This window comes from Schistocerca gregaria, chromosome 8 (assembly GCF_023897955.1).
Source record: "Schistocerca gregaria isolate iqSchGreg1 chromosome 8, iqSchGreg1.2, whole genome shotgun sequence".
Classification (NCBI taxonomy): Eukaryota; Metazoa; Arthropoda; class Insecta; order Orthoptera; family Acrididae; genus Schistocerca; species Schistocerca gregaria.
Genome location: NC_064927.1, coordinates 350701804 through 350845982, shown reverse-complemented (window position 1 = coordinate 350845982; position 144179 = coordinate 350701804). Strand labels below are relative to the sequence as shown.

The window sequence follows — 144179 nt, the reverse complement described above, 5'->3', positions numbered from 1 at the left end:
TATCAATGGCAAGGAAAGCGTTTCTGAAGAAGAGAAATTTGTTAACATCTAGTATAGATTTAAGTGTCAGGAAGTCGTTTCTGAAAGTATTTGTATGAAAGTGAAACGTGGACGATAAATAGTTTGGACAAGAATAGAAAAGACGCTTTCAAAACGTGGAGCTACAGAAGAATTCTGAAGATTAGATGGATATATCGTAAAACTAATGAGGAGGTATTGAATAGGATTGGGGAGAAGATAAGTTTGTGGCACAACTTGACTAGAAGAAGGGATCTGTTGGTAGGACATGTTCTGAGGCATCAAGGGATCACCGATTTAGTATTGGAGGGCAGCGTGGAGGGAGAGCAAGAGATGAATACACTAAGCAGATTCAGAAGGATGTAGGTTGCAGTAAGTACTGGGAGATGAAGAAGCTTGTACAGGATAAAGTAGCATGGAGAGCTGCATGAAACCAGTCTCAGGACTGAAGACAACAACAACATCTGTGCCTCAGATAAAAAGGACAATTCAGTACATGTATAAATAGTAAAGAGCTTTGTAATAATCTCTCTGTTCTCTTTGGGTTTTGTTACGTGTAACATTTTCGGGTTAAGGAAATGTACTGTATATGCTAGCTGTGAGTATTTTATTAATGAAGCTTGAGATCTGCCATTAGGAGAGTTGTTGTATAAAGGTGTGGAAAATTAATGCATTTTTCTTTGAATATGTGGAGTTTGAGCAAATATGTTATTTTTAAATAATTTGTAAAGTTGTCAGTCATTCGTCCCATAAATCATTTAGACATTTTCAACATTTTATATAGCGGCGGCAAAAAATATAACGAATAACTGTATTATGACTTTATCATTTTCATATTTCGTGGTAAGTTCTGCTCTATGAAACTAAAGCAATATTTTACATTTTTTCCCTGATGTTAAGGGCACTCGGGCTAGCCGCGCGCCTATTGTAATTAACTGTATTCAAAAATCCACTGCATAACGTAAACAACATTCAATGCTGTAACGATCATTGAATTTCATTACTGACTTTTCTGAATACGATGCAAGGCAGTGAGTTCATATACAGTTCTCTTTCTTTCTTGATTACATTACAGTAGCAAGTGAATGTTCTCTACATGATTATCCAGAGCGGATGTGGAAAAGCAATAATTTGATCCGTGGTGTGACACACTTATCATAAGTGTTGATTCCTCTCCCACTCCATGTCTGAAATTAACATATGTGTGCTAGTGTGACTCATACAGCCAAAGTGAAATGTTTATTCAACATTACTCACAGTTACTTGCTTTTATGAAGAAAGAATTGTAAGGTGTCAGGCAAATCCAACACCTTCCACGAAAACGCTGACATAATAAGCAAATCTAGTAGTATGTCACATAGCTCCGAATAAATCGTGACATTAAGTTAATCAAAGTACTACGAGTAACGAGTGAGCAAGTGGAATACCACAGACTAACACAAGAATACCTAAATGCGTGTCGTACCTTCCCACCGAGACACCGACACAGTTCCGAGGGGAGAAACGAGGACAGAAGCCGAGAGCAGAACCGTGTTAAGCTAGAAGGCCCTACGATAAGGGACGGACTGGACACCCACGTCGCCAGCCTTCCTCAGAGACGGAATGGACACCCACGTCGCCAGCCTTCCTCTAAGTCTACCACCAACACGTTTTAGCGTGAGACTTTTTCGTGTCCCTGTTACATCAAGGACCACCCCCCAGCCCATGTTAAAAGCTAGAGCCCTCCAGAAAAACAGTATAGATCTTATGATAACACAAAAAGGGCCACTACCACCCACAAGTTTTAGCGTGAGACTTTTTCGTGTCTCAGGTATGTCAAGGACCACCCCCCAGCCCATGTTAAATGATAGAGCCCTCCAGAAGAACAATATAGATCTTACGATAACGCTAAAAGGACCACACTAGCTGCAGGTTTTAGCGTGAGACTTTTTAGCGTCTGTTACGTTGCAAACTTTAAAAACATTGCCCCACCACGAAAAGTATAACGTTTCTCATTGGATAGACAGAATCTTTGTAGGCGGAGCTTAAGGTTAACATTGAGACCCTGATTGGTCAGATGAAAACACAGCCAGATCTGTTACACCCCTTTTTTGCGTAATACTAGTGTCGATCGTTAATTAAAACTCATGGTGTTCACATTTGCCACTTGAAGTAAAGATCTGAAACGCGATGATTTTTCTATTTCATAGTTATTGAGAAGCCACATCAGACACTGAAATTTACGACAGGTTAGATTAGTAATTAAAGATAATTGAGGGTCACTTTAGACCATTTGATAGTTTTCTCTTTTGTGAAACTTAATTTAAACATAGATTATAGATGTGATATGGCATAGGTCATCCTTCGATCCATTGTAGAACTTGGAAAACCACTCAGGGAATATTCGTTCACATTTTTGTTGAACGCAGTTGGTTTTTACCATCCTGTATTGAAACATTTCCTTTTATCAGTATTGCAATTTATAAACGATGTTTTGTGAGTAGAATAAAATTATCAATGGTAAACTTAACTGTTTTTTCTTCGTTATTTTACCAGCTAACTAAAAATAGGAAAGCCTTGAACCCTTTCCACTATATTTAGTTAGTATTAAGATTCTTTTACAGGGAGTGCAGTGGAGCTGACGCTGAGATCATTTAGTATTTGGTTATATCATCGCTAGTCTCACTGAACTCTTCTGAATTCTACATGTCATGTGTGGTCTGGCGTCTCCTTACCAGCAACAGGTCCCAGGTTCAAACTAGTTAATTCCCTAAAAAAACACGCTCAGAGCGTCGTTGCGCGAAAGTGGTAGGGAGACACGATATAGAACAATCAGACACCACCATGAATGTTTAGAGAATTACTAAGTAAAGACAGTGCGATAACATTAAATCAAAACCATAGCACCTTGTTACAGACATTATTCTGTACTGCCATCAGCTCTCAGTTTCAGTTTTATAACAATCTGGATTTGCAATGTTCAAACTTTAATATCGTAAAGCAAAGTTACTAATTTCCATGTACCAACTTCCTTGCTGCTACACATATATAATCATATCTAAATAAATAAAACCACAAGCCGAATAAAATTAACTCCAGTGGTAAAAAAAGTGGGAGGTGGAGTAAGGGAGACGAAATAGTACTCATCGGGGATACTTCCGCAATGGTTTCCTCATCATCTACTATGTCTGCTCACAAGCGAAAGCTAAATGAGTCTCAACTACGGTCAATTCTTCCATCAGTGCCACAGTTCCTTGTTGTTTCTCAGTCGGACGAAGGTCAAGACTTCTCCACAGTCAATCCTACCTTTATTCAGAAAGGTGTCGACGCAATTGCGGGTCCTGTAAAGTCTTGTTTCCGATTAGGAAATGGCACCTTGTTGTTAGAATCAGTCAGTGCCCTTCAGGCACAAAAATTGCTGCGAACGTGACTTAACTACATGTCTGACCAGGGCGTAACGGCTGTTCGAGTCATGAAAAGGGTTGACAAGGACTTTGTTCCAACCCGTATTATCTTCTTGACCTTTGACAGAGTTCAACTTCCATCGAACATAAAATCAGGCTATGAGATAATTTCAGTTCGCCCTTACATCCCCTACCCTACGCGTTGCTTTCGGTGTCAGCGGTTCAATCCAATCATACCAGCCAGTAGTGTTCCAATCCGGCCAAATGCGTTACATGTGCCAATGATTCCCATGAGGGTGCTTGTCCACCTCCATCCCCTCGTTGCATCAATTGTATGGGTGACCACGCTGCTTCCTCGAGAGATTGCCCCCATTTTCAAAGATGAACGGGTTATTCAGGAAATCAGAGTGAAGGAAAAGGTGTCGACTTTTGCTGCTCGTATGTTATTCGCCAGTCGAAAGCCCACTATGCTTCCCGCAGGTAAATATAGCACTGTCCTTGCATCTCCTCGGGCTACTGAGGAGGCAGCCACGCAGACTTGTGATTTCACCTTTACTGCTACAGTCATCAGATCGGCCGGCGCAAAGATCGCCCGTCCAACCTCCCCACTACACCTGCTTACTCTGCAGCTCACCCTTCATCGGTTTCTGTTAAATCACGAGCCACAAAATCACCCGGACTTCCAAAAAAGAGCCTACTGGCGAAGAATTTTTACGTACACCGACTTCACAACCGTCGATTCCTCTATTATCTCAACGTCCTGTTTCCAAGAAAGCTCGTAAGAAACCCAGTTCCTCTCCTTCTCCGCCAGGGCGTGTCTCACCTACAGCGTCACCTGGCTGTAACAGTCCTTGGCCGTCTTCTGTGTCGCCAAGGCGCACTGGGGACCCTACATTTTTGTCTAGTTCCACGACAAGTTTCCCTCATTTGGACCTTTCGGTCGGTACTATTCAGCTAGCTCGGCGCTTTGAATGGTTCGCTCTTGCTGATACACACTCGAGTGACCACTTTCCATGTGTCCTTCGATTGGAGCCACAACTGCCATATAATGCACCCGAGACGCTGGTAGTTCGCCCAAGCCGATTGGACACTTTTTTTTTCGGCTCTAGCGACATTCGATGAGCGTCACTTGCCTAGAGTCGACGATGAGGTCACTCATATTACAGAAGTTATTCTTACAGCTGCGGAACGTCAATACCCCGGCTCCCCCCCCCCCCCCCCCCCCCCCAGTTCCTTGGTGGAACGTTCAATGCCCCGGCTCCCCCCCAGTTCCTGGGTGGAACGAGGCATGCCGTGACGCAGTACGTGAGCGGCGACGTGCTCTTCGCGTTTTTAGACACCATCCTACTTTGGACAACGGTATCCGCTATAAGCAGTTCCGTGCGCGATGCTGTCGCGTCATCCGGGATAGCAAGAAGGCAAGCTGGGACTTCTTTACTAGTTCGTTGAACACCTTCACTCCCTCGTTGGAAGTTTGGTGTTGGATTCGGCGGTTATCTGGAGCACCTAGTTTCTCCCGAGTCTCAGGGCTTACTGTGGCGCATGATAAATTAGTGGACCCCGTCGCAATTTCTAACTCATTGGGTCAACACTTTGCTCAGATTTCGAGCTCTTCAAATTACCGGCCAGCGTTTCTCCCGAGGAAACGTGCAGCGGAAGTGCAACCACTTTCAGTCTCCTCTCAAAATCGCGGAAGCTACAATACTGTTTTCTCGATGTGGGAACTCCAACATGCACTCTCTTCTTCTCACTCTTGCGCCCAGGACCGGATGGTACCCACATACAAATGTTGCTGTGCTTATCATACCAGAGTCTGCGCTACCTCCTTCGCCTTTATAATCGAATTTGCATCGACAGTACTTTTCCCAGACGATGGCGGGAAGCTATCGTCGTTCCTGTTCCGAAAATCGAAAGGACAAACATCTCCCATCTAGCTATCGCCCCATTTCTCTCACGAGTAGTGTATGTAAGGTTTTGGAGCGTATGGTGAATTGCCGTTTAGCCTGGTGGCTGGAGTCCCACAGTCTTTTAACACCTGCCCAATGCTGTTTCCGAAAGCATCGTTCTGCAGTTGACCATCTTGTTGCTCTCTCCACTTATATCATGAACAATTTTCTCCTGAAACGCCAAACAGTAGCGATATTTTTTGACCTGGAGAGAGCATACGATACCTGTTGGAGGACAGGCATCCTCCGCACACTGTTCTCTTGGGGCTTTCGACATCGGGTGCCCCTTTTTCTTTTGTGAATTAATGGCAGAGCGCACATTTAAAGAGCGGGTGAACGCTACTCTCTCCTGTACTTTCTCCCAAGAAAACGGGGTACCCCAGGGCTCTGTGAAAAGTGTTGTACTGTTTGCCATCGCCATAAATCCAATTATGGATTGTCTCCTTCCAAATGTGTCTGGCTCCCTCTTTGTGGACAATTTTGTGATCTACTAAAGATCTGAACGGACCAGCCTTCTTGAACGATATCTTCAAGGATGTCTCGATCGCCTCCAGTCTTGGAGCATCGAAACCGGCTTCCGCTTTTCTCCCAGTAAGACCGTTTGTGTTAATTTTTGGCGTCGTACGGAGTTTCTTGCACCTTCCTTACATCTAGGCCCTGTCAACCATCCGTTCGCGGACATCGCTAAATTCTTGGGTCTTACGCATGACAGAAAGCTGTGCTGGTCCTCCCACGTTTCCTATCTTTCGGCTCGCTGTCTGCGATCCCTCAACACCCTCCCTGTCCTGAATGCACCTCCTGCGGAGCGGACCGAGTGGTTCTTCTCCGCCTTTATTGCGCCTTAGTGCGCTCGAAATTTGACTATGGCAGCATAGTTTACTCCTCTGCTCGGCCGTCTATTCTTCGGCCTCTTGAATCTATCCACCACCGTGGATCACGTTTAGTATCTGGAGCTTTTTACACCAGCCCTGTGGAAAGCCTTTATGCTGAGACCGCTGCACCTCTGCTGTCCAAGCAGCGAGCTGTCCTCCTGAGTCGTTATGCTTGCCATCTGTCTTTCATGTCTGCTAATCCGGCCCATGACATTTTTTTTCGACGCCTCCTTGGATTTAGGGTATGCTGGCCGCCCTTCCTCCCTACTACCACCGGGAGTCCGCTTCCGTCAACTGCTCCATTCTCTTTCTTTCCACTTTCCTAAAACTTTCTTGACAACTTTCGGTACAGCGTCGCCTTGGCTCTGGCCCCGGACCTGCCTGCTGCGTGACCTTTGTCAGTTTCCCAAGGATGTTACCCCTTCTCTTGTTTATCGTCAGGCATTTGCTGCTCTCTGCGCACACATGAAGCATGCCACATTTATTTACAGTGATGGCTCAAAAACATCGTTTGGTGTAGGGAATGCCTATATTGTTGGCGACACCCCAAATCGATTTTGGCTTCCAGACCAGTGTTCGGTTTATACTGCGGTGCTTTACGCTGTTCTCCAGGATTTCCAATACATCCGTCGCCATCAGCGGATAAAGTATGTTATCAGCTCAGATTCGCTCAGCTCTCTCCTCAGTCTCCAAGCTCTCTACCCTGCCCACCCTCTGGTCCACCGGATTCAGGACTACCTCCACTTGCTCCACTTGGGGGGCGTCTTTGTGGCGTTCCTCTGGATCCCAGGACATGTTGGTGGAAATGAGGCGGCCGATATAGCGGCCAAGGCTGCAGTCTCTTCTTCGGCCAGCTATTCACATGATTCCCTTCGCCTATCTACGGAGTGTTTTATGTCGTCGTGTTGCTCTTTTATGGCATGCACATTGGTCGACACTTCCCAATAATAAATTGCGGGACGTGAAGGGTCTTCCCTGTGCTTGGACCTCTTCCTCCCAAACCCGTCGTCGGGAGAAGGTAATTTTAATTAGACATCTTTTAAGAGGCGATCCTCGCCCACTCTGTCCCCACTGTTCTCAAGTGTGGACGGTGAGACACCTTTTACTTGGGTGACGCTATTTTACTCCGTTACGCGCCCGTCTGCAGCTGTCAGCTGATATATCTTCAATTTTAGCAGATGACACGCGATCAGCCGTTCTCGAGTTCATTAGTGCCAGTGAGATGACGTCAGTAATTGGAAGCTCTTTTTGGGGACAAACAACCCCCCTTCTTTAGTGGTTTTTTAATCTTTCCTTCTGTTATTGGTTTCCCCACTTTTTTGAGTTATGCTCCCATTACTGCTGGTTTCCAGTTTCGTTTTTTTTAGCTTTTCCTAAGTCACAGACCGGGCGCTAATGACCGTAGCAGCTTTGCGCCCTAAAATCATAACCAAAAAAAAAAAACCTTCACTCCCTCCTCCGAAGTTTGGGGTCGAATTGACGGTTATCTGGCGCGCCTAGTTTCTCCCCGATATCTGGTCTCGCTGTTGCGCATGACACCTTTTTGGACCCCGTTGCAGTTTCTAACTCACTGCGTCAACACTTCGATTTCGAGCTCTTCAAATAACCAACCAGCCTTTCTCCCAAAGAAATGTGCAGCAGAAGTGCGACTTCTTGCTTCATACTCTAAAAATAGGGAAAGCTATAATACTGTTTTCTCCATGCGGGAACTCCAAAACACACTCTCTTCTTCTCGCTCTACCGCCCCAGGAGCGCATGCTATCCACATACAAACAATGCTGCATTTATCATACCATAGTCTGCGCTACCTCCTTCGCCTTTATAATCGAATTTGCACCGACAGTACTTTTCCCAGAAGATGGAGGGAAGCTATCGTCGTTCCTGTTCCGAAACCTCGAAAGGACAAACATCTCCCATCTAGCTATCGCTCCATTTCCCTCACCAGTAGTGTATGTAAGGTTTTGGAGCGTATGGTGAATTGCCGTTTAGCCTGGTGGCTGGAGTCCCGAAGCCTTTTAACACCTGCCCAATGCCATTTCCGAAAGCATTGTTCTGCAGTTGACCATCTTGTTGCTCTCTCCACTTATATCATGAACAATTTTCTCAGGAAACGCCAAGCAGTAGCAACATTTTTTGATCTGTAGGGGACATACGAAACCTTTTGGAGGACAGGCATCCTCCGCACAATGTTCTCTTGGGGCTTTCGACGTCCGCTGACCCTTTTTCTTCGTTAATTTATGGCAGAGCGCACATTTAAAGAGCGGGTGAACACTACTCTCTCCCGTACTTTCTCCCAAGAAAACGGGGTACCTCAGGGCTCTGTGCTAAGTGTTGTACTGTTTGCCATCGCCATAAATCCACTTATGGATTGTCTCCTTCCAAATGTGTCTGGCTCCCTCTTTGTGGACGATTTTGCGATCTACTACAGATCTGAACGGACCAGCCTTCTTGAACGATGTCTTCAAGGATGTCTCGATCGCCACCACTCTTGGAGCATCGAAACCGGCTTCTGCTTTTCTCCCAGTAAGACCGTATGTGTCCATTTTTGGCGACATATGGAGTTCCTTCCGCCTTCCCTACATCTAGGTCCTGTCAACCTTCCGTTCGCGGACGTCGCTGAATTCTTGGGTTTTATGTTTGACAGAAAACTGTGCTGGTACTCCCACGTTTTCTATGTTTCGGCTCCCTGCCTGCGATCCCTCAACACCCTCCGTGTCCTGAATGGTACCAACTGGGGAACGGACCGAGTGGTCCTTCGACGCCATTGTCGCGCCTTAGTGCGCTCTAAATTTGACTACGCAAGCATGGTTTACTCCTCTGGTCGGCCGTCTATTCTTCGGCGTCTCGACTCTGTCCACCACCGTGGATTACGTTTAGGGTCTGGAGCTTTTTACACCAGCCCTGTGGAAAGCCTTTATGCTGAGATTGCTGAACCTCCGCTGTCCAATCGGCAAGCTGTCCTCCTGAGTCACTGTGTTAGCCATCTGTCCTTCATACCTGCTAATCCGGCCCATTAAATTTTTTCGACGCCTCCTTGGATTGAGGGTATGCAGGTTGCCCTTCCTTTCTACTACCACCAGGAGTCCGCTTCTGTCAACTGCTACGTTTTCTTCCGTTTCACTTCCCTAAAATTTTCATGATAACTTGGAGTACAGCACTGCCTTGGCTCCGGCCCCGGAACTGCCTGCTGTGTGACCTTTGTCAGTTTCCCCAAGGATGGTACCCCTTCTCTCGTTTATCGTTGGGCATTTGCTTCTCTATGCGCACAAACGAAGGATGCCACATTTATGTTCTCTGACGGCTCAAAAACATCATTTGGTGTTGGGAGTGCCTACATTGTCGGGAACACCCCTAATCGATTTCGGCTTCCCGACCAGTGTTCGGTTTTTACTACAGAGCTTTACGCTGTTCTTCAGGCTGTCCAATATATCCGTCGCCATCAGCGAGTACATTGTATTATATGCTCAGACTCGCACAGCTCTCTCCTCAGACTCCAAGCTCTCTACCCTATCCACCCTGGTCCACCGGATTCAGGACTGCCTCCACTTGCACTTGCTCCACTTGGGGGGGGGGGGCGTCTCTGTGGCGTTCCTGTGGATCCCAGGACACGTTGGTATCCGTGGAAACGAGGCGGCCGATATAGCGGCCAAGGCTGCAGTCTCTCTTCTTCAGCTTGCTGTTCGCATGGTTCCCTTCGCCGACCTACACAGTGGTTTATGTCGTCGTGATGCTCTTTTATGGCATGCACATTGGTCGACACTAACCAACAATAAATTACGGGACGTGAAAGCTCTTCCCTGTGCTTGGACCTCTTCCTCCCGAACTCGACGGCGGGAGGAGGTAATTCTAACAGGACTCCGGATAGGGCACTGTCTTTTTAGCCATCGACATCGTTCAAGTGTCGATCCTGCCCCACTTTGTCCCCATTGCTCTCAACTGGGGACGGTGAGACACCTTTTAGTTCAGTGCCCTTATTTTACTCTGTTACGCGCCCGTCTACAATTGTCGCCTGATATATCTTCCATTTTAGTAGATGACACGAGCTTAACCGATTGCGTTCTCGAGTTTATTAGTGTCAGTAAGATGACGTCACTCATTTCAAGCTCTTTCGGGGGACAAACAACCTCCCTTCTATAGTGGTTTTCTAAGCTTTCTTCCTGTGTTTTATTTCCCCCACCTTCTGGGACTTAGGCACCTTCTGGAGCTTAAGCACCTTCTGGAGCTTAAGCACCTTCTGGAGCTTAAGCACCTTCTGGAGCTTAAGCACCTTCTGGAGCTTACCCACTTTTTGAGTTTCGTTCCCATTGCTGCTGATTTTCAATTTGGTTTTTATACCTTTTCCTAAGCCACAGACCGGTCGCTAATGACAATAGCAGTTTTGCGCCCTAAAACCATAACAAAAAACACTCTCCATCTCACCTGGTGTCACCTCAATTTCTAGTGCAGAGGCCAGAGCTCGTGCCAGCAGATAATCTTCTGCCTCTACAGGCGCCTCTTAAATTAAACTTTTTGCCTACCATCTCACATCAGGTGACCGTCTGACGTAGTACACGTCATGCTGTCTACCCCATTGCATATCAGAACAAGCAACTCTGAGACTTTTCTCTTTTCGCAGCAGACGTTGTAACACCATAGATTAAGGGTCGACCTGCGACAGCAATCGCACAACTTGCGTACGGACTGCTAGACGCCGCCGCGAGCGTTAAGAGTGCATTGCGATCACAGGCGCGCGTGTTGCGTACGGACCGCGTGGTACCGCCACGAACGCAACCGTATATACGTGCCGACGGAATTCGGCCAGCTCTCATTTTGTTGGCATCTCATTTTTGCCTATTCTCTTATTTGCTTAGTTGTTAATCGTTTATGGCTCATGTTATTGTGCTCTCTTTCAGCCATTCTGATTGTTTTGATTTACTCCCAACTGAAAAGTGCTCATTTTGGCATTTCACTTTTGCATATTTCTCATTTTGCTAATAATATGCTCCTTAGCTTTTTACAGTTGACTTCCGTTTGTTGACTTCAGCCTGTTCCTATTCTGATGTCCTTTAAATACCGTAATAATTATAGGAAGCATTTCTTCTCTTAAACTTGCGTAAAGTATTCTCGAGGTAGGATTTGTTCTGTGACCCAGGTCTAATGTTTTGAATATAAATTATATACGAAACTGTACTTCAAAAGGAATTTATTTTTTCAGTTGTACTACATCAGACGACAATATTGTGATATGAGGGAGAAATTTGAGGGGCGAACCCAAGGAAATAGTCTTAAGTGATCCCCTTTAAAAATAAAAATTTGTGTGACACTGGAAGACTTGACACTATAGGCACCATATATATATATATATATATATATATATATATATATATATATATATATATATATATATACTCCTGGAAATTGAAATAAGAACACCGCGAATTCATTGTCCCAGGAAGGGGAAACTTTATTGACACATTCCTGGGGTCAGATACATCACATGATCACACTGACAGAACCACAGGTACATAGACACAGGCAACAGAGCATGCACAATGTCGGCACTAGTACAGTGTATATCCACCTTTCGCAGCAATGCAGGCTGCTATTCTCCCATGGAGACGATCGTAGAGATGCTGGATGTAGTCCTGTGGAACGGCTTGCCATGCCATTTCCACCTGGCGCCTCAGTTGGAACAGCGTTCGTGCTGGACGTGCAGACCGCATGAAACGACGCTTCATCCAGTCGCAAACATGCTCAATGGAGGACAGATCCGGAGATCTTGCTGACTAGGGTAGTTGACTTACACCTTCTAGAGCACGTTGGGTGGCACGGGATACATGCGGACGTGCATTGTCCTGTTGGAAAAGCAAGTTCCCTTGCCGGTCTAGGAATGGTAGAACGATGGGTTCGATGACGGTTTGGATGTACCGTGCACTATTCAGTGTCCCCTCGACGATCACCAGAGGTGTACGGCCAGTGTAGGAGATCGCTCCCCACACCATGATGCCGGGTGTTGGCCCTGTGTGCCTCGGTCGTATGCAGTCGTGATTGTGGCGCTCACCTGCACGGCGCCAAACACGCATACGACCATCATTGGCACCAAGGCAGAAGCGACTCTCATCGCTGAAGACGACACGTCTCCATTCGTCCCTCCATTCACGCCTGTCGCGACACCACTGGAGGCGGGCTGCACGATGTTGGGGCGTGAGCGGAAGACGGCCTAACGGTGTACGGGACCGTAGCCCAGCTTCATGGAGACGGTTGCGAATGGTCCTCGCCGATACCCCAGGAGCAACAGTGTCCCTAATTTTCTGGGAAGTGGCGGTGCGGTCCCCTACGGCACTGCGTAGGATCATACGGTCTTGGCGTGCATCCGTGCATCGCTGCCGTCCAGTCCCAGGTCGACGGGCACGTGCACCTTCCGCCGACCACTGGCGACAACATCGATGTACTGTGGAGACCTCACGCCCCACATGTTGAGCAATTCGGCGGTACGTCCACCCGGCCTCCCGCATGCCCCCTATACGCCCTCCCTCAAAGTCCGTCAACTGCACATACGGTTCACGTCCACGCTGTCGCGGCATGCTACCAGTGTTAAAGACTGCGATGGAGCTCCGTATGCCACGGCAAACTGGCTGACACTGACGGCGGCGGTGCACAAATGCTTCGCAGCTAGCGCCTTTCGACGGCCAGCACCGTGTTTCCTGGTGTATCCGCTGTGCCGTGCGTGTGATCATTGCTTGTACAGCCCTCTCGCAGTGTCCGAAGCAAGTATGGTGGGTCTGACACACCGGTGTCAATGTGTTCTTTTTTCCATTTCCAGGAGTATATATATATATATATATATATATATATCTGTGTGTGTGTGTGTGTGTGTGTGTGTGATAACGTGGGCACGCTACACATCTGAACTGAAGTAGTCGTAGAGCGGAAACGGTATATTTCTGGACATAGATTCCTGTTCAAAATATTATATACTCATTCCCCTCTACAAGTCCTAGACTTTTGTAATGTGAATTTCCAAACACCATGTACAACAAAACGAAGGGGTAGTTTTGAAGAATAATACAGTGAAAGCAGCACAAGATCGAAAAAGACAAGATCCAGTGGAAGTCTTTGCAAAAGAAACAACATATTTAATTTATAAGAATTCAGCAGGTGAAAGGGGATACAGACGATAAAACCGTTAAATTGGAAGTGCAAAATTGTAAACGGCTAGAGGAGAAATGCTAAGCTGTAGAAGCTTCTGTGACTATGGGAAAGCTAGAGGCCGCACTTAGGAAAGATAAAGAAGTCTTTCCAGAAAAGGAAGTAGCATGGACATCGAGAGCTCGAAAGGAGGCCACAACAAACCAAAAAACGAAAACTGAAAGGCATATAGGAGGGCATGCTGAAAAGTAATGCCCCCGAATTTTTTATGTGAAAACTCTTAAAGCTTTCTAAATGAAGTAAACGTTATTAAAATCCTGCACATTTATTATTTATGTCTACTTGTTCACAGCCTTCTGGCACTGGAGAGCTCCGGATTGGAGCGTGCAACGCCACGGTGTGTAACGTAAGCGCATCGGTGCGTGAGACACTCCGTGCTGTAATCGAGTTGCCAACTAGGAGAGTTCATCCGCACACGGAGCACCATCTCCTCTAGCATGACCATTCCAGACCACAAACGAGCGCTGCGACATCTGAAACAATCCGACGCCTTGCGTCCTGTGTCGTCAACGATCCTCCATATAGTCCGACTTGGCCCCATCCAATTTTCAGTTGTATCCAGAATTTAAAGAAAACCTTCGAGGACTTGACTCTGGTAGTGCTGAAGCGGCGCAGACAGAGGTGAGACTGTGGTTCTGTCAACAAAGTGAAACGTTCTACAGTGACGGTATCGACGAACTTGCCTCTCGTTGCGAGGAATCTATTCGACGCCAGGGTGACTATGCCGGGAAATAAATATGTAGACATGAATAATAAGACGTAGAATATTAATAACGTTTATATTCTTAATTTTGTATCTCTATATCGGCTTTCTTACAATAGCCTTGCCGCAATGGTAACAACGGTTAGTCAGATCACCGAATAAGCGCTGTCGGACTTGTCTAGCGCGTGGATGGGTGACCCTATGCTATGATGAGCGCTGCTAGCAAGAAGAGTTTTCACATGATAAAACTCAGGCACATTGCTTTCCAGCAAGCCTTGGTATTAAAGGCTTAAATAAAGGAAAAGAAATAGAAAAAAACTTTTGTAGAGTAGACGATGTAAATAAAGAGCAAAATAGAGAAGAATCTGAAAGAACAGTAACACTTAAGTTGAAACAAGGCTCTCGTAATTATTAAAATCTTTGGAAGAACGTACCATGAAAGAACTATTCCACATGGTAGGCAAAGTTTGTGAGGCAAGCAAAAAGATTTCAACAAGAATCTAATAATTCTAATTTCAAAGGAGGTTGGAGCTGATAGTACTTTGCAACTTATTAAACTGATAGGTCCTATGTTGTTTACGGAAGAATGGAAGACGCCGGCCTTGCCGAAGATCAGTCTGGTTGGTTGGTTGATTCGGGGGGGGGGGGGGGGGGGGGGGGGGGGGCACCAAACAGCGAGGTTATCCGTCCCGTCGGATAAGGGAAGGATATGGAAGAAATTCGACCGTGCCCTTTCAAAGGAACTATCCTCGAATTTGCATTAAGTGATTAAGGGAAAGCACGGGAAACCTAAATCCAGGATGGCCGGACGCGGGTTTGAACTGTCGTCCTCCTGAATGAGAGTCCAGTGTGCTAACACGTGCCCCACCTCGCTCCATGAAGATCAATCTGAGTTCCTGACAAATGCTTCGTGGTGTAGCAATTTTAATGACCAGTAGTGTACTTACATTGAGCGCATGCTCTTGCTCCTGGCCACGCTCTTGCTCGCGAGAATTTCAATTGCAGTGTGGTGGAGAGTGAGGAAAATGCACGTGCGCCATGCGGTCACGTCAACCCGGAAGAACTACACGAAACATATTCGCAATTGCGAACATAGACAACCAACAGCGGCATAATGGAATGACAACAATGAAAACTGTGCCGGACTGGGACTCGAGCCTGGATTTCCTGCTTATCGCGATCGGTCGCCTTACCATCAGGCTATCCGAGCACGACTCACGATCAGATCCAAACTTCCATACGTCATCAGCCACATGTCTACAACCCGAACTCGTACATCCATTGTGTATATTCCCGTACAGGGGAGACATTTTACTTGAGAGTCGCCTGCCTGGTGTCGGCGAAGAAAATACACATCGTAGTTCAGAATATCATAGGCACTGAAATATCGAATTTAGCTCAGCGTGTTCGGTCACTGAGCTGGCTGGCTTCTGTACTTAAAAAAACCCTAAGTGAAATATTTAACGATCACCTTGAAAGGGTCCGCCCAGACAAAATAAGGAGAATCAAAATACGCCAACGACGGAAAACAAAAAAAGAGGAGGGGGAGAAGGGGTAGCGTCTCTGACTAGTTATGAATACGCCCTCAGTCCCGGGTTCGAACCCTTCCACTGCTTACATTTTGAATAAAATCATTAATGATGGCGGACGAAGACTTCCGGCATAAGTCACCCTTCTTCCGCCAACGGCCTTGTCAAAGAGGGCGGAGGAGCGAACAGGAGTTCAAGGCACTCTCTTGCCCTTGGGATGTGAAACTGCATCTAAAGGCCGAAGAATCAGCAATGATCAACGGCACGAGGATGTAGAGAGCAATTGAAACCACTCCACTGAAGACACACAACGTATATCCTCAGGACAGATAGCATGTAACTGAAAAAGTGTCATGATGATCTCTCCATTGGCAAAATGTTCCGGACTAGTCCCCCATTCGGATCTCCGGGAGGGTACTGCCAAGGGGGAGGTGACCGTGAGAAACAAAACAAAAAAAATGTTCAAATGGCCCTGAGCTCTATAAGACTTCACATCTGTGATCATCAGTCCCCTAGAACTTAGAACTACTTAAAGCTAACGAACCTAAGGACATCACAAACATCAGTGACCGAGGCTAGATTCGAACCTGCGACCGTAGCTGCCGTGCGGTTCCAGACTGAAGCCATGAGAAACACACTCAATAACTACCGGAAGTGTAACATTATACGGGGTGGGGCATGGAACGTCAGAGGTTTCAACGTGATAGGGAAGCTAGAAAATCTGAAAAGGGAAATGTTATGGCTCGATCTAGATTGAAAGAAGACAAGGATCAGATCGGACGAGTATATGGTAATATCAACAGCAGCAGATAATAGTATAATGGGAGTAGGTTTCCTTATGAATAGAAAGGTAGGGCAGAGAGTGAGTTACTGTGAACAGTTCAGTGACAGGATTTGTTCTCATCAGAATCGGCAGCAAACCAACTCCCATGACAATAGTCCAGATGTATATGCCGACTTCGAAGCAGAGGATGAAAGAGAGAGAGAGAGAGAGAGAGAGAGAGAGAAAGGAAATGAGGAAACTGAACGGGCAGTTCATTATGCAAAGGGAGATAAAAATCTAACAGTCGTGCTGGACTGGACTGAGGTTTTAGGGGAGGGAGTAGAAGAAAAGGTTACTGGAGACTATGGGAACGAGAGAAAGACTAATAGAGTTCTGCAATAAAGATCTGTTACTACTAGCGAATACTCCGTTCAAGAATCACAAAAGGAGAAAATACACTTGGAAAAGGCGTGGAGAGACGGGAAGATTTCAGTTAGATTACGTCATGGTCATGTAATGATGCCGAAATCATATTGCACTGTAAGGCGTACGTAGGAGGAAAAAGGCTAAGATCACTATTAGTAATGATGAAGAGTAGGCAGAAGTTTGAGTCCAGTCAGGAAGAATCTATGAGCAAAGAGGTGAATACCGAAGTAAAAAGGAAACAAGATATACATGCTTGAAATTCTTTTATGCTATAGATACTTCGATACAGGAGGCAGTTCGGTTGAAGAGGAAAAGAAGTTGGAAAGCAAACCGTAGGTAAAAGGAAGGCAACTGCGAAGAAACCATAAATAACAGATGAAATACTCCAGCTGATAGACGAAAGAAGGAAGTACTAAAATGATCAGGGAAATACAGGAAACAGAAATACAATTCATTTAGGAACGAAATAAATGGGAACTGCAGGGAAGCAAAGGAAAAATCACTGTACAGACATACGAAGAAATCGAAAAAGAAATGATTAAGAGAAGGACGGACTCAGCTTACAGAAAAGTCACAAAAACCTTCGGTGAAATAAAAAGCGAGGGCGGTAACGTTAAGACTGAAATGCAAATTAGATTGTTAAATGGAGAAGAGAGCACAGATGGGTAGAAAGAGTACACTTAAGGACCCCATGACGGCGGATACATGTCGGATATGATAGAAGAAGAAACAGGAGTCGATATAGAAGAGATAGGAGTTCCACTATTAGAATATGAATTTAAAGGATGTTTGGAAGCTTAAGGTCAAAGGCGGCATAATGGATAGATAACATTCCATCGGAATTTCTAAAATCATTGTGGAAAGTGGCAACATGTCCGAAAGAACAGACACCACATACACTGGGTGAACATTAATAAAACCAAAAAGCTGCAGGATTGGATTTCCGACTGGAAATGAAGGAAAAAATTTCTGTGAACATGTGTCCACAAATGCATCGTTGCCACGGTAGATGACGCTGACGAATGATAGTTCCTCTGACCACGTGGCGAGTGTTCCTTGCGTGTTGCAGGCTGTGTGATTGACCCAGCGTACCATAAGCAGCATAATGGTCCTGTATTCATGCTGGGAACAAGCCGAGTTGGTGTTTATGTACGGCCAAAAGAATACACTGAAGAGCCAAAGAAACTGGTACATCTGCCTAATATCACATACGGCCCAGGCGAGCACGCTGAACTGCCGCAACACGACATGGTATGGACTCGACTAATGTCTGAAGTAGTGCTAGAGGGAAATGATAACATGAATCCTGCAGGGCTGTCCATCGATCGTTAAGAGTACGAGGGGTGGAGATCTCCTGAACAGCACGTTGCAAGGTTTCCCAGATATCAAGATATGCTCAACAATGTTCATCTCTGGGGAGTCTGATAGCCAGCAATTCTGGACGTGTAGGGTGTCCTGCAGGAATTGCCCAAGTCCGTCGGAATGCACAATGGACATAAATGGATGCAGGTGATCAGACAGGACACTTACATACGTATCACCTGTCGGAGTCGTATCTAGATGTATCAGTAGAACTGCACACGCCCACACCATTATAGAGTCTCCACCAGCTTCAACAGTCGCCTGCTGACATGCAGGGTACATGGACTTATCAGGTTATCTCCATACCATACACGTCATTCCCCTCAATACATTTTGAAAGGAAACTCGTCCGGCCAGGCAACGCGTTTCTAGTCATCAACAGTCCAGCGTCGGTGTTGACGGGCCCAAGCGAGGCGTAAAGCTTTGTGTCATGCAGTTTTCAAGGGTACACGATTGGGCCTTCGGCTCTGTAAGCCCATATCGATGATGTTTCATTGAATGGTTCGCATGCTGTTGTTGTGGTCTTCAGTCCTGAGACTGGTTTGATGCAGCTCTCCATGCTACTCTATCCTGTGCAAGCTTCTTCATCTCGCAGTACCTACTCCAGCCAACATCCTTCTGAATCTGCTTAGTGTTTTCATCTCTTGGTCTCCCTCTACGATCTTTACCCTCCACGCTGCCTCCAGTACTAAATTGGTGATCCCTTGATGCCTCAGAACATGTCCTACCAACCGATCCCATCTTCTAGTCAAGTTGTGCCACAAACTCCTCTTCTCCCTAATTCTATTCAATACCTCCCCATTAGTTATGTGATCTACCCACTTAATCTTCAGCAATCTTCTGTAGCACCACATTTTGAAACCTTCTATTCTCTTCTTGTCCAAACTAGTCATCCTCCACGTTTCACTTCCATACATGGCTACACTCCATACAAATACTTTCAGAAACGACTTCCTGACATTTAAATCTATACTCGATGTTAACAAATTTCTCTTCTTCAGAAACACTTTCCTTGAAATTGCCAGTCTACATTTAAGATCCTCTCTACTTCGACCATCATCAGTTATTTTGCTCCCCAAATAGTAAAACTCCTTTACTACTTTAAGTGTCTCATTTCCTAATCAAATTCCCTCAGCATCACCAAACTTAATTCGACTACATTCCATTATTCTAGTTTTGCTTTTGTTGATGTTAATCTTATATCCTCCTTTCAAGACACTGTCCATTCCGTTCAACTGCTCTTCCAGATCCTTTGCTGTCTCTGACAGAATTACAATGTCATCGGCGAACCTCAAAGTTTTTACTTCTTCTCCATGAATTTTAATACCTACCCCGAATTTTTCTGGTTTCTGTACAAATTGCAAATAGCCATTCGCTCCCTGTATTTTACACCTGCCACCTTCAGAATTTGAAAGAGAGCATTCCAGTCAACATTGTCAAAAGCTTTCTCCAAGTCTACAAATGCTAGAAACGTAGGTTTGCATTTTCTTAGTCCAGCTTCTAAGATAAGTGGTAGGGTCAGTATTGGCTCCCGTGTACCCATATTTCTACGGAATCCAAGCTGATCTTCCTCGAGGTCGGCTTCTTCCACTTTTACCATTCGTATGTAAAGAATTCACGTTAGTATTTTGCAGCCGTGACATATTAAACGTATAGTTTGGTAATTTTCACACCTGTCAACGGCTGCTTTTATATTATATTCATCTTGAAGTCTGAGGGTATTTCGCCTGTCTCATAAATTTTGCTCACTAGATGGTAGAGTTTTGTTAGGACTGGCTCTCCCAAGGCCATCAGTAGTTCTAATTAAATGTTGTCTACTCCTGGGGCCTTGTTTCGACTCAGGTCTTTCAGTGCTCTGTCAAACTCTACACGCAGTATCGTATCTCCAATTTCATCTTCATCTACCTTCTCTTCCCTTTCTATAACATTGCCCTCAAGTACATCGCCCTTGTTTAGTCCCTCTATATACTCCTTCCACCTTTCTGCTTTCCCTTCTTTGCTTAGAACTGGGTTTCCATCTCAGCTCTTGTTATTCATACAAGTGGTTCCCTTATCTCCAAAGGTCTCTTTAATATTCCTGTAGGCAGTATCTATCTTACCCCTAGTGAGATAAGCTTCTACATCCTTAAATTTGTCCTCTAGCCATGCCTGCTTATCCATTTTGCACTTCCTGTAGATCTCATTTTTGAGACGTTTGTATTCCTTTTTGCCTGCTTCATTTACTGCATTTTTATATTTTCTCCTTTCATCAATTAAATTCAATATTTCTTCTGTTACCCAAGAGTTTCTACTAGCCCTCGTCTTTTTACCTATTTGATCATCTGCTGCCTTCACTATTTCATCCCTCAAAGGTACCCATTTTTCTGCTACTGTATTTCCCTCTCCCATTCCTGACAATTGTTCCCTTATGCTCTCCCTGAAACCCTGCACAACCTCTGGTTTAGTCAGTTTATCCCGGTCCCATCTCCTTAAATTCCCACCTTTTTGCAGTTTCTTCAGTTTTAATCTACAGTTCATAAGCAATGTGGTCAGAGTCCACATCTTGCCCCTGGAAAACATGGTTCCTAAATCTCTGTCTTACCATTATATAATCTATCTGAAACCTGTCAGTATCTCTAGGCTTCTTCCATGTATACAGCCTTCATTTATCATTCTTGAACAAAGTGTTAGTTATGATTAAGTTGTGCTCTGTGCAAAATTCCGCAAGGCGGCTTCCTCTTTCATATTCACCTACTACGTTTCCTTCTCTCCCTTTTTCTACTATCGAATTCCAGTCACCCATGACTATTAAATTTTCGTCTCCCTTCACTACCTGAATAATTTCTTTTATCTCATCATACATTTCTTCAATTTCTTTTTCTGCAGAGCTAGTTGGCATATAGACTTGTACTATTGTGGTAGGCGTGGGCTTTGTGTCTATCTTGGGCACAATAATGCGTTCTTTATGTTGTTTGTAGTAGATTGCCTGAACAATCTTTTTCATTCATTATTAAACCTACTCCTGCACTACACCTATTCGATTTTGAATTTATAATCCTGTATTTACCTGACCAAAAGTCTTGTTCCTCCTACCACCGGACTTCACCAATTCCCAATATATCTAACTTTAACCTATCCATTTCCCTTTTTAAATTTTCTAACCTACCTGCCCGATTAAGGGATCTGACATTACACGCTCCGATCCGTAGAACGCCAGTTTTCTTTTCTGATAACGACGTCCTCTTGAGTAGCCCTGGCCGGAGATCCGAATGGGGGACTATTTTACCTCCGGAATATTTTACACAAGAGGACGCCATAATTTATCCAGACAGTAAAGCTGCATGTCCTCGGGAAAAATTACGGCCGTAGTTTTCCCTTGCTTTCAGCCGTTCGCAGCACAGCAAGGCCGTTTTGGTTAGTGTTACAAGGCCAGATCAGTCAATCATCCAGACTGTTGCCCCTGCAACTACTGAAAAGGCTCCACGTGTTAAAGGCCCAGCTCTCAAACCTGCAACAACTTGCGGAAGTGCTGCACTTCCGTCACGATGAACGATCCTCTTCAGTTGTCGATTGTCTCGTTCGTTCAGAATCTTTTCCCGGCTGCAGTGATGACGGAGATTTAAAGTTTTCTGGATTCCTAATATTCACGGTACTCTCCTGAAATGGCCGTACGGGAATACCCCACCATCGCTACCTCGGAGATGCTGTGTCCCATCGCTCGTGTGCAGCTTATAACACCACGTTTTGACTCACTTAAATCTCGATAACCTGCCAATATAGCAGCAGTAACAGGTCTAACAACTGGGCCATACGCTTTTTGTCGTATATAGGCGTTGACGACTGCAGTTCTGTATTCTGCCTCTTTACACTGTATTTAAATACGTGAGCCTATACCAGTTTTTTTGGCACTTCAGCCTAGAAATGTTCGAGAGGCAGCACAGCTACACCAAAAGAAGTACCCTCGTAGACACCAACCACATCACACAACGTTTAAGGCCTTTTTGGTCGTTTGTGGAATCATAGATCCTTTCCGACAGACGAACGTACAGGGCAGTGGACTGCACGTAGACCAGATTTGGAGCACCGGGTTCTACAGGACTCTGAGACAAACCCTAGTACGAGCTCCAGGTTTTGTGGCCTGCCAAGAGGGCGTAAGCTAAGGTACGATTATGTGTATCCTGCATGACAACCGCTACTATTCCTATCACCTCCAACCCCACGGAGGCCACTTTGAACATCTGTTGCGACTTGGATGTGATGCAGCTCTGTACTGTCCACGTGCTTCCAGCATGCTGGAATAGCTGTGGGTTAGCAACTCCTGTTAATCAGTATAACGAGAAACCATCTATAGTCACAAATTTCACTTTTTTTATTCACTCGATGAATGAATTATCTGCATGCAATGTAAGTGTTCCTTGGCACATTTTTGTCATGGTTTATGCACTTTTGGAAATATCGTTTTTGAACATATTAGGATGATTTGGAAATGGGTCCCAGCCTGAAACTAGTCATCGAGTGAATAAAAAAGTGAAATTTGGAGCTTTGGCTGATTTATGCTAGTCATTGTTCAGAATTACACTAGTGTATCAACCGATATGAATACAGAATTACACTAGTGTATCAACCGATATGAATAATTATTGGCATTCATTGGCTATTTACACAGCATTTAAGTAGTATATATATGGAGTATTGCAGAACATTATTCATAAGTCATCTCATTACAGTAATCATTGGCATAGCATTTATGCATAAGTCATCTAATTACAGTAAATATTGGCATAGCATTTATGGAGTATAATAAAATATTATCTACAGAAATTATTGGCATAGGATTTATGCATAAGTGATCTCATTACAGTAATTATTACTGAACACTATTCATAAGTCATCTAATTACAGTAATTAATGGCATAGCATATTAATAACTAATCGCATTACAGTAATTATTGGCATTCATTGGCCAGCGACAAGGCATTTATTATGCGTTATTCAGAAGTCATCATTCAAAACAGGAGTTATTGCGTGTAGCATCGAATTATTAGTGTTTATATATGGTATCATGTAAGTGACATAGGACATACTTAAAATGTAACACATTGTAACTATTACTCAAGGTCTGTAGTCCAATAATACGTAGATATAATTGATTCAATACATCAGAGAAATTTGCATTATATTTAGGACTAGAAATATATCTTAAACTGGTAGTATTATTTATTTGTATACCGATAATAGTTGGGACTGGTAATATTTTCTTTTTTTTTGTGCTAGAAATGCATTGCGTTGGGATCGATAGTCATTAGCTGGGGCATGAAAATATTAGCTTTTGACTTATTGCTGGAAATAAAGGTTAATAACGTCATTCGTAATGAGTCAGATGTAGCAAGGCTATGAAACAAGTAGAATAAATATGATCACACTCACAAATGATAGACACAACTGGGTAAAAAAATGCAAGTATTAGAACAGGTTTAATAACTAAATGCTTGTAGCATATTACTATCATGAAAAGCTTCTCCTGGAAAAAATACAAAATGCATTATTGACCTGAAAGAAAAAAATGTATATTATGCTGAAAAGTAGTAAATTTCGAATTAACAGGTAATGAAACGTGTACTTAATATGTATGTACTCTAGCTGTCTTTCCCAAAACATTCAGTCATTAGACTATGCGACATAAAGACATACTGTCAAAAGGAACTGCAACAAATACTTCAATAACTACATAGCATTTCTTAACTAACAGTTAATATTATCGTCATCTGCAAAGAAAAACTTACATTACCATATTTTTCATACAACAATTCATCATCATAAACTAGACTCTTCATTATCCATATCACCATTTACTTCATACAACTATTCGTAGTATAGAGTTTCTTACTTCTAGCATATTTCGTCACTAAAATTAACATCTGTAGTTCTGTCTGACAGTCTGCATCAATCGCCTTGTATTCTGAAAGAAAAATAATTAGTCAATACTGCTATCATACGATGTGTATAGTATATTCTGGTTAATGCTTGTTAATTCTGATCCATTTACTCTTCATGACAAGATATTGTATTTTCTTTCCTTCATTCTGATGGTAAAATTCCCATTTCATAGTAAACCACTGTGGTTGTTTACACAGTATTGCTTTCTGAAAATGATGAATAAGAATTAATATCTTGCATTTAAATCACATACTTATTAAAAGAAAACTTGTTCCTAGTGATATAACTAAGCATACAGAATAGCATGACAGAAAACGTATTATGTCAAAAACATACAGTTTTCAAGTGCAAAAAATGTACACACAGTATCATAAGGTAGTAGCAAAAAAATGTAGAATAGTCAAGATATTGAGAAATCATAAGGAAAAATGTCAAAGTCAACTGGTGTTTGTTACATCTTAAAGATTTCATAGTGCATACAGAGAAAAATTCTACTTTCGATAGGAAAACAATCATACATACACAAAAAATGGAAAATGTGCACAGTCTGATATATAACGACAAGAAAAACGACCTGCTAACCTTACCTTGCCGGGCACTTGCCAGGAAAAAATATGGTAATCATCAGTAAGTGTTCATATAAATATCTGCAAATGGCATTACAGTGCGACAAATCATAGAGTACGTTCATTCAATAAAGGGTTTAATATTGGAAATATGGTGATTGCCCTTGCTTTTTCTGGTTCTCAAATTTCGACGTGCACTACATTAGGGTGAGGAATGCTGCGAATTCTATATGGACCTGCGTATAGAAGCTCAAATTTACGGCATCTACTCTTTCCTCTGTTGGATAAATAATGAGTGCGTACTATTTTGTTCAGTCCAATGTGAAAGTCACTGCGTGTACGAACCTGTTTTTGCTGTCGTCTCCGGCGCTCTGCGGCACGTCTGATGTTGTTGAGTGCAATGCCAATTATTTCATGGTGGCGTAGTCGACGAGATGTACGAAAAAGATACTAATTCTTTAATTTTGTTAGGTGGTTCAACATTTTTCAATATAACAGTCAGAGATAGCATAGTAGATTCATTTGATATGGAGTTAATTACATCCTGGAATGTGTGTGTGTGTGTGTGTGTGTGTGTGTGTGTGTGTGTGTGTGTGTGTGTGTGTGTGTGTGTGTGTGTGTGTGTGTGTGTATCCCAATAAATATGTCTTTTTATGGCAGTATACTCTAAATAGTTTAGCAACTTCTTTCATTAGTCGTTCAGAAGGATTCGAAGAAGCGTGATACCTGGATATATAGATCGGAGAAATGTTTCTTGCTCGTAATACGTGTCCATATAGCAGATCGAAATTCTGGTCCATTGTCGGATATTACTTTCAATACATGCAAAGGCATTAGAAATAGGTTTAGCAGTAGCTTTGCGTAACGGAGTGAAGGTAACAAATTTCGAAGTGAGTTCAACAGCGACAAAGATGTAACAAAAACCTCTGCTAGATCTGGGAATCGGACCAAAAATGTCTACAGCGGTCATATGTCTCAATTTAATCGATACAATAGGATGTAACGGAGGAATATGTGAAGTCGTGTCCGATTTAGCTTTCTGGCAGATTTTACATGACACTAAAACTCTTCGTTTACGTTTCTCCATGTTCGCAAAATAGCAGTTCTGTCTCAGTATAAGAAAACATTTTCTGGCTCCATAATGTGCGCAACTTAAATAAGTATACCAAATTATTCGTTAACAAGTGCCGGCTAAAGTGTCCGAGCGGTTCTAGGCGCTTCAGTCTGGAACCGCGCGGCCGCTACGGTCGCAGGTTCGAGTCCTGCCTCGGCCATGGATGTGTGTGATGTCCTTAGGTTAGTTAGGTTTAATTAGTTCTAAGTTCTAGGGGACTGATAACCTCAGATGTTAAGTTCCATAGTGCTCACAGCCATTTTTGTTAGCAAGTTCGTCAGGAATGCATAATAACCAGTTGATACTGTCACGGTGAGAGCGGCGAAACAGAATATTCTTGCGTACAGTATAATGTTTTCTAATGGTAACGTTACTCCTATCTTGCCAAAGGCGTTTAATTGCTTTCCACACGTTGTCTTTGCTCTGCTCTTGTGCTATGTCTCGTAATGACAATGAAATGAAATTTTCAAATGCAACTTGTTGAATATATTTATTTATTTATTTATTTTACCCGGCAGGATTAGTCTGACGCTAGAATTTACTTGGCAGAAGTTGGTTGCGATGTCTTGCTGATTGTTGCTGAGAGAACGGGATAGTGCTACAATATTTTGGGTACCAGGAATGTGAACAATTGTAAAATTAAATTCCTGTAAATAAAGTTTCCATATGCTTAATCTGTCATGTGTAAATTTAGCGGAAAGTAAAAACTGTATAGCTCTATGACCTGTGTAAACGGTAGTATGTCTTCCATAAAGAAAATGCCTAAATCTCGTAAATGCCCACACAACACACAATGTTTCAAGTTCTGTAACAGAATAATTGCGTTCAGCAGGTGACAGAATTCGACTTGCAAAAGCGATGTTTTTGATTACTGTAGTACCGTCTTCTTCAATTTCCTGAAAAATGTGTACGCCTAAAGCAGTGTTAGAACTGTCGGTGGCAATGGAAAAATTTCTGGTTAGCGTTTTTACCCGTCTGTTGGCATAATCTAGGGGTGTCTAAAGCAGAGTAATGAATAAATTTACGGAAAAAGTTAATTAAACCCAGAAAGCTGCGTAGTTGTTTCTTCGTCGGTGGAACAGTAATGTCACGTAAAGCTTGAAGTTTTTCCGGGTCAGGTGCAATGCCTTCTGCTGAAATTACATGTCCAAGAAACTTTATAGAAGTTTTGCCAAAGTGTGATTTGCTAAGATTAACTGTCAGTCCTTGTGCACGAAAAGTTTGCAACAGTTGTTCAAGAATCAAATTGTGTTCAGACCAGTTAGCTTCTGCTATAAGGAAGTCGTCTACATACGTTGTAATTTTGTCTTTAAGTTCTGTCGGAAATATAGTATTCAAAGTGCGAATAAATGCTGCTGAAGAAACTGTTAAACCGAACGGTAATTTGCAAAACTGGTAACAGTCACCAAAACAGAGAAATGCTGTGCACTTTCTGCAGTTCGGATGGAGTTGAATTTGCCAAAATCCCGATTTCAAATCTAATGTGGAATAAATAGCAGTACCATGAAATTTCTGTAAAAGTTCTTCTAGTGTCTGTGGGCGATCTGTTTCATTAATAATAATATCATTGACATGACGCGAATCAAGCACGAGGCGAAGTGATCCATCCTTTTTCTTAACAATATGGAGCGGGTGTATGTACGGACTAAATGCCGGTTCTATAATACCTTGGTCAAGCATAGCTTGCATTTTTTTCTTAACTTGTTCTCTGTGAATATACGGAATGGGCTTTGGCTTTAAACGTGTCGAGCTGTTTAACTTGAAATTCATACATGAAACCGGACGTGGTACCAGGGATGTTGTCAAAAACTGGAGCTTGCTGCAAAAGAATTTTGCGTAGCTCTGTACGTTCGTCGTCTGTATTTGCACTGCTTTGCTTTACTTTCTCAGAAATCATTTGCATAACGTCATAGTCGGCTTCGTCTGGTGTATTGTAGTTGTGTACGTACGTATATGTGAACAATGTGGAATGACAGTCTATGTTACGCGATGTCGAAATGACCTCTGTTCGGATAATTGCTTGTTCTTCTGCAGATAAAGCGTGCTGAAATTCTAATGTCAGTTGTATATTTTCATCCTTTAACATTAAATACAAATTTTGAAAGTCAACAATTGCGTCATATTGTACCAAAAAATTCATACCTAAAATAACGTCTGTTGTCAATAAGGGAACAGTCCAAAAAATTGAGTGGAACGTATGACCTGCAAAACAAAACGATAAGTGTGTCTGTAATTGTACATCTTCTCCTTTACTAGATACTGCTCCTTTTACTTTAGTTTTGCTTAATGGTAACGTAGGATAGGTATTCTCTTTGTTACATTCGTTGAAAGTTTACTCATTTATAACTGATATAGGTTATCCAGAATCGATTACTGCTGAAAATGTGTATGATCCAATCTTTACTTCAATTACAGTGTGGGAAACGGTTTTTTGTATAACTGGTTTTTCATGTAAAAGTGTGTCTCGGATGTCGTCAAAAGTAATAACATTTTCGTGAACAAGATTGTGTGTGTCAATAGTATGGCTTACGTTGCTGGGAGATGCAACTTGTACTGTATCTAGTCAAATTCTTTCTGACATGCTGTTATTTGCGGGAGGATCCTGTGGCATTTCAACTATTTGTACTGTTCTGTTATTTCTTCCTGACGTATTTGGTTCGGGATGATACCGACTATTTAGGAAGTAAAATAACTGATGATCGTCGAAGTAGAGAGGATATAAAATGTAGACTGGCAATGGCAAGGAAAGCGTTTCTGAAGAAGAGAAATTTGTTAACATCGAATACAGATTCATGTATCAGGAAGTCGTTTCTGAAAGTATTTGTATGGAGTGTAGTCATGTATGGAAGTGAAACATGGACGATGACTAGTTTGGACAAGAAGAGATTAGAAGCTTTCGAAATGTGGTGTTAGAGAAGAATGCTGAAGATAAGGTGGATAGATCACGTAACTAATGAGGAGGGATTGAATAGGATTGGGGAGAAGAGAAGTTTGTGGCACAACTTGACTAGAAGAAGGGATCGGTTGGTAGGACATGTTTTGAGGCATCATGGGATCACAAATTTAGCATTGGAGGGCAGCGTGGAAGGTAAAAATCGTAGAGGGAGACCAAGAGATGAATACACTAAGCAGATTCAGAAGGATGTAGGTTGCAGTAGGCACTGGCAGATGAATAAGCTTGCACAGGATAGAGTAGCATGGAGAGCTGCATCAAACCAGTCTCAGGACTGAAGACAACAACAACAACAACAACAACAACAACAACAACAACAACGATACCGACTGGTTCATTCATGGTAATCTGTTGTTGCGGATGATTCTGCTGCTGGTAAGACCGACTGTTACGCTGAAAACTGTGCTCATTACTTTTACGTCTGTCATAATAATCATTGCTATACGGCGAGTTGCGATATGAGTTGAAATGATGTGTCTTCTGTATTGCTGTGCGTTACTATTTGGTGTGGCCGACGCTATACGCGGAACATTAAAGCTTGGTTGACCTTGCAAACCACATTGTTGGTTAGGTATGCTAACCGGCTGGTTTTGTTGCTGTTGTGGGGAAAAGCCTCTATTGTTACCAAAATGCGTTTGCTGTTGCTGATAATTTTGACGGTACTGATAATTAAAATTTTGTCTGTTATTAAAATTCTGGTGGTTGTCATTCCTAGATCGTCTATCACCTTTGCTATTAAAATAGCGTGGCTGGTCGTAATTACTGTATGCTTATGGCTTTGGTTATGACATGAAAAATTTTTGTATATGAAAGAATAGTCTGATTGCTGAACTTCAAAAAGCTGTAGCAGATCTCTAAATGCCGAAATATTTTCTTTCTGCTGTCCTATTAAAACGATTTTGGTAATTTGGAAATACATAATTGAATAAGTGCTGATTCACTGTATGGCTCACTTAAGTATTGATTTTGTTGGACCATGCGCTCAAAAAACTGCGTGACAGTAAGAAAATTTGAGTTCTCATAATTCGGTAAGCTAATTCATTGGTCCTTGATTCCGCGCTGTGTCGTCTTCGACCAATACGCTAAGAGAAAAGCATTCTGAAATTCTTCTACGGAATAACATTGTCTCGCGATCGTTCTCATATAAGTTGCTGTTCGCCTTCCAAAAAACTGCAAATAAATTCAAGTTTGTGTGTTACGGGCCAAGTTGGTGGAAAAGCAAAGCTAAATTGTTGTATCCAATCCAAGGGGTGAACCTGTGTTGTCATTCTTCAATACCTTAAATTTTCTCACGGATGGAAAGTGCTTATAATCAAAATTATCGTCTCTGTATGTCTGAGCACGTTCAGGATTTTATGATAATCTGTTTGTCTGTGACTGGTCGGAATCTAAGTCACGTACACTCTGCAAATTACCTAAATTACACTGGCTGTGTGAATGTGACAGATGTTCACAACGTGGCGTATGCTGTGACGTGTTAGAGTCTGAAACATTTTTCATTTCTGTCACTTCGTGCTCTAAAGACGACACTTTTCTACGCAACGTATTATTGTACGAACTAATCTCACTGATTGTCTGCTGTAAATTTTGGAATTCGGGTGTTTGATTGAAAGAAATTGGTGACGTATCGTCTGATTTGGTATCATTGTTATTTTCGATAACGTCAGATCGACTGGCCAATTCATCAAATTTTTCAGTCAGAGCTTTTACCTGATCGTCATTTTTAGTGTCACGTCTGCTTTGATGGCATCGGGATCCTGTATTAATTCCCATTGTTCAAGTATGCTGGTCAATGTCTGAAAGTCTACTGGGTGTGTGTGTGTGTGTGTTTGTTTTAAGATCAGAGATTACATCATGCAATTCGGTGTTCAACGGTTTGACGGTATTGATTTCGCCTGATACTGCGGCAATGTTGTTGTAAACGTATGTTTTTCATTTCGTAAACAATTTACGCTTATCTTCCTGTCTCTGTGCAATAATTGTTTCCATGACTTGCTTCTTTACTTCGTTCTGTTCCTGTATAAATTTACGGTAACGCGTTTCACTGTTTTGTAGGTGGTGATTAAAACGTTCGTCAATTTGTCTGTTTTGTTGTTCAAATTTCGTATCTACTTTCGCTTCCAGTGTGCGTGAAAGTTCTGATGACATTAATTTAAACGCGTCGCGTAACTGTGTTGCGTTTTCAGAACATTGTTTAGCGACTGCACTAATTTCTTGTCTAAGTAATTTCGTTGTGGCTGCATGCTACTTAATTCTTGTGCAACAGATCTAATTTCTTCACTACTGTTCCTAGCACAAGCCTTAATTTCCTCACGTAATTGTTCTTCAGTATCGTGACATTGCACTGCAACGGCTGTAATCTGTTCACTAAGTTGTTTGCTCTGTTCATTGAGGTTGTCGTGTTTTTTATTCAACTGTTTAAGATTTTCATTAAGTTGTTGTTTGAGATTTTGTTTGAGAGTTTCATTAAGTTGTTGTTTGAGAGTTTCATTACGTTGTAGCAATAAAACCATAACTCGATCCATGCCAAAATTTGCTGCTGTATTCTCTGTGCTGTGTGATGGTGTATCTGCATTTGTCATGTTTTATGTAACCATTTGGTCATTCTCTGATTCTTGAAAAGGTTTGCCAATTGAATGTGCACTGTTGGTCACTTCACCGGAATCAAATAAATCTGACGTACTTTGAGTACATTGTCCACCTTCGTTAGAAACAATTACGTGTTCGCTACGTAAATTTAGCAAATTAGGCGTGTCAAACTGGACAGCGTTCATTGTAACGGAACGTGCCGCGTCATCAATTGTTACATTTACTGTAAACATAATTGAATTTGTTTGCTGATCGTTAGGATTAAAATCATTACTAGTGATCGGCACGCACTGATTACCTGTAATTAGAGGATTATCACTATTACACTGAGTGTCGCTAGTATTATTGGTCAATTATTCGAGTCGGCTTTTTCACTCATTGAACATCGCGCGATGTATTGTTAGCAGTTTTTCGCGGCATTTTCACAAATCAAAGTTAAGCACAAAATCAAACAAATACAAAGCAAAAATGGAACAAATACAATTGCAACAAAGAGCAATAAATTGCCGATGATCTGTAAAAGGAGTGACAAATTAGTAAATTCGTTGCGCCAGATGCAAACTACATTTAACATTAACTACACTCCTGGAAATGGAAAAAAGAACACATTGACACCGGTGTGTCAGACCCACCATACTTGCTCCGGACACTGCGAGAGGGCTGTACAAGCAATGATCACACGCACGGCACAGCGGACACACCAGGAACCGCGGTGTTGGCCGTCGAATGGCGCTAGCTGCGCAGCATTTGTGCACCGCCGCCGTCAGTGTCAGCCAGTTTGCCGTGGCATACGGAGCTCCATCGCAGTCTTTAACACTGGTAGCATGCCGCGACAGCGTGGACGTGAACCGTATGTGCAGTTGACGGACTTTGAGCGAGGGCGTATAGTGGGCATGCGGGTGGCCGGGTGGACGTACCGCCGAATTGCTCAACACGTGGGGCGTGAGGTCTCCACAGTACATCGATGTTGTCGCCAGTGGTCGGCGGAAGGTGCACGTGCCCGTCGACCTGGGACCGGACCGCAGCGACGCACGGATGCACGCCAAGACCGTATGATCCTACGCAGTGCCGTAGGGGACCGCACCGCCACTTCCCAGCAAATTAGGGACACTGTTGCTCCTGGGGTATCGGCGAGGACCATTCGCAAACGTCTCCATGAAGCTGGGCTACGGTCCCACACACCATTAGGCCGTCTTCCGCTCACGCCCCAACATCGTGCAGCCCGCCTCCAGTGGTGTCTCGACAGGCGTGAATGGAGGGACGAATGGAGACGTGTCGTCTTCAGCGATGAGAGTCGCTTCTGCCTTGGTGCCAATGATGGTCGTATGCGTGTTTGGCGCCCTGCAGGTGAGCGCCACAATCAGGACTGCATACGACCGAGGCACACAGGGCCAACACCCGGCATCATGGTGTGCTGAGCGATCTCCTACATTACCTCTGGTGATCGTCGAGGGGACACTGAATAGTGCACGGTACATCCAAACCGTCATCGAACCCATCGTTCTACCATTCCTAGACCGGAAAGGGAACTTGCTGTTCCAACAGGACAATGCACGTCCGCATGTATCCCGTGCCACCCAACGTGCTCTAGAAGGTGTAAGTCAACTACCCTGGCCAGCAAGATCTCCGGATCTGTCCCCCATTGAGCATGTTTGGGACTGGATGAAGCGTCGTCTCACGCGGTCTGCACGTCCAGCACGAACGCTGGTCCAACTGAGGCGCCAGGTGGAAATGGCATGGCAAGCCGTTCCACAGGACTACATCCAGCATCTCTACGATCGTCTCGATGGGAGAATAGCAGCCTGCATTGCTGCGAAAGGTGGATATACAGTGTACTAGTGCCGACATTCTGCATTCTCTGTTGCCTGTGTCTATGTGCCTGTGGTTCTGTCAGTGTGATCATGTGATGTATCTGACCCCAGGAATGTGTCAATAAAGTTTCCCCTTCCTGGGACAATGAATTCACGGTGTTCTTATTTCAATTTCCAGGAGTGTAAATAAGAGCAGATATATAACTGACAATTTCTCAGAAATTCACTAAAATACGATCCTGGCCGGTTGTCGACAAGTGTAACCTCCCCACAATAAAATAACATGAATAATATTCACATTTAGTGTAACCTCCCAATAGAAAAGTTCCGAAACCTCCCGAACAGTAAAAAAAATATAACTATAACATTGACATTTAGCGTAACCTCCCAAAAAATAAATTGCGTAACCTGTCAATAATAAAATGTGACTAATCTCTCGATAAAAAAATTGTGGCTCACTTATAACCTTTCAACAATTGACTGTGAATTTAAAATGGTAAATTTTGGACGTCAGCAGTGCTGCGTCATGGCCCTGAAAGATCATTCTCAATCAATTGAAAATTCTTACCTCAATAAGGTCGCCGGATAAAGCATATGTATCTGCTCCTATAAGAAATTATTCAATAATTGGAATGACCAACGATTGGAGAAATTAGTAAATTCTTTAAATTGAAATGAATGATTGTCAAAAGTTACTTTTTATGAGAAAGATTATTAATATGAGATTTTTAAAACATTTACATGGGACTTGATATAACAATACTACATATGCGCGAGGCTGCTTTTACCTTATACTACAACGCTCAGGCTCCGCCATCGCTCCCCACGGCCGGTCCAACCAACTCCACACACACAACTGCTAGCTACTACTTACTCCTACAGCTACTAACACTGCTCTTACTGCATACAACACTGCTATCTGGTCTGAGACTCTCTTATAGCTTACATATCGTAGGCAGCGCGTGAGCAAACCATCAAAATTACATCTGCTCGAGTGCGCTAGCAACAAATTCCTTAATCATGGACATCTTACACAGTCATATTTTTTGCAAAAGAATTCTGAACAAAACTAACATATTCTTTACAGAAAATTAAACTGTCCTACTGGAAAAAGAGCTGAAGTATAATATCTCGCCCAACTTGTCAGATAGAAATGTGATTGAAAAAATGCTTGTAGATCTTAAAGTTGGTCTCGGTAGTAAAAAAAAAGATGATGCTTGTCAAACTCGTATTGCTTATGACGTAGCTAACATTTTCATGAAAAATACAACCCCTATTCATAACGTTACGCATAATGATAGAAAATTTGTCGTTTCCATTAATAATAAACTTAAAGAAGCAGAAGCTCTAATTACTATGTAAGACAAAGGGTGCTCTTTAGTTATTGCTTATAACTGAATATATTTCCAAAATCTAAGATTTCTTTAAAGAAAACAATACTTCGGAACTGCACGAGGATCAGACTCCAGTTTTACAAAAAAAAGGTCAGGACAGCCATCAACAGCGCAAATTTCGCACGCAAACCGTTTCAGAAGAAAATGCTCATTAACATGAAGCCTCAGCCTCTATGACTTCGGTCTCAATTTAAAATACACAAACCTAATCATCCGATACGCGCGATATCTAATAGTATGAATAGTGCATACCATGATCTGGCCAAATTTCTACATGAAACTCTGAGAGAATCATTCGTTTTTGTGAACAATTTTTCTGTCCCAAATAGTCACACCTTAGTCCAAAAAATAAAAGATTTTGAATGTAGTTCAGACACCAAGTTTCTTCCGATACCAAAAATCTTTATACTAACGTCCGCGTACAGGAAACGTTCAGAATTTTAGAAAAAAAATTACGTCGGTTCAAAAAAGATAGTTCAGATGAACAAATCACAGACTTCATGAATGTCAACTCAGTCGTAGTCAAGTACAAATATTTCGAATTTAATGGACAATTGTACCAGCAATCCGACGGTCTTGCTATGGGAAATCCGTTAGCTCGTATCCTCGCTGGTATTTTCATCAACTCCCTAGAAGAAAAATTTTTTGTTTTCCAGCTCCGTCATTAGACATTCTTTTTTATTCCAGACACGTTGACGATATTCTAATCACCTACAAAGGACCCGCTGACGGTGTTGATTGTATCTTTAACCTATTCAATGATCTTCATGAGAAAATTTATTTCACTATCGAATTTGAAAATGAAGCCCATCAACTTAATTTCCTTGACTTGACGCTTACCATAGAAACAAATAAAATGTCTTTCAATATTTTTCGTAAAGTAACATATACCGAACAGATCGTTCCTGCATCTACTACTCATCCACAATCGCACAAAAAAACCCGTCTTTCATTCTGCTGTTCACCGAGCCATTTCCATCCCACTTTCTAAAAGAAAAGTTCAACAGCGAAATCAATTTACTTAAAACAATAGCAGTTAACGAGTATAAACCTAACATAGATGACTTCCTTAAAAAGAAATCTGCTAAAAGACTTACTACGCTAGGCACTTCTGTTATCGAGTCTAACTCAAAAAAAATATTTCCCTATTCCTTTCGTGGGGCCTATCTCTTATCAGATCCAACACATTCTTCGAAATAAATACGATTGCAATGTTGCTTTTTCTGCTGATAACGACTTGAAAAAAAAAAGTCATTCATAATTTACATTCTATTCGTTCCCCTTTAGAAAATTCTGGTGTCTACCAAATTGTCTGCGATACTTGCACCTCTTACTATATAGGACAAACTGGACGTGCCTTCACTATCAGATATAAAGAACATTTGCTAAGAAAAAAATTGCACACCCTCCAAAATTCGCCTTTTGCCAACCATCTTCTAATTACAAGTTATTCGCCTAAAGCCATCTGCGATAGCAACATTTTGCACACCTAAAAGAAAGGGCGTAGACTAGATATTCTAGAAGAATTAGAGATTTTCAAACATCTTGCTCGAAAGGATAGCCTCGTCCTTAACGAACAGGTACAACTACGTAACAAAACTTTTTTCAGCGGTATAAATCTGTTACCTGATATCTAACTTCGGGTCTCCTTGTGCAGATTGCCATAATTTTCATTTCCTTCTAAGGTAGTCCTATGTTTTCTAATTATGAAATGTTTCTTGGCTGTATTTCACGTCAATATTCCTTTCTACAAGTTTTAATTCAGTCCTATCTACGTTTCCATAATGTTTCCATGTCTTATCTTACTGTTATAAGCATCGATGTAGACAAAATGTTACGGTGTATGCTAATATCAAACAAACACTGCTTTCCATTATGTATCAAATACTGTTTATTTATAATCCTTTCTGCCTATATTTTAATGTGAAGTATCCTAGTTGTATCTACGGCTACTAGATGGCACGCTCGTTGCAGTGCCATGTTCACCTGGCCGCATTTGTTAACGCGGGCACCTCAGTCCGTTTGCAACATGTAACCGCGTAAGGTAGTCCTATGTTTTCTAATTATGAAATGTTTCTTGGCTGTATTTCACGTCAATATTCCTTTCTACAAGTTTTAATTCAGTCCTATCTACGTTTCCATAATGTTTCCATGTCTTATCTTACTGTTATAAGCATCGATGTAGACAAAATGTTACGGTGTATGCTAATATCAAACAAACACTGCTTTCCATTATGTATCAAATACTGTTTATTTATAATCCTTTCTGCCTATATTTTAATGTGAAGTATCCTAGTTGTATCTACGGCTACTAGATGGCACGCTCGTTGCAGTGCCATGTTCACCTGGCCGCATTTGTTAACGCGGGCACCTCAGTCCGTTTGCAACATGTAACCGCGTAAGTAACGAGCAGCCCTTAGTGGCTCGCAAGCACAATTTTTTATCTGAAATATGTTTGTGACTAATGCCCGTTTGGCATATTTATTATTTTATAAATGACACATAAGTACTGCCAGTCTTTCACGATGATTCTGTACTTACACTCTGTATTATAAGTTTTTAGTCATAATTCTGTAACCACGTTATAGACCATTCTTTGATTTAAATTCTGGGGAAGACACTCCTAGCAGTGTTGAAACGCGCTTAATTTGTTACAAATAGTGACCGAGGGCTGTTTTCTTTTAAATGTAACTATGCACCGTCTCTGAACGTGCAGCCTGTACAAAATTTTGTATCAAAGTAATCAGAAGACTGATGACTAAAAAGAAGTGTAGAAAAATACGTAACTGAAAGAAATCTCCAGCGAGACAAACAGGCAAGAAACTTTTATTCAAGGACAATAATTACACTGAAGTCACCGCGCTTTATGATGGTCCCCTGGACATGGATCACAATAGGATGTGTGATCACCACAGACGGCGATGAATAATATTCAACGTTCTCCTAAGCAGGCCATTCCTCCAAACAGAGCGATTATCAACAGTTGGATGGTCCTGGTGCTGCAGTACGTCTCCCCAACCCATCCCACTCGTGATAATGGATTTAAGCCGGAAGATGGGTCAGGCCAGTCCATTCGCCGAATCTCCTCTCGTTCCATTCGCTCCCCCACCTGCGCAGTTCGATGCGGTCGCTCATTGTCATCCATGAAGGTGAAGTCAAGGCCGAATGTAGAGTACTGGCCATTAAAGTTGCTACACCATGAAGATGACGTGCTACAGGAAGAAGGTGCTCTGATACGCAAATGATTAGCTTTTCAGAGCATTCACACAACGTTGTCGCCGAAACCGATACCGACACCTACAACGTGCTGACATGAGGAAAGTTTCCAGCCGATTTCTCATGCTCAAACAGTAGTTGACCGGTGTTGCCTGGTGAAACGTCGTTGTCATGCCTCGTGTAAGGAGGAGAAATGCGTACCATCACGTTTCCGACTTTGATAAAGGTCGGATTGTAGCCTATCGGGGTTGCGGTTTATCGTATCGCGACATTGCTGCTCGCGTTGGTCGACATCCGATGTCTCTTAGCAAAAAATGGAATTGGTGGGTTCTGGAGGATAATACGGAACGCCGTGCTGGATACCACTGGCCTCGTACCACTAGCAGTCGAGATGACAGGCATCTTGTCCGCATGGCTGTAACGGATCGTGCAGCCACGTCTCGATCCCTGAGTCAACGTATGGCGACGTTTGCAAGACAACAACCATCTGCACGAACAGTTCGACGATGTTTGCAGCAGCATGGACTACCAGCTCGGAGTCAATGGCTGCGGTTACCCTTGACGCTGCATCATAGACAGAAGCGCATGCGATGGTGTACACAACGACGAACCTGGGTGCACGAATGGCAAAACGTCATTTTTGCGGATTAATCCAGGTTCTGTTTACAGTATAATGATGGTCGCATCCGAGTTTGGCGACATCGCGGTCAACGCACATTGGAAGCGTGTATTCGTCATCGCCATACTGGAGTATCACTTCGCGTGATGGTATGGGGTGCCAAGGGTTACACGTCTCGGTCAGCTCTTGTTCGCATTGACGGCACTTTGAACAGGGCAGATGTGTTACGACCCGTGGCTCTACCCTTCATTCGATCCCTGCGAAACCCTACATTTCAGCAGGATAATGCACGACCGTATGTTGCAAGTCCTGTACGGAGCTTTCTGGACACAGAAAATGTTCGACTGCACCCCTGGCCAACACATTCTCCAGATCTCTCACCAATTGAAAACGTCTGGTCAATGGTGGCCTAGCAACTGGCTCGTCACAATACGCCAGTCACTACTCTTGATGAACTGTGGTATCGTGTTGAAACTGCATGGAGAGCTGTATCTGTAAACGCCATCCAAGCTGTTTGACTCAATGTCCAGGCGTATGAAGGCCGTTATTACGGCCAGAGGTGGTTGTTCTGGGTACTGACTTCTCAGGATCTATGCACCCAAAATGCGTGAAAATGTAATCACATGTCAGTTCTAGTATAATATATTTGTCCAATGAAAACCCGTTTATCATCTGCATTTCTTTTTGGTGTAGCAATTTTAATGGGCAGTAGTGTACTTCTTAAAAGACGAAAATGGTTCAAATGGCTCTGGGCACTATGGGACTTAATATCTATGGTCATCAGTCCCCTAGAACTTAGAACTACTTAAACCTAACTAACCTAAGGACATCACACAACACCCAGTCATCACAAAACAGAGAAAATCCGTGACCCCGGCGGGAATCGAACCCGGGAACCCGGGCGCGGGAAGCGAGAACGTTACCGCACGACCAAAAGCTGCGGACAGGCAGACATGGGGAAGGAGTACAGTTCCTGGGAGCATTACGTATTTCCAACGCTCCCTGTATGAAGGAAGGAACATAATCAGTACGCAGGCATTATGCTCTCATCCGAGATGACCACGCGACGTTCATTCCTCATTGGTCCGCTCCCTACGCTCTTGGCACCTTTGCAAATCTTTAAACGCGAGACCTTCGACGGGCAAGGTTATGGGGACATTGTACCCGTTCGCCGTTTGCGTCGTTTCAGGGGTGTATCTGTCTCTGACGTCAATTTTATGGTTAATACTGGGTTACAACGTAAAACAGCGCTGATGGAGGAGCTTTTGTACGAGAGGATATTCGGCGAATGGACTGGCCAGCCCGTTTCGACGACTTGTAGCCCATCGGCCATGTTTACTGGCGAGAGGTACAGTAGCATGTCCACATGCACCAACGACCATACAGCACTTGTTAACCAGGCCGGCGGGGGAATGTAACATCCTGCCGCAAGAACTCCTTATTATCCATGTGGCAAGTATAGGAGCACGCTGCAGAACATGCACTGCCGTTTGTAATGTCCAAGAGACCAGCATAAAACACGATAATTCACTGTAATTATTGTCTTTGCACAAAAGTTTCTACATTTACACTATTTGCAGATTCAGAGAAAGCTTTTGAAAATTGTGAGCGAAGTACATTTTTTAAGATTTTGGAAGTACCAAATGCTAAACACAAGCAACGAATTGTTAAACAAGGTGGTCCATTGATAGTGACGGGGACAAATATCTCACGAAATGAGCATCAAACGAAAAAACTACAAAGAACGAAACTCGTCTAGCTTGAAGGGGGAAACCAGATGGCTGTATGGTTGGCCTGCTAAATGGCGCTGCCATAGGTCAAACTGATATCAACTGCGTTTTTTTAATAGGAACCCCATTTTAATTACATATTCTTTTAGTACGTAAAGAAATGTGAATGTTTTAGTTGGACCACTTTTTTATTTTCGTGATCGATGGCGCTGTAATAGTCACAAACGTCTAAGTACGTGGTATCACGTAACATTCCGCTAGTGCGGACGCTATTTGCTTCGTGATACATTACCCATGTTAAAATGGACCGTTTACCAATTGCGGAAAAGGTCGATATCGTGTTGATGTACGGCTATTGTGATCAAAATGCGCAACGGACGTGTCCTATATATGCTGCTCGGTATCCTGGACGACATCATCCAAGTGTTTGGACCGTTCGCCGGATAGTTACGTTATTTAAGGAAACAGGAAGTGTTCAGCCACATATGAAACGTCAACCACGACCTGCAACAACTGATGATGCCCAAGTAGGTGTTTTAGCTGCTGTCTCGGCTAATCCACACATCAGTAGCAGACAAATTGCGCGAGAATCGGGAATCTCAAAAACGTCGGTGTTCAGAATGCTACATCAACATCGATTGCACCCGTACCATATTTCTATGCATCAGGAATTGCATGGCGACGACTATGAACGCCGTGTACAGTTCTGCCACTGGACACAAGGGAAATTACGGAACGATGACATATTTTTTTGCACGTGGTTCTATTTAGCGACGAAGCATCATTCACCAACAGCGGTAACGTAAACCGGTATAATATGCACTATTGGGCAACGGAAAATCCACGATGGGTGCAACAAGTGGAACATCAGCGACCTTGGCGGGTTAATGTATGGTGCGGCATTATGGGAGGAAGGATAATTGGCCCCCATTTTATCGATGGCAATCTAAATGGTGCAATTTCCTACGTAATGTTCTACCGATGTTACTACAAGATGTTTTACTGCATGACAGAATAGCGATGTATTTCGAACATTATGGATGTCCGGCAGATAGCTCGCGTGCGGTTGAAGCGGTATTGAATAGCATATTTCATGACAGGTAAATTGGTCGTCGAAGCACCATACCATGGCCCGCACTCTCACTGAATCTGACGTCCCCGGATTCCTTTCTGTGGGGAAAGTTCAAGGATATTTGCTATCGTGATCCACCGACAACGCCTGACAACATGCGTCAGTGCATTGTCAATGCACGTGCGACATTACGGAAGGCGAAGTACTCGCTGTCGAGAGGAATGTCGTTACACGTATTGCCAAATGCATTGAGGTTGTTACAGGTACTCACGCTGTAACTACATGCGTTCTCAAATGGTTCAAATGGCTCTGAGCACTATGGGACTCAACAGCTGAGGCCATCAGTCCCTTGGACTTAGATCTACTTAAACCTAACTAACCTAAGGACAGCACACACATCCATGCCCGAGGCAGGATTCGAACCTGCGACCGCAGCGGTCGCGTGGTTCCAGACTGAAGCGCCTAGAGCCGCTCGGCCACTTCGGCCGGCCATGCGTTCTCAGAAATGATAAGTTCACGGAGGTACATGTATCACATTGGAGCAACCGAAATAAAATTTTCAAACGTACCGACGTTCTGTATTTTAATTTAAAAAACCTACCGGTTACCGACTTGTCGTCTAAAATTGTGAGCCATATGTTTGTGACTATTACAGCGCCATCTGTCACGAAGCGAAAAAAATGGTCCAACTAAAACATTCGTATTACTTTATGTACTACACGAATATGTAATAAAAACGGGAATCCCTATTTAAAAAAAAAACGCAGTTGATATCCGTTTGACCTATGGCAGCGCCATCTAGCGGGCCAACCATAGCGCCATCTGGTTTCCCGTTTCAAGCTAGACAACTTTCGTTCTTTGTAGTTTTTTCGCTTGACGATTATTTCGTGAGATAATTGGCCCGGTCACGATTAATGGAACACCGTATATATTCATTGTACAGGAAAGAGTCTGTTGTTGTGAGAGTTGAAGGACGTCAAAGAAACCATCTTGTTTCAGAAAGGGAATATAACATGTCTCCCTTGTTATTCTATTCGCATACTGAGCAGGCAGTAAGGGAAGCCCTGAGAAATTTGGACGATGAATAAAGTTCAGGGAGAAGAAATAAAAGCTTTGAGGTTTGCTGATGGTATTGTAATTCTGTCAGGACAGCAAAAGAGTTGGAAGAGCTTATAAACAACTAAAATAAAATAAGGATAACAGAATGTTTAGAAATAAATTAGGCGATGCTGAAGGCATTAGAGTAGGAAATGAGACACTAAGAGTTGGAGGTCAGGTTTGATGTTTGGGCAGCAAGACTTGACAATGGGCTGGGTAGAGAGGATGTCAAATATAGGCTGGCCGTAGTAAGAAATGAACTACTGAAAAAAGAGACATATTTTAAGATCAAATATAAATTTAAGTGTTAGGAATTCTTTTGTGTAAGTGTCAGACAGAAGTGTAGCCTCGTACGGAAGTGAAAGGTAGACGATAAAAAGTTCTGAAAAAAGAAAGAACAGGACCTCCTGCAGTGTAGTCCTACAGAAGAATCCTGAAGATTAGATGGATACTGCATAGAACTGGGGAGAAAAAAGAGATTTGTGGCGTATGTTGACTAAAAGAAGGGATCGATTGATAGGACACATTCTGAAACATCAAGGTATAGTCAGTTTCGTAACGGAGGTTATTGTTGGATGAGGCCTGAATACAGTAAGCAGATTCAAATAAATGTAGGTTGCAGTAGCAAGTAGAGGTGCAGATGCTTTCACGGTATTGATTTAGATAGAGGTCCACTAACAAGTCTTCGGAGTGAAGTAAACAACAGATATCAGGAACGCAAGCGGTACGAGTCTAACGTTCAGGGTTCATACTTCACAGATCAAGGCGTCGCTATTACAACAGGACTAACGGGCTTCCTTCGTAGTCCCGCGAGTATGATGAGTCATTACGGCGCCGCGAAGGTCGCTTCATACTCATCGATTTCTCTCTTACTGAAACGTGCAGGAGTGTAGGACTACTTGTGACTTTCTGTTAGTAAGGAAGATGAGTACACCATCTTGTTGCTGCAAAGCAGCACTGACAAGGCGGAATGACCGACTGTCGGTATCAGATGGCCTTCAACAAAGCTGTTCAAAAATGGCTCTGAGCACTATGGGACTCAACTGCTGAGGTCATAAATCCCCTAGAACTTAGAACTACTTAAACCTAACTAAGCTAAGGACAACACACACATCCATGCCCGAGGCAGGATTCAAACCTGCGACCGTAGCGGTCGCGCGGTTCCAGACCGTAGCGTCAGAAACGCTCGGCCACCAGCGGCCGGCTAACAAAGCTGTGTTTTGCGAAACTGTGGGAGAGTGTAAGACGAAAATTAACTGATGAGAAGTACGCAATTTCTTATGTGTTCCATTAGAGGAGGAGTGATATCTGGAGTGCTAGAGTCCACCCTTCAGACCATAAACTTATAATTTTCGTACAATGTAAATAAATTGCTTGTATTCTTGTCACGTCCACCACAAGAAAACCTATGTGCTGCGCCTAACAAAAACCGGTAACAGAGCAATGTCAGTTCTATACCCCTCCGATGAAAAAAGCACGCCATATCTGTATTCATTTGGTCGTGCCAACGTGCGTTATTTATTTCACCAGTTAATCACCATTTAGAGATGGCACTCCATCCTCATGTCATGTTTCCTGGTAGTGCCGTTACACAGTCTGTAACGCCTGGGAGGTGTGTATATGTCAAAGTAATTGTGTTCGAACATTATGAATTACCTCGAAGAAAACTATCTATTGGCACACAGTCAACATGGGTTTAGAAAACATCGTTCTTGTCAAACACAACTAGCTCTTTATTCACATGAAGTCGTGGGTGCTATTGACAAGGTATTTCAGATCGATTCCGTATTTCTGGATTTCCAGAAGGCTTTTGACACTGTACCACACAAGCGGCTTGTAGTGAAACTGCGTGCTTATGGAATATCGTCTCAGTTATGTAACTGGATTAGTGATTTCCTGTCACAGAGGTCACAGTTCGTAGTAATTGATGGAAAGTCATCGAGTAAAACAGAAGTGATTTCTGCCGTTCCCCAAGGTAGTGTTATAGGCTCTTTGCTGTTCCTTATCTATATAAACGATTTGGGAGACATTCTGAGCAGCTGTCTCAGGTTGCTTCCAGATGGTGCTGTCGTTTATAGACTAATAAAGTCACCCGAAGATCAAACCAAATTGCGAAATGATTTAGAAAATATATTTGAATACTGCGAAAATTGGCAGTTGACCCTAAACAACGAAAAGTTACATCATCCACATGAGTGCTAAAAGGAATTCGTTTAACTTCGGTTACACGTTAGATCAGTCAAATCTAAAGGCCATAAATTCAACTTAATACCTAGGAATTACAATTACGAGCAACTTAAATTGGAAGGAACACACAGGAAATGTTGTGGGGAAGGCTAACCAAAGATTGCGTTTTATTGGCAGGACACTTAGAAAAGTTAACAGGTCTACTAAGGAAACTGCCTACACTACGCTTACCGTCCTCTTTTAGAATATTAGTGCGCGGTGTGGGATCCTTACCAGATAGGACTGACGGAGTACATCGAAAAAGTTCATAGTAGGGCAGCACGTTTTGTATTATCGCGAAATATGGGGGAGAGTGTCACTGAAATGATACAGGATTTGGGCTGGACATCATTAAGAGAGGCATTTTTCGTTGCGACAGAATTTTCTCACGAAATTCCAATCACCAACTTCCTCCTCCGAATGCGAAAATATTTTGCTGACACCGACCTACATAGGGCGAAACTATTACCACGATAAAATAAGGGAAATCAGAGCTCGTACGGATAGATATAGGGGTTCGTCCTTTTCGTGAGCTATACGAGATTGGAACAGAGAATTGTGAAGGCGGTTCGATGAACCCTCTGCCAGGCACATAAATTTTATTTGCAGAGTATCCATGTAGATGTTGATTTTTAGACATTCTCGAAATATATATTAAAAATTAAAGTAAATTTACTGCATTCTTCTAAAAACTTTTATCTATACAAACTTATGTCTAACAAGGGGAAACCCTCAGACACGGCCAACCGATTCGGCTCATATTTTGGCAGGTCGCTTGTGTACAACCTAAAACGAAGGACTCTAAGATATTTTGGGTCAACAACCTCACAATTTTGAGAAAATCACCCCTAAAGGTTATGACGAGCAGTCGACTCAGAATTGGAGTGATCGGTAGATAATTGTAAGTAGAGCATTTTTCATAATTAGGTATGGGGCCCGCTAACGCAAAATTTTCCAGAAATAGAGGAAAGAAACTTTTACAACTGCCGCTTCTGTACCCACATGTTAAACACTTGTCCCGAGCTTGTGGTTGTGCGGTAGTGTTCTTGCTTCCCACGCCCGGGTTCCCGGGTTCGATTCCCGGCGGGGTCAAGGATTTTCTCTCCCTCGTGATGACTGGGTGTTGTGTGCTGTCATTAGGTTAGTTAGGTTTAAGTAGTTCTAAGTTCTAGGGGACTGATAACCATGGCTGTTAAGTCCCATAGTGCTCATAGCCATTTTTGTTAAACACTTTCCGCCGACAGCGCCGATAGCGTAACGGCCAAGGTAATTGGCTGGGAATGCGAAAAACCGTGTTCGAATCTCGAAGAAACCTAGCGGATGTTATTCTTTTCGTTTGTATGTTTCAATATCTCAATTGATACGGATAGGAGAATTAATAAGGTAACTAAATCAATAAGGAATGATGATAATAAGGTGGGCAAATAAATTTCTCAAACCTCTTGGGATAGTAAACAACTAAAATGTTACTCCAGGTCACTTTACAGTTGCTCTTCTAGTCACTGTTACGTGTCCTCCCTTTTCTTCGAACAACTAGACGGATGGTAAATGTTATATAAACATTCGAAACAGATGTACTCATGGCACCAAGAACATCTAATGAATGCGATTTTTCGACAGATGCACTGTTCCTTCCGAAGAGTTGGTGGAAAACAACCTTGGTTTACATTTAAAAATATGTCTTTTTGGGGAATTAATTTTGATTCGTACCACGCATACGATATCATTGCCTGAAAAATCGGAGCCGAAAGTTGGTTATGAATTATGCTGTGAATAGTTATAGCAGCCGTGCCATGGTGCAATTCCCAGTCAGTTACCTTGGCCTGTGTTTGGTCGTTGCGGACGTCACATGACATCCGTTCAAGTTCGTTTGTTGATAGTTCCACTCTTTTTTTTATTACAGAGGCCAACCGGCTCTCTGACCGAACACACTGAGCTACCGTGCCGAACCGTTGCGCTAACGGCGCTGTCAGCGAAAATCGTTTACCATGTTGGTACAGAAGCTACAGCTGTAAAAGTTTGCCGGCCGCGGTGGTCTAGCGGTTCTAGGCGCGCAGTTGAGTCCAATAGTGCTCAGAGCCATTTGAACCATTTTTTTACAATTTTTGTTAATACTATTACAAAATATGGACAGAGAGCAAATAAGGAAAAACGAAAGTAATGAGAAGTATCAGAAATATAACAGCGAGAAACTTAATAACGATTACGATGGTATGTATAAAGAAGAATCAGCCCTTAAAGTTTCGTGTGATGATTAACGGTCTTTTATATTGAACTTACAGTGACACAAACAGGAAGGAGCCTCACTGCACAGTCGGACGCCATAAGCAGATGGCTAACACATGTTCGTGTAATCCACTGCCTTGTGAATTTATATATTCAGCGTGTAATGTGCAAATATTAGGTATGGAGGCTCACTTTTTTCGTCGAGTTAAATATACGAAAGAAAGTGTGGTGTGTGACTGAATAAGAAAACCAGTTCACAAGTAAGATCGTGTTACCAGTTTTCCGCTCCGAGCGGTCGCGTGGTTTGAGGAGCACTGTCACGGATCACGCGGCCCTTCCCGCCGAAGGTTCGAGTCCTCCCTCGAGCACGGTTGTGTGTGTTGCTCTTAGCATAAGTTAGTTTAAGTAGTGTGTAAGTCTACGGACCGACGACCTCAGCAGTTTGGTCCCTTAGAAATTCACACACGTTTGAACATTTGCCAGTTTGTTTTTGGATTGTCGAAGTTATTCATTCTGCGTATCTTTAAAGTCTGTCGGTTAGTTATCACTACTGTGGGAGTGGTTCATGCTGTTCTAAACACACACAACTTTCAGAAAATACGCTTACGTATTGTTTCTGTGTGACCATATTAAAGCTGGCAGTGTATGATCGCTTCCTGTACTGATACATAAAAATACATCACACCAAAATACTACATTCCAAATATGAGACTAGCAAATATGCTGCGATACTTTGTAGCTACAAAGCAAGAGTGTTTCAATAGTAAGACGTAAAATAGAAGATACAGCTTTATTGTATAAATACATGTTCCCAATAGTAAAAATACAACTTAAATATTTTAGAAAAGAAATATGTTCAAAATTACAAAAATTTAAAAAATATAAATATGCTTCACTTGCATTAATGTATCAACACATCAAATTTAATCATAAATTCAAACACAGAGAATCGGAATCACAAAAAAAGCATTCATTTCTTTTCACTGTCGCCTGGACAGACAAAAGAAGCGTGATCCTGTGAAGCATTCTGTATTCCGCACGTTAGATGAAATAGTCTTTTCGGAACCATCTTTGTGTTTGTTAGATCTGTGAACGCAGTACTCACACGTTTTGGTGAAAAGCTTTTCCCGCAAAGTGGAAATTGTGCCAAAAGATTCATCTTCTGCGATTTTCGTTTTCTTCTCTTGCTCTCTCTCCCTTCTTTCATCTCGTGGCGCGCACAACACGATTGAGAACTGTCATCAAGACCAGTCCATTGGAATACACTAAAGGTCTGAGAACGCCGACCTCGAAACCACCTTTCTGCCGCTGCTGGCAGTGGTGGTGTTGAAAGTGGGAATTTCTGCTGCGGCAATTTACTGCCGAGAAACTGCGCGCAATACATCTCCCACTCTCGATTAGGTGAACCACAATCTTTTACAAGATCTTTATAGGGTGAATCAGAAAACAGGTCTGTGTACGTATTCTTGGTTTCAGCACTAGTCACCAGACATCTCACTTTTTCGAAGGAATTGTCTGTTGAGTTGTCATCTGATGATAATTTAGATACAGCCATTCCAGGTCTTGCAATGTCTTCAGAGCAGAAAAATGGTATACGTTCTTCTGAATGCCGCCGAATGGACATTCCTGCACCTGATTAAAGGACAAAGAAATGATAATTTTAATCTACTTAAGCAATAAATTTGAAGCAAGATAACCGAAATAGCAAAAGAGAACAATATGGAGAACAGTAACACGACACTTATGAAGACTTTAACAATAAAAACTCTGCGGTTTTGTACAATACTTTCAGTGTGAAAGGAGGACGTTTGAAAGAACTAAGAGCATGTGAGGATTTTAGGTGCAACTCAGTAATTATTTTCATCTTCCTTTCCAGCTTTCGTTACGTAACAAATTAGTTTGCAATAAACGGTGGAGTTTCGAACTATGCAGTTCATTAATAGAAGATAGCAGGGCAATGGTCATAAATAACGGATATTAATTCACTACTATGGCCACGGATCTTTACAACGAAGGCCAGTGAAAACTGCTTCAGCCAGTGAAACATGAACAACAAGGAAATTGACATAATTAAGAGTACATACTCCCCAAAAACCTGGTATTCGCGTTCAACAACAATTGGGATGCTAGGAACAATGGCAACAGAAACAGTTGATTCGAACTCACGAAAATTATTATACTGGGATTAAGAGATAGACCTAAGGACCTGCAGATGTTCAGTTACTGCAATTGTACCGACTAGAGAAAAAGCATGTAAGCATATTGTCATATCGCTGGCTTGGTTGCGGAGTATCTTCGCGGGCAGCGCGTTTGCAGAGTCCACGGGACACGGAACTGATATGTTGTGTAGCTCTGCATATGATAGGCATTGTTAGTATGGAAGTTGAAGTGTTGCTACAAGAGCTATTACAGTAAAGTGATAAAATATGCAAATGATTCAGAGGAAAGCGCGTCAAGAAGTGCAAAATGGTTCAAATGGCTCTGAGCACTATGGGACTCAACTGCTGTGGTCATCAGTCCCCTAGAACTTAGAACTACTTAAACCTAACGAACCTAAGGACATCACACACATCCATGACCGAGGCAGGATTCGAACCTGCGACCGTACCAATCGCACGGCTCCGGACTGCGCGCCTAGAACCGCGAGACCACCGCGGCCGGCCGTCAAGAAGTAATTAAAAAATGAGCAGTGCCGCCGATAACGTATTTGTGTATCCTCTCGTTGCGTCTCGTACCGCACAGTATCAATCATCCGCGCCGTGTTCGGTCTCTCAGATGAACTGATGTGAATCAGCAAAAATTAGTTACCATAAAAGACTGCAAACAAGCGCCAGTGTCTCGTAGCGAGCGTGAGTACGTGCGTTCGGTCATCGCGTTTCCACATCATCAACGATCAGCTGCGCCGCGACGGTTATGCGCACGCTCGTAAAATTGAGAACTGTGAACTGTAAAATTAACTTTACGAACAGTGTTGTATTATTACTAGTTCCAGGAAGGACTGGTACCAAAAGAAATCTTTGTATGCGTGGTGAGCGTAAAAACTTTCGTTCGATTATTCGGCCTTCGCATCGTCAACAATCATCCGCGCCGTGTTCAGTTACGCGTACGCTCGACCAAGTGATTTGGAGGACAGTCACCTAGAAATTGACATCAAAACTTATGACTTAGAATGTAAGCAGTGCGATCTGTTATTTCTCATCGTCTCAGAATACATATGTTCATACCAGACGTAGGACAGTGTGGAGCTTGACGTTGAGTGCCTCCCCTAAACCCGCTAGCATATTTCGATGATAATTTCAGGCAAGCGAGCAGCAGTGTGGAGCAGAACAGTACGACCGCCGTGGGATTATCAGGTACGTCGTGTGGACAGGGCGCACGGTCTAGATACGGTCCGAAGTGAAAAAAACAGCTTAAGGTATCCCCACCAATTTGTGCCCCACGCGTGTTACAAGCACATGTCTATTTCTGGTATGATACCGAACTGGTGAGATGACCATGTTTCCTGTAAGTGCAAAACGTGAAAAAATTCGATACGCATAGCAGTGGGTCCTACTGATTCGGTACGTAATTTCACGTACAGTAATATGAAGCTAGTATGGTTTGTTGGAGGCAAAATGAAGGAGAAATGACAACTCTGGCCTTGGACAACTATGTTCGACATCGGATGAAAATGTTCCCTGAGAGGTGGCCGCGAAGTGACTAAACGCAATCGCTGAAGGCAATGGTGCATTCATTTAAACATCTTAGGACGAGGCTTGATGGATTATAATGCCACGTGGTGTGACCACTAACACAGGATCAAGTCAAAAGAATGAACGAACAGATTAAAATGACACGAATTCTGATGTAAAAGGCTTTAGAAGTTTCTTGAACATACAAGAGTTCGAATTTAGACATAAACTAAAGCGTGAAACATTCAGCCCTTTGATCTTTAAGGGAATGTTAGAGCACGTCCACATGGACAACGGTTGTCTTACCTGGAGACTGCTACCGTTAAAGCTGATTAAATGCAACAGAAAATATTACCACGAACATAACTATTGAATTGTAACGCTAGTACAAAACCGATTGAAAGTTACTACATGGCGAAATAACGATTCGGTGTCCAGCTCCAAACTGTATCAGTAAACTAAATGAAGATACCAGTCATACTTACAACGTGACTACGAGGAAAGCGCCAGAGGGATCGCAGATTCCGGCGGGCCCGTCCTCGCTAAGGGAAAGGAATAACTAGTGCCGTTACCTGTATTGCCAACAGTTCGACAGCGTGATTCCAAGTGACAGAACATCGATGACTCATCCTGCATTCACCGCTAGCCCTACCACCACCAACGTGCTATAAGGTCGGCACAGCTCACGCCGATTTGAGTTTCTCATCCTTGCAGAACTCCATCCGCTCATTCAGGATCGTTTGCAGGGTGGAAGGTGGATGTTAAATAAAAGCATTATCGCGACCGTCCTACTTCCAGGCGCTTCTCGTAATGGTAAAAGAGAGTGAGATTCCATGTTACTCATGTAATTATAACTCTCTTGGAGATGCCGAACGACAGGCCGTATGAAACGGAACTGACTGCATCGTTTAAAGTGTATCAGCAAAAATCAGGCCCCAAGGCTACAGTCAGAGAGTGAAAAAGGTATCATTTGCAACAACCGTGAACAGCGTTGTTGTCCCCTTAGGTGAGTGGTCAGCACGTCTGGCTGTCATGCAACGGCCCCGGGATCGATTTGTCGTCCACTCGGAGATTTTCTCCGCTCGAAGAGTGGGTGTTTTGCTGTGTTGCCCTCATCGTCATTTCATCTCATCGACAAGCCAAGTTGCCCACTGTGTAGTCAACTAAAAAGACTTGCAACTCGGATGCCGTACTTCCCCAGGTGTGCGTGCACCCCCGGTCATCAGTGCGATACCATCATTTCATTTTTTCGGTGTTGCTTATTCGCCAAAAACTCTGAAAACTTCTTAATGAGAAATAGTAAATGTGATCCTCGGCAGAGCTCGAAAAATTAAGTGCAACCCATACTACGCCATCAATGACAAAGTGTTAGTTTACATCTACATGACTACTCTGCAATTCACATTTAAGTGCTTGGCAGAGGGTTCATCGAACCACAATCATACTATCTCTCTACTATTCCACTCCCGAACAGCGAGCGGGAAAAACGAACACCTAAACCTTTCTGTTCGAGCTCTGATTTCTCTTATTTTATTTTGATGATCATTCCTACCTATGTAGGTTGGGCTCAACAAAATATTTTCGCATTCGGAAGAGAAAGTTGGTGACTGAAATTTCGTAAGAAGGTCTCGCCGCGACGAAAAACGTCTATGCTGTAATGACTTCCATCCCAACTCGTGTATCATATCTGCCACACTCTCTCCCCTATAACGCGAAAATACAAAACGAGCTGCCCTTCTTTGCACCCTCTCGATGTCCTCCGTCAATCCCACCTGGTAAGGATCCCACACCGCGCAGCAATATTCTAACAGAGGACGAACGAGTGTAGTGTAAGCTGTCTCTTTAGTGGACTTGTTGCATCTTCTAAGTGTCCTGCCAATGAAACGCAACCTTTGGCTCGCCTTCCCGACAATATTATCTATGTGGTCCTTCCAACTGAAGTTGTTTGTAATTTTAACACCCAGGTACTTAGTTGAATTGACAGCCTTGAGAATTGTACTATTTATCGAGTAATCGAATTCCAACGGATTTCTTTTGGAACTCATGTGGATCATCTCACACTTTTCGTTATTTAGAGTCAACTGCCACCTGACACACCATACAGCAATCTTTTCTAAATCGCTTTGCAGCTGATACTGGTCTTCGGATGACCTTACTAGACGGTAAATTACAGCATCATCTGCGAACAACCTAAGAGAACTGCTCAGATTGTCACCCAGGTCATTTATATACATCAGGAACAGTAGAGGTCCCAGGACGCTTCCCTGGGGAACACCTGATATCACTTCAGTTTTACTCGATGATTTGCCGTCTATTACTACGAACTGCGACCTTCCTGACAGGAAATCACGAATCCAGTCGCACAACTGAGACGATACCCCATAGCTCCGCAGCTTGATTAGAAGTCGCTTGTGAGGAACGGTGTCAAAAGCTTTCCGGAAATCTAGAAATACGGAATCAACTTGAGATCCCCTGTCGATAGCGGCCATTACTTCGTGCGAATAAAGAGCTAGCTGCGTTGCACAAGAGCGATGTTTTCTGAAGCCATGCTGATTACGTGTCAATAGATCGTTCCCTTCGAGGTGATTCATAATGTTTGAATACAGTATATGCTCCAAAACCCTACTGCAAACCGACGTCAATGATATAGGTCTGTAGTTAAATGGATTACTCCTACTACCCTTCTTGAACACTGGTGCGACCTGCGCAATTTTCCAATCTGTAGGTACAGATCTATCGGTGAGCGAGCGGTTGTATATGAGTGCTAAGTAGGGAGCTATAGTATCAGCGTAATCTGAAAGGAACCTAATCGGTATACAATCTGGACCTGAAGACTTGCCCGTATCAAGCGATTGGAGTTGCTTCGCAACCCCTAAGGTATCTACTTCTAAGAAACTCATGCTAGCAGATGTTCGTGTTTCAAATTCTGGAATATTCCATTCGTCTTCCCTGGTGAAGGAATTTCGGAAAACTGCGTTCAATAACTCCGCTTTAGCGGCGCAGTCGTCGATAACAGTACCATCGGCACTGCGCAGCGAAGGTATTGACTGCGTCTTGCCGCTTGTGTACTTTACATACGACCAGAATTTCTTCGGATTTTCTACCAAATTTCGAGACAATGTTTCGTTGTGGAACCTATTAAAGGCATCTCGCATCGAAGTACGTGCCAAATTTCGCGCGTCTGTAAATTTTAGCCCATCTTCAGGATTTCGCGTTCTTCTGAACTTCGCATGCTTTTTCCGTTGCCTCTGCAACAGCGTTCGGACCTTTTTTGTGTACCACGGGGGATCCGTTCCATCTCTTACCAATTTATGAGGTATGAATATCTCAATTGCTGTTGCTACTATATCTTTGAATTTGAGCCACATCTCGTCTACATTCGCATAGTCAGTTCGGAAGGAATGGAAATTGTCTTTTAGGAAGGCTTCTAGTGGTACTTTATCCGCTTTTTTAAATAAAATTATTTTGCGTTTGTTTCTGATGGATTTGGAAGAAATGGTATTGAGCCTAGCTACAATGACCTTGTGATCACTAATCCCTGTATCAGTCATGATGCTCTCTATCAGCTCTGGATTTTTGTGGCCAAGAGGTCAAGTGTGTTTTCGCAACCATTTACAATTCGCGTGGGTTCGTGGACTAACTGCTCTAAATAATTTTCGGAGAATGCATTTAGGACAATCTCGGAAGACGTTTTGTGCCTACCACCGGTTTTGAACAAGTATTTTTGCCAACATATCGAGGGTAGGTTGAAGTCCCCACCAACTATAACCGTATGAGTGGGGTATTTATTTGTTACGAGACTCAAACTTTCTCTGAACTGTTCCGCAACTGTATCATCGGAGTCTGGGGGTCGGTAGAAGGAGCCAATTATTAACTTAATTCGGCTGTTAAGTATAACCTCCACCCACACCAATTCGCACAGAGTATCTACTTCGACTTCACTACAAGATAAACCACTACTGACAGAGACAAACACTCCACCACCAATTCTGCCTAATCTATCTTTCCTGAACACCGTCTGAGACTTCGTAAAAATTTCTGCAGAACTTATTTCAGGCTTTAGCCAGCTTTCTGTACCTATAACGATATCAGCTTCTGTGCTTTCTATTAGCGCTTGAAGCTCAGGGACTTTTCCAGCGCAACTACAACAATTTACAACTATAATTCCGACTGTTCCTTGATCCAAGCACGTCCTGTAATTGCCAAGCACCCTTTGACATTGCAGCCCATCCCGCACTTTCCCGAGGCCTTCTAACCTAAAAAACCGCCCAGTCCACGCCACACAGCCTCCGCTACCCGTGTAGCCGCCAGCTGAGTGTAGTGAACTCCTGACCTATTCAGCGGAACCCGAAACCCCACCACCCTATGGCGCAAGTCAAGGAATCTGCAGCCAATACGGTCGCAAAACCGTCTGAGCCTCTGATTCAGACCCTCCACCCGGCTCTGCACCAAAGGTCCGCAGTCGGTTCTGTCAACGATGCTGCAGATGGTGAGCTCTGCCTTCATCTCGTAAGCAAGACCGGCAGCCTTCACCAAATCAGATATCCGCTGGAATCCAGAGAGAATTTCCTCAGATCCAAAGCGACACACGTCATTAGTGCCGACATGTGCCACCACCTGCAGCTGGCTGCACCCTGTGCTCTTCATGGCATCCGGAAGGACCCTTTCGACATCAGGAATGACTCCTCCCGGAATGCACACGGAGTGCACACTGGATTTCTTCCCCTCCTTAGCCGCCATATCCCTAAGGGGCCCCATTACGCGCCTAACATTGGAGCTCCCAACTACCAGTAAGCCCAACCTCTGCGATTGCCCGGACCTAGAAGGCTGAGAATGATCCTCTGAAGAGTTTACATTAGACTTTAAGCACAACAAACCTTCTGATGAGAATTCTACTGTCGCAAGGTGGAGAAAGACGAGGCATCGAAAGATACTTTCAAGAAGATCCCTGAAAATAAACGCATAAGTACAGGTCGTTCAGTGAAATTTCCGTTTTGTCTAGTTCACTTATGGAACACGTTGTGCGCTCTCGTAATTTGAAGAACGAAACACTGCCGTATAAAAATCAACAAGAATTCCGACAACGTTGGAAGATCTGTGAGGCTGGGCTGTCCGTAGTCTGTGATGTTGCCCGTGGAAAGATTCCAAAGCCAGAGAACTAGCGAAGCGAAGGAAAACCCGCGCAGGATCGGCGATTTGTGCGAGGACTGAACCTGAGCATGAATAAATGTAACGCATTGCCCATAAAATGCGGGGATATCGGTGTACTTAGATTACACAGTTAATCCACTGATAATCACTGGAAATATTAATAACCGTAAAATATCTAGGAGAAATACTACGGAGCGATTTATACTGGAATGACCACACAAAACCATAATGTAAAGAAAGGTAATGCCATATTGAGGCTCACTGGTTGAACATCACCGGATTGGATTAACAGAAGATGTGAATAAGATTTGCCGATGACTGGTATGTTTCATCAATAGATCGGTAAGTCAGTTCGAAACAGTTGCGGAAGTGCTCATTAAAGTACAGAGTCAGACGTTACAATAGGGGCGTTATGCATCACGGGGAGTTTTACTATTGAAATTCGGACAGCATGTTTTCCTCCCACGCAGATTTCCGGAAATAACCACGAAAAGAGACCAGGCTTACCGATAGCTATTCTTCCCACGCAACATCATGAATGAAACTGTGAAGAGGGGAACGGACAGTGGTGTCAAAAGTATTCTTCGCCACATATCATAAGGTGGCTAGCTGAGGCTTTATTTCCCCGTAGGGAACGGTTAGAAATAGGAAGATTCATGAAGTTTCTCACGAGACAATTTATCTCAGAAACTGAGATCCTCGGCACAATGCATAGTTGGGAATGGGCAGTGTTTATTCTTTCGGAGAGCCAACACAAGGGTGACAGAATTTCATGCTGCTGTTTCTGTCAGCCTTCAGGCTTCACCTCGTGATCAACAGGGAACCTAGCTGTCCTTAATGTGGCCAGGCGCTAGATCTTACTCAGCAGCCTTGAAGAAGACACTAATGTCTATCTTCAAGATGCCAGTACCGTTTACGAATTCAAATAAATAAATAAATAAATGATTCACATGGCTCTGAGCACTATGGGACTTAACATCTGAGGTCATCAGTTCCCTAGACTTAGAACTACTAAAACCTAACTAACCTAAGGACATCACACATTTCCATGCCCGAGGCAGGATTCGAACCTGCGACCGTAGCAGTCGCGCGGTCACGGACTGAAGCGCCTAGAACCGCGGCCTCTTACGTTTTTATCTGTCCAACGGCCGTTGTTGAAAACAGATATGACCTGCACTTTGTCCGCAGGTCTCTTGGCATCCTTCAATGTTCCAGCCACCAACGATAAGCTAGAAAGGGAATAAGATTTTCCTCAAAATCGATGTATAATTGTGGCTTTACAACATATGCCCAGACCGGAGAGTGCGACATATTTAGCAGTGGCGTGCAGTTACCATTCAGATAGCCGAAGCGTTGAATATTATAATTTTTGCCGGCCGCGGTGGTCTCGAGGTTCTAGGCGCGCAGTCCGGAACCGTGCGACTGCTACGGTCGCAGGTTCGAATCGTGCCTCGGGCATGGATGTGTGTGATGTCCTTACATTAGTTAGGTTTAAGTAGTTCTAAGTTCTAGGGGACTGATGACCACAGCAGTTGAGTCCCATAGTGCTCAGAGCCATTTGAACCATTTTTTTTATAATTTTTATTAATACTATTACAAAATATGGACAGAGAGCAAATAAGGAAAAACGAAAGTAATGAGAAGTAGCAGAAATAGAACAGCGAGAAACTTAATATCAGAATTGGAAATCACGAAGTAAAGAAATTCTGCTACCTAGGCAGCAAAACAACCCATGATGGACGGAGTAAGTAGCATGTAAACACACTACCACTGTGAAAAATGGTATTTCTGGCCAAAAGAACTCTACCAGTATTGAAAATAGGCCTTAATTTGCGGAAAAATTTCTAAGAATGTACATTTGGGGCACAGCATTGTGTGGTGGTGAAACATGGATTGTGGGGAAAATGGAACAGAAGACAATCGAAATGTTTGAACAGAAGACAATCGAAATATTTGAGATGTGGTGTCACAGAAGAATGTTGAAAATTAGGTGGACTGGTGAGCTAAGGAGATTCTCCGCATAATCGATGAGAAATGTATGGGAAACACTGGAAAGAAAAAAGGACAGTCGATGGGACATCTTAAAACATCAGGGAATAACTTCCATTGGACTAGAGGGAGCTGTAGATAGTAAAAATAATAGAGGACGGCAGAGATTGAAATTCATCCAACAAATAATTGAGGACGTACGTTGCAATTGCTACTCCAAAATTGAAGGGTTCCTCAGGAGTGGAATTCGTGGTAGACCACATCATCAACCAAGTCAGAAAACTGATGGCTATATCTGCATACATAAACACTGAAGCGCCAAGGAAGCTGGCACTGGCAAGCATATTCAAATGCAAAGATATGTAAACAGATGCAATACGTCGCTGCGGTCAGCAATGCCTACATAAGACAAGAGTCTGGCGCAATTGTTAGGTCGGTTACTGCTGCTACAATGGCAGTTTATCAAGGTTTAAGTGAGTTTGAACGTGGTGTTATAAGCGGCGCACGAGCGATGGGTCACAGTGCATCCGAGGCAGCGATGAAGTGGAGATTTTCCCGTACAACCATTTCACGAGTGTAGCGTGAATATCAGGAATCGGGTAAAACATCAAATCTCCGACATCGCTGCGGCCGGAAAAAGATCCTCCAAGAACGGGACCGACGACGACTGAAGAGAATCGTTCAATGTGATGGAAGTGCAGCACTTCTGCAAGTTGCTGCAGGATTCAGTGGTGAGCCATCAACAAGTGTCAGCGTGCGAACCATTCAACGAAACATCATCGATCGCGTAACCTTGAAAACTGCACGACACGAAGCTTTATGCCTCGCCTGCGCCCGTTAACACCGACAATGGACTGTTGACGACTGGAAACATGTTGCCTGGTCGGGCGATCTCGTTTCAAATTGTACCGAGCGGATGACATGTACGGGTATGGAGACAATCTCGTAAATCCATGAAACGTGTATGTAAGCAGGGGATTGTTCAAGCTGGCGGCTCTGTGACGGTGTGAGGCGTGTGCAGTTGGACCAATATGGAATCCCTGATACATATAGATAAGACTGACAGGTAGCACGTAGATCGTATCTGATCAGCTGCATCCATTCATGTCCATTGTGCATTCCGATGGACTTGGGCAATTCCTACAAGACAATGTGACACCCTACACGATCAGAATTTCTACAGAGTGACCCCAGGAACACTCTTCTATGTTCCAACACTTCCGCTGGCCACCACACTCCCCAAACATGAACATTATTGAGCATATCTAGGATGCCTTGCAACCTGCTGTTCAGAAGAGATCTCAACCCCCTCGTACTCTTACCGACTTATGGACAGCCCAGCAGAATTCATGGAGTCAGTTCTCTCCAGCACTACTTCAGACATTAATCGAGTCCGTACCACTTCGTGTTGCGGCACTTCTGCGTGTTCGGGGGGGTCCTACACGATGTTAGACATGGGTACCAGTTTCTTTGGCTTCTCTTTGTATATAGTGAGTTCTAAAAAATTGTAGAATACCTTGAGAGATGGTTGCGCCCATGAAAACAAGAAAATTAACTAAGTCCAATAGACATGGGGTCGGAAGCGCATACTTTCTCAGTTAAGCACGTGTTTATGGCTACGCTATTCTTGGTGGCGGATATTAGTGTAGTCGTTGCATTGACGCTCCGTCAAATGTGTCGGCAGGTATAACGATGCCTTAATCACAGTGGTCTACCTACCGTTACGTGGTCTGCAGACAGTTGTATGGTTTGAGTCGTGGTTTAGGCTACGTTAGTTTTCGTCGTGTTTGTGCGCCATATTGTACAGTACTGTCAATCCTGGGCACGTATCATACTATTTTAGCTTCTTCCAAACGCAGATTCGCTTATATGTTTAGTGTTATTGCTCTGTTTGTGCGTACAGATGGTGTAGTACTTTTCCGTTGTTAGCCTGGAAGCCTACTACTAGATAATCGAAATGGCGGATACGGTATTCTGCAGTAGTTTAACAAATGGAAGTAGCGTGCGAGCCCGTGCCCCCTGCGCTAAAAATATCCACGGCGCAGGGTGCCGTTTGGCGACTCTTCCAGAGTCTGAGGGGCACAGGTATCCTTGCTCTTCTGAAGATTGACAGTGGAAGGCCCCACATAGTCTGCACGTCTGACTTGGAGGAGCGTGTGCTACGTTTGTTGAAAGGAACCCCCGGGGAACAGTGTGCGGCGATTAGCAGCAAGCAGCAGCAAAAGGCGTGTCTCACCTTCTTATCTCCGGGGGGGGGGGGGGGGGACTAACTTCATGAACAATTGCTGTACCAATATCATCTACAGCGCATTCAGGCCCTAAGGCCACAGGATCATCATGGCAGATTGTGGTTCTGTCAATGGCTGTTGCAGAAATGTGCTATAGATCCACTGTTCACATGAAAGATTATATTTACCGATGAGGCAGAGTTCACAAGAGATGCTGTTGTGAATTTACATAACCAGCATGTATGGGCAGATGTAAATCCTGAAGCCATTCAGGAAAGAGGACATCAACACTGATCCTCAAACAACCTAAGAGCAGAATTACACGACGATAGATTTATAGGGCTGTACGTGCTACCACAGAGGTTAACTGGAGCTCAGTATCTGTACTTTCTCATAAATGTACTGCCTACCTTGCTGGAGTCTGTGCCACTGCAGCAACGAATACAAATGTGGTTCATGCATGTTGGCGCACCAGCACACTTTCGTCACAATGTGCGCGAACATCTGACGCAGGCATTTCAGAATCGCTGTGGAGCCCCACACCTTGGTCTGGTCGTTCCCCAGACCTCAGTCCCCCGAAACGTTTGGTTTTGGAGAAACGTGAAAGAATTCGTCTACCCCACGCCGATCAGCGATGTGCTGACACTACAGGGACGCGTGTTCAATGCGTACCAGCAAGTACAACAACAATAACAGACAGTACATCAAAGGATGCGTCATTCCTTAGTCCGGAGGGCAGAGGGGTACATTGTTATGAATGGACGCCACGTTGAACACCTCCTGTAAACAAGTGTTTAGCGCTGAAAGTATACGTTTCTAGTCCCATGTTTATTGGACTTATTTTCCTTGTTTCGATGAGTACTACTGTAACACCATAGCTCTAATGTTCTACTGATTTATTTTGCCTTTTAGTTTTATTTAATGTTAAATCGTTGAGCTTCTGTAAATGTGTTTGAATCGTTAACACAAAATTGTATCCTCCTTTCTTTGTTAAAACTTTGATGTCATGATTTGATTCTATGTAATGTAGTATATCTGTCATTTAAATTCTTTGTCTCAACTGGAGGGGGACAAAACTTACTGTATACATTTGGAATTTGGGTGAATAATTTTTTGTAGAAATTCTAATGTGTGCAAATGTTCTGTTTTATTTAAAATGTTTGTTTGCTGTTATGTAAACTTCTGACCTTCACTTAGGGTTCTTAGTCATTTGATATACATAAGGTGTCATGGTTCCCCTCGGGAACGGAACTGTGTAACGCGCGCAAATTGTGGTTGGCCTAGGTAGAAAAGGCGGAACAAGAGTCAGTTGGGGATGAGCTACCAAACTGTGCACTGCCCATGTAAAAGTTATATTTTGTGCTGGTTCCGAGAGAAGCTTTTTCTGCCATTTTCCAATGTCTGGGATGGATCGATAACCAGCTGGAACGATTCTGGAATTGGTATCCATCATCGCCACCATGAAGGGCCAGAGTCCAGCAATTCTGCCTGCAAATCCACCTACCAACATGTAGGTGCCACGACATTGCGCAATCACTGTAATGGAGCACTATAGTAATGTACAGTAAAGGATCAGCTTATTGGATGTGTTAGTGTGCTCAAATATAAGGTAATTTATAACTGAATTTATATACCTACCTTGATTTTTTTCCTTATCATAACACCTCTCAGGGTCCTCTCCAGTTGAACTAAAGTGATTACCGAGTGTCCCTACTGAAAGAACATTAAAGCCCAGTGTTTTGCTAATTAATGGCTCTTGAACATAGTAAAAAAAAGTAAAAGTTAATGTGGCAAGAGAGTGAGTTAAAGTAAGTGATGCTTGCTCAAAATAATTTTCCTATTAAAACTGCTTATTAATGTGCTGTTGCTAACTTCAAAATTAAAAGTTCTTAAGACTGAGGCAGAAGGTGTGTCAGTATTTTACAAATATGTAAATTTTGTGTCTCACTATAGTAAAAGTGGAAAACTGCAGTTGTGGAAAGTTATATACTCATGCTTGCTAAGCACTTGTTTCTTTTGGGTATTAACCTATGTCCAATTAATGATTCTGCAGTGAATATTAATAGTAATGTTACAAAGACCATTCAGTTTGAATAAGCCCTGAAAGTAATTGTGTGTTTCGTTATCTGTTATATTTATACAAATAGTTTGTTCTGCTCTGCCAGCTCAAATCTTACCGTGAACATACGCAAGTGTCAGAGTTCATTGCTCTCGCGTGTAGCAAAGTATAGGTTGTGTTTATCCGTTAAAATTACTCATACTTAAATTTTTGAACAAGAATGTCAGTCATGCTCTTGCCTCATTAGGCTGGCGACCGTTTTCCTTATTATTTAAACAGTGTAGCGAGGTAAAACATTATTTGTTACTGTTTGAATATTTAAGTAATCCTGACTTTCACTTCCGATAAGCCACCCACGTTAGGTACGACACGGTCAGCATAACAAAATTCCTCTCAGAGCATAACACTGCTCTGTTGCTTTATACCGTAATTGCTTTAACTAGATAGTTTTATTTCACAAACTGCCTCCAGCTTCGAGGTTATGGTATATCAGTAGCAGACAGGAGTGTTATACTACCACCTCTCAAAGTATTCGACTTTGTTTTGGACAGTATACATATCGGGCACGGGTGTATGTGGAGTCATCCCAAACAACTGCTGCTCATCGTGTCTTTCATATTACGACGCCCAATGTCAACAGAAAGAGTCGGTTTGTTTACCGTTACAAACAGCGACAGCACCGCCTTGGCTTCCAACCGACTGTTTCCGCCACACAGTACTCAAACCCAGTCGCTGCTGGAGTACTAGTTTCCATCGTGTTTTACTGCCCCTCTTAGTACACATCTACTACACATACTTCGTAATAGGGAACCGCTCTATCGAACGGATACGAAAATCCTCTTTAAAAATCATTTTATTTGTAACGTGAAACAAACCGACGACTTTCGTCGGCACCACGGGGCTTCGTATGAAAGGCGGGATTAGCAGTATTTGTTTGGGTTGACTCCAGCTACACATCCCAAAAACGAAATTATAAATATCTGCCGAAACATCAGAGAAAATTTGCCTCGCGACTCTTGGGAGACACATCCTGAAAATAAACATTAGTAAATTAAGGGACAAGCTCGTCTCGATGACAAGACTGGTAATATTTTGAATTAAGAGAGTAAATTTTAAAGATTGAAATCGCAGCTGGTAATAGTTTACATTGAAAGAATTGACTTAGAAATAAAAAAATCCTAATATAGATTTACATCACGATAAGTAAAGTTTTATAGAAAATAATTAGTTTCTGGCTTTAAATTCACCCTTCAACAGAATATAAATTCCATTCTTGTCTCCTGGGCAGCAAATTTAGTAACCATCTCCTCAAGTAAATGTTCCTTTTTTTGTGCTCTAGTAGGCTAACTTCAATAGAAATAAAGCGAAGATGGCAGAGTCTCTCTTCTCCAACAGTATTTCGAGACTAACTTTTTGTTTTCTTAAGCGTAGAAAACGACCGTTCTGTTGAAGAGGTATCCACAGGAATTTGACGGTAAGGAAACTAACATTAAACTGTCGAAAACGTTAGGTTTGCACTGAATTAGTACTTAATAGTTTTTCGGGTTAACATACGGTTTTATTTTTATATTCTCCAGTACTGTACAGTAGTCAGCACAACTTACAATCGAAATCCATCGAATAACTTGCCATATGCATCTAAGAGACGTTTAGAGCTGCTTTTGAGGAACTGGTTAGAATATTGCGCCTAGTTTTCATGTGCTAATAAATTTAAAAATTTCAATTTAGAATAATCTTCAAATCTTAAATCCAAGTGGCTATCAATGTCAGCAAACAGTTCGCAGTAGATGTGTTTATAGTTAATATTTTTGTCCTTCGAATATTTCTTGGGAAACCTGTTCAGTCGTCACGAAGCGAGGCCGTGGAGCAGCGAGTTTTTGCATTTCCTGTTCACGGTATAAAATATCACTTGCGTCGGTGAAGGTAAATATTTTGCCGAACGTGTTCCAGAGGAAATATAGTTTTCAAATCTTCTAAAAGTGCCAAAAAGTCATTAACTGATTCTAAAATATCTGAATCAGTTTCTTGAGGACGTTCTAGCGCAGCAATAAACACATCACAAAAGTTTAGTAACGAGCGAGGTGGAGCAGTGGTTAGCACACTGGACTCGCTTTCGGGAGGACGACGGTTCAAACCCGCGCCCCTCCGCCCTGATTTAGGTTTTCCGTGATTTCCCTAAATGGCTTCAGGAAAATGCTGGGATCGTTCCCTTGAAAGGGCACAGCCGACTTCCTTCCCCATCCATCCCTAATCGAATTGGACCGATGGTCTCGTTGTTTGGTTGTTTGTTTCCTTCCCCCAAATCAACCAACCAAAAAAGAAATCTACCCCCCCCCCCCTCCCCTTCCTTCGCGTTCTGGACACGCGCACACACGCACGCAGGCGCACAAACAGATCAAGATACTTCAAAAATTACGCTATAAAGTTGGCAAGAACATTCAACCTTCGGCAATAACATCTGACAGTCGGCAATGCAAACCAAAACATTGCATCAAAACAAGTGTTCAGTTACTAGAACTGTGAAATGTGTAAAGAAACCACAAGTTGCATTTATAAGAATAGGAATGACACCAAAAATGGAACAGGAGCGTAATATGTAGAAAATCGTCCACGCAGCCTGTAAGTACAGTCCAAAATATTACTACATAATAGCAAAAACCAACCACCAGAACTGTTTATAACCTATAGGTACATTGACCAAAATGTAAACTAAATAGCAAAAATATGTACATTTTCCAGGCCACTGAAGATGCCTTACAGAGAATAAAGGCGAATCGCGTATGGCACGAAAACTGTGTTTCATTTAGTTGTAGTCAGACGGTCCATAAAGTGAAAATTATCAATATACCTCAACCAAGGAAGTTTAGTTATATTCCGGCACACAGTGTTCACCAGTCCTCATGAGCCGTTTCATCGTGATGAACAGACGTGTGGAAGATGACGTTCTAAAAATTTAACAAAAATTTAGGACGTTTATGAGAGCTTGAAGAAAAGTCTGCAAATCTATAAAACGCGCCTTGAGACAAAACAAGTTTTAGTACATCGGCATAGCAGTGAAAAAGCCGGCCGGAGTGGCCGTGCGGTTCTAGGCGCTGCAGTCTGGAGCCGAGCGACCGCTACGGTCGCAGGTTCGAATCCTGCCTCGGGCATGGATGTGTGATGTCCTTAGGTTAGTTAGGTTTAATTAGTTCTAAGTTTTAGGCGACTGATGACCTCAGAAGTTAAGTCGCATAGTGCTCAGTGCCATTTGAACCATTTTGACAGTGAAAAAATATGACTCCAGGATGAATGACTGATTAATGCTTGAGCCTGATTCAGATTTCCCGCCATAGTCGCAGCACCGTCAAATGTTTGTGCAATTAATTGTTCATTACATACCAATTGTGAAAAATGTGACGGATAAGTTCTGCAATACACTTTGTATCACAGAACGAAAAAAATCCTTCCTATACTTCTCCTTCACATGCATTACGTAACAAAGGACAATAGAAAACTGTAGAGCTGGCCGGTGTGGTCGTGCGGTTCTAGGCGCTTCAGTCTGGAACCGCGTGACCGCTACGGTCGCAGGTTCGAATCCTGCCTCGGGCATGGATGTGTGTGATATCCTTAGGTTAGTTAGGTTTAATTAGTTCTATGTTCTAGGGGACTGATGACAACAGATGTTAAATCCCATAGTACTCCGAGCCATTTTTTAGAAAACTGTGCTTTTTTTGCCACAATGAAGTTTTGTCAACCCGACGGCTACAAAAGGAAAATCCACAATGTCCCACTTTATAACTGATACAACGGTTGAACCTACGGCTTGCATTAGACCATTTAGAATTGGATTAGAAATCCCTTTAATCATAGCAGAGATTTCTATGTCCTCCGCTAAGAGAGGATCATACTCTGTAGTGTACTTCAAGAATTCCACATGATTTTCCGTATTAACAGAATTTGTTGTTTAATCATGTCCTCGAAGTGCCAACTCCTTTTTTTTTTTTTTTTTTTTTTTTTTTTTCAGGAAACTTACTGTATTGATAAACCTTTTAAGGATGCCCGTGACCCGCTTTACCCCTTGATTGTGTAGAGATTTTAAGCTGGTCGTCAGGCGCATTTTGTATTCTAGTTTCCCTAAAAGCAGCTGTAGCTACAATCATAGATGGTTAACAGAGTCCGTGCTACGTTATCGAGTTCACAAAATTTCCCGAATGGTTATACCCAGTTTTGGTCCAGCAGGTATTTCTATCCCTTCCTAACAATAGACAGTAGCACCTAACACTGCATCTAGGTCAGCACTACAAGCTAACCAGTCAAATTTGATGTACATATTACACTGAAAATACCTAGTTAATTTACTGGTGTTTTGAATCAGGTTCGTTAGTTCTGGTGTCGGCCGCCCATTTTGAATTATCTCCTTTCTTCTAAGAAAGAATGCGCACAAAATTACTTGGACAACTCTTTTTATAATACATGTAGATATAGTTCTGTATTATATTACTAGATACTACCAGTATTTAAGCCTCATGGGCGTTAAATTATCTACAATACTAAAATACTTACTTCTTTATTTCCGAACGAAAAACCATATATAAATTTTAGTAGTTCTAGCTTCAAAATTGCCTTGATGATGAGGTCCCATACTCAAAGGATCGTAGGGGACGATGCGGGAGACCCGCAAAGTCTTGCTAGGCAAGGACCTAGCTGAGGTGGCCTGTCATTGCCTTCCTCCGACCGGAATGAGGATGAATAATGATGATGACGACGACGACGACGACACAACACCCAGTCATCACGAGGGAGGGAAAATCCCTGACCCCGCCGGGAATCGAACCCGGGACCCCGTGCGTGGGAAGCGAGAACGCTACCGCAAGTCCACGAGCTGCGGACAACAATTGCATTATTAGTGACGTATTTTCAAAAAAACATTTCATCCCCATTTCACCCCTTTAGTGGTGGAAATTCGAAAAATTCCTTCTTAAACGACGCGCACAGTTTAAGATCAACGCACACTCCAGATTTCAAGTTTTCATCCTTAGCGGTTTGGGGTGGGTGATGAGTCAGTCAGGCAGGACATTTCACTATATATCTATTAACACATATTTGTCCTTTTTATGGAAATGCACGTCTTCTTATTTATAATTACATATAGAACACAAAAATCCGGTTATCATCGCAAATATAAATTCTTAATTTTTGATCTTTTATAAAATACTGTTTAATTTAAAAAAAAACATTACCATTTAAATTGTTTTCGTCCTTATGAATTTTACGCTTCCTGCTAACGATCCAATTTCAAAGCCGATTTTCTCGAGAATTTTTTAGTTTTTCATCGGACTGTTTTCAGTGATTAATATTTGTGTTCTGAACTTCACATACCATAAATATAAAAAGAAAAACTAGCTTAGCGACCAGTGATACGCTCGCGTGGTCTGACATTTTCTTATGTTCTAAACTTTTCACGCTAATTAAGACCATAGAAGCATGGCCTTTTCCAAACGTACTTCTGACCAAAAAGCGATTCTGGTAGTTGGAGTCCAAGGTTTTTGTTATTCATGCCTTTATGCGTTCGTGTGGTGATATTTCCACAGGAACTTTCATCTCTTAACACTTCTTTTTATCTTATAATTAAACTTTCCCCGAGACATTCAAGTCTCATCCATCAATGAAGGGAGCTGAAAAAATGAATTAAAATCTGTACAACGGTTGGGACTCGAACCCAGGTCTCCTTGCTTATTTCTTTTTGGGTAAAGGAATAGAAGGAATGGTCTCGGAGGCAAAGTGGCGAGATGTCATTGTACGAGATCTGGCGATGACGTTTTCTTCGCCAAACAGGAACGTATGGAAGGGATAAATGGCCACAGGAGAATATTGATTTATTTATTGACAAAAAACAAACCCACATTTTCCATGACTTGTCTCTGAAAGAAAGAAAAACAAACAGAAAGCTACACTTTTGTAACAGGCGCTTACTAGGCAGAAATTCTTATAGGTACACTACCGCAGCACTATGGTCGACATTGCTGCACGGACTGCCCAACTCCAGTGCCCTCTGCAAGAGAAACTTCAGTTCATTTCCTCAGCTTATTTTCCCCCTAAACTGTCATTGTTGCCGGAGATCTCCAGCATTGGAGTAGCATCCGTTGGACGTAATGGGGAAGTCCTATACCTCAGATGCTCCTCTAGAACTTGAAATAAATTTTTCCCGAGACATTTAAGTCTCATCTTTATATTGGAGAGCCCCGCAATAGTGAGAATTTAGGGGAAAAATAAGCTGAAGATATGAAGTTTGTGTTGAGGAGGGCACTGGTCTTGTGTATCCCGTGCAGCAACGTTGACCATAGTGCTATGGCGGCTTAATGGTCACTATTTCTGCCTAATAAACAACGAGGCCTGGGTTCGAGTCCCGGTCGTTGTCTAATTTGTAATTTGTAATTTCTTCAGTTTTCGTCATTATCGTAAATATTTTTTTATGTCTAAGCGAGAAGTGAAATACCTATTTTCATAGATTCACGTTTAAAAATTTTTAACACAATGAAATATTTTCTATATTTTCGCCTCTTCATCCCCTGAAGGGTTCAGTTTCAAAAAAAAACTGAAACACATTTCTCAACTTCTAACAGAAAAACCAAATACAAATTTTGATAGATTTAGCTTTGAAAATATTTTCATAGTGAAATAATTATAAAACTTTTCTTTCCCGATTTCGCTCCCTTACGAGGCTGAATTTCCAGAAATACTGAAATACGTATTTTTTTATTTCTAATTGAGAAATCAAATACCAGTTTTCATAGATGTGGCTTTAAAAATGCCTTTGTAGTTCTCTAATAATTTCCAAAAAACTTTCACCCACTATTTTACCCCCTTAATGGTTGAATTTCCAACAAAGAAACCAAATATAAATTTTCATAGCTTTAGCTTCAAAAATGCTTGCATAACGAAATATTTTCACAAAGACCGTCACCCCCTTTTTCAACTCGTAGGGGCCGTTTTCCAAAAACAGTGACACGCGTATTTTTTATTTCTAACCTATAAATTTTCATAGATTTAGCTTTGAAAAAGTATTCATAACGAAATATTTCATAAAACATTTCATCTCTTATTTCATCCTCTTAGGGGTTGAATTTCCAAACACCCCGAAATTCGTATTTTTTTTATTTGTAGCCGAAACGTCAAATACCAATTTTCATAGATGTTGGTTTGAAAATAGTTTAGTAGTTCCTTAATAATTTGTTTTTTAAGAGCTTTCACCTAATATTTCATCCCCATAGGGCTAAAAATTTCCAAAAATGCTGAAACAGGTATTTCTTTTCTTCTGACCGAGGAACGCAATGCCACTTTTCGGAGGTCTGGCTTCATAATTGCTTTAATATCAACATATTTTCAAAAAAATCCGTTGTTAAACGACGCCTACAGTGTAAGATCAACACCCTCTCCAAATTTCAAGTTTCTATCCTTAGCGGTTTGGCCTAGGCGTTGATGAGTCAGTGAGTGAGTGAGTGAGTCAGTAGGTCGGGACGTTTCCTTGTATATGTACACATTACAAGATCCCTACAGCCGTGTGGTCTCCTTGTAAGCTGCACGGAACTTTCCGTCGGTTCGGCTGGCAATGCTCTATCGCTAACGGAAAATTTTTAGTTCCTTATGTTTCAAAGGAATGAACTGGTTTTATCTAGATGCTGTTGAATAATCACGTGATTATAAATACATAATGTCTTGTTTGAGTTATTGTTAGCGAAGCAGTGCTTCAGTTTGTTCCCCTGAATAAACGCCATTGATTTCTACAGATATTCACGAGTGCAGTTATTCGTTGGTGCATGTGCAGGTATCCGCTATGTCCCAAAAACGCCGCGCATAAATACTCGATTCTTTCGGGGCTCATACCTTGGTTGCTATAGATGATACAAGGGACTGGTGAGAGAAAGGTAAGGTCAAGTGTTTTCGGTAGCCCTTTGGCTAGTTAACATTTGTATACCCAACAGTGTCACTACCATGTAGTACAGGATCAAAGTATGAATACTACACTCTTACTCCTGCTTAAGTAAATGAAGCAGATTGGTTAGTTCTTTTTACATTTGATGTGGTCGAAGGTGGGCCTAAACGTGGTTATGGAGAGACCATTAGTTCATGGGCGTTTCCTTGGAAAATACCAAAAAAAGGGTTTTTACCATTTTTTGTACCAAAATTGAGCCGCAGTTTCCACGACGCCTATACATAAGAAATGAGTGTATTTTTTACGACACATTCCTAATATCCCTATCCCTAACAGGCTTGTAAATTTTATTGATATCTTTATCCATTCCGAGATAAAGAGATGCAAATTTATCTTACATGTACACCCAAAATACGGACGTAAAATCCGGTCTAGGGAGTAAAATTAGTTTTAAATTATTTCAGTTTCACATAAGTAAACTATCAAAATTTCACTGGCCCATAAAATTAGAAAGACATGTCCTGCTGTGGGCGGGAAAAGGAGTCTGCCAGCGGAAAAAAACACAAAAAAGGCTAATACACTACTGTTTAAAAGCCTCGAATTAAAAGTGGGGCACCAGCTGCGTCATTCTACCTTCATCTTTAAAAATTTTCCCAAAATTTTGTCGTGCGAGCATATACGCGCTTTTTTTTATGCAGAAAGAGGAGTCAGTAGAATGGGAAAGAGACAGAAAAGTAATAAATGCTAAAAGATGGTAGACAGCGGTTGTGGTATAGATTGAGTGAAGGAGACAATGGCACAGAGAGAGAGAGAGAGAGAGAGAGAGAGAGAGAGAGAGAGAGAGAGAGAGAGAGAGAGAGTTGAGAAAACAGCAATTGGAAAAAATGAATGAGATAGCAGCAGTAAGAGAGAGCAAGGGGGAGACAGTGACAGTATGTGGAGACAGTAGTAGTAGTAGTAGTAGTAGTAGTAGTAGGACAGAGCGAAGGATACTGTGGCTATCAGACAGTGAGAGGTGGCAGAAGCCCCCTCTCATATTTCTATCTTACTCTGAGTAATTCGATTTTACTCTCTAATTGCATGCGGTGAAAAGTTGCTATTCCTTCACAAGCGGACTTCCCACGCAGCGTCTCTCGTCACCCAGGTGGTCCGGTGACAGGCGAGTTCCGCTGAGCTTGATAGGGTTACGCCGACGGGTGTGAGGAAGTCGAGTGGATGCTTTCCAGAAGCCGACATTGTCGTAAGAGCGGGACGACACGCCCAGATGCGCCGGAAGGGGCGGCTGGGCTAGAGATTCCGTTACTTCGCAGAAACTTAGTGAAAACACTTTCTGGGGGGCTACCAGCGAGGCGTGGGAATGACTTGTGTTCCCAGGCAGTCTTGGCGGGCAAATTCCCGCGTTTTCTGCAAAATCGTAACTGTGATTGGCTTGCTCAGGGTATAGCTCCGTGACGTAGCAAAATCGGCGCAGAAATTTGCGCCAAGAATCTCCACTGGTGGAATGGTAGTGCTTCAGCAATAGAGTGGAATTTTCCGCCGGTTTTCGAGTTGCTGATTGGAACGTTTAACCAGGGCCACAGTCGTGGGGACGGGAATGTTCTGTGTTCGGCTTGTACGGGTGCTCTTGAAGAGGTCGGCTCTTGCCTTACGGTCGGAGTAGGTTACAAGACGGAGCTCTGGCTGCTCTGGACAGCCTGCCTTCCGTTGGCTGTCTAATATACTTTTATTTGATTGTAACTGTTTGACGAAGTTGCTGAAGTTTCGACTTCAACGTAACTTTCCGAGTACAGTTGGCAATCGTGCGTTCTGCGTACAAGCGGCCTATGTTGTTTGTCTTGAGCAGTGTTGGCTAAAGTTGACTGTATCGGAGTTACTGTGTGACTTCGCTTGTTAAAATCAATCACTGTACCGTCAGTGATTGTGTGACGAGCCTTCTTCGTCTCCCTCAGGGGCGTATTTGTATTGAAAGGAAGTCTTTAGTCTGGAACAACCAGACCAGGATAATTTGTTTGGGCTATACTCGCGACATTATCATCACCACGACGGGACGTCGAAGCAACCAGCCATCGCTTCCGGTACGACAGATCGTGTCCTTGCAGTTAAGAAGACAGCTTGGTAATGTATGTCCGCAGCATCGGCAGATTAGGGAATTTGTTCTGTGATAATCAGAGCTCAGCAGAGCGCGGCTGTTCCCGTGTTTTTTTACGTGGTTCTGTCTTGGATGTTCATTGTCTGAGTCCTCACTACTGTAGCAGCAATTAAAGTTGGGTTGGCTGGGTGTTTCTCTTAAGATCTGAGTTGCAAGGGATTGGTTCCACATACCACTTCGTCATAAATGTCACAATCTAGTTTATGGACAACTTCACTTTCACAGCATTTATTTGAGTATCCACTTTGATCCAATTTGACGTATTGCAAATGTTTCATGTGTTTTGTTTATGATTTTGAATTTAGTCATAATAAATCAAATTGTTATTTTGGACATAACTTCATTCTGTTAATCGGTAGACCAACCCTTTCATTTCTCACTACGTTACTGAAACTTTGCTTTATTTAATTAATGTCTATTAAATTAAATTATTGCAGGTGCAAAACTCTCTTCTACTCCACTTGCAGGGTCGATTACAGTCAGTTCGTTTCTTCTTAATCCATGTGTACAGAAAAAATAGGAGTTCGACAAGGGGGGGGGGGGGCTTAGAGCATCATTTCCATGAAGATTCGAGACGAATTTAGTGTTAAATACACTGCTAGCCCCGGCACTTCGCAACAGGAGACAGTGATAGAAAGACACAAAGAGATAATGAGATGGACACTCAGAATGACTTCCGGAAGGCGTTCGATACCGTTCCGCACTGTCGCCTGATAAAGTAAGAGCCTACGGAGTATCAGACCAGCTGTGTGGCTGGATTGAAGAGTTTTTAGCAAACAGAACACAGCATGTTGTTTCCAATGGAGGGACGTCTACAGACGTTAAAGTAACCTCTGGCGTGCCACAAGGGATTGTTATGGGACCATTGTTTTTCGCAATATATGTAAATGACCTAGTAGATAGTGTCTGAAGTTCCATGCGGCTTTTCGCGGTTGATGCTGTAGTATACAGAGAAGTTGCAGCATTAGAAAATTGCAGCGAAATGGAAGATCTGCAGCGGATAGGCACTTAGTGCTGGGAGTGGCAACTGATCCTTAACATAGACAAATGTAATGTATTGCGAATACATAGAAAGAAGGATCCTTTATTGTATGATTATATGATAGCGGAACAAACACTGGTAGCAGTTACTTCTGTAAAATATCTGGTATTATTCGTGGGGAACGATTTGAAGTGGAATGATCATATAAAATTAATTGTTGGGAGGGCGGGTGCCAGGTTGATATTCATTGGGAGAGTCCTTAGAAAATGTAGTCCATCAACAAAGGAGGTGGCTTACAAAACACTCGTTCGACCTATACTTGAGTATTGCTCATCAGTGTGGGATCCGTACCAGATCGGGTTGACGGAGGAGATATAGTAGATCCGAAGAAGAGCGGCGCGTTTCGTCACAGGGTTATTTGGTAAGCGTGATAGCGTTACGGAGATGTTTAGCAAACTCAAGTGGCAGACTCTGCAAGAGAGGCGCTCTGCATCGCGGTGAAACTTGCTGTCCAGGTTTCGAGAGGGTGCGTTTCTGGATGCGGTATCCAATATATTGCTTCCCCCTACTTATAACTCCCGAGGAGATCACGAATGTAAAATTAGATTCGAGCGCGCACGGGGGCTTTCCGGCAGTCTTTCTTCCCGCGAACCATACGCGACTGGAAGAGGGAAGGGAGGTAATGACAGTGGCACGTAAAGTGCCCTCCGCCACATACCGTTCGTTGGCTTGCGGAGTATAAATGTAGAAGTAGATGTAGATGAATGGGAAAGGGCAGGTGGGAGTGATGGGTATGAGTGACTCACAGCGATGGACAAGTGGGTGTAAACGAGTCACAATGGGCGGGTCTTGTTGGAGTGAGAGGTGAGCGAAATGTTAAAAAGATCGCGATTATGTTCGCGTGCCAAAGTTTTTGGGAAACGTTTTAGACAGTGATAAAGGTAGAATGACGCAGCTGATAAATCACTTTTCAGTTATAGACTTTTAAACAGAAGCACATTCGCTCTTTCTGTTCTCCGATAGGAGCATTTTTCCGCTAGTACAAACAGTTAAAGAGTTAGAGAACTGTGTCGATATTAGTACCTCCTCCTGTTTCCATTGCGTTCAAATACAGAAAGATTCTGATAAACTCACGTACATTTCGTAAACGAAGTATATGACTAACATTTAACAGCATGGAAACTGTGATGACAATTTGACGCACGTTCGCCTTATTACTTCTTAAGTAACAGCACCCAGTACGTTGTCCTCGATGACGAGTGTTCATCGAAGGTGAGGGTATCATCTGGAGTGCCCCAGGGAAGTGTGGAGGTCCGCTGTTGTTTTCTATCTGCATAAATGATCTTTTGGATAGGGTGGATAGCAATGTGCGGCTGTTTGCTGATGATGCTGTGGTGTACGGGAAGGTGTCGTCGTTGAGTACAGTAGGAAGATACAAGATGACTTGGACAGGATTTGTGATTGGTGTAAAGAATGGCTGCAAAGTCTAAATATAGATAAATGTAAATAGGAAAAAGAATCCCGTAATGTTAGAATACTCCAGTAGTAGCGTAGCGCTTGACACAATCCCGTCGATTAAATATTTGTGCGTAACACTGCAGAGCGATATGAAGTGGGACAAGCATGTAATGGCAGTTGTGGGGAGGGCTGATAGTCGTCTTCGGTTCATTGGTAGAATTTTGGGAAGATGTGGTTCATCTGTAAAGAAGACCGCTTACAGAACACTAATACGACCTATTCTTGAGTACTGCTCGAGCATTTGGGATCTCAATCAGGACGGATTGAGGGAGGACATACAAGCAATTCAAAGGCGGGCTGCTAGATTTGTTACTGGTAGGTTTGATCATCACGCGAGTGTTACGGAAATGCTCCAGGAACTCAGGTGGGAGTCTCTAGAGGAAAGGAGGCGCTCTTTTCATGAATCGCTACTGATGAAATTTAGAGAACCAGCATTTGAGGCTGACTACAGTACAATTTTACTGCCGCCAACTTACATTTCGCGGAAAGACCACAAAGATAAGATAAGAGAGATTAGGGCTCGTACAAAGGCATATAGGCGACCATTTTTCCCTCTTTCTGTTTGGGAGTGGAACAGCGAGAGATGATGCTAGCTGTGGTACGAGGTACTCTCCGCCACGCACCGTACGGTGGATTGCGGAGTATGTATGTAGATGTAGAACTGTTGCGAGAGTATGGCAGCCTATGTACACCCTCTACTTTCTGAGTCGATGGAATGTAAATGAGGTTCTACTTCAGTAGACAATAATATGGGCAGAGCATAAGCCTATCGGCGAAGCTATGGCATGCTGAATGGGTTAAAACATTTACAAAACTCATATGTTCCCTCCTGCTGAGGGAGCATTGAGTTACGAAAGTCAATAGATCCCATACCATTGCAGAGACACTGTATTCGCCGTTTATTAGACCTTATTTTAATCAACATTCCTCCCGGGTGTTGTAACGGCTTGAAAACAGTCTCCTCCTTGTCAGCTTTGCTCGCATCGTTAAATTACTTCGAAATGTTTTGGTGCGTCGAGCGGTGCTGGGTTGGGAAACAAAGAAAATATGCCGTCCTCGTCGGTAACATCCGCAGAGTGAACTTTTATGGCACCCCGCAACAGATCGGTAACGAAACAGCGCTTTTTCCTTGAACACAGCCTGTATTTTAAGTCACTGGGTGTCAGCTCCTCAGCCACAGTACTCCAGCCCCGCTCATTTCTAGACTTTCAGAAAGACAACTTTCGATGTTAGTTACAGACGAGCACACCGCCACGTGTTAAGACTACCGAACCATCTGAAACGAGCCAGATGCGTTGCGACCAAACGTGCCATAGCTGATAAATCAGGAAATCGCCTAGCACCGCGCACTTCCATCCCCTCAATCAAGTCATCGCTCCTTTCCTCCTCATGACATCCCAGTCACCCTAAATAAATCTAATTTTATGGTACTCATTTTCCTAATTTGAACGCGTGGCACATTATGTTATGTGTTAATAAGCATTCCTGATGCCATTTTTTGAACTGTGCAAGGTATAGAGAGTAAAACTATACGAGAACAAAATTTTAGAATGTTTCGAGTAGATGAAAAGAAACACTTTTCTATATGACTAATGACACAAGTGCACTGTTGTCCCCCCCCCCCCCCCCCAATATGTCCTTGAATATTTAAACATCAGTCATTCTCAGAGATGAATTGCACTGTAATGAACATTGTTTTACAGATGTTGTTGATAACGATGTTCGTTTACATCAGTGCACAACAGGCATCTGTACGCCAATTGTCCGCAGCTCGTGGTCGTGCGGTAGCGTTCTCGCTTCCCACGTCCGGGTTCCCGGGTACGATTACCGGCGGGGTCAGGGATTTTCTCTGCCTCGTGATGACTTGATGTTGTGTGATGTCCTTAGGTTAGTTAGGTTTAAGTAGTTCTAAGTTCTAGGGGACTGATGACCGTGATGTTGTGTGATGTCCTTAGGTTAGTTAGGTTTAAGTAGTTCTAAGTTCTAGGGGACTGATGACCGTAGATGCTAAGTCCCATAATGCTCAGAGCCATTTGAACCATTTGTATTCCAATTATTGTGTAACACACTCAAAACAACCACTTTTTCCACGAATAATGGCTGCGTCTTCAGCCAAACGAGTAACCATTTCTTATAGAGTAGTGGTCGTCATGTTTTATGATCGAGAACCAATACTGATATCGTGGGGCGGCATCCCGGGTCGTATAGATATTCAGATCTTATGATACGAGCCCCTAGTGGTATAGCTACTTTCGTGTCGATTGTTATGTTTCAGACTGTTACTAACCTCAGCAACCCCAAAGTTACGATACTAATTGCTTGACGAAGTGTTGTCGTCTTATCCGTGTGAGCGGATGATCAGTTGGTAAATAATAGTAACTGCACTTATCTTTAAAGCATTATGGAAAATACGACATTATCACAAATGTTTACCAAATATCTTCAACGGCATTTTTCTTATCATTGCGTTGTATTAAAGTAGCCTTAATTGAATTTCATATTACTTGCAACAAATATGTACCACGTTTGAAGATGATAATTCGCATTCACGAATCCCGATTACTTCCGTTTGAAATGTATACCATAGCAACTGGTCGATACGAGACACACATTCCTATGAGTTGCCAGAACCGGAAGACAAACAACAAAACAAAAATTCACCCTACCCTCCTCAGATCCTCTAACTTCGCTGTGGCCGTGGTGTTTACCCTTCTGCCCCCGAGGTAAGCGGCCAACTTTAATTAGCGCACGGCCGCATTCACCAACGTTAATTATGAGCACATTTTAAAACATACTGCCTCCGTAAGAATCTTTGTTTCTAACTCAGCAGAAAAACTACACTCTTAAGAAGCTCTTAACTTTTGATGACATTTCTGGATTCGGCTGTTTGTTGCTAGATCCATATTACGATAAAATACGGCTGGGAACTGCGTGCTGCACAACATTTGGTTTGCGCCGCATGTGGCCCGCGGGTCACAGTTTGATGACGCCGTTCTAGAGTGTATATCGGTGTTTCATATCTCCACACAAAATCTTCACATGAGCGAGGTCGGAAAACGTGGTGCACATGGCACTGTCCCAAAACTCCCAATCCAACAACAGAAAAAAAAACTTCGTCCAAATGTTTTCTGACGACCATGGCAAATATCCGTGGCGCCCCGTCATGCTACACTACCGGCCATTAAAATTGCTACACCAAGAAGAAATGCAGATGATAAACAGGTATTCATTGGACAAATATATTATACCAGACCTGACATGTGATTACATTTTCCCACAATTTGTGTGCATAGATCCTGAGAAATCAGTACCCAGAACAACCATCTCTGGCCGTAATAACGGCCTTGATACACCTGGGCATTGAGTCAAACAGAGCTTGGATGCCGTTTACAGCTACAGCTGCCCATGCAGCTTCTACAATATACCACAGTTCATCAAGAGTAGTGACTGGCGTATTGTGACGAGCCAGTTGCTCGGCCACCATTGATCAGAAGTTTTCAGTTGGTGAGAGATCTGGAGAATTCGCTGGACAGGGCAGTCGAACATTTTCTGTATCCAGAAAGGCCCGTACAGGACCTGCAACATACCGTCGTGCATTATCCTGCTGAAATATAGGGTATCGCAGGGATCGAATGAAGGGTAGAGCCACGGGTCGTAACACGTCTGAAACGTTCACAGTGCCGTCAATACGAACAAGAGGTGACCGAGACGTGTAACCAATGGCACCCCATAGCATCACGTAGGATGTTACTCCATTATGGCGATGAATACATGCTTCCGGTGTGCGTTCACCGCGATGTCGCCAAACAGGGATGCGACCATCATATGCTGTAAACAGAAACTGGATTCATCCGAAAAAATGACGTTTTGCCATTCGTGCACCCAGGTTCGTCGTTGAGAACACCGTCGCTGGCGCTCCTGTCTGTGATGCAGCGTCAAGGGTAACCGCAGCCATGGTCTACGAGCTGATAGTCCATGCTGCTGCAAACGTCGTCGAATTGTTCGTGCAGACGGTTGTTGTCTTGCAAACGTCCCCATCTGTTGACTCAGGAATCGAGAAATGGCTGCACGATCCGTTACAACCATGCGGTTAAGATGCCTGTCATCTCGACTGCTACTGATACGAGGCCGTTGGAATCCAGCACGGCGTTCCGTATTACCCTCCTGAACCCACAGATTCCATATTCTGCTAAAGGTCATTAGATCTCGACCAACGCAAGCAGCAGTGTCGCGATACGATAAACCGCAATCGCGATAGCCCACAATCCGACCTTCATCAAATTCGGAAACGTGATGGTACGCATTTCTCTTCCTTACACGAGGCTTCACAACAACGTTTCACCAGGCAACGACGGTCAACTGCTGTTTGTGAATGATAAATCGGTTGGAAACTTTCCACATGTCAGCAAGTTGTAGGTGTCGCCACAGGCGCCAACCTCGTGTGAATGCTCTGAAAAGCTAATCATTTGCATATCACAGCATCTTCTTCCAGTCGGTTAAATTTCGCATCTGTAGCACGTCAACTTCGTGGTGTAGCAATTTTAATGGCCAGTAGTGTATAACCATAATCGTCGACTCGCTGCTAGATGAACATTTTACATTTCCGGTAGCCCTTTACAGTGAAAGGTATGTTAATTTCCTCTAGCGAGCATGTTGATGGAGAAGGTACAGTCCAATGAGATGTCCATTAACAATACTAGCCCACACATTTATGGCAATTCTCTACTGATTAGGGAAGACATGTGTCGCCATAGGATTATCCAACTCCCAGTCATGGCTTTCATGACATTTCTTTCCTTGTGAAGGCATCCTCGGAAGTCAACAAAATACGCATGTGCACGTCATGGACTTTTACAATTTGATGTAGACACCATTCGCATATTCCAGCCCGTGGGGAGGTCATTTCGTAGGAGGGATCATCTTGTGCACAATGTCCCACAAATTGGCGTTCGAGGTATTTATTTGTTATGCTTCTACAGCTACATCTACTGCTCCGTAAACCTCTTACGGTGCATTGCGGAGTGTATCGTGTATTAGTCATGCCCTCTCCTCTTCTAACCGAAAATAGAGCGAGAGAAAACGACTGTCTAAAAGCCTTTTAAAGCTCCAGTTTCTCGCATCTTAATGGTCCTTACGCGAAATCTGCGTTGATGGCAGTAGAATAGTTCTGTTGTCAGCTTCAAACGCCGATTCTCTAAGCGCCTTGCGGAAAAAACATCGTTTTCCCCATTAGAGATTCCCATTTGAGCTCGCGAAGCATCTCCGTAATATTTGCATGCTGATCGCACCTACCGGTAAAATATGTAGCAGCCCGCTTCTGAATTGCTTCAAAGTCTTCCTTAATCCGACCTGAGGGCACACCAAATACTCTTAACAGTACTCAGGAATGGATCGCGCAAGCTGCTATACGCCGTCTCCCTTATGGATGAGCCACACATACCCAAAATTCTACCAATAGAACGAAGTCGAGCATTCACCTTGCCTGGAAGAGGATGTAGATGCAGATGAAATGGGAGATATGATACTGCGTGAAGAGTTTGACACAGCACTGAAAGACCTAAGTCGAAACAAGGCCCCGGGAGTAGACAACATTCCATTAGAACTACTGACAGGCTTGGGAGATCCAAGCCTAACAAAACTCTACCATCTATTGAGCAAGATGTGTGAGACAGGCGAAATACCCTCAGACATCAAGAAGAATATAATAATTCCAATCCCAAAGCAAGCAGGTGTTGACAGATGTGAAAATTACCGGACTATCCGTTTAATAAGACAACGGCTGCAAAATACTAACACGAATTCTTTACAGACGAATGGAAAAACTGGTATAAGCCGATCTCGTGTAAGATCAGTTTGGATTCCGTAGAAATATTGGAAGACGTGAGGCAATACTGACCTTACGACGTATCTTAGAAGAAAGAAAAGGCAAACCTACGTTTCTAGCATTTGTAGACTCAGAGAAAGCTTCTGATAACGTTGACTGGAATACTCTTTAAAATTCAGAAGGTGGCAGAGGTAAAATACAGGGAGCGAAAGGCTATTTACAATTTATACAGAAACCAGATGGCAGGTATAAGAGTCGAGGGGCATGAAAGGGAAGCAGCGGTTGGGGAGTGAGACAGGGTTATATCCGATCCCCGATGTTATTCAATCTGTATATTGAGCAAGCAGTAAAGGAAACTAAAGAAAAATTCGGAGTAGGAATTAAAATCCATGGAGAAGGAATAAAAAATTTGAGGTCCGCCGACGACATTTTAATTCTGCCAGAGACAGCGAAGGACCTGGAAGAGCAGCTGAACGGAATGGACAGTGCCTTGAAAGGAGGATATAAGATGAACATCAACAAAAGCAAAACGAGGATAATGGAATGTAGTCGAATTAAATTGGGTGATGCTGCAATGGCAATGGCAAGGAAGGCATTTCTGAAGAAGAGAAAGTTGTGTTAACATAGAGTATAGATTGAAGTGTCAGGAAGTCGTTTGCATGGAGTGTAGCCATGTATGGAAGTAAAACGTGGACGATAAAGAGAAGAGAACAGAACAGGAGCTTTCGAAATGTGGTGCTACAGAAAAATGCTGAAGATTAGATGGGTACATCAAATAACTAAAGAGGAGGTATAGAATAGAATTGGAGAGAAGAGGAATTTGTAACAACTTGACTAGAAGAAGGGATCGGTTGGTGGGATATGTTCTGAGGCATCGAGGGATCACCAATTTAGTATTGGAGGGCGGCGTGGAGGGTAAAAATCATAGAGGATGACTAAGAGATGAATACACTAAACAGATTCAGAAGGATGTAGGGTGTAATAAGTACTGGGAGATGAAGAAGCTTGCAGAGGATAGAGTAGCTGGAGAGCTGCATCAAACCAGTCCCTGGACTGAAGACAACAACCGCCACAACAACCGCCACAACAACCGCCACAACAACCGCCACAACAACCGCCACAACAACCGCCACAACAACCGCCACAACAACCGCCACAACAACCGCCACAACAACCGCCACAACAACCGCCACAACAACCGCCACAACAGCAACAACAACCGCCACAACAGCAACAACAACCGCCACAACAGCAACAACAACCGCCACAACAGCAACAACAACCGCCACAACAGCAACAACAACCGCCGCAACAGCAACAACAACCGCCACAACAGCAACAACAACCGCCACAACAGCAACAACAACCGCCACAACAGCAACAACAACCGCCACAACAGCAACAACAACCGCCACAACCACAACAACCGCCACAACCACAACAACCGCCACAACCACAACAACCGCCACAACCACAACAACCGCCACAGCCACAACCACAACAACAGCCACAACCACAGCCACAACCACAACAACAGCCACAGCCACAACCACAACAACAGCCACAACCACAACAACAGCCACAGCCACAACCACAACCACAGCCACAGCCACAACAACAACAGCCACAACCACAACCACAACCACAGCCACAGCCACAACAACAACAGCCACAACCACAACCACAACAACAACAGCCACAGCCACAACCACAACCACAACAACAACAGCCACAGCCACAACCACAACAACAGCCACAACCACAACAACAACAACAGCCACAACCACAACCACAACAGCCACAACCACAACCACAACAACAGCCACAGCCACAACCACAACAACAACAGCCACAACCACAACAACAACAACCACAACAACAACAACAACAGCAACAACAACAACCACAACCACAACAACCACAACAACAACAATAGCCACAACAACAACAATAGCCACAACAACAACAATAGCCACAACAACAACAATAGCCACAACAACAACAATAGCCACAACAACAACAATAGCCACAACAACAACAATAGCCACAACAACAACAATAGCCACAACAACAACAGCCACAGCCACAGCCACAACAACAACAACAACAGCCACAACAACAACAACAACAGCCACAACAACAACAACAACAACAGCCACAACAACAACAACAACAACAATAGCCACAACAACAACAACAACAACAATAGCCACAACAACAACAACAACAACAATAGCCACAACAACAACAACAATAGCCACAACAACAACAACAACAACAATAGCCACAACAACAACAACAACAACAATAGCCACAACAACAACAACAACAATAGCCACAACAACAACAACAACAATAGCCACAACAACAACAACAACAATAGCCACAACAACAACAACAACAATAGCCACAACAACAACAACAACAATAGCCACAACAACAACAATAGCCACAACAACAACAATAGCCACAACAACAACAATAGCCACAACAACAACAATAGCCACAACAACAACAATAGCCACAACAACAACAATAGCCACAACAACAACAATAGCCACAACAACAACAACAACAACAACAACAATAGCCACCACAGCCACAGCCACAACTACAACAGCCACAACAGCCACAACAACAACAACAACAACAGCCACTACAACAGCCACAACAGCCACAGCCACAACAACAACAACAGCCACAACTACAACAGCCACAACTACAACAGCCACAACCACTACTACCACCACCAATACGGCGTGTCCATTTCAATACGTATCGGTGTGCATTCTTAGCACTATATATTTTATCTAAGTGACTGTGTAAAGCTGCACCCTACTAATGCTGTATTCGAACGTAACTGGACTACTTTTCCTAACCATCCCTGTTAATTTACATTCTTCTATGTTTAGAGCAAGCAGTCATTTGTCACACAAACAATAAATTGTGTATAAGTCATCTTGTTATTCCTACAATCATTCAACGATGACGCCTTCCCATAATGTCGTCAGCAAACAGTCGTAAATTGCTGCTCACCTTGTTCGTCAGGTCCTATACGCATATATAGTGGACCTGTTACACTTCCCTGGGGCACTTCTGACGATAACCTTGTCTATGATGAACACTCGTTATCGAGGACCACGTACAGAGTTTTATTACTTAAGTCTTCGAACCCTTCATATTTCTTGCAGCCTAAACCCTATGCTCACACCTTCGTCAAGAATCTGCAGTGGGGCACCGTGTCAGTTCCTTTCCAGAAATTTGGGAATATGTACTCTGCCTGTTATCCTACATCCTGGGTTTGCAGGGATCGTGTGAGAAAAGCACAAGCTGAGTTTCGAAAGATATATGGTTCTTAAATCTATGCTGATTTCTGGACAGAAATTTATTAAATTCAAATTCAGAATGTGTTCGAAAATTATGCGGCAACCCTATGTTAAGGACATTGGCCTGTAATTATGCGGGTCAGTTTATTTCCTTTCTCATATACAGGAGTCACCTGCGGGTTTTTTTCCATTCGCTTGGGACTTGTGCTTGTGCTTGTGCTTGTGCTGGGGATTCTCAAACTGAACCGTTTGATCAATGCGAGGTCTATCAGTTTCCCTCGAGTTCGGTTTAAGGGATCGCGTTTCACAAAGACTGCCATCAAGTCTTTGAAAAGTGACATCATTTGGTAAACTTTTCCCTAGAAATCGTTCTGTATACAGGTGCCTTGCTGCTCGACTATTGCAAATTACCTACCCATAAATTAGGTGCGTGTCATCTAACTCACTGTTATCAACCGTCAAGAATAAATATAGCACAACATAAAAACTAATAATTTAATTTTTATATCTGGGGTGGGGGCGGTGGGGGAGGGGACACGGACGTCACTAGCAATAATAAAAAATTATCCTTCTTTGCAGTAAAAGGTAACTGTGTAGTACATCAGATTCCATTGTCAACGTCCAACGTGAAGTTGCGAACGTTGGCCTAAAGGAAGTAGCGTCAAACCTCTCAAAGACCACTGAAATGGGGAAACCTATCCAAGAATCCCCCCTCCCCCTAGTGGGGAAACAGTGTACCTGTGACATTTGTTACATAAAGAAAGCATTTCTTTTCATCTCGTCTAATAACTCTACAAACCTCCAAGTGTAGTTTTTTACACCCTGTACTTATACTTATTATGCCATTTATTTTGACCCCCTTGCATGACTTTTTGTCCAGAAGCAAAATTTAAAAAAAAGTTATGAAGAGAATGATATTTATCTACAAGGTGGACGTAAAGCATCATGATTGCCTAGCTTGTAACTTTGTTCGTTACCAAGATACCGACTGCACTGCACCTTTTTTCAAGTATCCCCTGCTATTTTGAGGCTCGGCAATCACTTACTCTACTCACGAACGGTTCGCAAACTTCACATAAAAAAGATATTATTAAAAACATAACAAAATTAACAGACTCCTACTCTACCACATATTGCTGGTACAGGGTGTAATTTAATTTGTCCATTCGCTGGAGCTGACAGTAAACAAATGGCAACACAAGGAAAATGCCAATCGGCCAGTCAAATGGTTCAAATGGCTCTGAGCACTATGCGAGTTAACTTCTGAGGTCATCAGTCGCCTAGAACTTAGAACTAATTAAACCTAACTAACCTAAGGACATCACACACATCCATGCCCGAGGCAGGATTCGAACCTGTGACCGAAGCTGTCGCTCGGTTCCAGACTGCAGCGCCTAGAAGCGCACGGCCACTCCGGCCGGCAATACATTTATAGCAAATGCTGAAAGCGACACCCTCGCAATATCAGTTCACAGCTGTGCACCTCTAAATATATTCAGACACCTGGCGTAAAGTTTGAATATCGACGGCGGCAACTTCACGGCTGGTGCTGTCTTTCAGTTCCTATGTTGTGTGAGGATTTGTTTCATGGACCTTGCTCCTCACAGGAAAAGAAATCACAAATACTTAGATCCGGCGAAGGTGGTGGCCATAAATGTTTGCTGATAGTTTGTTCCTCAGTAAAGAAATCATGGACTCGTTGCAGGTGTGAGTAGGCTGTTTAGGTTTTTATGTTGGTAACACCACGTAGCACTCTGTATGAAAATCACTGGCTGTGCTGTGTGCAGTCTGTGGCTAGTTGGCATTGTTGGAATATTCGCTGTTGTAGTGTTGGTCAGTTGGCTGTGAACAGCGCGTAGCGTTGCGCAATTGAAGGTGAGCCGCCAGCAGTGGTGGGTGTGGGGAGAGAGATGGCGGAGCTTTGAGAGCGGATGATCTGGATGTGTGTCCATCAGAGACAGTAAATTTGTAAGACTGCATGTCATGAACTGATTATCAGCAGTTAGTGCCTTCAGTAGTTTTATTTAGCTGGCAGTATGGTCGCTCGCTGTATTGCAGTAGTTTAACGAAGATTTTTGTGATGTAAGTGATTCATGAGAGGTATAGATTACTGTTAGTCAGGGCCATTCTTTTGTAGGGATTATTGGAAGTCAGATTGCGTTGCGCTAAAAATATTGTGTTACTTTAGTGTTGATCGGGATAAATAAAGAGCGAAATGTCTAAGTACGTTCAGTTCTGCTCAGCTGTTTGAAAATCAGATAACGTAAGAGGTTTATCAGCACAGTAATTCATGAATTTTTTTTGAGGGGATGTTTTACAGGGATACCCCAGACGTGGGCTTGTTGCCCCTTCTTGCCGGAAGAAGCAGTATTGTCTTTCGTATTCAGTAAGATGAGAACAAACTGTATCAAAAATTACCATGTATGCAACTGTCTTGAGAATAGTGTCCACGCCTGCCTCTGTGGCCGAGCGGTTCTACCCGCTTCAGTCCGGAACCGCACTGCTGCTACGGTCGCAGGTTCGAATCCTGCCTCGGGCATGGATGTGTGTGATGTCCTTAGGTTAGTTAGGTTTAAGTAGTTCTCAGTCTACGGGACTGATGACCTCAGATGTTTAGTCCCATAGTGCTTAGAGCCATTTGAATAGTGTCCACTGATGCGCGTTCCTGTTACACGGCACCAAATGTATTTTTTTTCATCATGGTGTAGTTGCTGACACACAATGTTAGGGTTCTTTGTTGCCCAGTACCTCGTGTCCTGTGAATTCACATGACCGGAAAGTTGAAACCATGCTTCATCACTCATGATGTAGTGGACAGCGTCAAACAAATCATCCTCGATGTTTTACAAAAGCCACGTGCACTAATTAACGTTTCTATTATCAACCCGTAATCGTTGCACAACCGTTACACGATATGGTTTCGAATTAAGACTTTACAACATCCGCTGGTAACTCCTACTTACATGTGCGCGCCTATTGGGCCATTTTACATGTAGACTTCTCTGGGCTCTAAATAGTTTTCCATTGAATGTCTGCAATAACTTCTGGTGTCAGAACTCAATTAATTCTTTGTCGTTTTAAATTTTGCACGGATCCGCATGTGCGCCAGTTTTTTTTTATTTTTTACAGATACTGTATTGCTCTGTTTGCTGGTAGTCGTCTATCATGATACTTGACAACGGAAATTTCGCAAGTTTCCTTAATCGAAACTGTTTGCCATCTGCTTGCACAATTTCAACTCTTTCTTCTATCAATAAAGTCATTTGCTCACCGCAAAGAGAAACGTCTAACTTCACTGACGAAATAAACTGAAACGCTCACAGAAGAATGCTGACAACGGTTACTGCATAAAACTGTCCATCGTTGTATCTGTTTAGCCTATTTCAGGCGTCGAAATATTGAATTCGCATTCAGAGGGCAACCCTACAGAAATGCTACTCATCTATGCAGAATGTATGTTAGGCGAATTTACTGCAATTTCTATTCTGATAACATGACTTCAGATACTAGAAACCTTAAATATCGTCCGGTAGGTGTTCAGTAGGCGCACTGCGCTGTGCATCCAAGAAAACGGGCACTCGTTTGAACACCACACATTTAAATGAACATCCCACCACCAGGTGAACAGAGCCATTTAGGCACATGTTCCATTCACACCTAAAATTTTGAACGTTTCGTCCCTCGTTAAAATGGATGGAAATTTCATTGAAATTGACTTACATACAGTTGTACATCTACATCATCTACGTGATTACTCTGCTATTCACAATAAAGTACCTGACAGTGTGCTGAATGAATCACCGTTCCACCCTCGAGCGGCGGGGAAAACCAATACTTAATTTTTTCTATGCGAGCTCTGATTTGTCTTATTTTACCGTGCTGATCATTTCTCCCTATGTTGGTGGGTGCCAACAGAATGATTTCGCAATCGGAGGAGGAAACTGGTGATTGAAATTTCATGAGAAGATCTCCTTGCAACGAAAAACGCCTTTGTTTTAATGATTGCCACTCCCAACACTGTGGCACTATCTCCCCTATTACGCGATAATACCAAACGAGCCGCCCTTCTTTGAACTTTTTCGATGTCATCCGTCAGTCCCACCTGATGCTGACCCCACAGCGCACAGCAATACTCCTGAATAGGGCGGACAAGCGTGGTGTAAGCAGTCTCTTGTGTTGATCTGTTGCAGCTGCTAAGTGATCTGCCAATGAATCACAGTCTTTGGTTTGCTCTACCCACAACATTATCTATGTGATCGTTCCAATTTAGGTTATTTGTAACTGAAATCCCTAAGTATTTGCACAGTCGTTTTAAACCTAAACGAATTTGAAAGCAATATTTCATCTGCAGATTCTAAAAATAACCCCAAAAATTTTGGCGTACCTAAAATCTATGAACGCTACAAATAATTCAATACCAAAAAATGGTTCAAATGGCTCTGAGCACTAAGGGACTTAACATCTATGGTCATCAGTCCCCTAGAACTTAGAACTACTTAAACCTAATTAACCTAAGGACATCACACAACACCCAGTCATCACGAGGCAAATTCAATACCTTCTCTTGCTGACAGTACGGGTAATGTAACTGATGATGATAAACAGAAGGCCGAAATTCTAAACCTAGCTTTCAAAAACTCGTTTACGTTAGAGGAATGCAGCACCATTCTTCCTTTCAATTATCGAACAAACGTGAGGATGGCTGACAGTGTTTAGTGTATCTGGGATTGTAAAACAGTTAAGATCCTTAGACGCCAGGAAGGCATCTGGCCCAGACGGTATCCCCGTAAGATTATATTTTGACTATGCTACAAATATAGCACCATTCTTATCCATCATCTATCAGAGATCATTGGAACAACGGAAAGTTCCACGGGCCTGAAAGAAGGCTCAGGTCATAACAATCTATAAAAAGGGTAGAAAATTGGATGCATGTAATTACCGGCCAATTTCACTGACATCGATTTGTTGTAGAATCATGGAACAAATTTTTTGTTCAGACATAATAATCTTTCCAGACTCTGAGAAGCTCATCTGCAAAAACCAGCATGGTTTTAGGAAACAAAGGTCATGCGAGACTCACCTGGCCCTCTTTGTGCATAATATACAACAGGCTCTATATACCGGCTCCCAGGTTAATGACATTTTTCTCGACTTTCGAAAGGCGTTCGACTCTGTTTCGACTCTGTGTCGCTTGCTCCAAAAAGTGTCCGCTTACGATATTCCGATGACATGTGGCTGGATAGGAAGTTTTCTGACAGACAGGGAGCAGTATGTCGTCCTGAACGGGGTCACTTCGACAGAAACAAGCGTAACTTCAGGTGTGGCCCAGGGCAGCGTAATAGGTCCGCTGATTTTTACAATTTAGATAAACGATCTGATTGATGGTATTGACAGCGGCATTAGACTGTTGACGATGATGCTGTAATCTACAGGAAAGTAGTATCACACCGAAGTTGGGGACAAATCAATGAGGATTTGCAGAAAATTATTGCTTGGTGTAATGACTGTCTGTTATCTCTCAATATGAGTAACCTACTGCGTAAAGCAAGGCGAAAATCCTCATTAATGTAAGAGTACAAAATAAATGCCCAATCTTTGGAAGCGATAACATCCGTCAAGTATCTGGGTGTGACTATTCGAAATGATCTCAAATGAAATGACTAGATTACACAAGTAACGGATAAGGCAAACTCTAAATTGCGGTTTATTGGTAGAATCCTGAAGCGATGCAGTCCAACAAAGGAAATAGCTTACGATACGTTAGTTCGTCCAGTCTTATAGTACTGCTCGTCTGTATGGAACCCTTACCAGTTGGGTCCGATTCAAGAGATTGAAAAGGTCCAAAGAAGAGCGGCAAGATTCGTGACTGATACATTTAGTCATCGCGAGAGCGTTACAAATCTCATAGAAAGTTTGTAGTGGGACACACTTGCAGACAGACGGAGCGCTAAACGGAAGGGGCTACTCACAAAATTCCGAAATCCGATCTTCACTGAGGATGTAGAGCATATATTATCACCACCACCTTTCAAATCGAGCAATGATCACAATTCAAAGATAAGGGAAATTAGAGCTCGCACTGAGGCATTCAGACAGTCGTTTTTCCCTCGCGCTGTCCGTGAGTGAAACAGGAAAGGGGTGGGGGGATGGATATGAGTTGGGCGCGAATTGTGCCCTCCGCCACGCACCGTTTGGTGACTAGCGTAGTATAAATGTAGATGTAGAAGTATTTGGTTGAATTTACAGCCGTAAGATTTGTGTGACTTACCGCGTTATCGAAATGTAGCGGATTTCTTTTAGTACTCATGTAAATAACTTCACACTTCTTTATTCAGGGTTAATTGCCACTTTTCGCACCACACAGATGTCTTATGTAAATAATTTCGCAATTTTGGTTTAAGTACATCAGTTATTTGATAGAAAAACTGTTCACTGGCGTAGCTCTTTCGAAAGATAATGATTCTCGTGATTACCTGAATAAATACATACTCCTTACACTTGTTATTTTGTGAGTTGCAGAGTTACCATATCTGAAACCGATACCGCGCGAGCGTGCGCCCTCTAATTGCGAGGCGGATTCGTTCTGGACGGGCTCATCTCTTTGAATCCTGAAAGGGGCTCGTTCACGCGCTCCGTTACCCGGGAGAGTCCAGTACGGTGCTCACGCCCGCGCACAACGCCGACCCCTTAGATAAAAGGGAAAAAGGCAAGGACGAAGAAGAATAAATTACATATATTATATACACGGGGTAACTGAATTCCCTTTATAAACTTTAAGGACAAGTTCCTTGCACCACAGCAAGAAATAAATGTCTACCTAACACAGGCTCTAAAATGCCCACCTTAAGAGCTACGAGCATTTGTCCTTCGATACTGTGAAATACATATCTTCTGCTGCAAAATTTTTTCTTTCCCTATTTTGGGAGAAGGTAGTGTGTTTCAAAACAAGGAAAAAATGTATAGTTAAACATGGGCGCAAAAACGCCAACCTTAAGAGCATGATCACTTGTTCATCTTCGATACTGTGAAACACATCTCTTCTGCTGCAAGGTCTTCGCTTTCCATATTTTTCGAGGACGTAGTATGGATCAGACCAAAAAAAATATATCTAGTATGCATGGCCTCTAAAAATGCATACATTAAGAGCTATGAGCACTTGTTCAGTGGAAGAGATGTATGACATATTAACGAAGTCGACCAGGTGCTCATAAGTCTTAAGGTATTCATTATTAGAGCCCAGGTTTACTAGATATTTTTTCTTGTTTTTATGTAAGGAACCTGTCCTCAAAGTCTGTAAAGGGAATTTAGCTACCGAGTGTTGTTATTGTTGTTGAGGTCTTCAGTCCTGAGATTGGTTTGATGCAGCTCTCCATGCTACTCTATCCTGTGCAAGCTTCTTCATCTCCCAGTACCTACTGCAACCTACATCCTTCTGAACCTGCTTAGTGTATTCATCTCTTTGTCTCCCTCTACGATCTTTACCCTCCACGCTGCCCTCCTATAGTAAATTGGTGATCCCTTGATGCCTCAGAACATGTCCTACCAACCGATCCCTCTTTCTGGTCAAGTTGTGCCACAAACTCCTCTCAAATTCTATTCAATACCTCCTCATTAGTTATGTGATCTACCCATACAATCTTCAGCATTCTTCTGTAGCACCGCATTTCGAAAGCTTCTATTCTCTTCTTGTCCAAACTATTTATCGTCCATGTTTCACTTCCATACATGGCTACACTCCATACAAATAAATACTTTCAGAAACGACTTCCTGGCTCTTAAATCTATACTCGATGTTAACAAATTTCTCTTCTTCAGAAACGCTTTCCTTGCCATTGCCAGTCTACATTTTATATCCTCTCTACTTCGACCATCATAAGTTATTTTGCTCCCCAAATAGCAAAACTCATTCACTACTTTAAGTGTCTCATTTCCTAATCTAATTCCCTCAGCATCACCCGACTGAATTCGACTACATTCCATTATCCTTGTTTTGCTTTTGTTGATGTTCATCTTATACCCTCCTTTCAAGACACTGTCCATTCCGTTCAACTGCTCTTCCAAGTCCTTTGCTGTCTGTGACAGAATTACAATGTGATCGGCGAACCTCAAAGTTTTTATTTCTTCCCCATGGATTTTAATACCTACTCCGAACTTTTCTTTTGTTTCCTTTACTGCTTGCTCAATATACAGATTTAATCACATCAGGGAGAGGCTACAGCCCTGTCTCACTCCCTTCCCAACCACTGCTTCCCTTTCATGTCCCTCGACTCTTATAACTGCTAGCTGGTTTCTGTACAAATTGTAAATAGTCTTTCGCTCCCTGTATTTTACCCCTGCCACCTTCGGAATTTGAAAGAGAGTATTCCACTCAACATTGCCAAAAGCATTCTCTGTCTACAAATGCTAGAAACGTAGGTTTGCCTTTCTTTAATCTAGCTTCCAAGATAAGTTGTAGGGTCAGTATTGCCTCACGTGTTCCAACAATTCTACGGAATGCAAACTGATCTTCCCCGAGGTCGGCTTCTACCAGTTTTCCCATTCGTCTGTAAAGAATTTGCGTTAGTATTTTGCAGCTGTGACTTATTAAACTGATAGTTCTGTAATTTTCACATCTGTCAACACCTGCTTGCTTTTGGATTGGAATTACTATATTCTTCTTGAAGTCTGAGGGTATGTCACCTGTCTCATTCATCTTGCTCACTAGATGGTAGAGTTTTGTCAGTACTGGCTCTCCCAAGGCTGTCAGTAGTTCTAATGGAATGTTGTCTACTCCTGGGGCCTTGTTTCGACTCAGGTCTTTCAGTGCTCTGTCAAACTACTGACGCAGTATCATATCTCCCGTTTCATCTTCATCTATCTCCTCTTCAATTTCCATAATATTGTCCTCAAGTGCATCGCCCCTGTATAGACCCTCTATATACTCCTTTCACCCTTCTGATTTCCCTTCTTTGCTTAGAAATTGGTTTCCATCTTGGCTCTTGACATTCATGCAATTGGTTCTCTTTTCTCCAAAGGTCTATTTAATTTTCCTGTAGTCAGTATCTATCTTACCCCTCGTGAGATAAACCTCTACATCCCTACATTTGTGCCCTAGCCATCCCTGCTTAGCCGTTTTGCGCTTCCTGTCGATCTCATTTTTGAGACGTTTGTATTCCTTTTTGCCTGCTTCACTTACTGCATTTTTGTATTTTCTCCTTTCATCAATTGAATTCAGTATCTCTTCTGTTACCCAAAGATTTCCACTAGCCCTCGTCTTTTTTCCTAATTGATCCTCTGCTGCCTTCACTACTTCATCCCTCAAAGCTACCCATTCTTCTTCTACTGTTTTTCTTTCCCCAATTCCTGTCAATTGTTTCCTTATGCTCTCCCTGAAACTCTGTACAACCTCTGGTTCTTTCAGTTTATCCAGGTCCCACATCCTTAAATTCCCACCCATGTATACAATAATAGCATTTATTCTTCTTCGTCCTTGCCTTTTTCCCGTTTACCTACAGGGTCAGCATTGTGCGCGGAGGCGTGTGCACAGTGATGGACTCCCCTGATAACGGAGCACGTGAACGCGACCCTTTAACGACTCAGGAAGTGAGCCTGCTACAGAACGAATCCGCCAAAGTGCTATGACACTTAGTAGCGTACTGGTACTATCGAATGCATTACAGCAGCGATTCTCTGCGGCATGAATTCGATAGGTTATTGATTGGTTATTCGGAGGTATATGGCACCAGATCAGTACGCTGACATCACGCTGTATCCGCAAATTACGGCCCGGTGGGTTATGAGTGAGGAGTTGGCGCCCGATAGCTTTCCAGGTGTGTTTCATATAGTGCAGAGCAGGCGAATTACGTGGTGATGAGATCCATCTTAGTGCATTAACAATGCTCCTCAAAACCCTGTAGCATGACTCTTCTTTAGTGACACTGGTTATTATCCTGCTGAAAGATATCACTGTCAGGGAAGGAGTCAAGCATAATGGAATGCAAATAGTCTATGGTCTGCAGTAATGTTCACGTAGTCCACAGCTGTTGTGGACTCTCCCATTACCTCCACAGCTCCACTTCTAACAGGAGCCAACTGTTAGGCTAAGGAATAGCCTACACTTAATAGTCGCATTCATCTATGTAGTAACATTTTCAAATGGTTCAAATGGTGGTGGTGGTGGTGGTGTGTTGGGGCTTATGGGCGCTCAACATCGAGTTCATCAGCGCCCTGACACACATTAAAAGGAACGAACGTGGACAGACCTAAGAAAACTAAAGCACACACTCAAAGAAAGCAGGAAAAGAAGGAAAATGCTACACAAGAAAGTAAAACCTAAGGAAAACGGAAACATAGCAACAAGAATGTCACAGGAAATTGTTATTGGCTGCCCACTTACATAAAATATGGGCTAGCTTGTCACACAGTGAGCAAATTAAAATCCTCTCCTTAAAATCTTTTTAAAAACATTTGACATGTCACAGAACTTTAAAACTTTAGCCACATTCGTCCGAGTGTTGCCTAAAAGAGATGGCAGGTCCGCTGGCAAGTCAGCTGCGGCCCGCTGGTCAGAAAATAAAACGCAATCCAATAAAACGTGGCGCACAGTGACCTGGACGCCGCAAGCACCACACATTGGAGGGTCCTCTCGCCGGAGCAGGTAGCCATGCGTCATAGGGCTGTGGCCTATTCGAAGCCGAGTGAGGAGAACCTCGTCACGTCGATGGGGCTGAAAGGAAGTACACCACACACGCGTTGTGGGCTTGACTATACGGAGCTTATTGTCAGTCACTTCCAGCCACTCATCCTCCCACCGACGCATAACCCGTGAGCTCAACAGCGAGGTGAGTGCGTGCAAGGGGATAGCACACTGAGATACTTGTGGGGCGAGACACGCCTCCTTGGCTGCGAGAACTGCCCTTTCATTCCCAGCAATGCTGACATGCCCCGGAACCCAGCAGAAAGCTACAACCTTCCCCAGTCACTGTAGTCGGAGGAGGGGGTCCTGGATGGTCTGGACAGTTTTGTCTGCCGGATACAAACGTTGCAATAAGTGAAGGGCACTGAGTGAATCGGAACAGACAAGAAATTTAGGACAGGAAGAATGTCTCATGTGCTCCAGTGCCCGCAAGATCGCAGATAATTCTGCATCAATGACAGCGAAAGTCTGAGGCAGGCGGACCTTGAAGACACGATCTGGAAAAACAACTGAGCAACCAACAGAATCCCCTTGTTTCGACCCATCCGTAAAAACAGCTACATAGTCGTGGTGCTCAGATAAAATGGCAGAAAATGCTGCATTAAAAACGGTGGCAGGAGTGCAATCTCTCTTGTACTGCAATAAATCTAAAATCACTCCGGGCCTCTTCAGTAACCAGGGTGGCACAGAGGCTGGGTATGGGACTGGTCTGATAAGCACCCGTGGCCAGTCGAATCCCAGCATGGTGAACAGCGTCAAGGATCTGCAAATAAGAAGGCCTCGCTGACCCATATACTGTGCACCCATAGTCCAAACGTGAACGCACGAAAGCTCGGTAAAACTGAAGGAGACGCGCCCTGTCCGCTCCCCAAGACCTGTGGCTGAGGCACTTGAGGATATTGAGTGCCTTCAGGGTTCTGGCTTTCAAGTCACGTAGGTGTGGCAGCCATGACAACCTGGAGTCAAAAATTAGGCCCAGAAACCGCACTATGTCACTAAAATGTAGGACAGTATCTCCCATATGCAAGGCACGCAAAGTAAAAAGACGACGAGAACGATTAAAATGAACACAAACACACTTATCGGCAGAGAACCGAAAACCCATCTTTGCAGCCCACTCCTCTAACCGCCGCACTGTTAGCTGCAAATGACGGCTCACGGTTGCAACACTGGAGGAGGAACAGAAAACAGCAAAGTCGTCCACAAATAAGGAGTACTGTACTGGACTCCTCACTGTAGACGTTATACTGTTGATGGCTATGGCAAAGAGGGTAACGCTTAAAACGCTGCCCTGGGGGACACCGTTCTCTTGCTCAAAGCGATCAGACAGTGTGTTACCAACGCGGGTCCGAAAAAACCGCTGAGACAGGAAAGACAGAATGAAAATCGGGAGGCGGCCACGAAAGACCCATTGATGCAGTTGTGCAAGAATACAGTATCTCCAAGTAGTATCATATGCCTTACTGATATCAAAGAAGATACCAATACAGTGATGCTGACGGAGAAAAGCCTGCAGAATAGCCGTCTCTAGGAGGGTCAGGTTGTCGACCGTGGACCGAAATTTTCGGAATCCACACTGAAAGCGGCTAAGGAGCTGTCTGGTCTCTAACAGCCAGACCAGACGCCGGTTAACCATCCGTTCCAGGGTCTTTCCGATACAGTTTGTCAAGGAGACACTACGATAACTACTGGGACATGTGCGGTCCTTTCCTGGTTTGAGGAGAGGGATGAGGATTGCCTCCCGCCACGAGGTGGGGAACACTCCTGTCTGCCATATGAGATTAAAACATTCGAGGAGGATTTCCTTTGACGCCGCTGGCAGATGTCGAAGCATGGAGTACCGGATGCGGTCGTAACCTGGTGCAGTGTCAGATGTCTCACTAAGAGCCGATTCAAGTTCCCACATGGAGAAAGGGGAGTTGTACGCCTCAGAACTGTTCGACCGAAAGTCCAAGTTCGCTCTTTCGACAGTCGCACGGTAGCGACGAAACGCTGGATCCTGATTTGCAGTGGCAGTACTTTGTGCAAAATCCTCTGCCAGCGTCTGAGCAATGACTCTGGGTGTCGTTTGGAGGCATCCCTGGTTCAGAACAGCAGCTATTGGTAAACGGTTATGTTTACCGGAAATCCTCCGGATGGCTTCCCATACTTTTGTGGAACAAGTGGAACGGTTGATGGAGTCCAGGAACGCCTGCCATGACCTTTTCTTGCTCTCTTTAATGACACGGCGTGCCCTGGCTCTCGCGATTCGAAAGGCGGTAAGACTAACCGCTGTTGGACGGCATTTAAATCGGCGAAGAGCCGCACGCCTGTCCCGGATGGCTGAACGGCACTCTTCAGTCCACCAAGCCACAAGGCGCCGCTTAAGAGTGCCAGAAGACTGTGGTATGGACAGGTCAGCAGCATGATGGATCACAAGCGTGATGTGATCCACCCATTCTTGGATGCTATGGTGGCGGTCAAAGACAGCCAACCGAGTGATTAGTGGCCAGTTAACCCTGCCAATTATACACGATGGTGGCCGCTGCTCCAGCAATACATCCAGGAGATGAATGCGGATAGGGAAGTGATCGCTGGAATGAAGGTCGTCAATGACCTCCCAGTGAACAGAGTCGGTGAGGGTTGGAGAGCAGAAAGATAGGTCAATGGCTGAGAATGACCCTGTAGCAGGAGAGAAATGAGTTGGAGTACCTGTGTTGAGGATGCACAACATTTGAGATGTTAGGAGGCTCTCCAAAATTCGACCTCGAGCGCAAAGAGAAGTGGAGCCCCACAGGACATTATGGGCATTGAAGTCTCCCAGGAGGAGAAATGGGCGGGGGAGTTGGTCGATAAGATCTGTGAGAGCGTCTAAGGTCATTGCATCCAGAGGGGATAAATAAGGGGAGCAAACGGTAAGCCTCAGAGGTGAATGCATTTCAACTGCAACTGCTTGCAGGTCAGTATCCAGGGGGAGAGCAGAGGAGTGGTGGTCATTATTGACAAACACAGCGACTCCGCCTTTGGCCCTTTCTCCAGTCAGATCATCTTTACGATATGACGTATAGCCCCTTAGTACAGGAGCATCAGATGGTTTGAAATGCGTTTCCTGTAAACACAAGCACAGGGGGCGTTGCCGTGCTAGGAGGTGCAGTTCCTCCACATGTGCCCGGAATCCATTCAGGTTCCACTGTATAATGGGAGCCATCTATCAGGGTGGGAGTACCTTCATTCTCACTTTCAGTGGCCAGTTAGCCCTGCCAAAAACAACAGACGGAGGCTCAGTTTTGGGGCGAGATGAGTGCCCCAGTCTGACATCAACCTCCATCGCCTCTGAAGAGGAGTCGAGAGAGACGTCAGAGAGAATGACATCCACATCAGCAGACTGTAGAATGTCGGTCTCCTTTAGCGGGCTAGTCTTCACCTTTGTCTTTGGCTTCGATTTTCTGGCTTCAGGCGGCATTGGTGCCAAAACCTCAGAAGCAGTAGGGGGTGTAGCAGCGCTGGGCAATGCACAAGACTGGACCCGGGAAGCGGCAGGAAGTTCCATGACGTCAGCTACCACGGCCTGGTCAGAATGCCGGGGGGGGGGGGGGGGGGGGGAGGGGGGAGCAGCAGGCTTCACAGGAACGGCAGCAGCACACGTACATTGACAAACGCAGGTGCTAGTGATGACAGTAGCAACCTCCGTTTGTGTAGTGGCATCGGATTTCAACACTGGCTGTTTGAGAACTGAAGAAAAGGAAGCAGCGAACGTGGGCGGCTGCATGGACTTGTAAATTTTCTTCGCCTCGCCATACGAGAGGCGTTTTGTAGTTTTAAGTTCCTGGATCTTCCGTTCCTCAAGGAAAACTCTGCAGTCCCTACTCCGCCACAGGGTGATCCCCAGAGCAGTTGATACACTTGGGAGAAGAGGAGCAGCCAACTCCCTCATGGGCGGCTTAACCACATTTCCCGCAAGTGGCTTCCCCTCTACAGCCGAGGGTAGTGTGTCCAAAGTGTTGGCATTTAAAACACCGCATGGGGTTGGGGTAATAAGGCCATGCACTGAGACGAAGGAAACCGGCCTTCACATGCTCTGGCAGTTTGGTGGTGTTAAATGTAAGGATAAACGAGTCAGTCTTTACGAGAGTACCATCCACCCATTTCATAATGTGTTGCACGTCGACAATTCCTTCCCGGGACCATTCAGCCTTCAGTTCGTCTTGGGGAATGTCAACGAGATCTCTGCAAGTCACAACACCCTTGCTGTAGTTCAAGGTTTTGTGAAATTCAGTCTCTATCGCAAACTCCCCAAGAAATTGCGCCTTCTGAAGGTTCTGGGCTTGCTGGAAGCTAGATGTTTCAACCAAGAAGGTGCCATTTCGCAAGCGCTTTACAGATTTTAGAGTGCCAGCAATGCCTTCTAAGCCCTTCTGGATATAAAATGGTGAAACTTTTGCGAAACTCCTATCTTTTCTTTTAATTACAAGAAACACATTCGGCGAAGCAGCATGCGTTCTGTTACGACTACCTGAATCAGGAGGACTGGCTACACGAGCCCTCTTGTTAGATTGGGTGTTAGAACCTACCAGTGGCCCACCCTCTCCGCTGGGAGGAAAAGAAGAAAAGTTCGAGGGTTCCATCTCGGTCCCACGAGCAGCTAGGGAACTAAGAGTCCACCTAGACAGAGCCCCGTGTGCCTAGGTAAGCCTTATACAACTGAGGTGCGGCAGGTTCCCCAGAGGTTGCCCGCTAACGACTGTTCCACCTCAACAGCCATACATCTCATCGGCCCGCAGCACACCTTGAGATTGAGGGGTTGTTTATAGAGGTTTATTCCATCCTCGCGATCCGGGCGGCCAAGCCAAGATCCTCACTCCCTGAGACACAAAACATTCCACCGCCGCGCCGCACGGTGGTCGTTGAAGTATGCCCAGAGCTTACGGTGACCTGGGACTGGCGGCGCTTACCAGTCCCCAGCTCAGGAACCCTGGGGTCGCCAAGCCCGTACCCAGCAAATGAATGCTGAGCCTCTGGGGGCTGGTTCAAATGGCTCTGAGCACTATGGACTTAACTTCTAAGGTCATCAGTCCTCTAGAACTTAGAACTACTTTAACCTAACTGACCTAAGCACATCACACACATCCATGTCCGAGGCAGGATTTTAACCTGCGACCGTAGAGGTCGCGCGGTTCCAGACTGTAGCGCCTAGAACCTCTCGGTCACCCTGGCCGGCAGTAACATTTTCACCCAGCTTTTATTTTAACTTGCTGGTCTGAACATAGCCGAAGCCTGAACCTTTCATTTGGAATTTATGACACTAGATCGCGTGTTAAAAAAAAAACTCATCCCGCACAGGCCACGAAGGCGCAAAGGTACCGACTGGCCGCCGTGTCATCCTCTGCCCACCGGCGACACTGGATGCGGATATGGAGGGGCATGTGGACAGCACATAGCTCTCCCAGTCGTAGGTCATTTTCCGAGGCCTGAGCCGCTGCTTGTCAATCAAGTAGCTCCTCAATTTGCCTCACAAGGGCTGAGTGCATCCCGCTTGCCAACAGCGCTGGGCAGCAACAGGGCTCAGCAGACCGGATGGTCACCCATCCAATTGCTAGCCCAGCCCGACAGCGCTTAACTTCGGTGATGTGACGGGAACCGGTGTTACCACTGCGGCAAGGCCGTTGACCCTATTTTACCAGACAGATTATTTTAAAAAATTATATCGATCACAGACTTATTCATAAATGACTAGAATGTCTTTCATTCCAAAAGTGAAACAAGACAGGCGTTCTGAGACAGAAGCGAGTTTAAGGTTTCCAGAAATGATTGCAACTAGTCACCTTTAGTGATGAAAGTAACTTTTTAACCACGGTCTATTTTAAGTTGCCTATCGACTTACCAGATGGTAAATAGTTGCTAGTGATTGTTTACAACATTTTGGGGGCTTTGTTTAGCGGTAGTAAGACAAAAAAAATCGAAACACGTGAGCTCTGAATGTGGTGTATCATAAGGTCGACTTCATGACATTACTCGCCATTATTTTATTGCATAGGTTCAACCCTGCTGAACAAGTCACCTTTAAAACAGTTTGGTTTCCATTTATGTCAAGTGCTCAGCACGACACAAACTTTGCACAAGTAACGGTTCCTATGTGTTACACGGGAAGTAAATAAACCCCAGAATGTGACTTAAGCAAATGTTAAAAGATTTTGTGGTGAAGCTTTGTTCAACACTGGCAGTTAGGAAGTTTCATATAGATCTTAATGATAGTTAATATGTATATGGTTTTAAATTACATTCATTACTATAAAAATAACATAAGCTATGAACAAAGTCTTTCAAAACGAGAGTTCAAAACGTCTTTTGTTCTATATTTCTTGGTGCTGAGATTGTGTAAGTCTGGTGTATTTGGTGTCAGAGTAAATGCTTTGCTATGCAAGGTTAAAAGTAATTTTAAAATTTTAAAAAATTGTATTGTGTTCAGTCATTCACTCAATTTATTTACAAGGATGTGAAATGGTGTGTCATTCTAGACGCAAATCTCTGTGTTCTAGGAAGTCCGTTTTTGTCCCACACATTGCATAGGATGTGTGAAGAACATCCATTGTCGCCAACGGAATGGCTGCAATTCAAAGACCTAATCAGCGAAATTAAGTCAAAATCATCAAAACGCTCTAGCCTATAAAGCAAATAAAATAGCCAAAAACGTAATAACGTAAAAACTCCATAGAAATATCCATAAGGAGGCTGCAACACAGAAGCAAACTAGTAAAATGAAAAGGAAACTAATAATAATACTCTTCTTAAGGCTTACGACGGCAGACAAGCTGTGATAGTGGATGAATCAAAACACACTAGCAACATTTAACATTTTTTTCAAAGCAACAACGTAGCTAAATTGGAATCAGATCCCAACCCCAAATACCAAGGTAAAATAAAAGCCTCTTAGGGAAGTGCAGCTTCCATCTAACAACAACTGAAGCCAGATACTGTAAGATCATGAACCCGATAGCCCCAAGGCTCTTATCACAGTCCAGTACGCTCAAATGTGAATTTGGTAAATAGATATGCACGTAACTTCAGTAAACGGCTATTAACTGATTAAAAACGTCATATACATCACTGTACACATATTGGCAAGATTTACAGCCCTCGGTACAGTTAAACTGTATACTAATATAGACTATCTATAATATACCTTCTGGATAATAAACAACTTATTACATGGTAAATAGTTACGTAACGTAGAAATCCGCGAACTAATGAATTTGCTGAAGCTAGTACTATCCCTAAATTACTTTAAGTAGCTTAGCGCCCGCTTCTTCGCTCGAGTTTGCGTAGTAATTACATGAAAAACAATTTTGTAAACATATATTACACCTATTGAAAAATTAATGTATTAGTGGGACGTTTTTCTATGCAATTCTGACAGTTAATTTGTCGTGGTAACTGTTAAATACTTTTCTTTGATTTAGTCCACGAATTCCCACACCTTCTAAACTTTTCACCCTAAAGCATGGTCTTTCCCGAAATCTAAGGTCTGAGGATGACACGGCGGCCGATCGGTATCATTGGGCCTTCAAGGCCTGTTCGGATGATGTTATATATGTATATATTCATGGAATAATCAAATTTCCTTTGCAGATTTGAGAACAGGTTTCTTATTCCAAAACAAGAAATAAATGTCTAGTAAACATGAGCTCTAAAATGCCTATTTTAAGAACTATGCGCATTTGTTCATCATCGATACTGTGAAGCATCTCTTCTGCTTCCCTTCTGATCAAAAAGCCATTCTGGTAGCTGGAGTCCAAGGATTTCGTTCATCATGCCTTTCACGTTGTTGTGGTGATATTTCCTTAGAAACGTTCATACCCTAACACACTGTTTTATAAATAACAAAGAAGTGAAATAGCCATTTTTATGGATTTAGCTTTATCTTAATATAATGAAATATTTTCTAAAATTTTTCAGACCCTATGCTGTTCCCTTCGGGGGTTGAATTTCCAAAAACACTGAAAGTTTTTTTTATTTCTAATCGAGAAATCAAATATCATTTGTCACAGATGTAGCTTTAAAAATGCTTTAGTAGTACTATAATAATGATTTATTTAATAAGAACATTCATCCACTATTTTCTCCCCATAGGGGTTAGATTTCCAAAAATTCTGAAACACGTGTTTTCTCATTCCTGGCCGAGGAACCAAATATCAATTTTCATCGATCTAGCTTGAAATTAATAGTGACATATTTTCAAAAACCTTTTTCATCCCCTATTTCACCCCCCTTAGGGGTGGAATTCTGAAAAATATCTTGTTACACAACGCCTATCGTATAAGATCAACACCCGCTGAAAATATCAAGTTTCTATCCTTAATGATTTGGGTTAGGCAATGATGAGTCAGTAAGTGAGCCAGTCAGATGAGACATTGCCTTTTATACAGGGTTACTCAGGAGAAATCTCAATTTGTTAGGTGATTCTACATGTGAAAATAAACCGAAAAAATCCGATGAACATCTGTCCGATTTTCGATCGTTATGGAACTGGAGCGGGTTGAATAATACACACATCCATGAATTTTTATAAAGACTAGTAGTCCGCCTCCGTAGAGCAGCGGTAGCAACGGGGCCCCGGGTTCGATTACCGGCAGGGGAGTGTATTTTGTGTGTCTATCATCATTGACACGCAAGTCGCCGAAGTGGCGTCAACTAAAAAGGCTTGCATTATGGCGGCCGAACCCCACTATTTTGGGGGGAAAAAAAGAAGGGGATATCCCGGCCAATAAACGCCATATGATCATTTCATTTCATTATGAAGACAAGTGTGAATATTATTTACCGAAATGCTGTTTAGGCACTGTGGTAGACAGAATACTATTCCACAAGAGGTGTTCAAAAAGTTCCTGGCCCATCTCAATTCACATGTAACGCGTTTGAACAAGTGTTGTGTTTCACATGGAACATCATCTCGGCGGGGTTTAATTCTGGCAACAGCGTTGATGATACGAGCGACAATTTATTCACGTGTATCCGCGTTCGTAGCGTACACCCCCCCCCCCCCCATCCACCTTTTAACCATCCCCATAAACAGATGTCTGATGAGGTTCGGCCAGTTAACGCGTACTCCACGGCTAATCCACCGTCGAGGCAATCTGTTACCCAGATACTGGGATATTTGTCTGCTATAATGAATCGGTGATCCATCATGTTGCAAGTACATTTGTTGTCGACTCTAATGTAACGTCTTCCAAAAGTGTAGGTAGGTCCTCTATTAGGAAACTTGCCTATGCTGCAGCTGTCGTACGATTTGGTAAGGGCAAAGGCTCTATCATAATGTCATCAGTCGTACTATGCCAGGTGTTCACTGAGAACCTATCTTGGAATCTGGCTTGCCTAGTGTCATGTGGGTTCTCCATCGCCCGCGTATGAGAACTGCGGGTGCTCATGATACCATTGCGTATAAATGTAGCCTCGTTTGTAAATAAAGTGTATTGCACGATGTCTCTGTGTACAGCCGACCATTAAAAAAATTGTCTGCTTACTAAGTCACCTGAATGCAGATGTCGCACATACTGCACATGGAATGGGTACAGGCTGTCCAAATGTAATGTACGCCACACTCGCATTTGTAGAATATCAAGCTGACGGCTAATGCGCAATGTACTACTGGTGGAACTCCGTTGTATCGTTGCAATAACGTCTTCCCTTTCATCAGTTGACTGGACGGTCTTATGTTAGTATACATGGGGTATTGTTCTGGATTCACATAATGTTTGAAAAACACTGGGAAATTCCCTGGCACAGGGGGTTGATCGATCAGACAAACGTATCTGGTATTTCTGTTATTCTGTCACTGTCGCATGAGCACTGCCATTACAATACCCACACACAAACATGTCTCTCTATTTTGCTTGGTTGAATGTATGCAGCATAGTGATACTCATGGACCCAATAGACTTGCTCAAATAAAACAACACCCCAGCACAACATTCACACTGTCTCATGACTGTTCACTGTGTATATGTGTGGGTGTTATGTTGACGAGTTTCGCAACAGATTGATCTGACAAGTACCCTTTGGCTCCTGCAAGAAGAAATTTCCACGCCATACAACTACAGAAGTCAGACAGACGGTCCTAACTTACCAAAACGAAATGCCTGAAAAACTTTCAGCAATAAATATCTTCTGGAGTCGTCTGCTGTAAGGAAAAGACACAAAAATAATATATTTTCTTATGTAACTACTAGGATACTTGGGTACTGGTGTATTGCTAGTTAGTGTAAGAAAAACATTAAACGAATGGAAAATATTCATTGCATAATCTGAGAAAACCAAGTGAAACTTTTATTTTTGTACTGATACATAAATTTCCGGCTTCTTTCTGGAAAAGGAGGTTACCTCTTATGGATAAGAGTCCTGTTAATGAAATTTATATATAAAGTATGGAAAAGTTCTTTTATCCCTTTTCTTCAAGAATGTTATTTACTCAGCAGAATGGCTGAGAGCTGCACCTACTCAACTTCAATAATTGTGATGACTGCTGCCTGTGTCGTTCGCCGCTGAAAAATAACGAAACTATCTCTTTCTATCTGGATTCACTTTCGCCAATCGAACTCTCACTACGCCTTGATGAAGTCAAGGACTCCTATCGGCCCCTAGTCTAACTATTGGCGTGGTACACCAGTCAGATAACCAGTCCACTGTGATGCCACTCATTGTTCGCTCGCAGGTGCTAACTAATACTCTGCCTGTGTTCACACCACACATTGTCACAGCCAACACAATGAACAAACACTTAATCGCAAGCGACTCAGTATAGAGTATCACTCTAATCTGCTAGCGACAGAGGTACTCTCTCAGTGCAGTAATGAGTAGAGACTTTGTTCCTCACTCTCTGTGTACATACATGAGCGCACTCGCTCCTGCTACATGTCCCCGCTTCAAGAGCATCATCAGAACGACCCCTCTCCATGCAAAAAGCCAAAGGGTATATCATACGCCAACTTTCCCTCATTCCTCCGGCTCATTGCGGCAGAAATAGTCCGCCTATCAGCACTACTCTTACAAACGGGAGATGGCGCTCCATTTAAGCCGACCAATGCGGAAATTTGTAGCATTTGTGTAACGCATTTACTGTCCACTTGTGAGAACTCCAAAACTGCTCACTAGGTCCGTCAAAAAAAGCGTATGCTGGGGCTCTCCCAAACAATAGAGCGGGTTTTGCTTTTAAGGTGAATACGAAGGCCATTATCCCTTTCCTCTGGCAAAAACTATTTTGGTCCCTGGGCAGTCGGCGCAGCTGCGTGCTAACTCACCCTCCTATGGACTTTCCAGTGGGCTGGATACCTCTGCGAAACAAAAACTCCTGTGGCCGTCGTGTCTTGAATGTTTGTGTACGCCAGCCTCGACTTCTTAATCTCGGTGCCCACTTGCGATTGATTTATTTGTTTGATTTGCATATCAATTAAATAGAAATATGTAAAACTGACTATATCCTATCGAGTTTGAGCTCGAATGAAACGTCTTAATATGCATAATACGATGGTGAGGTCGGAATAAGCGAGAAACGAAGGTCAGGAGACCACTTCACCATACAACGGATCCAACCCACGACTGCACACTGGGTGCACCACAGCTGTTGCCTCAGACAATGTCACAGTGCTGCCGGCTGTTGGAAAACATCCACACCCCTTGTACAATGGATCAGTCATCTGTCCCGCCATTATTATGCCAAACACAGTGTCTACGCGGTATTTCTATGAGTAATGTTCACACTTGTCTTCATATCCACCTGTGGATGTGTGTAGACGTCAGCCTGGTCCAGTTCCGTAACAGTGGAAAATTGGACACTGGTTTGTAGGACTTTTCAGTTTATTTTCACATGTAGAATCAACTCACAATTATGTGACATTCATCCTAAATCATTCTACAGAGATAAAAATCTATATTGAGAATTATGGTTTGGCTATCATCAATAACCTAAATGGCCTTCTTCCTGATGTCTACATCGGTGATCTACAGCCAGACTGTTTGTAAAGCTATCCAAATGGCAAAAGAAAGCCTTTTATAAAACCATTGTGCGGATTGAAGATGACATTTCGATGCTATACAATTGGACGACCAATGAAAGAGCGTGTTCTGGCGAGGAATACAGCAGTATCTACTTTTCACTTGCCTTTATTCCATCCAGTACAGGACCCGATTTTTCAGTATTCAGTAAATTTTATTTTATTGTTTGACTATGTGGTTGGATGTCCCTCCTGACCTCACAGTCGTCAACGTAAACTGAGGGAGGGAAGTCGTGTGTGCGTTCTGTGAATCGTATAGACTTTGTTCTGTGAGTTATCGTACATTAACTGTTCATGTACCGTATTCTCTGAGACGGAAATTGGGAACCAGCCCACTATTTGCCTAAACGAGTCCAGGGAACTGCCTAAAAATCACGTTCAGACTGGCGGACTATGATCGTCAATTGTCTGGGTCTGGCACACGTTAGTGACTCGCAAGCTAGTGGGTAGTGTTACTTTTCTGTGAGCAGGTGAGAAAAGAGTTTGCAGTTTAACACTAGACAATATGGAATTAATGTTCTATATGGACGCTACACGTCACAACAATAAACCTAAATACCCAAGTTATAAAAAGCCCACCACATCAGACGTCAAACATGTCATCCCAGATCAGTAAAAAACCACCCAATCAACAGCAACTAGCATTCTTTAGATCAGTACTCAATTGTATAAGCAGATTTCAAGTTAAACCAGCTATAAAATCTAAGGAACTAAACATTTTAAAAACAATAGCTTACAACAATACTTATAGTTGAGAAATTAGATGCAAACGTTAAATCTAATCAAACACCTTCAATATATCGTTCCTCAGTAACAGAAGAAACTAAATGCGTATCTCTCCCTTTCTCATAAACATGTCTTATGAACTCTTAAAGCGATTGAAGCCACATACGATAAAATAAAGTGTTCACATCAAAAAGAAAATACAAAGAAATACTCATAATATTACAACATCCAACCAGCCATACCACAAATCAGAAACATGTAAACTAACTTGTGATAACTTTTCCTGCTACCATGTAAGGCATTTACGAAGAAAATAATACCAGATACAAAGAGTACATCGACACATTCCATTTAAAAAAAAACTAAATAAATCCTTTTTTGATGCCTGACTAGTACATAACAACCATGTCATAAAATACAACCTCCGTCTCCTATACACTGAAACAATTAAATAATTTCACGCATAACCATAACTAAGTGCTTCATTAAGTGACGCCGTCAATGTGATAATCTCTGGTGTCTAATAAGTACTGTAGTTCCAGTACCAAGAAATACACAATAAATTTCAACTCGAACCCAGTTTTTGTAGACTTTATAAATAGCGTATGTTTTTGTAACGATGACTGTAATTTAAATCCCTATACACATTTATAGTACTACAATTTTACATGTCAACTAGCTCTGCAGATAATGAAGAAATTGGTGAAATGTATAATGAGATAAAAGAAATTATTCAGGTACTGAAGGGAGACGAAAAATTAATAGCCATGGGTGACTGGAGTTCGAGAGTAGGAAAATATGGATTGGGGCTAAGAAATGAAAGAGGAAGCCGCCTGGTAGAATTTTGTGCAGAGCATAACTTAATCATAGCTAACACTTGGTTCAAGAATCATGAAAGAAGGTTGTATACATGGAAGAACCCTGGAGATACTAAAAGGTATCAGATAGATTATATAATGGTAAGACAGATATTTAGGAACCAGGTTTTAAATTGTAAGACATTTCCAGGGGCAGATGTGGACACTGACCACAATCTATTCGTTATGAACTGTAGATTAAAACTGAAGAAACAGGAAAAGGGTGGGAATTTAAGGAGATGGGACCTTGACAAAATTGACTAAACCAGAGGTTGTAGAGAGTTTCAGGCAGAGCATAAGGGGAACAATTGACAGGAATGGGGGAAAGAAATAAAATAGAAGAAGAATGGGTAGCTCTGAGGGATGAAGTAGTGAAGGCAGCAGACAAGGAGTAAGATAGATACTGCCTACATGAAAATTAGAGAGACCTTTGGCGAAAAGAGAATCACTTGTATGAATATAAAGAGATCAGATGGAAACCCAGTTCTCAGCAAAGAAGGGAAAGCAGAAAGGTGGAAGGAGTATATAGAGGGTCTGTACAAGGGCGATGTACTTGAGGACAATATTAAGAAAATGGAAGAGGACATAGATGAAGATGAAATGGGAGATATGATACTGCGTGAAGAGTTTGACAGAGCATTGAAACACCTGAGTCGAAACAAGGCCCCAGAGTAGACAACATTAGAACTACTGACTGCCTTGGGAGAGCCAGTCCTGACAAAACTCTACCATCTGGTGAGCAAGATGTATGAGACAGCCGAAATTCCCTCAGACTTCAAGAAGAATATAATAATTCCAATCCAAAAGCAAGCAGGTGTTGACAGATGTGAAAATTACAGAACTATCACTTTAATAAGTCACAGCTGCAAAATACTAACGCCAATTCTTTACAGACAAATGAAAAAACTTGTAGAAGGGGACCTCGGGGAAGGTCAGTTTGGATTCCGTAGAAATGTTGGAACACGTGAGGGAATACTGACCCTACGACTTATCTTGGAAGCTAGATTAAGGAAAGGAAAACCTACGTTTGTAGCATTTGTAGACTTAGAGAAAGCTTTTGACAATTTTAATTGGAATACGCTTTCAAATTCTGAAGGTGGCAGGGGTAAAATACAGGGAGCGAAAGACTATTTACAATTTGTACATAAACCAGATGGCAGTTATAAGAGTCGAGGGACATGAAAGGGAAGCAGTGGTTAGGAAGGGAGTGAGTAAGAGCTGTGGCCTCTCCCCAATGTTATTCAGTCTGTATATTGAGCAAGCAATAAAGGAAACAAAAGAAAAATTCGGAATAGGTATTAAAATCCATGGAGAAGAAATAAAAATGTTGAGGTTCGCCGACTACATTGTAATTCTGTCAGAGACAGCAAAGGACTTGGAAGAGCAGCTGAACGGAATGGATAGTGTCTTGAAAGGAGGATATAAGATGACCATCAACAAAATTAAAACGAGGATAATGGAATGTAGTCGAATTAAGTCGGGCGATGCTGAGGGAATTAGATTAGGAAGTGAGACACTTAAAGTAGTAAAGGAGTTTTGCTATTTGGGGAGCAAAATAACTGATGATGGTCGAAGTAGAGAGGATATAAAATGTAGACTGGCAATGGCAATAAAAGCGTTTCTGAAGAAGAGAAGTTTGTTAACATCGGGTATAGATTTAAGTGTCAGGAAGTCATTTCTGAAAGGATTTGTATGGAGTGTAGCCATGTATGGAAGTGAAACGTGGATGATAAATAGTTTAGACAAGAAGAGAATATAAGCTTTCGAAATGTGGTGCTACAGAGGAATGCTGAAGATTAGATGAGTAGATCACATAACTAATGAGGTGTTGAATAGGTTTGGGGAGAAGAGAAGTTTGTGGCGCAATTTGACTAGAAGAAGGGATTGGTTGGTAGGACATGTTCTGAGACATCGAGGGATCACCAATTTAGTATTGGAGGGCAGCGTGGAGGGTAAAAATCGTAGAGGGAGACCAAGAGATGAATACACTAAGCAGATTCAGAAGGATGTAGGATGCAGTAGGTACTGGGGGATGAAGAAGCTTGCACAGGATAGAGTAGCATAGAAAGCTGCATCAAACCAGTCTCAGGACTGAAGACCACAACAACAACATACACATTTACTGTCATTCAGGGTGAATGTACAACTTTCTAAACTACCAGTGTTAATCAAATAAAATCTCTGCTTCAGCACAAAATCTTTGAGGCTTAGGTTCAGTCACCCTCTCTGGCTTGTTTCTACATCCCGTGAAACACGATGGAGCCATTACCTACCGGTATCTCTGTGTGATGTCCGCCCACGGTAGCTAAGTGGCCAGCCCGACAGAATGTCATTTCTAAGGGCCCGGATTCGATTCCCGGCTGTGGTCGGAGATGTTCTCCGCTCAGGGACTAGGTGTTGTGTTTTGTCCTAATCATCATTATTACGTCCCCATCGACGCGCAAGTTGCCAAAGTGGCGTCAAATCGAAAGACTTGTACCTGGCGAACGGTCTACCCGACGGGAGGCCCTAGTCACACTACATTCACATTTATCTCTGTATGATTTACATAAACTGAAACAAACTACATTTTCCAAATTAATTTGTTCAGCGGAAATAATCCAATGGATGCAAATAACGGCAATTAATGTCATTAAGTCGACCTTATGATGTAAATAATTTCAGATACTTCGCCACTTTCAGTGCTTACTTTCTTCGAATTTTTGTTTGTCTTGCTGCAGCTACACAAAGACTCCCTCAGTGCTATAAATCACCACTAGGAACAGTATATCATGCGATAAGCGACTTAAAACCGGTCCTGGAAAAATTAAGCGTTTCTATTATACAGGATTAATTAATGTAAAGATCACTTAATAACCACATTTTGCAGTATTGCTGTTATCTTCTGCCAAGCCTCTGTCTTCAGCGCAATGCTCCGTTCAATCTAAGAACTTCCCGTGGTCTGCCGCCTTTACATCTGTCAAGTGGTTTCCATTCAAAAATTTCTCTGGCTACCGATTACCTGGCATTCTCAACATTTGCCCATGCTACTTGAATTATTTGCTTTCAATTCTGCTTGTATCACTGTCTCAATTGTCCTTATTCTAGGTCTTACTTCATCATCAGTTTTTTCCTCGATTCTTGCTATTCTGGCGCTCCTTCGTAAATAATGTTTCCACATTTTTTAGTTTCCTTTTGAAGTCAGCTTTTAAAATCCCCAGTTCTGATCCATAACATAGAACAGATTCAACCATTTGCCTACCCAATTTTTTCTTACTGTTGTAGTCTGCCAGTTTAGCTGAGTAGTGACGTGTTTGCCTACCACGCACCGGGCCCGGGATCGATTTTCGGACGGGTTGGAGATTTTCTCCGCCCTTGGATTGAATGTTGTTTGTCCAGTCACCAACGCGGCCGAACTTCTCCGGATGGGGCTCCCGGCCAACAATGCCACACGATCATTTTATTTCATTTCTTATTATGGTGTCCCACCAAAACGTATTTATACATCCTACTACTTTTCTGCTTTGTTGTATTTTGTATTTTACTTCTGTATCACCCAGTCCATTTTTGTCAATAATGCCCTTAGTTATTTAAGTTTTCCATTCTTCTTATGACTAACTCGTCATTGCTGTGCGCCTCAAATGTAGTGTCACTGTTCACTACCAGATATTCGGTATTTGTTAGACTCGCCTGTAATCCCCACTTGTCATATTCCTGTTGTAGACGTGGAATCATGAACTCAAGAACTTATTAATCTTGTGCTATAAAGGTCTGACGATCAACAAAACTTAACAAAACACCTGTAAATCATTTATGGTGATTCCCATTCCTCCACAGCTGTTCTTCCAAACGCCGGCGACTGGTTAAAGTCATTTCTGAATACCTTTATTCATCATAGTCTCAATGTTCCACATCCATAACGGATAAAAGTTTTATTAAAAAGTTTGTTGCATTTGAAATAAAATTATTCCGGAACATTGCTAAAATAAAATTTAATAAAACGTTTCTTCAGTTAGAGACTATACCTAAATTTGCGGACATTAAAAACAAATTCAGTGGAGTGAAATTGCTAAAATTACGGTTTGTTTTGGGGGAGGAGACCAGACAGCGAGATCATCGGTCTCATCGGATTAGGGAAGGAAGTCGGCCGTGACCTTTGAAGGGAACCACCCCATATTTGCCTGGAGCGATTTAGAGAAATCACGGAAAACCTAAATCAGGATGGCCGGATGCGGGATTGAACCGAAGTCCTCCCGAATGCGAGTCCAGTGTGCTAAGCACTGCGAGTCCTCGCTCGGTAAAATTAGGGTAACGAGAGTTGTAAAAAGTGAAAGAAGAGATTAATACAAAAAAATTCACAGCCAGCTGAAATTAGTGTGGGGAGCTTGACCCTGCGTCAATTAGTGAGACGCAGGACATTGTTGACTCATGCACAATAGGAACGGCAATTGGTTGTTTCTAAACGCGGGAAGAAGCTTCATTAATTACAGCAAAACTTCAGAAGTAGCCAGATAGACTGCCACATAATAAATCACACCGTTGCAGGAACGCCTTATTGATCTAATCGATCTCACTTCAGATAGTGTTAAAAATAACTTTTGTTCAAGAGATTACAATATAAGACTCAATCAGCACATACAGGTTACTAAGTGTAGCCGAATTGAAAGCAGCAACATATATCGCAAAAATGGACATGAGTTAACAGTTAAATACAGATATAAGAAGTTGAAAGGGAACAGTTTGTTCCATCTCATTACAATTAGTTGTTTGTTGCATTATATTGAATATACTTTCAACATTTTTTATGGTTTAATTAGTGTGATATCTCGAGTGAAGACGTGGACTACATGTTTGTTTGATTCAATTCATAATTACATAAATGCACTTCATTTCCCTAATCCCACTACGTTGCCTTGGGTTAATTACGCTTGGGGTTTGTATTAGGTCTGCTGCTAGTGCCAAGGCAGAGATGTGGTCACCCTGTAGGTCGGTTAGTGCCAACCTAAGCCTGGAGTAAAGACAGAGATGATGCACCTATTTGCCGTGGGGTAGTCAGGGGTTGGTAAAAGTTCCCCTCCCCTCCATGTAAGGGAACGGCCGTTGAGAGCCGCCGTGATAGTCATTCTTGGGGTAATGGCTGAACTGAGCGGACGGAATCGAGGGCGATATCCGTCTTTGCCGCCAATTTCACCGAGGGATGAGGTATTATGTTTAACACTGTTACTAATCCGCTCTTTTTCAGGATTGCAATAGTTAGCGTGTCGTTACGACCATTTATTCATTTTTTGAGATATTTTGCCTTTACAATTAAAGTTTTCAGTTGGCTTTCTTTTTCAGAGGCGAGCATGGGGGCTCGCGTTTTCCATTTATAGTGCTGCAATCACTTGGTGCCTTCAGCACACGAGAGTAGCAATAGCTCTAAAAAAAGTAACGTATAGTTTCGCTTTTAGAAGCAGCGTTTTTTGCAATGTTTAAGTAACCTGGGGCCTCAACCCGCCTAGTTAACACTTGGTCGTAACGGCTGATGAGTAATTTGGATGAAGATTCCGTGTGAAACCTGGTAGGAGATGTGTGTGTGTGACATACTTAAGGTTCTAAGCGTGTGACGTAAACTTTTTCTAGGCCATCTCATAAATTTTGTTCAGTTCCTTTTTAATCCACATTTGCAAACAGCACGTCCTAACTACTTTGATAAAGAATAGGTTGACCGAGCGAATGATTGTAGTATGGAAAGCAAGAACGAACAGAGGGGTGAGTACAAAGAAATTAGCTGTTGGTATCGGTCACCCACGTGGTGCCGAATTGCACCACCAGCGAGCTACCAGTTCGTTCTTGGAAATTAATTAAGGTGAGAATGCTTTTTTGTGCTGTTAATTGATTATTTGCGTGTGCCATATTTCACAGGATGTTTTACTTTTTTATAATTTGCTTTCTTTTGTCAATATGGGAGATGTTTGTGTCTGCTTCGTTCCTTCGTTTTTCCGCCAAAGAGAATTTTTGTTATTGGGTCCTAGTAGTAATCGTGGGTGCGAATTTCAATCACTGTGCCAGCAGACGGACCACAAGGGCAGCAACGTAGTCCTATCCTATTTCCCAGGGCTTAAGTAGAAACGAGATGCCTGTTAGTTTAAGTTATTTGACTTTGTTTGCTGCAATTATTAAATTTGTAAAGTTTTGGGGAATATAGATAATGTCATATTAAGTTTGTAAAGTTTCTGTGAATCTAGACAATAAATGTCCTATAAACTTGATGTCATGGATTTAGTGGTGATTACAAACCCCAGTCCTGTGTCGAGAGCAATGTCATGAATTTAGTGATCATTACAAACCCCAGTCCTGTGTGGAGACCAGTGTTACCGACAAAGTGGGGTCCTTCTAGAACATGATACTGTGTGGCCTTTACTGACTTGCCCACTTGGTTGTTTGAGCCCTCCCCAGCGCTATCCGTTGCACAATATTAACAAATAATCATCAGATCATTTAACTAAATGTCGGGCAGGTCCCTAAAATTCAATCCTTCCGAGCAATGTATCAAGCACGCATGCACGTGTCGATGAGGCGACTTGGCCACACACACGTCCGGCCACCTCTAGTGTAATAGAAGGAAACAGAGATACAAGAAGGTAACGATGCATAACTAAACAAAAGGAACCTTTCCAAGTAAAAATATTTTATCTAAGAGATAAAATTATGTCATTGCGAATGTCATGGGAACAGGTAATCTGCAGGCTTAACAAGGAATTACATAAGCACACAGTTGTTACAAAAGCTTGTAAGTTCAATACGACAGCAGTGCGAGGGTCATTCGATAATTAAAGAGACAAATTGGTCTGTTGAAAAAAACTGTTCGTAGGGCAAGTTTGGTACTTTTATGGCTTAAAGTTTTCATCACTGGGATGAGCCCTGACCAGCTGATATCAACATTGTTTTGTTTACAACCTCAAAAATACATTTCAAGATGGCGAGTCCGCTTGAAACGCCCACATTAGTTGCACGATGTTCTGTTATTCATTGTTTACTTGCTGAAGGCAAGAAAGCAGTGTGAAGTTCATGGTGAAGATTGTATGGATGGTACAAATTTTTACAAGTGGATAGAGCAGTTCAAAAATGGTCACAACTCAGTGACTGACAAACACCGTTCTGGCTGACCAGTTGCAGTTTAAACTCTCTCTCTTGAAAGCCGAATTTACATTATTCACGCCGACCACCGAATGACTGTAGAAATGACAGTTGATAAGGTTCAAGTTAGTACTGGCACAATTCATAACATTATCTGCAACAAGCTGAAGTACTGCAAAGCGCGTGCAAGATGGGTCACAAAAGAGTTGTTGTGGCTACACAAGGAAACGAGGTTGAGAACAGAGTTAAAAGAACGTTATGAAAGAGAAGGTGAGCACTACCTCAACAAAATTTTAACTTGTGATGGAACTTCAGTTCATTATTATGAGCCAAAATCAAAAAGACAAAGCTTGCAGTGGAAGTACACCAACTCACCTATCATGAAAAAATTCTAAATCCAAGCATCAGCAGGAATATTCATATTGACGGTGTTTTGGGATGCTGAAGGTCCAGTTTTTTGTGATTATGTCTAAGAGCAGCGTACAATGAGTGGCCAATACCACTCGGACTTGCTTTTTAAAAAGGTGAGGCAAGCCATGTGAGAAAAAATGGCTGTGAGCACTATGGGACTTAACATCTAAGGTCATCAGTCCCTAGAACTTAGAACTACTTAAACCTAACTAACCTAAGGACATCACAAACATCATTGCCCGAGGCAGGACTCGAACCTGGACCGTAACGGACGCGGGGTCCAGACTGAAGCGCCTAGAACCGCTCGGCCACTCAGTCTAGAATTGCGCGACTGCTGCGGTCGCAGGTTCGAATCCTGCCTCGGGCATGGATGTGTGTGATGTCCTTAGGTTAGTTATGTTTAAGTAGCTCTAAGTTCTAGGCGACTGATAACCGCAGAAGTTAAGTCTCATAGTGCTCAGAGCCATTTGAACCATTAACACAGATAATAGCAAATATAGTGAATAAACAAGGATTACATATAGCAACAGGAACACTCAGCAACAGGAAACACTCTAGTTCCATTTACAAACACAACAGAAAACGGAGACAAATACCAAGGAACTGGTACATTAGAGTCAAAATGTCAAGACTGCAACCAGTTTAGCTGGGAATAAAGGCACGAATTTCAAAATTAGGTGCAAAGAACACGTAACAATCTAGAAATGTGAAAACAGTAATTCTACCTTTGCTGAACATGAAATAAACCAGGGGCATGAACATGGTACAGGATATGAAACTAATCAAAGTGAACAATTAACATAAAAAACCCTTAAAATTACGGGAAATCTTTCACATACAAAGAGACCTTGCAATGAATAAGTAATAAATTACCAGATCAACGTACCAGCCTACAAAACAATAACAAATATATAGGACATAAACAGACTAAAGAAGACTTTAAACTCATATCACTGCAAAAAGAAAGTAGGCCTATTTGCGGTTTCCTCCATTCAAAACTCCGTTTCCCAGAGCAGGTCCCATAACATGTAATGTAACACATGCGCACACACAACAAACTAATAACGAAATAAACACAAACACAAGTAAAAGAATAGTGGAAAACACACAGTGGCAGTTGGCAACACTGCAGTAAATACAGAACACTAAGTGGTTATTTGTTAACACGCGGGATCAACGCAATGGGAAAGTGATGTGTCAAAACCACAAAAATCTGACATCCTGGTGTACGTAGCACAATTAAGTACAGCTCCAGAACGACACACACACGGAATAATATCACAAAATCGTAAGTTGAACCAGAAACTTGCGCTCTGAAAACTTCTTTCCTGCGTAACAATAACAGTAAAAAAACTGCAATATAGAGACGTATCTGTAATACTTGCATAAAGCAAAGATTATACACTTAAAATGTGTAACAGACCACTGAAGGCGCTACATAAATAAAAAGAAGCGTAGGCGGACAACAACTCAAAGAAACATAAAATAATTAAGTCGTGCGTGCCCTCCTGACGTGCGCAGATTAATCTGTATAAGGCAAATCTATACGTGCAACTGTCAATAACAAAAACAGCTGAACGTATGCAAGTAACCGGGGATAAATAAAAAAAACTTAACGGAAATATTCAAATTTGCAGACTCACACAGTATAAAAACAGGGTGTGAATAATATCAGACGTCCTCCTGGCACCTGTTGTTGTTGTTGTTGTTGTTGTTGTCTTCAGTCCTGAGACTGGTTTGATGCAGCTCTCCATGCTACTCTATCTTGTGCAAGCTTCTTCATCTCCCAATACCTACTGCATCCTACATCCTTCTGAATCTGCTTAGTGTAGTCATCTCTTGGTCACCCTCGACGATTTTTACCCTCCACGCTGCCCCCAATACTAAATTGGTGATCCCTTGATGCCTCAGAACATGTCCTACCAACCGATCCCTTCTTCTGGTCAAGTTGTGCCACAAACTTCTCTTCTCCCTAATCCTATTCAATACTTCCTCATTAGTTATGTGATCTACCCATCTAATCTCCAGCATTCTTTTGTAGCACCACATTTCGAAAGATTCTATTCTCTTCTTGTCCAAACTATTTATCGTCCATGTTTCACTTCCATACATGGCTACACTCCATACAAATACTTTCAGAAACGACTTCCTGACATTTAAATCTATACTCGATGTTAACAAATTTCTCTTTTTCAGAAACGCTTTCCTTGCCATCGTCTCTACTTCGACCATAATCAGTTATTTTGCTCCCCAAACAGCAAAACTCCTTTACTACTTTAAGTGTCTCATTTCCTAATCTAATTCCCTCAGCATCACCCGATTTAATTTGACTGCATTCCATTATCGTCGTTTTGCTTTTGTTGATGTTCATCTTATATCCTCCTTTCAAGACACTGTCCATTCCGTTCAACTGCTCTTCCAAGTCCTTTGCTGTCTCAGACAGAATTACGATGTCATCGGCGAACCTCAACATTTTTATTTCTTCTCCATGGATTTTAATACCTACTCCGAATTTTTCTTTTGTTTCCTTCACTCCTTGCTCAATATACGGATTGAATAACATCGGGGAGAGGCTACAACCCTGTCTCATTCTCTTCCCGACCACTGCTTCACTTTCACGTCCCTCGACTCATATAACTGCCATCTGGTTTCTGTACAAATTGTAAACAGCCTTTCGCTCCCTGTATTTTACCCCTGCTACTTTCATAATTTGAAAGAGTATTCCAGTCAACATTGTCAAAAGCTTCCTCTAAGTTTACAAATGCTACAAAACGTAGGTTTACCCTTCCTTATTCTAGCTTCTAAGGTAGGTCTTAGGGACAGTTTTGCCCCACGTGTTCCAACATTTCTACGGAATCCACACTGATCTTCCCCGAGGTCGGCTTCTACTAGTTTTTCCATTCGTCTGTAAAGAATTCGCGTTAGTATTTAGCAGCTGTGACTTATTAAACTGATAGTTCGGTAATTTTCACATCTGTCAACACCTGCTTTCTTTGGGATTGGAATTATTATATTCTTCTTGAAGTCTGAGGGTATTTCGCCTGTTTCATACATCTTGCTCACCAGATGGTAGAGTTTTGTCAGGACTGGCTCTCCCAAGGCCGTCAGTAGTTCCAATGGAATGTTGTCTACTCCGGGGACCTTGTTTCGACTCAGGTCTTTCAGTGCTCTGTCAAACTCTTCACGCAGTATCGTATCTCCCATTTCATCTTCATCTACATCCTCTTCCATTTAGATAATATTGTCCTCAAGTACATCGCCCTTGTATAAACCCTCTATATACTCCTTCCACCTTTCTGCTTTCCCTTCTTTGCTTAGTACTGGGTTTCCATCTGAGCTCTTGATGTTCATACAAGTGCTCTTATCTCCAAGGGTCTCTAATTTTCCTGTAGGCAGTATCTACCTTACCCCTAGTGAGATAAGCCTCTACATCCCTACATTTGTGCCCTAGCCATCCCTGCTGAGCCATTTTGCACTTCCTGTCGATCTCATTTTTGAGACGTGTGTATTCCTTTCTGCCTGCTTCATTTACTGCATTTTTATATTTTCTCCTTTCATCAATTAAATTCAATATTTCTTCTGTTACCCAAGGATTTCTAATAGCCCTCGTCTTTTTACCTACCTGATCCTCTGCTGCCTTCACTACTTCATCCCTCAAAGCTACCCATTCTTCTTCCACCGTATTTCTTTCCCCCATTCCTGTCAATTGCTCCCTTATGCTCTCCCTGAAACTCTGTACAACCTCTGGTTCTTTTAGTTTATCCAGGTCTCATCTCCTTAAATTCCCACCTTTTTGCAGTTTCTTCAGTTTTAATCTACGGGTCATAACCAATAGATTGTGGTCAGAGTCCACATCTGCCCCTGGAAATGTCTTACAATTTAAAACCTGGTTCCTAAATATCTGTCTTACCATTATATAATCTATCTGAAACCTGTCCGTATCTCCAGGTTTCTTCCATGTATACAGCCTTCTTTCATGATTCTTGAACCAAGTGTTAGCTATGATTAAGTTGTGCTCTGTGCAAAATTCTACCAGGCGGCTTCCTCTTTCATTTCTTTGCCCCAGTCCATATTCACCTACTAAGTTTCCTTCTCTCCCTTTTCCTACTACCGAATTCCAGTCACCCATGACTATTAAATTTTCGTCCCCCTTCACTATCTGAATAATTTCTTTTATTTGATCATACATTTCTTCAATTTCTTCGTCATCTGCAGAGCTAGTTGGCATATAAACTTGTACTACTGTACTCGGTGTGGGCTTTGTATCTATCTTGGCCACAATAATGCGTTCACTATGCTGTTTGTAGTAGCTTACCCGCATTCCTATTTTCATATTCACTATTAAACCTACTCCTGCATTCCCCCTATTTGTTTTTGTGTTTATAACCCTGTAGTCACCTGTCCAAAAGTCTTGTTCCTTCTGCCACCGAATTTCACTATTTCCCACTATATCTAACTTTAACCTATCCCTTTCCCTTTTTAAATTTTCTAACCTACCTGCCCGATTAAGGGATCTGACATTCCACGCTCCGATTCGTAGAACGCCAGTTTTCTTTCTCCTGATAACGACATCCTCTTGAGTAGTCCCCGCCCGGAGATCCGAATGGGGGACTATTTTACTTCCGGAATATTTTACCCAAGAGGACGCCGTCATCATTTAATCATACAGTAAAACACCTATGGGCACGGTAAACTTATAGATAAACATTCTGTTAGACGGAGCTACTTTGATTAGCTGTAAAAGAAAATTTACTGACTCCTAAACGTGTGTCTGTCGACGAAGTCCTGAAGTCGGTAGAAATTTTACAGTTCATATTGTTATACGCCTTTCTTATGTTTAACAGACAGTCTTGCAGCGCGATGCTATCGCAAAAACTAAAGCTGAAAGTTTCATGTGAAACATTTTGAGAAGAAATTCTTCAAAGATATCAAGACAAAGCAGAGAGTATCATTCATTGCAGGCGATATGTCATCGAGGCAATAGTTATTTATCAATCTACATAGGTTTCAATGAAAGCATCCAAAAATGAAATTGACGACAAAACTCTAAATGGGATAGAAGATAAATTTCTTAGATTTAATTATTTCAAAAATTAAAGCTTAACATTTGTTAGCAATTTATCGAAACCATACACAGACTTGGTTATAAACGTACATTCTAATTGCCTGGTAAGGTGTAAGTGAGCTTGCTTCTTCACAATGCCGTGTAGAATTCTAAGACTTGCTGTTAGCGAGCACTGAAATAATAAGATTAACATTATTCAGCAGCTATTCCGTTAACCAGCCGCAAACCTTCACCTCACCCTTTGAAATCCTGGTTGAGGTGACAGGCTGAGCGTTAGCCTAGCCCGTGGTCTAGGTTAGCTTAATAGACAACGTATGTAAATGCCTAATAACGGTTGTGGTAACAGACTCTCCTCTAGTGTACTCTAATTTTTACGTTCGCGGCACATTTAACACATCTTTCGCCATAAAAAGTGAAACTGCAAGGTTAATTCTGAAAATGTTTATTATTAATGGACAAGTCTCCTATGAGTAGTGTGATGCATATTATGTATAGACATCGTAAATATACTACGTAAAATGTAAGGATTGGGGTGAACTACCTAACTTTTACTAGGTAGCCTTTGCCGTAATTACGACCCCAAATCACCGGAAAATACATGACAAAATAATGAACGATAAATTTCAGCAAAACACTGCTTATGAAGATAAAGAGAAAATAGTTGCACCGACGTACAGTGGATGTGTCATACGAAACTGGAAACTTAACACGGAAAAATAGCGCACGAGTGGCATTTAACGTAAATAGTAATCTAAAATTAAAACTACGGCATAATATTTAAAAATAGGACAGAAAAGTTCCTGATACACTTCACCTGCCATCTGAAACTGCACGCCATAAACGCACGACTTGTCCACCACATGTACTGCCTGCCGGTGCGATCGGATATAAACAGAACGCTATCAGCAAGGAAACTGACAGTGCAGCGAGTAAGACGCTTCGCCGGCCAGGGGTGGTTCAAATGGCTCTGAATACTATGGGTCTTAACTTCTGAGGTCATCAGTCCCCTAGAGCTTGTTGTTGTTGTTGTTGTTGTTGTGGTCTTCAGTCCTGAGACTGGTTTGATGCAGCTCTCCACGCTACTCTATCCTGTGCAAACTTCATCTCCCAGTACCTACAGCAGCACACATCCTTCTGACCTCCGCCCCCGGTAGCTGAGTGGTCAGTACGACAGAATGTCAATCCAAAGGACCCGTGTTCGATTCCCGCCTGGGTCGAAGATTTTCTCCGGTCAGGGACTGGGTATTGAGTTGCCCTAATCATCATCATGTCATCCTCATCGACGCGCATGTCGCCGAAGTGGCGTCCAATAGAAAGACTTGCACCCGGCGAGCGGCCTACCCGACGGGAGGCCCTCGTCACACGCCATTATTATTATTACATCCTTCTGAATCTGCTTAGTGTATTTGTCTCTTGGTCTCCCTCAACGATTTTTACCCTCCACCTTGCCCTCCAGTACTAAATTGGTGATCCCTTCATGCCTCAGAACATGTCCTACCAACCAATCCCTTCTTCTAGTCAAGTTGTGCCACAAACTCCTCTTATCCCCTACTCTATTCATTTCCTCCTCATTAGTTATGTGATCTACCCATCTAATCTTCAGCATTCTTCTGTAGCACCACCACATTTCGAAAGCTTCTATTCTCTTCTTGTCCAAACTATTTATCGTCCATGTTTCACTTCCATACATGGCTATCTACACTCCATACAAATTCTTTCAGAAACGACTTCCTGACACCTAAATCAATTCTCGATGTTAACAAATTTCTCTTCTTCAGAAGCGACTTCCTTGCCATTGCCAGTCTACATTTATCCTCTCTACTTCGACCATCATGAGTTATTTTGCTCCACAAATAACAAAACCCCTTTATTACTTTATGCGTTTCATTTCCTAATCTAATTCCCTCAGCATCACCCAATTTAATTCGACTACATTCCATTATCCTCGTTATGCTTTTGTTGATATTCATCTTATATCCTCCTTTCAAGACACTGTCCATTCCGTTCAACTGCTCTTCCAAGTCCTTTGCTGTCTCTGACAGAATTACAATGTCATCGGCGAACCTCAAAGTTTTTATTTCTTCTCCATGGATTTTAATACCTACTCCAAATTTTCCTTTTGTTTCCTTTAGTGCTTGCTCAATATACAGATTGAATAACATCGGGGAGAGGCCACAACCCTGTTTCACTCCCTTCCCAACGACTGCTTCCCTTTCATATCCCTTGACCCTTATAACTGCCATCTGCTTTCTGTACAAATTGTAAATAGCCTTTCGCTCCCTGTATTTTACCCCTGCCACCTCCAGAATTTGAAAGAGAGTATTCCAGTCAACATTGTCAAAAGCTACCTCTAAGTCTACAAATGCTAGAAACGTAGGTTTGCCTTTCCTGAATCTTTCTTCTAAGGTAAGTCGTAGGGTCAGAATAGCCTCACGTGTGCCAACATTTCTACGGAATCCAAACTGATCTTCCCCGAGGTCGGCTGCTACCAGTTTTTCCATTCGTCTGTAAAGAATTCGCGTTAGTAGAGCCTGGAGCGGCCGAGCGGTTCTAGGCGCTACAGTCTGGAACCGCGCGATCGCCACGGTCGCAGGTTCGAATCCTGCCTAGGGCATGGATGTGTCGATGTCCTTAGATTAGTTAGGTTTAAGTAGTTCTATGTTCTAGGGGACTGATGACCTCAGCACTCTCATTGAATTAAAGACACCTGAAAAGTACAAAGCCAATTTTATCGAGAATTACGTTCAGAATTGGCTCTGAGCACTATGGGACTCAACTGCTGTGGTCATTAGTCCCCTAGAACTTAGAACTACTTAAACCTAACTAACCTAAGGACATCACACACATCCATGCCCGAGGCAGGATTCGAACCTGCGACCGTATCAGTCGCACGGTTCCGGACTGCGCGCCTAGAACCGCGAGACCACCGCAGCCGGCTCGTTCAGAATTGCATCGAACTGCTGTGAAAGACTGATATTTCAGCTCCGTACTTGACCTACCATATATATAAAAAATTACAAAAGTCCTATTACCGTGTGGTCTCCTTGTCAGCAACAAACAAAAATCATTACAGACATGGTAATTTTTAAGATGTGATTAATTGTAATTGAAACTTCTGAAGAAGAAGTAGAGCTTATGTTTATGCGAAACCGGTAATTGGTAAATGGTTATCATTCATTACAGTTGGCTGTACCTGATTCCTTAGTTGGATCAAAAATATGCTGGAGGAATTATAGTGAGCGCGCTTTAAGTTGGTCGGTCACCACAGACGCGACCTGGATTCAGGGGCAAATAGTTTTTGCCGTAGTGGACTGAGGGGACGTGATAAGGGGAATATTTTATTGTTTGACTTCCAGTACTGACAATTCAGGGGCTTTTATGCCTCCTACCGATCAAGTGCTGTAGTATAAAGTTCAAACGGAATTAACAGTGATTCGTGAAGGCTCATCTTCAAATACACTGATCTGCCAGAATATTATGACCATCGATAAACTAACCCTATAAACCCATCTAGCGATAGCAACGTTACATGGCGAGGAATGACCGCTAGTCAGACTTATGCATGGTGCAAGTAGTACCAGTGAGCGTGTTGTCCATGTGTAGAATAGGGAAGGCGCGCCGTCTCAGTTTGGCCGAGAACAAAATGTGATGGGCCGCATGCTCAGCACACGTATTTCTGGAACTGCACGACCAAGGTGAAACCACGTCCAGACGTCGTGGGGTTGGGCGGCCAACCCTCATTACAGAGGTCGGACGTCGTAGGCTGGGAATCCTAGTAAAACAGGACGGTTTGCGATCTGTGGCGGAACTAACATAAGACTTTAATGCTGGTCAGAGTACAAGTGCGTCTGAACACACTGCACCGAACACTTCTAACGATGGGCCTCCGCACCCGACGACCTGTGCATGAGCAGATGTTAACACCACGTCAGCAACTACGACTGAAATGGGTACGTGAGCATCGGCAGTGGACGCTGGCACAGTGGCAGTGCGTTGCTTGGTCTTATGAATCCCGTTACCTTCTTCATCATGCCGATGGGAGGGCGAGAATCTGGAGTCTTCCAGGGGAACAGATCCTTGACACATTTACTGTGCGACGGAGACAAGCTGGTGGCGGCTCCATTATGCTCTGGGAAACACTGAAGTGGGCATCTACGGGTCCAGCAGAGCTCATACAAGGCACCATTACGGCTATGGAGTGTAATACTTTGGTTACAGACGACGTACACCCCTTCATGAGGATCACGTTTCCCCGCCGGCAGTGACATTTTTCGACAGGATAGTGCTCCATGTCATTGAAATGAGACTCATCCAACCAAGCAACATGTCTCCAGTCATCAACAGTCCAATGTCGGTGTTGGCGGGCCCAGTCGAGGCGTAAAGCTTTATGTAATCAAGAGTACACGAGTGGGCCTTCGGCTCCGAAAGCCCATATCGATGATGTTTCGTTGGATGGTTCGCACGCTGACACTTGTCGATGGCGCAGCATTGAAATCTGCGTCAATTTGCGGAAGGTCTGCACTTGTCACGTTGAACGATTCTCTTCAGTCGTCGTTGGTCCCGTTCTTGCAGGATCTTTTTCGGCCGCAGCGATGTCGGATTCCTGATATTCACGGTACACTAGTGAAATGGTCATACGGGAAAATCCCCACTTCATCGCTACCTCTGACTTGTGTTCCATCGCTCGTGCGCCGACAGTAACACCCCGTTCAAACTGCCATTGTACCAGCAGTATCCGATCTAACATCTGCGCCAGACAATTCTCATATAGGCGTTGCCGACCGCAGCGCCGTATTCTGCTGCTTACATATCTCTGTCTTTGAATGCACTTACATATACCAGTTCCTTTGGCGCTTAAGTGTATAAGGAAGACTGCGTACAAAAGATTTGTGCGACCCATTCTCGAGTACCGTTCGAGTGTTTGGAATCTTCACCTACATCTGTATCTATACGATTACTCTGCAATTCACAATTAAGTGCCTGGCAGAGGTTGCGCATCGAATCACCTTCAAGCTTTTTCTCTACAGTTCCACTCGGGAAAAACGCGCGACAAAAGCGAATTCTTAAATCTTTCTGCGCGAGCTCTGATCCCTCTTAATTTTATCACCATGATCATTCTCCTTATGTAGGTGGGGGCCAACAGAAAATTTTCGCTGTCGCAGAAGAAAATGTGTGATTGAAATTTCACCAGTAGATTCTGCCACAAGTAAATATGCCTTTGTTTTAATGACTGTCACCCCAGTTCAAGTATCATATCCGTGGCAACCTTCCCCCAACTTCATGATATTACAAAACGAGCAACCCTTGTTTGAATTTTCTCGATGCCCTTCGACAGTCGCATCTGATGCGGATCCCACAACGCACAGCAATACTCCAGAAGAGGGCGGACAAGCGTGGTGTAAGGGTCTCTTTAGTAGACGTGTGATGGATTAGTTCGAGGAGCACAGTAGCGAGTTTCAATTGATGTGCTAGCCCGCCAACTGGGCAGATATGAACCCGATCAGATACATCTGGGATGTGATTGAACTTGGGGCCAAAGCTCATCCCCGCCCTCCCCGTAAGTTAGAGGAATTACATGACTTGTGTGTTCAGATATAGTGCTAACTCCCCCACCCCTCCAGCGGCCTACCAAGGCCTCATTACTTCCATGCCACGACGAGTCGCTGTAATTATCCGTGACAAAGGTGGACATACCGACTATTAGTTAGATGGCCATAATGTCCTGGCACATCAGTATACTTGAAGCAGGGAATACAAAGCAATCAGTACAAGAAAAATGACATCAGTAAATATTTGTGATCACGTCTCATTTTGAGTAACACATTTAACTATAAGTACAATAGCCGTTATTAGTCAATTAATCATCAACTCTCACAGGCAACACAACAACACTTCGTCAGACAATTACAGTGTCACAACTTTGGTATCGCTCAGAGTGGCATCAGCCTGGAACAGAGAACAGTGGACACGAAGTGTTCCGACATAACGGTCAATACTTGGGGGCCCGCGCCCAGCTGATCGCACCCTAACTAGAGCTACTCTACTGAGGCCTCACACCACACTTATTTATGTATCGGTACATATGCGACCCGAGGTGCCGCTCCACGTCTTGAGCAAAAAATGTTTCAACCATTGATATACACTGACGGAAAAAGCATCGTAACACCAACAAGGAGCTTTGGGACAAAAATGAAAGGTGCTGGCATGTTTCTACATCTGAAAGACGATACCTATTAAAATTTCGCGTCTGTCGCATAAGAATGGCGACAGTGGCACCACTACGAGGATGCGAATCGTGTTTGGTTTAAATACGCGCTGTAATGGCCGTGAGCGTTAGTTACTTTTGAGATTGGACGTGGTGAGTTGATGTTGGTCAGGAATGCCTCAAGTCGACAGAGACGCCATTATGAGCACCTGACTAAGTATGAACGAGTAGTGCAATACGGCTACGAGAAGTGGTTGTTCCCTCTGCGATATTGTAGAAAACTCGTTAGGAATATAACCACTGTATATGGCTGCTGGCAGCCATGGCCACGAGAATGTAGAAGAAGACTAAGCTCCGGACTGCCATGTAGCACTACCTAGAGGGAAGACCACCTTGTTCGGCGTATGGCCGTGACGCATCTTGCTGCATCCGCAGCAGCAGTTCGAACAACAGGTGGCACCACAGTAACACAACGAACTGTTACTAATCGGTTACTTCGAGGACAACTGCGAACCAGACACCTTTAACTTGCATTCCACTGACACGAAACCACCGACATTTTCGTGTTCAGTGTCAAGCGAGAGCCCTTGTGGGGTAGAATGAAAGCCAGTTTTTCCTCGCTGCTAGCGATGACCATATGTTGGTTAGAAGGAGGCCAGTTAAGGGCATGTAACCAACCTGTCTGCATATTAGACACACTGGATCTACACCTGGAATTATGGTCTGGGGTGCGATTTCGTATGACAGCAGGAGCACTCGTGGTTATCCCATGTACCCTTACTGCAAATTGATACGTCAGTTGTACGCACGGGTTCCCGGGTTCGATTCCCGGCGGGGTCAGGGATATTCTCTGCCTCGTGATGACTGGGTGTTGTGTGATTTCCTTAGGTTGGTTAGGTTTAAGTAGTTCTAAGTTTTAGGGGACTGATGACCATAGATGTTAAGTCCCATAGTGCTCAGAGCCATTTGAACCATTTGATACGTCAGTTTGGTGATTCGAACTGTTGCACTGCCATTCATGTACAACATTCCATGGGGTGTTTTCCAATAGGATAACGCTTATCCACATACAGCTGTTGTAACCCAACATACTCTACTGAGTGTCGACGTGTTGCCTTGGCTTGCTTGATCACCAGATTTGTCTCAAATTGAGCACATATGGGGCACCATTGGACTGAAGCGTCAATCACAAGCAGCGTTAACCATCCTCGTACTGACCGAGCAAGTGTAAGAGGCATGGAAATCCATCTCACAAAATGACATCCAGCACCTGTACAACTCAATACATGTGCGTTTTCATGCTTGCATTCAAATTTCTGACGGTTACACCGATTACTAATGTACCAGCCATTCACTTTTGCAACGGCTTGCGTATCTCGCGCTTAAATTAATCTGTCGTCTTGCAATTTTAGTCACTTAAATATGTTGCCTAGACAAATGTATTCCCGTAGTTTCATTACTCTAAATTTATTACTTTTTGGTGTTGTGATTTTTTTCTGACGGTGTAAATTATCTTGTATAAAAATACAGACTGCGTCAAAAACATTTATACGTATTTTATAAGGCTATATCTTTTAGATACATGAAAACAGAAACTGGGGCTTAATTTTAACTGTTGCAAGAAATTTCACCTTGAATTTTATTCTTATGTTGCTACTGCATGCTGTTCCTGGTAGGTGTCCCCTTGTAGAGCTAGCTAGCCCACTTGCTCACTCACCATGTAGCTCAGTAAATTGGAGGTAGGGCTTTGCCAATAACCGCGAGAACATGCGGTAAATTTAATTTTTTTCGACAGGATGGAACACCACCTCACTAGCACATGCGTGTAAGAGCATTTCTAAGCATTGAGCTTGGCCGGCCGCGGGGGTCTCGCGGTTCTAGGCGCGCAGTCCGGAACCGTGCGACTGCTACGGTCGCAGGTTCGAATCCTGCCTCGGGCATGGATGTGTGTGATGTCCTTGGGTTAGTTAGGTTTAAGTAGTTCTAAGTTCTAGGGGACTGATGACCACAGCAGTTGAGTCCCATAGTGCTCAGAGCCATTTGAACCATTGAGCTTCTTCAACAAAGGATCACCCGAAAGGGCCGCACGGATCTCTTAAGGCACCACGGGCCTCCAAGGTCGCCTAATCCCACGGTATGAAATAAAAAACAGGACAAGAACGACTAGGACTTCCGCTCTGATGTTTCTGCACAACAAACTTCAGCATGTATCCAAACTAAAATTAAAATTTTCTATATGTATTTCGTGAATGAATATTACTTGTGTATAGATAGTGATGATGATGATGATGATGATGAGTCCCATACTCATTTACAAAGCGTAGGGTATATATAGTATTAAATGGTTCAAATGGCTCTGAGCACTATGGGACTCAACTGCTGTGGTCATCAGTCCCCTAGAACTTAGAACTACTTAAACCTAACTAACCTAAGGACATCACACACATCCATGCCCGAGGCAGGATTCGAACCTGCGACCGTAGCAGTCGTACGGTTCCGGACTGCGCGCCTAGAACCGCGAGACCACCGCGGCCGGCAGATAGTATTAACAATAATTATAGTAATAATAACTCCGCTATGCCGGACCCAAGCCTGGGACTTCATCGTGCCAATGACGATGAAGGAGCAGGGGGACGAGTAACAGACTCGCAAAAAGAACAGAAAAAAGAAAAAAACAGAGGTCACCTAACCCAAGTGATAGCACCCTGTGAGGATTCAGGCTAGGAAGACTTCAACGGAAGTGACGGAGGAAGGAATGGATCTTGGATCTGCGGAACTAGCGGGAGAAAGGACACGGGAAAAGTCTACACTGAGTTGCAACAAGCGGCAAAGTGGTCAGCTTCTGTTCACTAGAGATGCGGTTGGAAACATGTTCCTCAGAGCTAACGACTCTGAGTAGTATTTCTAAGGGACTTGTTCTCCTAAATCAGCGAGAAATCAACAAAGGAGATACAATTTGGGAGAGATTTAGACTCTCGGACTCTGGGGCCTACGACACTGTGGGAAGTCTTCTTCATTGTAACACAGACTGATGTTCTTTCTGTTTTTATACTGAGCTGTCGCTCCGCCAGAGAATTAATATATATTACATGGTTGTTTTCATTAAATTTTTTTCTTTCATAAAGTCAGTTAAGTATAACTGGAACATATGCAGAGCAGCAGTGTCATACGTCAGGCATTCTCATATTGTAAGACATGTGCGCAAGTTTGTTGCCATTCTTGAAATAAGCTAAAAAAGGATGAATCGTTGCTTGTCTGTTGGTTCAATGGTAACCTTGAACTCTTTTTTTTTTTTTTTTTTTTTTTTTTTTTTTTTTTTTTTTTTTTTTTTTTTTTTTGGAGATGGATTGTTGACTGGCTACAATGAAATGCTGTGTGAATGATTTCAATTTCCCCCAACAATAATGAATAAAGTCGTCAGAGGATTTTATAACTGTTTCTAGAGATATCCAATCAACAGAGACCCATTGTTTGTAAGTTGTCTGGTCGATATCATTACTGTCAGCAACTCTACTTTTTGAGTATTTCTAGTCCTAGACAGAATCTAGTCCTAGACAGAACTGACTTTCACCAAAGTAACAAACGGACAAAGATGGGTTACAAACAGCTCTTGCCCTGCAGTCTTTCTAGGGTTTTACTGCAGTACCACCATTCACTGTCAGCTGAAGAATGTTACACCCATTCAGCGTAAGTCTGAAGATTTGGTGAGTAGTGCACATACAAACACTATGCATACCACTGTTTTCAGTTAAAAAACTGATTTTTAGGACATAGCACGGCAGACTTTAAAAACCCAATGTGGAGCCCTGTATAGTTATCTTTGAAGTACACACAGATTTATTTCAATCTGCTTAAAATTAATCTTTTTGCATTTGTATTTTAGCTCCTTCAACTCTTACGAGCACAGAATCTTTTTACCACGTAATGACCAGCTTATCTTCACAGAGCAATAAATCTGCAATTATTTGATTAAGAGTTTTGGCAGGTTGCGGACTGGAAGAAGACAAAACACCCCTGGCCTTCACGAACTCTACGTTTCTATCCTTTTTATATAGTATTAAAAATGTTTTTTTCGATTGTAATAAAATACATATTTTAGGTATTGTCTATTTATTAATTTTGAGTTGTCTATTTGTCTGGTGTTACACTTTAAAGCACTGTTTTTGACTGAGAAGTAGGATTTTGTAGCCCAAGTAATAAATCCAACTATGATTTTGTACAATTGTTACAGGTAGTAAAATTACAGTAATTCACGGTCTGAATGACATTTAACATAATCGCGACTGAGAGTCCAAGCTCATCCCAATTTGAAATTTCAGGACATGTAGAGGAAAATATTTTCCACGTTATTTTCTTTTTGTGAATTTCCACAATGCAATTTTCCATAGTTCAGTAAATTCAAAAATGTTTTTCATTAAAGACTCTGTATTCACCTAAACACATGATGACTGAAGTAGAGAGGATACAAAATGTCGATTGGCGACGTCCAGAAAAGAGTTTGTGAAGAAGAGAAGTTTCTTAACATCAGGTATAGATTTAAGGGTCAGCAATTCTTTTTTGATTGTATTTGTCTGGAGTGTAGCCATGCATGAAAGTGAAACATGGACGTTAAACAGTTTAGACGCAACGAGAATAGAAGTTTTGAAATGGGATGCCACAGAATAACGCTGAATATTGGATGGGTGAATCACGTAACTAATCAGGAGGTACTGAATAGAACTAGGGAAAAAATAAATTTGCGGCACAACTTGACTAGGAGGAGGATTCGGTTGATAGGGTACATTCTGAGACATCGAGGGATCATCAATTTAGTATTGGAGGGAAGTATGGGGATAAAAATCGTAGAGGGAGACCAAGAGATGACTGTAGTAAGTAAATTCAAAAGAATGTAATTTGCTGTAGTTATCCAGAGATGAAGAAGCTTACATAGCATAGAGTAGCGTGTGGAGTTGCATCACATCAGCCTTCGGACCGAAGGGCCACAACAACAACAACCATCATGTGCCAATGGACAATCGTCTCAGTTGTGGGACTGTATTTATTATTTCCTATCAGACTGGTGACAGTTTGTAGTAACTGAAGGAAAGTCATCGAGTAAGAAGTAATATCTGGTCTTCTCCAAGGAAGTATTATCGGCCCTCTGCTGTTCGTCTTCTACATATACGATTTAGGAGACAATCTAAGTAGTACTTTTACATATTTTGTAGATGATGCTGTTATTTACCGTCTTGTAAAGTTATCAAAAGATCAAAACAAATTGCGAAACGATTTAGACAATATATGTATATGGTGCGTGAGGTAACAATTGACTCTAAGTAATGTAAAGTGTGAAATCATCCAGATGAGTACCAAAATGTATCCTCTAAATTTCGGTTACATAATAAACTACACAAATCTAAAGGCTATAAATTCAACTATATACTTATGGATTACAATTACATATAAGCTAAGTTAGAAGGATCACATATATAATGTGGGTAAAGCAAACCAAAGACAATTATTTATTGGAAGAACAATGAGAAAATGCAACAGCTCTAGTAAAAAGGCTGACTACACTACACTGCACTTGCATGTCCTATTCTGGAGTATTGTTGTGGAATGTGGTATAAGCATCAGATAGGATCGACGGGGGACATTGAAAAAATTCAGAGAAGGGCAGCTCGTTTGGCACTATCTTGAAATAGGGGAGAGAGCACAAAGGATATGACGCATGATTTGGGTGGGAATCATTAAAACAAAGGCGTTTTTCGTTGTGGCGGTTTAGATTCAGACCACTATTTATCATTAAAGTCAAGGTTAGGCTAATATTTAGAAAAAAGAACCAGTGCCAACCTAAAAACTTTGACATACAGCATTTATCTGGGAAAAATAATTACAAAATACAATTGGAAAAAATAACTAAATGTTGGGAACAACACCAAAAGACTTTCAATCGAAAGGTCTCAAAAAGATCAGAGTACAACATATAAAAGATCAGCTGACGTCAACTGAGCACATTTAAAGCAGGAAAACATAAAGAACTTTGATATAACATTCAAAAATATTTTAAAGAAGTACACACCACCACGTTTACTGTTTATAGATCCAAAAACACATACGACTGCATATAATAACACAGATAACTACAGAATACATGCGGACTAGAACTAAACAATTGCGATTTCATTTTGATAATGTGATCCAAATGCAACCAGTTTCAGGACCACCAACAATAGAAGATATCAGAAAAATCACAAACCAACATAAAAATAACAAAGGATCAGGTGAAGACAAGATGTCTGAGAAATCATTAATGAAATTTAGACAACGAACAGCTTACCATCAGATAGGATATCGGCATTAGTACATTCCCTACATAAAAAAGGAAACAAAACTGATCCTAAAAGTTAGAGGGATCCCCTTTGGCCAGTGACGTATAAGATCTTCTCCATGACACTTTTGAAAAGAACTGAAGTAGGATTTAGGGAGTGAAGGTCTTGTGCACAGCAAATACTCAATCAAAAGAACACAATGGGGATGAGGAAAATCAGAAAAGTGAAATATTTGATAACTTTTGGAGATTTTAAAAAGTCGCATGATTCTATTGATAGAAATATAGTAATCAACATTAAAAAGGAAGTCGGCCTCGACAATAAAACAATAGAAATAATTAACATAACTTAAAACAGACACAAATCGAAAGTAAAATATGTCGGGGAACTCTCAAAGGCTTTTCAAATAAAATCAGGAGTAACACTGGGAGATGGTTCATCACCCACACTTTTCAACTGCAAATAATTTTGTGTGGCTCAATGGCCTGTTGCAAGCCGTTCTATTGGACGCCACTTTGGCGACTTGAATGTCCCTAACCTACCCCAGTTATCCAACCTACAGCTTAACACTTTCGCTGCGGCATCGGTGCTGGCGCGCAACTCTCCAGTGCTGCCCGGAAACGTGCGAGTGCGGGCCGGTAACAATCTGAAACAGCAGGTACTGTCATGAAACAGATTCGAAAGCTGTGCTTCCACGCTATCATCACTCTGCAATCTGCAGCCTCTAAATGATAATCTCCGTGGTGTGCGTCGTCACTACACAGAAAATCACTGTCTTCTAGTACACTAAGTATCTGTTCCTCTGTCTATTTCACACTTTTCCTGCTCCTTTTCATATTGGAAGGTCCATCTGTCTGTTCATTAGTCTCCATTACGAACAATATACACGCTTTTATGCTAGCTTAGACGCTGCAACTAGACTGCATAATCCGACAGTGAGCATGGACGCTTATAAGCATCAGCCGCAGCGAAGGTGTTAACGCAGAATCCTAACCACGTGTTGTTTCTAGAGACTCCTCACATCGTTGAGGGGTGGAGGATAGGTTAAAACAAAAATGAAAAATCTGTGGTCAAACTCAGATTCGATCCCGCGGTCTCTCGGCTTCCAGGCTCGCATCAACATGTACGTAGTTTATCTATAGGTTTCTGATGAGTGAGTTTGCGAGTGTTAAAATATGTGACATTTATCGCCGTATCTTTTCACTGCTTCGTCTTAGCTTATAGTATTTACCCCGCCAGGCGACTGGGGACCTACGCAAATAGTACAAATTTCAACTTGATACCTCTACCCGGACCTGAGAAAAACGGGTCTTCGGTCAGGCGCACAAAAAATGCCCCAAACAATTTTATTTTATATAATTAGAAAGTATCATTTTATTTTCTATTTTACTTTTACTTGCCAAACTTAATGATTCTCGTTCAACGGGAAGTACGCTGTAGGTTTTAAAGAGTGAGTTTGTATCATAAATGGACATATCTTTTGAATGGACTGACTTAGAAGCTCAATTTTTTTACACCGTAGACTTTAGTGCCTCACACAAGTCACCTTGCTACCTCTACCCATTCCTGCGAGAAAGGGGTCTTAACGGACCGAGAGACAGACGGACAGCAAATGGCAAAAACAAATATGTGAAATAATTACAAACTATTTTCGGGTTTATTCTTTTACTTTCATGTGAAACCTAATCTCTTGTCAAATTGTATTACTTTATGTCAACGGGACCTACAGATTTTGATGAGTGAATTTTCGAGTATCGCAATATGTGATATGAATGGCCGTAACTTTTCATTGCATTCACCTAGAAGCTTAATTTTTTTCACACCGCCAAAGAGCCGTAGATCGTAGTATCTGACTTAAATTTCTACTTGATACACCTACCCGTTATTGAGAAAAAGGGGTCCGACCGTTGCCGAATGGACAGACAGACAGACAGACAGTCAGACGGACAACAATGTGAGCTAGTGAGGGTTCCGTTTTTGTCGATTGAGATATGGACTCCAAAATGACCTATTCCAGGGTTTTTAATTTTCCACAGAAAGTATCCGCAAACTGGACACATCACATGACAAGGGCAAGAACGGGAAATCAGTTCCAAGTAAATGAGCATCATAGTGGACGGAAATAGTTAAAAATGATTACTTGACTTCACAGCATTCTATGTACACCAGGCATAAATACACAATGGATGCTAAAATTGTATATCCGATTCAAAAATTAAAGCAAATGACAGCTCTAAATATGTACCAATTAAGGAACGCTAAAATGACAGTCCTGGGCAGTTTTCCTAAATTAAATAAGCTCACTTTAGTTACTCACCACAGTAAAACGCCAATAAAAAAAGCACGATGTATAAAACTATAGAAATATTGCTAACTTAGACTCTGTGTTGCAAAAGTTAATTCTACTACTGCTACGTCAAGTGCGCACTCACCCTACTTCAGCTGTTGACTCTTTGCTTTTATACACAACTGCTTGCTGCATTTACATCTTTCGTTCTGTCCGTAGAATATGAATATCTATGGAGTGTTCATAAGCGAGAGCAGCAGGGCAATGCTCGTTTCACAACAGTTCTCGCAATCTTGACGTCATTTTGAAGTCATGCGCAATATCGGTTGTCGACTTTGTGACGAGGAAGAATATGAACACTATTGCTCCTCGATTCGTTCGCAGCAATTTAAGCTGTCCTATTACGTTCCTGCCCGACCACACACTCGGAAGTCGCTACATATTCGAACATAGAGAGACAAATATATTTGTGAAAAAGCGGAATATTAATTTCATTGCTGCTTGTTTCAGTCGTAGCAATTTAAGCTCTTCTCTTAGGTTCCTACCTAATTACACACTCGGAAATCGCTAAATATTTATTTCACTTTTCGTTCTCAAATCAGACAGAACGTAAATAACATCGAATATTGTTGAACACACTTGTATTACGTTCATAAGAAAGTCTTAGAATGTTTTAACAACTCTAATAGGCAAAAAAAAAAATTGTATATGACTGTACGTGAACCACATCTTTTGACTCGACAAATCAGCAACAAGTATCACAAAACTTTTACATCGACCTTAAATACAACATTTAAATTATATCTATAAATGGTAAGAACTTCTCTCTTTTGCATTTATTTTTGAGAATTTCTTGTTTTTCGTTCTTCATGTATTGTTTCAGATCTTATATAGACTCTCCTCCCTCGTTCAAAATGTAGTTTATAAAACAATATACGAACCAAATTAATGTTCTTGTCTTGGATGCTGGAAACGCTTTTACGTCCATATACATTATTATTTTGTTGTTTATTTCGTTAACAGTGATTGATAGAAGAGTTGTTGATTTAAACTTTATCCATTTCCATAGATCTGCAATTCTGGAGCAGCCTACTGTTCGGTGTATGGCAGTGTCAACTATTCCACAGTAAGAATGATTGGTTAGTTTTATTCCGTGGCTTCGCTCAACTGTCGTGATCAAATTATTTAGAAACATGTAAGCTGCTGGTCGCAACTTTAAACTTAAGGATCTGTCAGAAAAATTTGACCAGAGGGTCTTCCAGTTTAAGTCTTCATGTTTCACCTGGTTTTCTGGGGAACATGGAGGTTTTTTTCCAATGGTTTCGATTATTTTCTTTGTCGTATAGAATATTATATCTGGAGTCTTCTCAAAAACATATGTATGGCTTGCAAGGCACGACTGACATTTGCTGACATCGTTCTGTCATCTCTATTTTCTGTCACGATGCCCCAGTCCGCATTTTGTAAGTCTGATCGACTAGTTGGTAATTTGAGGGTACATATGAGATTGTTCAGTATAAGGGCTGAACATTTTGCCTCGCAGTCTGCAAAGATTAGGCCACCTTCGTTAAGTGGTTTCGGTAGTTGATCCCTGGCTACCCGAAACAACATACCTTTCCAAATAAACCAGCCTATGTACTTTTTAATTAGCGTGATACATTTTCTGTTAATGGGCTAGGTTTGTTCAACATACCACATTTTAGATAGGGCGAGTATGTTTACACAATCAACCCTTTGAATAATGTTTTATTTTCTTGTACTATTCGGTATCAGGGCACCTCTTGTTTTTTCCATCACTCCTTTGGGATTGACACCATTTAACTCGTTTATGTTTTTACTTAATTTTAATATCAGCACTTCCATTTCAACACAGTTACGGAATGGGAATGGCATGGTGTGAGAACCTTCATTTATGCACAACAAACGTGTTTTATCGTTGTTTATTGTTGCCCCTGTTCCTTCTTTACAATCATCCTTTATTTGTGATACTTTCGCAGTGTGTTAGAGTTCTATAATTATAATGGTAACATCATTAGCGTAGGCGCTTACACTGAATCATTGTGTACCAACATACAATCCTTGTATTGAGATCCTGCATGTAAGGATTAATGGTGCCAAAGGGATGACAAACTGTATCATTGATAAGGGACAACGCTGTCGGACAGAATGTTGCACTGGGAATGCCTCTATGAAACGTCCGTTGATCTGCACCCTTGAAAACATTTAGTACTCGTCCGGTAACAGAAAATCTATTGTTGCTTGTGGAAGTCTGAAATGTGCTAGCGCATCCCTTAGGTACTGACTAGTAACTTCATCGTGACTAACGTGGTCGTGTTGGTGTGTATCTCCTGTCTTGGTTATCATATTCTCTCTTGAAGGCTTATATCGTTGTGCATTATTAAGTGATAGCGGTGACGTGTGTGTGATAAATTTTCAGTGCTGCGTTACATTGAAATGACATATTGCAAACCATAAAACAAGCGTGTTTAATTCTTAATTTGTAAATTATTGACGATAAAAATTCAAGCCTCAGAGAACACTCGTCTATGAAGACATTAAACGTCCGTAAATCATTATGTGACATTTCATTATAGCAATAATTATAATAAATCATTCCAAGAATGAAGTGTTTTTGTAAATTTCCAGTATGCTCGCATAAAGTCTAGCGAGAGGCCCCTATCGAATGTTAACGAAAGTCGATAGCCGATCATGCTGCCGTCGATATTGCATGTGACGTCAAAATGATGTCACGTTTGCGGGAAGTGCTGTGAAACGAGTGTTACCCTCATAAGCGCACTGTGAATGTTGTCAATATCACACGGTATATCTCGTGACTTTTGCTATAACGCTCTTTGATTCTGTTCTGCGCTTCTGAATGCTTACTCCATAGACACTCTTACTCCATGGTTCCGTCTCGTTGTAGTACTAAATTTAGATTTAAACACTGAACTACAATTACCCTGACAGACACTTTTCTGGCATCTATTTTTCAGAGTTTCAATAATATTCACGGTCATATCTCTAACAAAATGTTCTCTCGTCTCAAACACATCTACAGTCGATTCCTGGCATTTGGTGTCTGTCAAGGAAAATAAATTACGATACCATAGAAACAGTTCCACTATCCTAGAGTCTGGTCACTTCAAAATAAGTGAAAAAGCTACTAAGAAGTGGCGAGTAAAATTTTTAAGGTATATTGTATGTCTAACATACATACATCTTACAAATTCTGCCACTTTTGCATATTTAAACAAAATTTCAAATAAATTATACAATAGTGAAACGTATTCACAAATGCGTCTAGATCTTTCTGTGGTATTTCAGCATCTTGCTTGCTAAATAGGAACGTGTACAAAATTTCGTCGATAATGGAATATCTTCCAGAGCCCTGACTGATTACAGAACACACAAATAATATTAGTTTTTAATTTCGTCTACCTCATCCCAATTATTGGATAATTTCATTACAGTGTACTGCCCTCGACAGTGAACATGCCATCACTTAAAAACGAGATATGCAGCGTTTACACCGATCTTCGATGTACAAGGAGCAAATATCATGACTAATGTCCAGATGATGATCGTGTTCTCGGCAAGCAGCTTCATGTGGATCTGATGTGACGTTGCGTTAACGAGCATCTTAATCCAGGTAACGTCGCTAGATGCGAATTGTAGTACACCTTGACCTGGACTAAACACCGTACAGCAAAAAGATGACACACTGGGAGATAGGTGTGGGTTCCCGGGTTCTGAGACTTCCGTGTGGGCATACATTGCCATGTTGGTGCAAGATTTCTTTAGGATTCTTGTCAGACCGAACACACCGGAAACGTTTCTTGAGTTTGCTCAGACTCTTCACATTTGCCTCAGAATTAATGGCAACACATCTACACTAAGATGAATAAAGTCATGGGATAATGATATGCACATATACAAATGGCAATAGTATAGCGTACACAAGGTACAAAAGGACATGTTTCCGACGTGATTATGGCTGCACGATGGGAATTAACAGACTCTGAACCCGGACTGGTAGTTGGAGCTAGAAGTGTGGAACATTCTGTTTCCGAAATCGTTAGGGAATTCAGTATTCCGAGATCCACAGCGTCAAGAGTGTGCCGAGGATACCAAATTTTAGTCATTACTTCGCACCACTGACAAAGCCGATGGTCTTCGCTTAACGAGCGAGGTCAGCGGGGTTTGCGTAGACTGTCAGTGTTAACAGACAAGCGACACTGCGTGAAATAATAACGGAGTTCAGTGTGGGACGGGCAACGGCCTTGCTGCAGTGGATACACCGGTTCTCGTGAGATCACCTAAGTTAAGCGCTGTTGGGCGTGGCCGGCACGTGGATGGGTGACCATCCAGCCGGCCATGCGCTGTTGCCATTTTTCGGGGTGCACTCAGCCTCATGATGCCCAGTGAGGAGCTACTCACCGAATAGTAGCGGCTTCGGTCAAGAATACGATCATAACGACTGGGAGAGCGGTGTGCTGACCCCATACCCCTCCTATCCTCATCCTCCGCTGAGGATGACAGGGCGGTCGAATGGTCCCGGTAGGCCACACGTGGCCTGACGACGGAGTGCTTTTTTTTTTTTTCAATGTGGGACGTATGACGAACAAATCCATTGAGGCGAGACAGCGAAACCTGTTGTTAATGGACTATGACAGCAGACGACAGACGCTAGTGTCTTTGCTAACAGCACGGAATCGCCTACGGCGCCTCTCCTATGCTCGTGGTCATATTGGTTGCACTCTAGATGATTGGAAAACCGTGGCTTGGCCCGACGATTCCCGATTTCAGTTGGTAAAAGCTGATGCTAGAGTTCTAGTGTGGTGCAGACTCCACAAAGCCATGGGTCCAAGTTGTCATCAAGACACTGTGCAAGTTGGTTGCGGCTCCATAACGGTGTGGCCTGTGGTTACACGGAATGGTCTGGGTCGTCTTGGTGCAAATGAACCTATCATTGACTGAAAATAGTTATTTGCAGCCGTTCATGGACTTCATGCTCGCAAACGATGATGGAACTTTTATGCACGATAATGCGCTAAGTCACCGGGCCACAAGTGTTCGCAGTTGGACTGTACAATTTGAGTGAATGATTTGGCCATCCAGATCACTCGACATGAATCACATCGAACATTTATAGGACGTAACCGAGAGGTCTGGTTGTGCACAAAGTCCTGCAGCAGCAACACTTTCGCACGTATGGACTGCTACAGAGGCAGCATGACTCATTATTTCTGCAGGGGACTTCCAACGACTTGTAGAGTCCACGCCACGTCGGTTTTCTGCACTGCGCCGGGCAAAAGGAGGCCGACATGATATTAGCAGGTCACCTCTGTGTACTTCTACATGATGACTCTGCAATTCGCGCTTAAATGCATGGCAGGTGGTTCACTCCCCCAACTTCAGACTGTTTCCCTGCCATTCCACTCTCAAACAGCACGAGGGAAAAACGAACACGTAAACTTTCTGTGAGAGCTCTGCTTTTTTTTTCTTCTTTTATTACGATGTTCGTTTCTGCCTCTGTAGGTGGGCATCTTCCACGACGCACACTATTTAGTAAGACAGACATGCCAAGGCACCTCCTGGAAGCCCTGGTTCGTACTTTAATGCTTCCGTCAATCGCGATATGTACGCATTTAACATTGACTGCGACAAATGGAAGGAGCTCGCTGAAGACCACGGCAGATGGAGGAAACCAATCAAGGATGCCATCAAGTTCCACGACTACGCCTGACTCAACAATTTAGCTGCGAAACGAACTTGTAGACAAGCGCCTCCGTCTAACCCCTCTATCGGCATGGTGTACACTTAGCCCACCTCTGGGCGTCCAGTGAACTGTCGACAGAAAGGACCTGCAAGATGCTACTTGAATGTTCCAACAGGAAGCGTAGGCCCGTGATTGAGATGGGCATCAATAAAATATTTTCATACTCGGAGAAGAAAGTTGGTGACTGAAATTTCGTGAAAAAATTCCACCGCAACGAAAAACTCTTTAATTTTAATGACTTCCACCCCATCCAACGTATCGGATCTGTGACACTCCCTTCCGCGTTTGGCGATAATGCAAAACGAGCTGCCCTTCCTTGGCCCTTTTCGACGCCTTCCGTTAATTAAAATCTGATAAGGATCTCACACGGAGCACCAGTACTCTAGAAGAAGATGTACAAGCGCGGTGTAGCCAGTCTGTTTAGTAGACCTGTTGTATCTTCTAAGTCTCCTGCCAATAAAACGCGGTCTCTGGTTCGCCTCCCCGACAACATCCACGAGAATGACACCATCTATGTCTCAAAAGGCTGTCGTCATGATTTTGACAGCAAAGGGAGCCGCATTTAATATCTTCTTTTTTGGTGATTGCGTGTGATGTCACTCCACTGAACGTCTTTTTTCCGGCTCAAGGTGATACACCCAGGTTTCGTCATCTGTTCGATACGTGACAGAAAGGTCTCTGCATTGGCCTCAAACTGCCCCAGTAGTTTAGATGAAATGGGTTTACCTTGAAAATTTTGGTCTGTTTTGAGCATTCGTGGAACTCGTCTTGAGCACACCTTTAAATATCCCAGAGTCTCGGCCATATGACACGCATTTCTAATTCTAATCGATAGCTGTAGAGCTAACTGTCGAGTTGTGATGTGCCGGGCTGCACAAATAAGAGCATCAACGCGATTCACCGTGTTGGGAGCAGTGGCTGTGACAGGAGATCCCGAACGTGACCGATTATAGAGTCTAATTTCTGCACTTCCTGACGCTTTAACTACGTTTTTCCATTCCATGATTACTGTGATTTGAAGAGAAGTAATAAAATGAGCTCTAACATGGAAAGTAAGCGTTTACGGACACATGTCCACATAACATATTTTCTTTCTTTGTGTGTGAGGAATGTTTCCTGAAAGTTTGGCCGTACCTTTTTGTAACACCCTGTATACCCTCCACTGCTAGTGCTGCCACCTGCCGTGTGTGTGTGTGTGTGTGTGTGTGTGTGTGTGTGTGTGTGTGTGTGAGTGAGCGGTTGTTGCACGTTAACGTCGAGCTAGGCGGTGATCACTTTGATGTGACTGGACCGTGTAGAATTACTACATTTTAAGCACCTATCTTTGGGAAAGCTATTGTAGCCTTGCGCTATGAGTTTTTTGTTTAAGAAATCGAGGTCCGATCTCGAATTGTTGCTGACACTGATGTGGAAGACACTCGTAGACAAGCAAAATTTTTTTCTGGTGTAGGTGGTTGTGTGAAGTGATACGTAAATACCTATTTGTGCTAGTAGGTTTTCTGTGCAGGGTGACCTGAAAGTCTCTTTGCAAGTATAATAATTTCATTGCAGCTTTAATAACACTTAAACAGTTAATTGTTCAAAACATCCATATGTGCGCCATTGTTATCCCTGGACAGCTTGATACTGCTCCATGTCTTCATGGACATCGACTTTAGCAGCTAAGTTTATTTTCATGTGGAGATGCATTGTGCTGCGTTTAAATTCAAGTTCTGCAACATGCTTTTTGGGCGACTTGCAGGGTGAACGTGTCACTGTACAGTAACTTCGGTACATATTGTTATCCGGTTTGATGACGATCAGAGGGGAAGGGAGGGGGCGGGAGGCATCCAAAGCACTTCCCAAGCGAAAAACTATCATCTCTTTTCTCCCAAGTGATCAAAGCCTGACAGCTTCGTGGTGCCATACCGTTCATGAATCCTACCATCACATGTCACATTTTCATCGTTTTGCTTCCATTTACGGACCCACACAGTTGTCACTAAGCGTTCCTCCAAAGTAAAGTCGGAAGTTATTTTCTTCATCAAACATGGAGAGGCAAATAATGACTTGGTCAACACACAGAATTGTTCTCCTCCCCGGGCACTCAAGTGGCAGTTACGCACAGGCACACTTGTTACGTGAGTAACACCGTTACAATATTAGTGATCAGAATCGAAGGTTAAAATCTAGAACATCTTACCATCTTGCCCTGTTACATGCATTTCGTTCGGATGTAAAGGGATTTTCTAGCCACACTGTACATGTGCTCCAGAATTGTGTCAGGTCTTGTATAAGCTAGAATGTGTGGGAACGAAGGCAGACTTCATTCTCTGCAACAAAGATAAGTTTGACTGTCGAATGAAATTTAATAAATCGTGCAATTTATGTAGCTCTCTTAAATGTCTCATTCACACAACGGAATCTACGTGACATCCCCCCCTCCCCTCAAAAAATCCTGTGTCTCTATCAGCTATCAGCATGTATACAATGAGAATTTCCCTTCCCCCTGAGGAAATTTACCCAATAAATAAAAAATCTTCTGAGAAAGCACGGGATACCATGTCTCATTGTTGAAAGATACGTTCGTGGAGATCTCTAAAATAACGCAGTCACCAGCCTTAACGAAAGGAGTACAAACGTGCTGCATTGTCTTTCTAACGTTATTTTCGGTTTGTTAGAGTGGTTGGGTTAAAATTCTCAGCGTTTAACGTTTATAAATCTGATCCTCCAGTTTATAAATCTGATCCTCCAATAAGTGATGTGCGCAAATCCCCATGTATCTTCTCGCAGGAAAGTCTTCGTCGTCGTCGTCGTCGTCGTGTCTACATGGGTATCAAATTACTCATTTTTAGTGTAAGTAAAAATTATTTCCGTCATATCTGAAATATTTTTGGACCGTTGTAGTTGTATTAAGTTAGCGATGCTATTTAGGTTTAGTGGCATACCGCAATTTAATGAAAAGTTTTGGACGCAGTGGTGATCCTTCCGATTGTGATTCTCGTCTACGCGGTGGACATCCGAGAGAGGATGATGATCGAGCAGACGAACAGGGTGTAAAGAATGAATTGGAAGAATCAGAAGACGAAAAAGGACGTGGAGTACAGCGTCAACAAGCCAAGTGAAGATGAATCTAGTTATTATTCATTATTATAGTTTCAGTACATATTTAAAATTTGCTACCTTGATTCTTGATCGCATTGTTTTTGTAACATCCCTTAACATTGC

The 144179-nt window shown here is 42.7% G+C and overlaps 1 protein-coding gene across 1 annotated transcript; it reads left to right on the top strand.

Annotated features, from left to right (window-relative positions):
• Nucleotides 1–69276: 69276 nt before the first annotated feature.
• On the top strand, nt 69277–135010 carry LOC126285184 (bromodomain-containing protein DDB_G0280777-like). The gene is given in 6 exon segments (XM_049984491.1): nt 69277–69284; nt 81263–82127; nt 82129–82333; nt 82336–82393; nt 82395–82984; nt 134943–135010. Coding segments are annotated over 6 exon segments (1794 nt in total).
• Nucleotides 135011–144179: the final 9169 nt, after the last annotated feature.